The following is a 144179-nucleotide window of genomic DNA, read 5'->3' as shown; positions in this document are numbered from 1 at the left end:
ATGTGTTTGCCTCTGTCCATTTGCTCCATCTGCGAGAGCTTGGACTCCCATGCTATAACAAGAGCAAGGCCAAGCTTGTTTTAAAGGGTCCTTTGCCATCCAGCTCTTCTCCTGTTCCTGCTTCCAAGGCTTCTACCTCAGATCCCAAGATCTGAGTCTGAGAAACTTTGACTGTGAGACTCCAGGCCCTTCAAGAGGGAGCACAAGAGGTTTTCCTCGGACTCCTTCTCTGATGGCTCTTCCCTAGATGTTCTTCATGTTTCACTGTTGCAGTCATTACATTTGGTTTATCTGCTTGCAGGTAGCCCTCAGTCTGCCTGATTAACAAGGTCTTGGGTCCTGCGTCGGTTGCTGTCCCTTCTTCCATGATGTCAGGTCGTCATGGGTATAAAACATGCAGCCGAAGCCATTACATCAGTCTTTCTTGCTGTGCGGTGCCTGAAGCAGAAGCAGTTCGCAAGTGCCAGTCGGCCGACTCCTGAAATTTTTGTTTTCGAGTTTCAGAACCGAAGTCTTTAACTAAAGCTAAGTACCCCGTTTGGAAACTTTTTCTTGCTCCTTACCGATGTCAGTAAAAGTTAATAATTGCATTACTTGTGGAAAGCAAATACCTCATAAAGATTTTCATTCGTACTGTATTCCTTGCCTAGGCCCTGACCACTACGTACCTTGCTGTCGGTTTTGTGCTTTATTTAATCAGCGCACTATCAGTCGTCGGTATAATTTCACCTCTAAATATTTCGGTTCTTAGTTTAATTATTCAGAAATGTTGGTTAGCCATCCGACTACCGGGATTCCGAAAAAGCACAAAGATAAAGACAGAGACACGAAGCCGGGGTCCAAAACATGCTGACGACGCTTCTCCTAAGCCAGTCGCCAGTTTGCCAGTTCTCAGTGAGGTGCTTTCGCAGCCCCTGATGACCAGCTACTTCTGATTCGCAGGCCTCTACTGAGACCAGTATGCCATGAGATGTTTCAACTACGGAACCCCGTGGATGTCTCTACCTTGGATGGGTCCAGAGCCGCTGTGCAGGCTGGCTTCTGAGGGTGCATTCAGGCTTACGGACATGCATATTAAACTGACACCTCCTCCTTTACTTAGACCTAAATCTCGATCCATGCCTAAAAAAACGAAGCCCAGGCCAAATGCTCAGGCCTCTATGCCTAAAAAACAAATGATAAGAATGGCTGAAGATCTAATAACTCTAATCAGGGGTAGCCAACCCCCCCCCCTTCTAAGAGGCCTAGGACTGAAGTTGATTATGAATTTTCTGATCAGGGTTCTGTTTTTTCTGACTCTTCTGATGATCTGGATTTGCCCTTATCTACTTATGAAGATTCTGATGCAGAGGACTCCATTCCCTCTGCTTCCCCTCCTGAGGATTTTTCTTTTGGAGAAACCTTACATACTCTAAAGGAGCATTTCCACTGGCAAAACCAAGATTTTTCTGATTCAAAAAAGAGGCTTAGGGATTTCCGTCTCCTACCTCAGTATAGACCTTTAGCTATTCCTCCTGTACTAGACATTGTTGATGATGCTTTTTTGGAATCTAGTTTGGCCCCTGATTCCCTGTCTCTGCTCCCAGAAAGCCTGACAACTTCAGGGTCCCTGAGTCCCATAAGTTCCTTTTCAAAAATCCATTGCAGATCCAGAGACTATTTCACAGGGGCCCAAGGGCATTAAGGCTTCTATTGCTAAAAATCCTACCCGTTCTGATAGAGACTCCAGGGCACTGGATAGATGGGGTAAGCAGGTTTACTCTTCTGCAATCTTGGCCATTAGGGCTTTAAACTGCCAGTTTCATATGTTAAAGCATCAGCAACATGTTATTGGACTGCTTAAACAGAAAATGATGTTGATTCCTGACTGGGTGGAAAATAAAGAATTACAGGATTTAATGCATTCTGCTGAACAAGTTGGAAAACATACTTTGCAATGTGGTTTTGATTCATTAGAGGCCTCTTGCAGGGCTGCTGTTACTGGGTATGTGCTCAGAAGGCATGCTTAACTTAAGGAGCAATCTTTGCCTGATCATGTTAAAGCTAAATTGTTGGATGCTCCTTTAAATCAGGATCACCTGTTTGGCAACAAGGCTGAGGAAGTTCCTAAAAAGATGGAAGATAAAGCTAAGTCTATGCAAACAAAGATTTTTTACAAGTTCAGCCTCCTAGATTTAGTAGGCACTGGCCCTCTAAGAATTGTTCCTTTCCAGCCCCTTCCAGGTCTTCTCAAGCCAAACCCAGACAGCAAAAACCCCAGGTTTCAGTCCCAGGGGACACACAGAACTAAGCATTGGGGGGCCTCCACTTCCAATTCTGGGAATAATAAGACCCCCCCCCCTGTGGTAAACTGTCTCAATGACTTCCTTTTAAAATTTCCAAGCACTTGTCAACTGGCTGCCCCTTTGGGGGGGGGGGGAGATTGCTCTTCATGGAAAGAATTGGGAACTCATTACCCAGGACAAATGGGTTTTAAATAGTGTCCCATGGATACAGATTTCACTTCCACACTTTGCCAACAAGTCGTTAGCCGGACCTACCCCCAAATCAGTGGGCAGAGGCCCAAAAACAAGTACTTTCTCTCAAGCTTTGGGGCTATTCAACTAGTACCAGAAGAGGAAAAGGGACAAGGTTTCTACTCGAGACTTTTCCTGGTACCCGGAAAAGACAATTCATGGCATCCTATCCTGGACCTGTCTACTCTAAACACCTTTTTGGAGATGCCAAAATTCAAGATGCTGACTCTTCACCAATTACTTCCTATGTTAGGCAAAGATGCCTGGTTTGCAACACTAGATTTAAAAGAAGCATACCTGCACATCCCAATCAGGGAATCTTGCAGAAGATACCTATGCTTCAAAGCAGGCTACATGCACTATCAGTTCTCTACACTGCCCTTTGGCTTATCTACTGCGCCCATGGTATTCACAAAGTGCCTAGCTCCAGTTATTGAATTTTGCAGGCAAAGAAGTATTCAAATATACCCATACCTGGACGATTGTCTAATTCAGGCAGAAAGTCAGGACATACTTTTGAATCACCTGGCCTTTGTAAAAAGGGTTCTACCTTGTCTGGGGTACACCATAAACAAAAAGAAATCACACCTGGTACCCTGTCAACAAATTATATTCCTGGGAGCAAGCTTGAATACAACCTCCCAGATGGCTTACCTCACACCAGAGAAACAAATCCATTTGACAACCTACTTCAAACAAGTGGCCACAAAAACCCTGCTATCTGCAAGACAAATACTGCAAGCCTTGGGGTTCATGGCCTCCTGCATTCTTCTAATTCCATATGCAAGACTGCATATGAGGAAACTACAGTGGTATCTAAAAAGCCTATGGTGTCAACATTCTCAAGACCTAGAAACAATGATTCCTTTCATACCTTGCCTACGGCTAGAGTTCCTTTGGTGGGCAGAGGCCTGCCACCAAAACAAGGGACTACCTTTCACACCACCCCCTGTCGCCCAAACCCAAACAACATACGCATCTGACTGCATGGGGGGGCCCACCTGGCATGGAATTGCATTCAGAGCAAATGGAACCCAAGTGAAATGCACCTGCATATCAATCAAAAAGAAATGTTAGCTGTACAGAATGCTCTGACAGCCTTCAAGGACCACATTCTTCCAGGACAACTAATGGTAAAGACGGACACCACCACTGTTATGTGGTACATAAACAAGCAGGGGGGTACACATTCTTACCCCCTCTGCAGACTAGCCATGGCATTGTGGAACACAGCCTTGAGCTACCAAGTGCACCTACAAGCTCAATTTCTGCCAGGAAAATTAAATACACTGGCAGACGGACTAAGCAGAAACCTTATGGATCCACACAAGTGGTAACTGGAACCAAGGATTTTCAACATGTTGACAAGCAAATGGGGGAGCCCAGATATAGACCTGTTTGCCTCTCCCCAGAACTACCAATGGGACAAATGTTGCACAAGAACTCCCCACAAACAAGCCTGGAAAGTGGATGCTCTGTCCTTCAGCTGGAAAAACAGTCTATGCCTTCCCCCCTCCGCCTCTACTCTTCAAAGTACTATTAAAAATCAAACAGGACAAACTAAGGATGATTTTGATTGCTTCAGACTGGCCGCACCAACACTGGTAACCCCCTCCTGCACAGTGTGTCACGGTTATCTCCATGGCACCTGCCTCAGACCAGATTCCGCACCCTCAGCTTCTAACACTGAACCTTGCAGCCTGGCTAATTACTTAATCGCTCCTTTACCATCCTTCAGCAAACCTGTGATGGATATCATTTTAGAGGCAAGGAGGCCTAGTACTAGAAAATCTTATGCTGAAAAACGGGAAAGATTCTGTGCCTGGAGCCAATCTCAAAGGAAGAGCACAGCAGCACCCAATTTACCTCAGATTTTACAATACTTAACTGAGATGCTTCACAAGGGCCTGTCTTCTTCCTCCATTAAATTCCACGCCTCAGCCATTTCAACTCATAACACAGAACCTCCCCTCTTCTCTCATCCACTGCTCAAGCAGTTCCTCAGAGAGGCCAGAAATTTGAGACCACCCAGGAGAGCTCCAACCCCAGCCTGGGACCTTAACTTTGTCTTCGATAAACTCACTCTACCTCCTTTCGAGCCAGCTGCTACTGCAGACTTAAAATTTCTTTCTTGGAAAACAGCTTTCCTTTTAGCAATCACTTCAGCTAGAAGGGTATCTGAATTACAGGCCCTTATGGCAGTGGAGCCTTTCATCATCTTTCATGCGGACATGGTGTCCCTCAGAACCAGTCCATCCTTCAAGCTAAAGGTGGTATCCAATGTGGCTCTTTATCAGTCCATTCATTTGCCAACCTTATTTCCCAATCCACAGAATAAAGGAGAACGTGTACTGCATTCCTTAGATGTGCACAGACAAATTAGATTCTACTTAGGACTAAACCTCAAAGGAAATCTGAACAACTGTTGGTGGCATTTGCTGCAGGGGCAGAGGGGAAGGCTATTTCAAAGCAAACCATTTCTAAATGGATTAGCCATTGCATTCATTTCTGCTATAAGCACCATGGAAAAACTATCCCCCAGGGAATCAGACCTCACTCCGCCAGGGCTGCATCTACCTCTACAGCCTTTCTCAGAGGTGTCATTACCAGGGACATCCTAGAAGCTGCTACCTGGAGTTCCGTACATACTTTCGCCAAGCATTGCCATTTGCCAATTTTCTCTAAATCCAGAGCTGGCTTATAGTTGGCCCTAATGCTATCTGAATTCCTCCTCCCAACCATGCTTTGGGAATCTGCCCAAATGTAATGACTGCAACAGTGAAACATGAAGAACATAGTACAGTTGTGTACACTTACCATAAATGTAAATGTTCGAGTGTATTCACTGTTGCAGTCCTAGTTACCCTCCCTCCAGCCCCCTAACTTCTTTTGGCTATACCTCTACTTTCCTTTACTATACTTAAAAGCCTTTTTGGTGTATTTGCTTTTTTGTTGGAGGTATATTTTTGTACTTTTATATTTATTTGCTTCCCACTAGGGGGGCACCTGACATCTGGGGCAAGAAAAACTGAGGTAATGTCGGCTGCAGCCGACTGAGGGCTACCTGTAAGCAGATAACCCAAATGTAATGACTGCAACAGTGAATACACTCAAACATCTACATTTATGGTAAGTGTACACAACTGTACTTTCTGAAGGTCCCTTGTTTTTCAGTCTCCGTGGGTAAATTGACACTGACTTCTGCTCTGATGTCATGAAAGACAGCTCAGGCTCTAAGTATTCCAAACCCTTTTCTGGTCATGGGGGCACCTTCAGATAGTAACATTTCCCTTTTCTCCTTGCACTCCTCCACACTCGTCAGAGTCCTCCTCGTCTCCACCCCCGGCTCCGATCTGTCATGCGAGGTCATTGTCACACTGACTCTGAAAGCCTTCCTCTGTGGGCCTCGTCTGTCTGGTTGTCAAAGTTTGGTGAGCAGCACCAGAGTCTGATCTGGAGCAGCTGATGTGGTCCTTTTTGCAGGCACAGATGCAATTCGTACTTATACCTTCGAGTCCGACTAAGACTCTTGGACCCTTAGATCCATTCTTTTCCTTGGTGGGCTCTGTTGGCACCTTGGAGCCATGGTATCAAAGCTTGATTGTCTGGGTTGGAATCAACAGTTCCTGCTTCAGGATCATCATTACCTGTTGGAGCTTCAGCTTTAGGCAACTTGGCTCCAATCTCAAACATGTGGTCTAAGCGCTGCCCCTTGGGTTCGGGATTGTCTTCAGTACCTTCGGTTTCCAGGACCCTCAGATCTGACAGGCCACTTCTACCTCTGCCTTTGACATTATGGAGAGGATGTTCTTTTCTAGAGAGGACAGTTGGATTTCTACAACTGACACCCCCTCCCAGTTTCATCTGTTCCTCTGACCAGTCATCAGGCTGCTCTGGGACAGCCTGCATCAACTAGCCTCCAGATAGCACCCTTGGCAGGGATATCACACTCTTCCTCCTCTTCTCCAGCTTCATCAGAGCAGCAGATTTTGTGGCAGAGAAAATGCAAGAGGAAGCAGTCACATTCCCTGGAGGGGTTACCTCTCCGAAGATACTGACCTCAAGAAAACAGATGGTTCCCCAATGTCCCTGCATGATGCCTCCTTTGGCGATTTGTTGGAGCTACTTCAGCAGCACAGAGGCTGTACCACCAAAGTCCCCTCTATGGAGGAGTCAGTTTTTCTGGAGGCCTTTGGCATAGGCCCATCCATGCCTTGGGTAGTTCCCCGTCTGGATGGTGTTATACACCTTATATCCTGAAGGGTGTAGAAGGAACCCAACACAGTAGAATCTATTCCTAGGAAGCCAGGTGAAGTTTTTGCCCAGCAAAGACAGGCCTCATTAGAGCAAGGGCCTGGCCGTAAATGCCATTATGGTGGTGGCAGGCACCATAAATTAGATTTCCGAGGGGAGCTCCTCGATTCACCCCCAAACAGAGAGCCTCGGGGGATGGACTGATTAGGGTAGCAATCCTATGCCTCATCTACCTTTCTTTTGAGGTCTTAAATGGAACACAATAGTATGGGGTAGTCCTGAAAGAGACTGTTTCAGAAATTCTCCTAACGTTGCCCAGTGGCACATATGTGCATTTAGATTTTGAGCTCCGTTTTTCCTTCATGGTCAGTGCTCCATCCCAAAAAAGAAAAACAAAAAAATCAATAATTTGTTATGAAAGTAGTGCTCTACTTTTCCATTTATGAAGCCAAGATGTTAACAAGGGCACCCCTTGATATTGTAGTCTGGAGGGCAATAATTACAGATATTTGGTTTTGTATGTGGTGTAGAATTTTAAACACGTCTACAAGGTCTTTATCTGTAAATTTTCCATTGCAGCCTTCAAAGAAGCACACTGTTAGAACTGTGACAAGTATAATACAATATTCCATAGCATATATTTTTTTTAACACTTCTGTACCTGGTGCCTTTCACGCAAGCAGCAGTCTTTCATTACTCCTCATCTTCTTTTGGCTTTTCCCATTAGGGGTTGCCACAGAGGATCATCTGTTTCCATTTCTTCCTGTCCTCTGCATCTTGCTCTGTCATACCAACCACCTGCATGTCCTCTCTCACCACATCCATAAACCGTATCTTAGGCCTTCCTCTTTTCCTGTTACCTGGTAGCTTCATCCTTAGCATCTTTTTCCTAATATACTCAGCATCCCTCCTCAGCACATGTCCAAACCAACGGCTTTGTCTCCAAACCTTCCAACCTGGGCTGACCCTCTAATATACTTATTCCTAATCCTGTCCACCTTCGTCACACCCAGTGCAAGTCTTCATTAACTCTGCCACATCTAGCTCAAACTCCTGCCTTTTTGTCAATGCCACTGTCTCCAACCCATATAACACTACCCTCTTGTAGACCTTCCCTTTCACTCTTACTAGTACTCATCTGTCACAAATCACTCCTGACACTCCTCCACCCACTCCATCCTGCCTGTACTCTTTCTTCACCTCTCTTCCACACTTACCGTTACTCTGAACTATTGGTCCCAAGTATTTAAACTCATACATCTTCGCCACCTCTACTCCTTGCATCCTCACCATTCCTCTATCCTCCCTCTCATTCACACACTTATATTCTTAGTCCTGCTGACCTTCATTCCTCTTCTCTCTAGAGCATATCTCCATCTCTCCAGGGTCTCCTCCACCTGTTCCCTATTCTCACTACAGATAACAATGTCATCTGCAAACATCATACTCCACGGGGACTCCTGTCTGATCTTGTCTCTCAACCTGTCCATTACCATTGCAAATAAGAAAAGGCTCAGAGCTGATCCTTGATGGAACCCCACCTCCACCTTAACTCCCACCGCAGACCTCACCGCTGTCACACTACCCTTGTACATATCCTGTACCACTCTTACTTCTCTGACACTCCTGACTTCCTCATACAATACTACAACTCCTCTCTAGGCACCCTGTCATATGCTTTCTCCAAGTTTACAAAAACAATGCAACTTCTGACCTTCTCTGTACTTCTCCATCAACACTCAGAGCAAACATCACATCTGTAGTGCTCTTTCCCGGCATGAAACCATACTGCTGATCACTAATCATCACGTCCCTTTTTAACCTAGCTTCCACTACTCTTTCCCATAACTTCATGCTGTGACTGATCAATTTAATCCCTCAGTAGTTACTACAGCTCTGCACATCACCCTTATTCTTAAAAATCGGTACCAAAACACTTTTTCTCCATTCCTCAGGCATCCTCTCACTTTCCAAGATTTCATTAAACAATCTGGTTAAAAGCTCCACTGCCATTTCACCTAAACACCTCCATGCTTCCACAGGTATGTCATCTAGACCAACAGCCTTTCCATTCTTCATCCTCTTCATAGCTATCCTTACTAATCCATTGTACTTCATGATTCACTATCCCCACATCATCCAACCTTCTCTCCCTCATTCTTTTCATTCATCAACCCCTCAAAGTACTCTTTCCATCTCAACACACTCATCGCTTGTGAGTATGTTTCCCTCATTATCCTTTATCACCTTTATCTGCTGCACATCTTTCTTAGCTCGGTCCCTCTGTCTAGCCAATCGGTACAGGTCCTTTTCTCCCTCCTTAGTGTCCAACCATTCATACAACTCTTCATATGCCTTATCCTTAGCCTTCACCACCTCTCTTTGCTATGCACTTCAACTCCTTATACTCCTGTCTACTTTCTTTATCTCTGACAATCCCACTTCTTTGCCAACCTCTTTCTCTGTATACTCTCCTGTACTTCCTCATTCCACCACCATGTCTCCTTGTTGTCCTTCCTCTGTCCAGATGCCATACCAAGCACCTTTCTAGCCATCTCCCTTACTAGCTCTGCTGTAGTTACCCAACTGTTTGGTAACTCTTCACTGCCACCCAGTGCCTGTCTTAATTCATCCCTGAACTTCACCTCACAATTACCCTTTTTCAATTTCCACCATTTGATCCTTGGTGCTGCCCTCACACTCCTCCTCCTCCTCCTCCTCTTCTTCTTGATCACCAACATCATCCTAAAAGCCAACATCCTATGCTGCCTATCTACACTTTCCCCGGTCACCACTTTACAGTCTTCAATCTCCTTCAAACTGGCCCTCCAACATAAGGTATAATCCACCTGTGTGCATCCTCCTCCACTCTTGTATGTCACCCTATGCTCCTCCCTCTTGTTAAAATACGTATTCACCCAGCCATGACTATCCTTTTTGCAAAATCCACTACCATCTGACCTTCTGAATTCCTTTAACACCATACCTACCCATCACTTCCTCATCCCCTCTGTTCCCCTCACCAACATGCCCATTGAAATCTGCTCCAATCACCACTCTCTCACCCCTAGGTACAGTCATCACCACTTCATCCAACACACTCCAAATTTTTTCTTTCTCATCCATCGCACACCCAACTTGTGGAGCATATGCACTAACAACATTCATCATTACACCATCAATTTCCAGCTTCATAAACATCACTCTATCTGACACTCTTTTCACCTCCAAAACACTCTTGGCATACTGTTCCTTTAGGATAACTCCTACACAATTTCTCCTCCCATCTCAATGTGCAAAAAAAAAAGCAGCCACTTTCATGTTCTTTCCTACATTAAATATTGATTGCCATTTACTTTGTGTTTTTTTTTACTGTTTTAAACAGAACAAGCCATATAAAAACAGTTTTATCCTTTATACATATTCAGGTACAAGACATAATAAACTGTCTTTCATACACTTGTAAATTAAAACTGGTAAATTATGCAGTGTATTGACATTACAGATAGCAATGTAGTTTAATTAAACACAACTATGAGCCACATAAGTAGTTTGTAAAGATCTGTTGAACATTAAAAAGCATTGATTGATTTGAAGGCCCTAGGAGCTAGACTGAAAACTTTGTTTTCATCATCTTTTGTTTCACAAGGAGAAATGGGTACATCGAGTGCATTTTTGACTGATACAAGTTTATAGGGCCTGGGAGTTAAGTCTTTTACTGGTTCATCTTTTCCAAAACTCCTGGTTGCGGTCAGGAAGAAATACGAAAAGAAAAGGGGCCATTTGCAACAAAGGAGTATGAAGAGGCAGAAAACGTTCCGACTTCTCATGGTGACTGTATTACTTATGCTACATCTAATGTTTATAATGTATTTCATGTCAGGTTAAGTGAGGAGCAATTACAGATTTTAAACCAGGGTCTAACTTTTGTTCCCAGTGTGAGTTCGACCTTTAGTGAGGTGATGCTTGACCTACATTTATTTGATCGGGGATTGCTGTTAAAGCAAATGTTTGGTGCCATTGATAATGTAATTGGTAAGCACATTAAGACAACCTAGTGTTTTTATTCCACCATACAATTCAACAGTTGACACTTAAAGAACTTGTGAGGAAGAAATTTTGGTGCATTTAACATCTAAAGAGGGGCATGTTTATCATAATTTAACAACAAGACAGAGATATGCTTTGAAGTAATTAATGCAGGATGATAATATTATAATGAAACCTGCAGATAAAGGGGGATCAGTTGTGGTGAGGGACCAGCAGTTTTATCATAATAATGTCACGGACGTGCTAAATGACCATTTGATCTATAGGAAGCTCTCCCCTAGAAGTTACCATTTTGGTAGGTAATGTGAAACGTGAGTTAACTATGCACAAATTGAATGGTTTCATCAATGAGGATGTATGTAGATTTGTGTTAATAGATCACCCAGTGGGTACCAGTGTTTAAGGCACTGCCTAAGATACACAAGGACCCCATTAATGCCCCCCTTAGACCCATAGTGTTGGGCAGAGGATGGGTGACAGAGAATGCGTCTATCTGGGTAGAATCGAACTTAGTGACAGCCTCCATACCCAGGATCTTGAAGGATACTGCCCATTTTCTATCTTCCCTGCATGCTTATACTCAGTCTGAGCCCAACATTGGCAACCATTTTTTTCTCACTTTAGATATAAATAATTTGTTTACTGTGATCTCTGAAGAATATGGCTTAGTTGCCCTAGACACTTGTTAAGTTGTAATGGAGTTGTAGATGACACTACTAAGATGACTGCAGGCTTTTTGCTTTTACTTATATTGCAGAATAACATCTTTTTGTACTCAAGTTGCCACTATCAACAGAAGAAGGGTATAGCAATGGGGACACCTTGTGCGAACTCCTACGCTAACCTGGTTTTAGCATATTTAGAAAATGAGGTGATTTTTGAACATGAACATGCATGGAAGGCACTCATGGGTTACTATGTAAGATTTGTGGATGAAGTGTTTATTTTGTGGAGGGGCACACGGGATGAACTACATTCATTTATTGCCGTGTGTCTTGTTCAAATTTTGAGATTAATTATTTGGATGTGCGACTGAAGAGAGGGTCAGATGGTACCATTCAGACTTCTATGTATAGTAAGGACTGCTGGAGGAATAATTATTTAGCTATTGATAGCTTGCACCCCAGGCATTTATTTAAAAATGTGGTAAAAGGTCAGCCATATAGAGCATCTAGATTATGTACAGAAGAACAATTTAATAAGGAGCCTGATCAGTTGATCACTAATTTTCTTAATAGAGGTTATAACCAGAAGACTGTTCAGATGACTGTTGAGGCCAGCAGGAGGGTGAGAGCCACAAAGGTGAAACCCTGGTTCTCAGATGTTACATAGACAGCAGGCCTCCAGAGACAGGGGCACACAAGCAGATGTGCCACGTGTGGTTTTAAGGTATAGTAATAATATAGGGGGTGTATGCCAGATCATATGCACTAACTGGAAAATTGTGTTAACTGATAAACTTAGAATTAGAAATGTTATACAGACAAATCCTTTTAGTTTTAGGCGTAATAACTTGAAAGATTTATTATGTAGAGACAAAGGTATGGTAATGAAGTCTTCTATGACAATTTCCTATCAATGTATGGGTACTTTCCCATGCAGACATTGTAAGGTTTGTACTTACATTATGAGGCAAAACTTTTTTTATACACCCCAACACTAATTTAAGATATTATTTTACTCATTATGCTGACTGCCAGACTAAGAATGTTATTTATTTAGCTCAGTGCAGGTCATGTTGCTCTTCTTGTGTAGGAAAGACCAACTATTGGTTAAAAGACAGGATTTTAAAGCATTTTTCAGCAATACGTTTGGGTGATGCTGATAATGCCTTATATCAACATATAAAAAGCAATGAAGGACATGTATTCAATTTTTATGGTGTTGCAGGTAGTGAAGTTGACCACTAAGGGTGATGAAAATTTGTTTGACTCTAATGAAATCAAATGTATTATTGAGCTAAGGGCTGACAAGGTTCTTGGCTTCAATGGTATTGTACCTCTCAAACCTGCCCTAAAGAGGCCGAGAGTTCATTATTGAGATTCTGTTGGTTGTTGCTGTTTTTTAAATGGTGACCTTGTCTGATGAAGGGTTTTACCTGAAAGCTCTTACCTGTTTCTGTTGTTTAAAGAAGCTGTTCTTTTATCTATCAGCCTGGTGGGCCTTTATTTTCTATGTGAACATTAAAAAGCAGAGAAACATTATGAAGAGACCAGCACTCTGAAGAGATGGAAGATGATTTGTCAGGGGAGAAATTATCTATATGTAGAAAAAGATGTTTTTGATAACATCTAAACTGCATGTGCAAAACCACTTTTTAAGCAGTTGGCATCATAAATTTTCTTAAATAGATATTTATCTGTAATCTGGCTGCAGTTAGATGGATGATGTACAACAGTAATACAGTATGTTGGTTGTATTATTAACAACGTGAACAAAAGGAGTAAGGGTCCGAGTTGAGTGAGTGAAGGTGGAGGTACTTCGACAATGTGACCTGAGCTAAATCACGTACACTCTGCTTGTATTTGCAGAAGTGATTTGAGCTGTGTCCTGAATTTTTGGAATACATTTCTTTCTGGTTTGGTGAGAGAGATTCCTGGAACTGAGAGCTTAAAAAGGAAAAGTAGTGGTCAGTACTGTGAAACCTAGATCTTGGGGATTGAAAGAGCAATGCAGAATAGTTGTAATGTCTCAAGTTGAAGATATCTTGTCTTAGGAGTTTTGAGGTTAAAGGAGTGCGTGGTCATTTAGTAATTTGTATAGTGAACCCAAGTAACAGGTCACACTTTTGTTTCACTGGTAGCTATTTGAATTTTTCAAGGGTTGTGCAGTGATCTTCATGATATGGAGATAGTGATAAAAGGCAGATGTTATTAGAGATCTGAATTTGAGAGGAGAATAATGGCATTCTCTTAAGGGTTTTATCCCAGGACATGGATTATAGAGGAACAAAACTGAATGGCAATTTTGTCAGCTACATGCCTTTGCATACTTTGAATTCTAGAATGTGGAGAGATTGGAGAAGCAGTGAAAGGTGTGTACTGATATAGCTGTTACATGATAGCATTGCTCAAGAGATGGGAGTTTTAATAGATATAACTGGCATATAGAAGCTTAAGAGGTTAAATTGGTTCTCTCCCTTAACTTTTGTAGCATCATTAGTCATTAATTTCTTGCCTTTCTAAAGTTGTCAATTTTTTATTCATTTTTAGTGTGATTGATTTAATATGCAGGTCAAATTCCAATTGTAGATGTAAGATGATGCCCAGGAGTTTAATAGAGGATTTCTAGAACTGAATTATCTTTACATTGTATTATTTGTGAGCCATTTGTTTGCTGAAAGAGATAATTGATTTGGTTTCAGTAGAGCTCAGTATAAGTCTAGAATCATCCAGACTTGATAGGCTGTTATTGAAACTCTTATGTTTTTTTTTTTTTTTTCTTTTTGACATTCTATATAATTGAACCAGAATAGAGCACATTGTAATTATTAAGCATGAGTAATGCTAGCTTGATTGCAATAGAAATGTATGTCATATATGAAACAAGATTAAAAAAAAAACAGGACTTTGACACCTGGGGACCACCCCACAGTGATGAAGAGGAAGTAGCATTAGTTCATCTCACTGTTTGAATACATTTGTTAATAACTGTTACACCATCTTACAGTGGGACTTCCAAGGTGACTGCATACTGATCAATGGCTTAACTTCAGCTCTCCCAGTGTGAAAACTAAAACTGAGGGTCAACACCCAGTGATATGTTAAGCTTGAGTAAAATTCAGTTACTGGCTAGCAAGTACATTTTGGATGTCTGCAAAGAAGAAACTTGAGAGCCTGAAAGATAATCAGCTGGATAAGATGAAGAGAAAACACTGACTGGGAAGAATCCTGCAGCTGTTCAGCAAAAAGCAGTTCAAGCTCCAACTTTGGTACAAGACATGGCTTCCAGTAATCTAGAGGAAAAAAAGCAAGTCAAATGTGCTTAGAGCTGTGTAAAATAAAACACTGAGGGCTATATCACCTCAGATAACAAAAGGCTGGAAAAATGGAAGAACCTTTGAACAGATAGACAAACTGATACAATTGCAAAAATCAGAGGTTGAAATGAAGAAAAGGCTGGCTGTGTGTGAGACTGCTCAAAACAGATGTTTAAAAGAATTGTAGAATTAGAGGACAAAGTACACAGGGAAATATGAAATTTTCTACTGCAGCAGAGAAACTAGAAGGAACAGGCTGCAATCATTGTATGAAGGCACAAATCAGTAATTGGGTATTCTACAGGAGGAACTGTTAATTGAAAGGGGGAACACTGTGTATGCTCCAAATCAGGCCAGGAGAAAGCAGACAAGTCCGTCATTAGTAAAGATACAAACATCCAGCAGAAAGAGTTGATCCTGACAAAACTGTGACAGAAGGACAAAGTATTAAAAGTTGGAGATGGTAAAGTGTTTGTGGAAAATGATTATTCACTGTTCAAAAGGCAGAAGAGAAACAAACATATTCCAGTAATAAGCGACTGTCATGAGGCAGGTGTGAGATTCAAGCTACTATATCTAGCTGTCTTCAGAATATTTTTTCCCCTGAAGGATCAAAGTTATTTTTTGATGAAGAACAGGCTAGGGAGGAAATCCAAGTTCCTCCATCAAAAAATGAGCCATCAAGCAGAAAGGGGACTCTGCTTCTCATTCTTCAAAAAATAAAGCACACTGAGACTTTGCCAGTGAAACCGTTTCCACTGTTACAAAGGAAACTGCTTGAGAGACAGAGAAGAACACAGGAGTTGACCAGAAGAATCAGGAGTACGGTGGGTCTGAACAAAAATCAGGAGTTGGGAGATGGAGATAATCAGAAAGATGACCAGCAACATGGAAATTAGTAAATAAATGTGAGATTGCAAAGCATCCATTGCATTTGTGTATATAAGAATAAGTGGAAAGAGGGAACTTTTGTTGACTTTGTTAAACTTGAGGAACTGGAAAGCATTTGCCGTACTTCGTGTAATTAATGTTTGAATGGACTCTAAGGGGAGGGAAAGAAGAAGGAAAAAGGTAATTGCATGAAACTTTTCACACTTCTTCTTTCGGCTTTTCCCAGTTAGGGGTCACCACAGCGGATCACCTGTCCACTCTTGATTGGCAGTGGAGTTTTACAGTGTTGATTTGCAAGCCCAGCCTTCCACAGAAGGCACACACATGCACGCAGTCACACCTAGAGCCAATTTAGTGTGTCTAATCTACATACAGCATGTCTTTGGGATGTGGGAGGAAACCCACACGACCACAGGGAGGACATGCAGACTTCGCACAGAAGGCACTCCAGCTGAGGATCGAACCAGAGAACCACTTGCTGTGAGGCAGCAATGCTAACTGTTGCACCACCGTGACTGCCCTATGAAACTTTTCACACTGTAAATTGCATATTTTATAGTAAAGTATTTTTAGATCCAATATTATCTTTTTTTCATCTGATTCAACATGTGGGTTATCTGTTCTGCCTTCTACAAAAGCTTTGGATCTGAGAGCTCTTATTCCTCCCCTCTCCTGCCTAAAATTACCTCAGATCTAGTTTGCCACCTGCCTAACCAGACATGTAGACTAAGAGCTGCATTATTTTTCACAATAAGTTAAACTGTTTTTTCTCCCTTTTTTGTATTTTTGATTATAGTAGTGCTAGCTTCTTTGTAATAGTTAATACTAGATTAATGTGGCTTTTCATTTTCTGCTCTGTGTGTGTGTGTGTGTGTGTGTGTGTGTGTGTGTGGTCTTGGAATTAACATTAGGATAGTTAGATAGCTACATTTAGATATCTTGTTTGAAATTATATATATTTTTTACATTTTCATCTTCTAATGTCGGAAAAGTAAACAGACTTCAAGAATTGCTCCTCCTATGGGCATAAAATACTGCATCAAGATCCAGACCCGCAGTGTGTTTACTGTTTGGGGCATTCCCAGTTACAGGATTCTTGCTCAGTATGTGCTGCATTCAATACTGGAGCCCTCCAAGGGAGACAGGAGAAATTCATTTTAAAGGGGCTTCTTCCCCCACAGACAGGGTCCAAAATTGTCTTCAAACCCAAAGGCATCCTACCCTCTACTTCCCCTTTCTCTGACAGGAAAGGAAAAGATCAAAAGAGAAGGAGAGAGAAAAGGATAGAGACAAGTCTAAAGTAAAGAGACCCAAAGACCACTCAGACAAGTCTACAAAAAAGGTCTCCAGACCCCATAGCTATTTCACTGTAGTGCTTAAGGTTTCAAGGCAGTTGGATCCTACTGTCTAGGATCCAGACTACCCTCTCCAAAAACTTCATTTTCTGCTAGGCCATCAGCCCTAGTCTTCACTCACCTATCTTACAGAAAATATCATTGAGGCTTGCTTCATTAGTCTCATCCTTGAGATCTGGTGGATCTACTAGGAGTCTCACCAAATTTGACAACTAAATGATGAAGTTTTTGCTGACTCAGATTCAGCTGTGAGTCCTCCCAGTGCCATCCCCAAGGAAAGGACCAGGATCAGCCCCTTACACCCTGACTATACTGCTTCCCATGCCATCTCTATTTTTGGAGGTGGTGCATGTTGCCTCCAGCCTACCCACAGTACCAGCTTTGGATTCGATAGACTTGGAGACATTGGCTTCAGCTTTGGAGTCAATGGCCCTGGAGACATTGGCTTTGACATCTTCCCTCACTCGACTCTGGTCAAGCGGAGTCCCAAAGCTAGAATGTCTGGGTCAGAATGCCAACAGTGGAGGTAACCCTGTGGCTGTCATAACTGTCCCTCCTGCTCAGAGCTTTAGCACTAGACAGCTTGGTTCTAAGGTCCTCCTGAGAGCCTTCAGCACTTGGAGTTGAGAGGGCTACTGATTCTGCTTACTTAGCTGTTTTTTCCTCAAGTCTATTGGTTGAGTCAGCTTTCCAAGGCCATGGAGACGGCCTTAGCTTGAACAAGATGACTGATACATGCTCAAAGTTCAGATACAACCAAACACCTCTGAAGACTATTTTTCTGATTGCTATTACATCTGCAAAATGAGTGTCAGAAGTACAGGCACATTGGTGCAAATCTCCTTTTCTAAAGACAGTTTGTCATTGAGAACAAAACCCTTCCATTCTTCCAAAAGTAGCTTCAGAGTCTAGCTTGAACCAGCAGATTGATTTTCCAGTTTTCTTCCCAATCTTTTCCATTAAAATTGAATATTCACTACACACCTTAGATGTGCACAGATAACTCGCATCCTATCTTCAGCATACTAAGAATATCAGATCAACTGTTTATATCCTTCTGCAAGAAAAAGTTGGGATAATCGTTATCTAAGGTAACCCTCTCAGAATGGTTTATAGACTGCATTTCATTTGTCTAAGATTCATGAGGTATGACTTTACAATCACAGCCTAAGGCATATTCTGCCAGAGCAATGGCAACTTCAATGGCATTTGCAAAAAGAGTGCCTATCAGTGACATGCACTGCAGAAACTTGTTCCTCAACTCATACCTTTGTATCTCACTACATGTTAGATGTGCAGTCCAGAATTCACACATCCTTTGGTTCTGCCATACTTAGGAATATTATTCCTTGAGACCACCCAGGTCCCTGAGTAGCTTGAGGATTTGTCCCACATGTTGAATCAGAAAAAAGACATTGGATACAAAATTTATGCACTCACCATAACAATAGATCTGTGTTGTCATCTGGTTCAACTCCTCTCCCTCCTTCCCCCTTACCAAATTGTCATTGCTGGTGGGTGGAGCATAGATGGCTAACTGAGCAGTGAATTTTGATCGCTCCATAAACTATAATAATATAGGAAAATTTTATTATTTTCAAATTTAAAACATCAGAAATCTGTAGATAAACTAAACTACATAAATATCAATTTTGGTGGAGATATACAAAAAATTTCCTGTCAAGTAACTTGGAGATGTATTGAGTCACTGAGTATGAACAACTCAAGGAATTCTAATCCAGATGCTGCTTTAAAAAAAGAACTGCAATTGATATCTACCTTACAGGAACTATCTTTGAAGATGAATGGCTTTAAAAATGACTAAGAAAAGCTCAAATTAAATTCTCAAGAACAAACTGATACTCTTAAGGAACTATTACAGCAACACCATACAAAAATAGCAAATATAGAGACTTCTCTAAATGATATTGAAGGGAGACTCAAAGAGGAAGAATTCCAAAAATAATTTCTGCTTAAACAGAATACATGGTTGCTTAACAAAATAGATGACTTGGAAAACAGGGAAATGAGAAACAACATAAGGATCCTTGGTCAACCTGAAAACACTGAAGGAGAAGACATTATTTCATTTTTAACAACCTGGATTCCTGAATTTTTAGACTTGAAAGAGGGACTTTCATTTGGGATTGAAAGGGCACATAGAGCACTGAGGAAACCTGCTTCTAACACAACAAATACTCCACCTAGATCCATAGTTATAAAATTTCTTTCATTTCTGGACAAGGAACTAATATTAAAATCTGCTTGGAGAAAATCACCCTTAAAATACAATCAAAGCCTGATAAGGTTGACAATGATTATTTTTCCAGAATACTAGAACAAAGGAAAAAAGTCTGGCCAGTAATAAAATTGTTGAAACAAAACATTAAAGCACAGCTGGCCTTTCCAGCCAAGATAAAAATACTTTTTTGCCAATGAGATGAGAGCCTGTAATGACTTAGAAGAAGCTACTATATTCATCAAAAACAACATAGTGTCTATCCCAGAAGAAATGGAATGGATGGCCACTACTCTTAAAAGAATAAAAGAAACACATCCTTGGACTGATGCTAGAAAGGAGAAACAAACAAAAAAAAAACGAATTCCAAGATAGCTGTCCTAATAAAATAACTCTTACAACTACATCTCTCAAAGTATCAACAGATATGGTACATCACTTAACTGTTTTTATTTAAAAAAAAAAGGAGGGATTCTTAACTGAGAAACAGTAATGATTTATTTAGAATGTTCAAAATGTCCAATAATTCTTCACAAACAAAGGTAGTTCAAGATGGGTTACTATTTACATTATATATGTCAAACAAAGCAACATGTAATACAAACATAGAAGTTTCTATCCCCCTACTTGAACTCAATGAATTCTTATCTTGTTCATTTTTCATTGATTTTACTTATAATAATTTAAGTAATTAACTAATTCAACAAGGTGCCATTCATCAGACGTCAGACTCAAATGTAACAAATTAACATCATATATAATAGCAGTAACAGTAGAGTGTTTTGAAAAAAAATGCTGTTATGGAGACTAATGCCTTCTTCAGTTAAAGTATGATTTAGAAATGTCATGCATATCCTGGTTAAAAAAATAGTAGCAAGCTCTTAGTACAAATGTCATCATTATTCTGTCTAAATATAGTTAATATCAGTTATGGCAGATATCACAGCTACAAGTCCTGTTTAACAATCCTGATATGGTGTGCTTGGATGCAGCTGTGTCTGACAGCTAGTGCAAATGTCATTATTATTCTGTCTAAACATAGTTAATATCAATTATGGCATGCATCATAGCTTTGAGGGCTGTTTGATCAATCCTGATATGGTGTGAGTGGATGTAACTGTGTCTGGCAGCTAGTCCAGGTGTCATTATTGTTCTGTGTAGGCATGGTCGATTTTGGCAGGTGTCATAGCTTCAGGTGCTGTTTGATTGAGCATGACATGGTGTATGTGGATGCGGCTGCGTCTGGCAGCTGTTGTGTGTTGCCATTTTCGTCTCTGGGAAGCTGTGGGTTGCGGCTTGTGATCGGGGTTTACTCATGCTTGTCTTGGGAAGAGACATATAGTGTTTTGGCCTGGATCTGGGGGAAGGGGGTGGATGGAGCTGTGATTTCTGATATTTTGGCAGAGAATGGTTTGTACGTCTGCTGTGTGAGAGGTGGTAGGTGGAGGAGTGTGTTGTCTCTTGTTGTGGCAGCTTGTTGGGAGGTTTTTTTTTTTTTTTGGTCTGTTTGCTCTCTGTTCTTTTTCTGGCTACTGCCTTACTGAAAGGGAGGGAATTTAGGCTTGAAGTTGCAGTGAAGTGAAACTTTGCTTCAGGTGCATCATGAGCCTCTGGTATACAGTACACAGACACATTAACAGAAACAGATACTCCCAGGTTCCTATGGTAATAGAGACAGAGTGACAATAATGCTTAACAGCTCTGAGAAGCCTCTGAGATGATTTCCAGCAATGACATATTTATTTTTTAAAAATATATATATATAATAAAAGGGCTGTTTTAAACCACATGTACACATATTGATGGTTAGCTCATTAAGTTGATTTTTGATTAAAAAAAAAAAAACATAGTTATGTAATGTATGATTTTAGTAAATCTAGCCAAAATATATAATCGTCATATAAGATGAAGCAGTCTGCTGAATTTAGAGATTAAAGACAGGATTTAATAACATGGGATTGTGTATAATAACACTACTGTCTTCATTTGTCATAAATGACATTCACTACATTGAACAACAAGGGGAAGCATGATGATGTTCTTATATAAGTAAATATGCATGTCATGTAATTGCTTTAACTTGAATTGTAGTTTTTGTAACCTATCTTGACCATATATAATACTTAAGAAGTTACCAAGGTGACTAATGTTTTGTACATGACATCAAATTGACAAAGTTGTTCAAGAGAAACAATAGAAGCCTGAAGTTGAAATGTCACAGAATATAACAATCATATTCTGAACAAATAGTATTACATTGACAATAGACAGTTTAATAACATAGGCTTGAGTATAATAACACTACTGTTTTAACTTGTCAACTATATTGAACATCAAGGGGAAGCATGATGATTTTCTCATATACATAAATGTGCATAACACGTCATATAATTGCTTTAACTTGAATTGTGGTTTTGTAACACATCCAGCCCATACATTATACTTAAGCTGTTACCAAGGTAATTAACATTTTATACATGATATCAAACTGACAAAAGTTGTTCAAGGGAAACAATAGAAGCCTGAACTAGGAATGTCACAGAATGTAATAATCACATTCTGAACAAATAGTGTTAAATTAACAATAATCACTCAGTTTAACCTTTGCTAATGTTGCCATGAAATCTAAAAACTTTCAGTATATGCCATAAAATGGCAATTTATGAATATTGAAAGGGAACTTGTAATCATTAATCACAATAAGTGAATTTGTTTTTAACCTATAATTTCACTAATTTTTAATAAGAAATGACATATGAAAATCCTTATGTGTAGGAAATGAGGGGAAGGGGGATGCACTGATAATTAAATTTCATCAATGTTTACATAAAACAAACTTGATGCTTTGAGTAAGTTAGCAGCAATGTGATTACTTAAATGCTGGTAAACAATGAAATATAACTTCTGATATATCCAGTAAAATACATTGTATTATAAACATTAGGTATAAATATTATTACCATCTACTTATATTAAGTAATAAGTTTTGAAAGACTTCATCAATAAGGGTGAATATGTTAAATAACTTGTGTGCTATAATTTTTTACTGAGGTTTTATATATGATACATCCTACTTTACTATGATTGAATTGCTTGTCATCTATCTTTCATGTAAATATTAATTGCTTATACAATAAGTAGACATTTATATTGCAGTAGAATTCTGTCTAATCTACAATAGTACTATATCTGTTCAAAATAATATAAATATTGCTTATTCCTATTACAATATTCTCCATATGAAAATTCAGTTATGGAGCTCAGATGTTCTGGATTGTCAAGGTATGAATGATGATCTAATGGACTTAGGTTTATTCATCAGATAAGGAGTGATTTTCATTGCATGGCTAGTACAAATCTTAGTTTTGTTAACATTTATTAATTTAAATGTATTTCACAAAAACATTTTTAGTATGCCTGACCAAAACATTACTTTATTGGTAAACACTCAAAGTATAAAACTGATCGTTTCCTTTAAAAGCTCAAAATATACTTTATAGTTATCAGAGGAAAATGTTTTAGTCACAATAAAACAAAAAATACATAGTCTAAATAACCTAAGATGGATTTAACTTTATTATCTTTAAATACCAATGACCTAAACAATCCTAGCAAGAGATTAAATCTACTGAAATATTTAAAAGTGAACAAAGCACAAATTGTCTTCCTTCAGGAAACTCATTTCAAAACAAATGACAATTACAAACGGAATCCTAAGGAATATATGATATTGGCACAATCCACTTATAAGACAAAGACAAAAGGGGTAACAATTTTATGGAAAACAAATGTGATTAATCCAGAAATAATTTATAAGTATGAAGATAAACAACACCTTATGGCATTAGTAATAGTTAAATATAAAACAAAATATGGACCCTAGCCAATGCACTGGATCAGGAACTGTTGAAATACACTTGGATTTCATTTCAAATAATTAGAAAGGCAACTTAATATTAGGAGGAGATTTTAACTGTATGTTTGATATCTCTAAAAATACAAATAAAAGGCCCTCTGTGTACATCTGCTGTATCAAAAGCTTTAAACAAGTTAGTAGAATACCCAAAATCCACACAACAAAAAGAAAGAAATAACTACTGAATAACAGCTCTACTTTTCACCATACGCAATTTAATGCCACAAGAAAATTCTCTTAGTGCCTCGGCCACAAACAGCCTTTACAGAGTAAAAACTTTTCATACTAAAAATCACTCATTTTATACTTCTACTTAATTCCATCATCTTCAATTAACCAATTACATACAAATTGTTAAAATTCAATTCACATTGTGTTTGAAATAAAAACACCTTTAAATAAAACGTTGCCAATTGCATTCCTTATTTAACCCATTGGGTTGCAAAGTATTATATTTTATTATAAAAATAGATTCCTTTCTCCTTAATACATATTTCAACATCTCCACATTTCCATACTGATTTTGCACTTGTTCCAAAACAGTTACTTTCATGCTTTCCACTTCTCCCGTATGTACCCTATTGAAATGATCTGCTACAGGACTAGTAACCTTATTATTTCTAACATCTCTAACATGTTCCTTTATTCTTTCTCCCAGGCTTCTTTTAGTTTCCCCTATATAATATTTATTACATGAACAACTTATGGCATAAATTACCCCCTTACTTAAACAGGCATACATACCTAAAGTGTCAAATTTCTTCCCTTTTATTTTATCCACTCTAGTAGTAATATACTGACAAATGGAACACTTTCCACAAGGGAAAGTTCGTATTACTGTCAGATTACTTAAAATTTTGTCTCTCAGTTTAAAATATTTACTATGAACCGAGAAATCTTTCAAATTACGTCCCCTCTGATAAGAAATTCTTAATTCAATTTGAGACAATGAGGGGACCTCTCTTTTTACCTGTTTCCAATACCCTTTAACTAATTCATTAAATCTATCTAAAAAAGGGTATATTTGGAGACAAAAAACATAAAGTTATTAGTGATAACTTCTTTATTATTGTTTACTTTAATTTGCTTTCTGCTCAATTCTGGAACCCCAGTTACTCTACTTTCATAAATTCTGGAATAACTTTTATACACTTCTTCTAGGCTACAACCCCTATTTATAAACAAAGTGGCAACTTTTCTAGCCTCATACCATGCCTCATTACAAGCACTACACAATCTTTTTATTCTTAACATTTCTCCAAAAGGGATAGATTCCAATGTATGACTGGGATGGCAGCTGCTAGCATGCAACACCCAATTAATTTGATCAAATTTCCTATGTATTGCGGTATGAATTTTTGTTCTTACCATTCCTTTTAATGCAATATCTAAGAAATTTACTTCTGAACCTATTTGGATTCCATCAAATTTAATCTCATATTTATTAGCATTAAGATATTCTATAAACGTAGATATATGATTATCTCCCCCTTTACAAATAAAAACCAAATCATCGATAAATCGGAAGTATTTTATTACGTGTTTCCTAAAAAATACACTCCTATAGATATGTACATTTTCAACTAGCCCCATGAACAAATTGGCATACACTGGGGCAAACGCCGCCCCCATTGCTGTTCCCTTTTTCTGTCTGTATAAGCTACCATTAAACTCAGAAATATTATTCACATGACAGAAGTGTATCAATTCCTTTATATAATATGTTCTTGGGCTGTCCCCTAAAAAATGCTGTATTGCTTCCAAACCATAACTATGTTATATATTAGTATACAAACTCACTACATCAGCTGTTATAAAGTACATATCTTCTGTCCATATTATGCTTTCTATTTTTTTCAAAAAATCAAAAGAATCTTTTATATAGGAAGGCAGCTTTAATACTTCCTTTAACAACAATTCATGTAAAAAACAGCTTAGGTTATGAGTAAAATAACTTATCGCTGACACTATTGGACGCCCGGGAGGTTGCATTAAGCTCTTATGAATTTTAGGAACACAGAAAAACTTCGCTACTGTGTTCTCCTTTATTGTTAACTTATTTGTAACATCATTAGCTGTGAAATAATGCAACCTCACTCCCTTCTTTAACAGTGTTTGTAACTCATGTTGTGCCCGAATCAAACAAACTTCATCCACTTTGCTGTAAACCATTTCATCATTTAGATGTTGCATACACATCTTAAAATAATGTATAGAATTCATTACTACCAGCTTTCCCCCCTTATCTGATGGTTTAAATATTATATCATCATTCATGCTCATTTGTTTCAATTTCATCCACTCCCTTTTAGTTAAATTATAATTTTCCTCATACCCTCAAAATCACTGAATTCTTTCTCTATTATTAAATTGAAGGCATTATAAAAGTGCTGTATATGAACATTTTTGCATGGAGGCATAAAAGTGCTTCTTGTTTTTATCATAGTCGTATCAAACAAACTATATGCATTACTCTAAGTTTCAGACTCACAAGAAAAAAAGTTTTCACTATCTTCTGAGTCAGTCTCCGTAATTGACACAGTTGCATTTTTGCCCCCATTGTTGTAAAAATAATCTTTTAGGTACATTTTATGTACTAAACTAAAAATTTCACCTTTCATTTCATACATTCGTGGCAGAACCGTCGGTATAAATTTTAAACCTTTATATAAAACTGACAGTTCTGTTTCATCAAAAACATAATCCGATAAGTTAACAACATATTCTAAAGTACTGACATTGTCTACCTGTTTAGTTAGTTGGTAGAAAAATTTCATCTTGTAGATACTTTCAAATTTAAAGAAGATAAATCTTTGTTGTTTTCCCATCAAGATCACAGATTTGGTACCCAAACTAGAATAGATAAACTATTTGCTGCCCATGACTTGCATCCTAAAATCATTAATTTCTCAATCACTCCAAGCCCCTTTTCAGACCACAATTCATTGATACTAAAACTTTAAAATGGGTACAAACCATTAATCTTTAATTCCAGAATTCCAGCATATATAACAAAATTAAAGAGTTCAAAGCTTGGTTATCTGAATTACAGTTCTTCTTAGATATTAATTATACCACAGAGATAAATAAAATAATGATATGGGACTCATTAAAAGCTTACATATATGATAAAACCCTAACTTGGTATAAAAAAAATCAGAGAATGGGATTCTGACTTATTAGATCCACAATCCAAACTTTTGTCAGTAAAAGCAATTAAATCTAGATGAAAAATGTTCTAATATAGAAAAATACCAGAAAAATTAAAACTAGATCTGCAAGCACTCATATCCTACAAAGAAATTACAGATACAATAAAAGTGGGTAAAAATAATAAAGCTCCAGGTATAGATGGCATAATTATGGAAATATATAAACTTTTTTCCTTCAAATATACTATCCCTCTTCCATAAAACTCTATTAGAAATTCAGTCACAAGCTTTAATACCACCCTGTTGGAGATATTCCTTAATCACACCAATCCTAAGGGGAAACAAATCCTCAAACCTCTGTACCTCATATAGACCTATATCATTATTAAATAATGACTATAAGATATTCATGACAATTTTAACTAACAGAATGAAAATACCACTATCCAAAACAATAGCTAATGATCAAACTGGATTTTTATATCATAGACACACACAACAATATTAAAAGGATAATTTCTCTTATAGATTATATTAATAAAGAAACACTCATAATTGGCTTAGATATAGAGAACACCTTTGATTCCCTAAATTAGGACAAAATCTGGTGTTATTTGAATTTCCTCCTTCCTTTGTTCATCTACTAAAGAATATATATACAAATAATTTAGCGTATGTTAAGCTAGGTCCTTTCACCTCTGAATCTATATATATAACAAAGGGTACTAAACAAGAATGTTCCATGTCACCAATTCTATTTGCTTTGGCCATTGAAATATTGGCAGATTCAATACGTAACAATACAAAAATCAAAGGAGTAGATGTTTATGAACAATACAATTCTAAAGTAATGCTCTTTGCTGATGACATATTATTAACATTATCCAATACAAGAGAGACATTACAAGAATTATATATTTTAATTGATACATTTTACAGGATTTCAGGACTCCATTTCAATAAATCAAAATCAAATTTTTTATTTTTAAATAAAAAAATTGCAGACGAAGGGGAAATCACATTATAGGGAAACAAGAATCTACCTTAAAATATCTAGGAATTGAGTTATGCAAGGATAATGAATTAGCCTTAAAAAACTACAATAATATCAATACAATTAAAATCTCTGTGGAAAAGTGGAATAACATAATATTAATATTTGAAGATAAACTAGAGTTAATAAAAATGGTTTTACTACTCAAGATTCTATATATAGCTTTGGCAATACAACTGTTACCAGAAAGGAATATACTCAAAGAAATAAACTCATGCCTAATAAAATTTTTATGGTTTCCCAAAAGAAACATAATAGCTTTAATGCATATCAGACCATGGAAACATGGGAGGATTAAACTTTCCTGATACAGAAACATATATAAAAGCATCAATATCTAAAACAATCTCAGACTGGATAAATCCAAATTATTCTGCAAATTGGAAAGAATTACTAATTGTAATATCAATAAATGAATTTGATTTACAAAAAAAATTCAAACGGATAAAAACAATTTGCCATGGCACATATGTATTAGTATGCAATGTAACATAATTAAGCCCACTATAACTTATATGCTTAATTATTTCATTGACTCATTTAGGAAAAGATTAATGCAAATATAGATTTAAAAATCTGGTTTGATCTTTTAACACCATTCATAGTTACAAAGAGCTATCTAAATAAAATATACAGAGAAAATATACAGATAAATAATTAATTCCTGGGAACAGAAAGGATTTGTTTGTTGGTTTCAATGTATCAAAAAACTAAACATTCTGGATATGCAAACAATAGAAACAACATACAAAATTCCACAACAAGACTGGCTAACTATGCAAAGCATTCTGACATATTCATAACATTTATGCAGAATAACTAGTAATTCTTCATTTAAAGAAATACCTAAACTTACAAAATACCTATATGAAATCATATATAATGATTATGACAAGCGAAATAGTATTTCGAAATTTTACAAGATATTGATAAATTCTAAAACACCCAAATCCTCATATTGGAATTATATAACTAAAGGGCACTCATTACAGCTAACTGAAGAAATTAAATCAAATATTTTATTATCTGTAAAACATACATCCTTTACACAATACTAGAAAGTTTTTAATTGTAAATGCTTGCACAGAGCATTCTTAACTCTAGATAGAATTACTAAAATTATTTTTTCTACAAAGGGAATATGTTGGAGGTGTGAGCAAATACACAATGCAGATTGGAATCACATTTTTTTCGACTGTGTTAAAATTAAGCCATTTTGGAATGGTATTAAAAACTTTTTACAAGCTTTATTTAATGAATCATTTAACTTATCTAAAGCTCTAGTATTATTAAATGTGTATGAAGGTCCTCATTTGAATGAGTCAAGTATGTATCTAATTTGGGGAATACTTGCAATCTCAAGGAAGTGTATAACAAGAAGATGGTATACAAATAAAATACTGACTTTGGAAGACTTCTACAGCCTACTGAAGACCACAGCATTGTTGGAAATTAAAATTAAAGAATTAAGGATTCATCCTAAGCCATTTATTAACAAACCATGGAAAAACGTCTTATCATTAATTGACACTTTACAATAACTGAACAAATACACTCTGATAACTGGATTGTTATACCTGTAAAGTAATTGTATATATTGAGCTCTGTTATAGTGTCAGACTGATGTAAATAGTGCACATGGTTATTTAAGATGTTATATACAAATACTATGGAATTTATTCAACTGTATTTGAAAAATAAAAATTTTTTTGAGAAAAAAAATTGTTATTTATAGGGATCAGCCAGACCTCCATTGGACCCTGTCTGATGCCATTATATCTCTTACACTACATAGTATTTATTGTATTTTCCTCCTTGTCCTTTTCTACAGAGTGAGACATATTTTGTTCAGTCAGCAAACTCGATCTGAGTTAAATAAGGCAGGAAAGAGGATTTGTGAGTTGGGGAGGAGTCAGAGCTTTCAGATTCAAAGCTTTGGTATAAGGCGCTGAGGTCAGATCTGACCTGATCCAACAACCCACATGTTGAACCACATGAAAAGAAGACAACATTGATCTATGTTGTTGTGGTTAAATACATACATTTCATTTCTTTTATGTAATAGTTATTAAGCAAATGCCTTTTTTCTTCTGTATTAAGAAATGTAAGCAAAAAGAGAAGAAAAGCTAGACAAAGGCATGCTTAAGTTAATAGGCTGTAATCTTGTATTACTGAGGTAGGGGGTCAGGGGGAGTACACAGATCATAATATGTGTAGAGTTGATATGTTTTCCCTTATTTTTGCATAGGTGAATTTCTGAATTAAGACCCTTGGCATAAACTAATAAATTTTATGTGGAAACAAGTAAATATGGAAATACAGACTATAATGAAATGTTTTATTTAAGCAATAAATGTTTCCATTTGTTTATCAGACTTCAACAGGGCTACATTTTTCTTTTTTCTCTTAAATTTTCATGGAGGCAAGCTGCTAATAAGGTGGTAAAAGAGAGAACACCTTTTTAAGTCTAAAAGTATGCAAGTAGTTTTCACATCTGGGGGGGGGTAAAAATTAAAAAAAAAACAGGCACCAGTAAGTATAATAGAAACACAGGCAATAACATGCATCTTAGTGTGAATAACCTCAATTTCAGGTTAATTAATGCCTGTGTTAGCAGCTGTCTGGCATAAATTCTCCTGTTAGGAGGGTTAAACTTCATTATTTGAAGATGTACATAGTTATTTGGGTTTGTTTTAAGTTTACAGTTTTTTGTTTAAGGGTTTCTATTAAAACAAAAAAGTCTTGTAAAATGTATCTTAGGTTCCAATGTGTATAATAAGAAAAAAAACTGTATAGGGGATTAACCTGCCAAACATTAATGGGTGCATGTATCATAAAAGCTGAAAATAGACATTTAAAAAGCTTCCATATCTAATGGTGGGAATAATGATTTCTTACTTTCCATATTATCTTGAAATGTAAACTGTCTGAGAGGTTTAAACAAAAGGGAAAGAATATGTAAATTATATTAACAAATGCAGAGTGTAAATAGTGCTACAGGAGGCACATTTGGAAAAAACTGAGAATCTGAATTTGATTAAAAAAAGGATTTTATGATGAATATTCTGCAGAATTTCATGTACAAAGGAAGCAAGGGGTAATTGTATTAATTGCTAGAGGAGTTCCAGTAGTGGTAAAAGAGTGAAAAAAGCTAACAGTAGATTTGTGTTTGTAAGGGGCCCACTGGCAAGGGATGAGGATTATGCTGGCAGATATATTCCACCTAAAACTGCTATTTTTTTCATCTTAAAAAAATGGGAGTGAAAATCAGCTTTCAGCAGGGAATATTACTTATAGGTGTGAATTGAAATTTGATTTGTAACTATGAGGATGTATCTGGGGGCCTAGAAGGGAAATTTTAACAAATGAAGGTAGAATTCTGAAGAAATTTATGAAAATACTGTGTAGGAAAGAAGTGAATTTAGTAATAGGAACTCAAGAGAGAATTTACGTAGTATTCCCCAAGGTACAGTAACTGGGCTAGACTTGACAGAAACTATGCTTCACAGGAACATGAACGTTTAAGTGAGAATGTTGACAAACATTAACGTTTACGTGAGAATGTTGACAAACATCCAATAACTATTTCAGATCATGTGCCAATAATAAAGATAAAAATGCAGGGTAATGAAGTAAAGGTGAGACAATGGTGCTTTCCCACCTACCAGTTAAAAAGAGAGGAATTTAGGGAATGAGTAGTGGAAATTATTTGGGCATTATTAAGGAAGAAAGAAAGTACTCCACAAGTGAGTGGGAGAAAATGAAACTGGAGTTTAAAAATAAAGTAGAAATAAAAGAAAAAGAGATCTGGTTAAGAAGTAGTAAGAATTATTTAGAGGACCTGACAAAAGTTTAAGTATTACAGAAGAAGGGGAATCCCACAGAACAAGAGATTTGATATTGCAGAATGCTAAAGAGAAAACAAAGGCGTACCTGGATAATTTGCATGAGTTTAGAAAGATTGGTGTTAAACATTTGTTTGATAATTCCAGAGCACAAACATTTTTGGCATGATAACTTGGACATCAGAGAGTTGAAAGGATTGTTGCCAAACTTAAGGAGTCTTAAGAAAAATAACCAGATACTGTTGAGGTATTAAAGATAGTTTGGAGATTTAATCAATTTTTATAAAGCAGAGTGAGGAAATCAAAAGAAAGCACAGATGGAAATATTCATGGAAGACTTAAATATGCCAAGATTAGAGGTAGATTATGTTCAACAGCTAACAGGTATGATAGAAAATTAGATAAAAATATGAAGTGTAACCAATCTGCAGGAAAGTTTGGAAGCTAGGAGGGAAAAAATGATAAAGATCTTGAAGGTTTTGTTTAACAGTATTTTTAAAAGGCGGGGAGGTACCAAAATCCTAGAGTAATGCTGTGGTGGCTGTAATACTTAATGACCAATCTGATCCATCTTCTTACAGGCCCATTGCAATTTTAAACCATGAATCTGATGTCCTTTTCATTCTTCCTCAACGTATGGTTTATGGCTGCTACTCGGTTGCATATCACAGACTTATGGATCCAACTCTTCAGCTCTTCCCTCTACTCATAATGCCACAGCCAGCCTACAATACCTCAGATCTCATTTGCTGCCATCTCGCACAGATGTAGATCCTCTCTCAGGAGCTTTTTTTCAATTATTACAATTTTTTTGTGAGTAGCTATTACTAGAGAAAACTTGTATTCTATTTTTTCCTGTTTCCCTCCCTGTCCTATCGACAAGTTTTTCTTATGTTAGGTCTATCATTCTTTATTACCTTTTGGTAGTTTTGGTAGTCTCTTTGCATGCCATTGTTGGTACCAGTCTTTACTTCTGCTCCTACCTTTTCCTGTGCTTTACAGGGTACTCTTCCTACCACTGCTTGTGGTTTTACTGATCAAAAAATGTGTTATCTTCTTTCTTTTCCCACTTGTATATTGTTAGTTATGGCTGAGAAACCAACCAGCCTTAAAAATGCACTTCCTGTGTGCACAAAATTCCAAATTCTGATGCCCACAGGGACTGCATTTATTGGCTAGGAACAGTGCACCTGAATACTGATTGCCCTATTTGTGCTGCATTTAACTCTAGAGCAATTTCTGATAGACAAAATAATTGGCCCTTATTGCTGCTTCCATTTTCATCATCTTCATCATGGGCTCAAACACCCAGTAAACATTCTAAAACTTCTTCTGAGTCTCAAAAGAGATTCCCTACTCAATCTCTGAAGACCTGTACTTCCACTATGGCTTTGTCGGACCCCCCTAAGAAGATGAGAAGAACTTCAAATCTGAAAAGAATACCATTGGATCCTTAATCCTCAGATCTGATTATCATACTGGTAAAATCTCCCAAGCAGCACACAGATCCAATGGTTACTTGTCAAAGTCTCCTCAAACTCACTCACCCTTGTTCACAGTTGACCCAGTATCTCCTCAACTTCATTCCCCATTTCTACAAATGACACCCAGAAGAGAATCAAGATTACAGTCCACTGCATCATCTGTTAGATCCAGAAGTCTTTCCAAAGCCGATGTGGATAGGATGATGAGGAAATTCCTCAGAGTTAGATTGTGATTATTCCATCTACATCTCCCATTGGATCCATGAGCTTTCACTCCTCTTCTCATGTAGTGATTTATCTTCTTCCAGTCCATCCCATGACTTCAGAGCCATCAGATCTGAGAACCCCATGAGGGTTGGTGTTGGATCTGAAGATGACTAGGTCTTCAACCCTAAGTTTCCCTGACTGGTACTGCTCCTATTCCCTTAGATCAGGATGAGCCTCAGAGCCAAAGCATCAATGTCAGATCTGGGGCACCAGAATCTACTCCAGTGTTGTGGAAGTAATCCTTGACCCTTGGAGATTTGCCACTAGATAGCTCAGGTCTCGCTCCCTCCTCAAGGCATGGATACAAGGTCTGATCAGCATATTTTAAGTGAAATCTACAAGAGTTCTTGCATGTGCAGTGGCTTTTAGTTGGAAACAAGGAATCTGGAGGTGCAAACAATGAATCGTGAAATATATGAATAGTGTGTTCTGAGATAAATGTACTGAAATCTACAAGGTACAGTTATCTTTTAAATGGAAAGTGGCAAACAGTTTGGTGGAAATCAATGAGTTTTGAAAGCTTGGGAAGTGAGTAATTGTGCAAGTAGTTGCATCCTTGTAGCCTAAGTACTTTAATGCATTAAATATTGCAGTGTATAATTTAGTTTATTTATGCAACGATAGCCAATGCACTTTTTTTAAGGCTAATTTTTAAAGTTTACTGAAGGGATGTAAGTTGCTTTTCATATCTGGGGAGAAGATCAAAGAAAAGGACAGATAATCTGTGCAAGTAAGAACACAAGCTGTAATGTGCTTTAGCATGGTTAACCCTAATTTTAGAACAGTTAAGAACTGTGGGTGCTGCAATTATTTTGGGAGAAATGCTCTTATTTAGAGGGGCACACTTCATTTTTGGAAAGTGTATGTAGTTTTGTATGACTGCTGTGAGTTAAAATGGGTTAGGGGTTTGGAAATTTATTTAGTTTCGTTTCTTGATTATACTGTAGTGAATATTCTGGGAAATGTGACATGGGTTTAAACAGATATGAGAAGAAACTACTACAGTACAAGACCAGCCTGCCAAACAGTGTATGCATGTAAGCTTCAAGTTGAAAATATATATTCAAAAAAAACTGTCACGTATGTAGAAGTGGTAGCTTTTTATTAGAATGGCTGCCTTGTCAATATTAACATGGTATATAACTGCCCTCACAAGTGCAGACAAAAAAGTATAGTACTATATTATATTAAGAAGTGTAGAATGCAAATAGCAATGTTACAGGAGTAAAAGTAGAAAAGAGCATGTGAATTTGGTAAATTATTTTTTGATGGACATTAAGCATAATATTAGAAACAAAGGAAATGAAATTACTAATACTGCCTGTAAGTAGGGTCCAGTAGTGATATAAGAGACAAAAATGTTAATGTTATGGACCCTAGAAGAATTTGGGGAGAAATAAGCTTTCAGGTGGGAGTATTATTTATGGGTGGGGTCTGGAACCTGATTTACAGTAGTGAGGAGGTAGCAGGGGACCAAGAAAGGAATTTTAACAAAAGGGGTAGATTCCTGAGGAAGTGTATGAAAAATGTGAATTCAACAGCAGGAACTCAGAATTTACATTTTTTACCAAGAAAAATAACTGGAATAGACTGGATAAAAAATATTTCTCAGGGGCATGTTTATAAATTGAAAGCTCTGAGACTCATCCAATAACTATGTCAAGTCATGCACCAATAAAGATGCATGACAATGATATAAAATGACAGTAGTGTTGTCTTACTTGCATGTTAAAAAAGATGATTTTAAGGACTGCATAGTGGGTATGATTTGAGAGTTATTACTTCAGAAGAGAAAGCTAGTGCATGGGATAAAAATGAAGTTTAATAAGATAGAAACAAAGAGAATGCAGTATGGGAAAGTAATAAGAATTATTTTGAGGAATTGACAAAGGTTAAAGTATTGCAGAGGGGTAATCTCACAAAATGTGAAGAGGAGCAATGGCAGAATGGTAAAGGAAAATAAAGGAGTGTTTGGGAAGTATGCATTTGTTTAAAAAGGTTGCTGGTAAACAGCTATGTTTGATAACTCAATAATGCAAAAACATTTAGCGTAATCAGTAGGCAACATAAAGCAGGAGTTGTAGCCAAACATTGGAAGCCTATGACAATTTAAAAAAAAGTTTTTACAGAGGTATTTCAAGATATTTTAAAAATGATCTGAACATTTGTATGAAGTATGAAGTAGAGGAGTGGGGAAAGCAAAAAAAAAATGGCACAGAAGGAAATCTTAATTATGTCAACATTAGAGGCAGATAAATCTCAGAAATAAACCCCTAAAACAGGAAGGGATGAGTCAAACATGGTGACGTATAAACAATTTACATGGAAGTCTGTAGGAACAGTCAGTATTACTGCAGAAATTTGGACATTAAGAGGGAAGAAAAGTAATAATGATCTGGAAGGTTTCATTTAAGAGCATTTAAAAAGGGGGAAGTAAAATAATCTTGGGGGAAGCTGTGATAGCTCTTTTAACCATAGAGAGTAAAGCTAGATCCATCATATTTGGCTTCATATAGACCCGTTTCTATTTTAAAATATGATTATAATGTGTATGCCTATTCTGGCTAAGAGAATGGGAAAGGCATTACCAAAGTTGATAGATATGGGCCATTGTGATTTTGTGGAGGGAGGCAATCAGTTACAATATTAGTAGAACTGTTATAATGCAGATGGAGGCATAGTGTAAGGAAACACTGCTACTGTTGGTAGGCCTTGATGCAGAAAAAACATTTGATAATTTCAGTTGAGTTTTTATGAGTAGGGCAACTGTAACATTTGTATTCTGTGATATAATAATAGGCTTAATAAGAATACATGAACAGTCAGCTGCAGGAATTAACTCATTCACTCCAGTGGAGCCCCAGCGGTTTGTACTCTTAATTCACAACAATTGCATTCAGAGCTTTTTGACAAAATCAGGTTATGGCCTTACATTTTAAGCAAATGTTCATACCTCTGCAGCCATAAAGGCGTAAAGAAATTTAAATATCAAAGTGTTCATCACAAAATGAGCATAATAGTAGTGGTGTTCATTAGATTCTAGGTCTTAAACTGGATTTTGTAAGTCATAACAAACACAGTAAATATTCTGTAATATTTTATAAACATCATACACTATCACAGTCACCACTCAAGTGGCACAAATACAGTCACCAGCATTCTGTTCACCATCTGTTATTTAGTTCTTGAGATATTTAGAAAAATGATAAAATTATAACAATATAAATAAATAGTACATGAAGAACAATCATTTTTAAAGAGTACTAGGCAGATGTCAAATATTAGTTGCACATCACATATGCTTTTAGATGACATTCTTCAATAGCTTATATGTAACATGGTTTTAAAATTATTTATTTTTTAAGTAAAAACATCTTTATTAAATTATCACTTATGATATAGAAATGGTAAAAATGCTAAACTGAACTTGTGACCAAACCAAAGAAAAAAATATCTCAGTGCCTGCTTTAATAAAAAGCAGTCACAACAACACGAAGTAATCCACACAATGTTTAGCGCTTTCGTCTATGAAATAAATAGACATCATCAGAACAAATGCGTGCTGAGCTAAATAGCATTTGTGACATACGCAATAATGCATTTATATAAATGAAAAAACATATTAACATATTTTCAGTTGCAGACATTATATATTACATATAATCTTCTGTACAGTCAATGTCAATTGAACATTACATAGCTCATTCAATTCCTGCATTTCCTTAAGTCTAATTCCTCTTCCAAAACATTCTGCATGTATTGTTCCCACAATTCCCATTTTTGTCTATGTAATTTGCTCCCTCCCCTTTTCTAAAGTTCACAGTTACAGTTCTTTCATCTCTGTTACTAATACTCACTACTTCTAATAACAGTTGGTTAAGACTTTGATTTCCATTTTCTGGTAATTACTTTTGGCAACCACCACAATTAAATCACCATGGCCTTACTATGTCTAGGCAATTGAGATTCTGTATCACAGCTCAAAAATCATTTTCTTGGTTACACCACTTTGCTAACCCAGTATTTCTGACAGAGTAGTACGCAAGGAATGCTTAAAGTCTGGTAACTCATCACAGTCCCAAAAATATTTTCATAGTTACCTCTTTTTTCCCCATCACACCTCCAACATTTTCAATTTACCTGAGAAAAAAATTATTTGGAGTCTGCTTCAGATATAAAAATACATATGTAAACACTTCCAAGCAAAAATCCTAAATCTTCTAGAGTTTGTTGCATATTTGGGAGACATGCATATATCCTCACATTGTTTCTTTATGAACTACTTATCCAGTCTCTCTTCCCAATTCTTTCTAACTTCTCTTGATTGATTCTTGTAATTGTCATTCAATATTGTATTTGCCCTACTAATTATCCATTTTTAACAGCGGCTTCTGGTCTATATTCTACTAAAATATTTACCAGTGCTGGTCTTTTATTTAGAATCCCCCATTCCTTTCTCTTTGCATATACCTGAAATCAATCATTGATAGGGAAGGCAGTCTTTAGCCTGCAGTCCAAATGTATTCTTGGTCTCTTCCCATTCAGTTACCTTTCCCTCTCTTAACTATCAAGTCTTAACTTTTTAGATTTTTTAGTTTTTCACCCTCCTAATGTTCAAACACAGCATAGTTGCTTGTATTTTGCACATTTGCACTTTTTACACTAGATGGTGCTATTTAAGTTTTATACAAAAATTATGTGGTGGAAATGAAGATAATTTTCACCATGTTTTTATGGGTTATAATTGTTTTATTTATATATATATATATATATATATATATATATATATATATATATATATATATACACCCCCACACACACACACATACTTTTAGACTCTGAGTTTGCACATTCTCTATTTGAAATATTCGAATACTTCAAGTTGGGAGCTGATGATCTTTTTATGTTAATGGACATGTATTTCTCCACAGTGTAAAAGTGTTCTGTTTTTAAGTTTTCATTTTGTGCAGTGACTTGGTCTCATGTTTTGTTTCATTGGTGGCTATTAATTTAAAGGTTAGGGAATGAATTGTTTGTTGGATTTTTTAATATTTGTCTTGTTTACATTATTAGCTTAGATGACGGGAATGTTCAATTATCCAATCTACTTGGTAGGGTTTGTGAGTAAATAAACCTGGGGATTTTATGCTACTGTCATCTGATTAAGTTCTACTGTTGGGATGAAAAGGCTGTGATAAAGTTAATTAATTAATACGTTAATGTAGTGTTCATGTTTCATCAATAAACTCAATAGTTTTAACTTGTACGCCTCCTTGTTATTCCTTGTACCTTTCAGTGCCTTTTTGTAGATTTACTAGTTACTACAACTTTTGTTGCAGTTCGTTGAGCACTGAGTTCTTATTTTTTTGGTGTTTTTTCAAGACCATAAAGATTAAAAAGGAAGGAGTGGAGTATTTGAAAAAAAATGTTCAGTTCTGGTGACTTAACACATCAAAGTGAAATGAAGGGGATCAAAAGGCAGAAAGAATATATTATGTAGGAAATCTGGCTTTTTAAGAGAATTTTATAAATATAAGCATATTCAAAATTCTTCTGAAGACACTTGAAGAGCCACTGCAATGACAAAGTTTGCAAAACATTATTTCCAGGTTATGACTCACAGTGGGTAAGTCTTTAGGTATCCTGTAGAGATTAGCAGAGATACTTAGAAATTATTATGAAGGTTTACACATTGAACAGATTAAATGGGAGTCAGAGAAAAATACAGGAGTATTTGCAAGAAATGGGATCCAAAGATAACAGAGGACTAGCATCCAACTCCTTGGGTTACAGGGATGAACTCCTAACTATGGCACAGACAATCTAAGATCAGTTAGTGGTTTTAATTCTAGCAAAGCCAGACAGGGGAGAGTAGGAGTGAGCAGGTGACTTCCTCTCACCCATCTTGGGGGGAGGCAAACTCTATTGCTGCAATGCCAAGAGGTAATAGGCAGAGAGGTATAAGGCATGCACCACTAGTGTCTTTGGATAAGCTTAGCACTGTCAAGTCATATCCACATGCAGCCTTCATGAGGCATGGGCAAGAAGGTGTAGACTCACAGGGAAAGGTGTAGTATACCCTCATGTCAGCTGCTTGTGGAAAGATTAGGTTAAAAAAAAAAACAGAAAACACCCTTCATGGCTGCCTGGTATGATGGGCGCATGACAGTCACTTCTCACCCTGGTTGTGGGGAATGAATGGCCTATACTTGCAATACCTAGACAGTTGCAGGGACAGCATGTAATAGAGAAGGATTTAAAAAAAAAAGGATCAGTCAAATAAATTGATGTCCCCCATTAACTGTACAAGAAGTCTGTGGGTAATGAGAAGTCAGATGCAAGGTAAAAATCCACATGGTAACGGTGGATTGACATAAATCTGGGATCAAAAAAGTAGTCCCCTATCTAGTACAATAAGTTAATGGAGTTCTTACTGCAAAAATGACCACTAAATCAGTTTGCAAACTGATTTAGTGGTTTTAAAAAGGATATACTTTTGCCATCCTCCTACAAATCAATATCCATATTTAATCATAATTATTTTTTAAACAAGAAACATCGTTATTAAATTATTACTTATGACATAGGCATAATACATTTACCTAAAAAATAAGCTGACCAGGCAGTGTGTGCACTAACAAAACAGTGGGGAGACGAAATAATGTGAAATACATAATTTTAATAGTAGATTTAGCACTTTCATCCTAGTCCATCAGGACTTCATCAGAATAAAAACAATTATTCACATACTTTCTCATATTGTATCCTTCACAATTAGCCTAAATTGATCAAACGCTCATGTTAATAGTTTCTTAAAGGTACAGCAACAAATAACTTCTCAAGGCACCTCTTATACACTACTTTACATAATAAAAGTGAAGCTGACCCATATAAAATCAAAAGTAACTTTTTTAAAGCATGTTATAAAGAAAATTATTGTTCCAAAAATTATAAAAGTTGTGAAGATTATAAAAATTACAAGATTTTTTATGAATTTAATTTATTCTTAAAACATATTGTAATAAAACCTATTGCACATGCTCTGTCCTCTAATTCTATTATTTGTCGAAACGTCCTTCTTGAGCAGTTTCACATTCAGCCAGCCTTTTCTTCATTTCGACCTCTAAATTTTGTAGTTTTATCACCTCATCTGAATATCTGTTTAAAGCTTCTTCCATTTTTTTCAGCCTTTTGTTGTTTGAGTTGATATACTCCATCAGTGTTTGGTTTATTTTAACCAAGTTTGTGTGCATTTGTCTTATACTTTCCTTTACATTATTGGAAGTAACATCTGGAGCTTGCACTACTTTTTGCCGAACAGCTTCAGTACTTTTTCCATTAAGTGTTTTTTCCTTAACTTTTGTAGCTGATTTTCTTTCAGGTCCTCTGTATTTCTTTTTTCCTGGCATGCAGGCAGTGCACTTATTAGCCAGTTACTGAAATTTACCCAGAAACATAAAAGTCCACTGGCTTTCTCTGCTGAGTTTCTAGTTTCATACTGGGAGAGGTAAAATTAAGTTACTCAATGGGCAGCCATCTTGGAAGTCCGGCAGATGTTTTGGGATGTGAGCAAGGACACACAGACACAAACACCTCTATGGATGCCTGGGTAATAGCCTCCTTTGCTTAACTCTTGCCTCTGTCCCTATTTAATCATAATTATAGACTGCTTTTATACATTATGGTCATGCAACTGACTAAACATGCTGGAGTTACAGGAAGTGATCAGTGTGGGATTGTGAAGGAGCAGAAGACATTTGAGAAACTGAAAACAGGGCTGCAGTGAAGGCAGCAACAGAGAATAAGTGCCAAATTTGGAGTTAGTGAAGAAATTTGAGATGCAAAATGGTATCCAATAAGGTTTTGCTTGCCTCTGAATTTATGAAAAAAAATTAAGAACTTACTATGGCATATACGTGGAATAAACAGTTCACATAAAAACTCATGGGGTCTTTTGGTTCCCATGAGATCATAATATGGAGACCATTAGAGCCAGTGGCCACTGAAATACAGAAATCCATTATAAGGCAATATAAGACAGGACAAATAATTAAAATATCTCTACCTGCAGATGATGCACTGACAAAATTAACAAGAGATGTTTGGAACCTTTTCAGTATACAAGATTAGCAAAAGCAAAATATGAGTGGTAGCAGTAAGTTAATGTACCAATGCATCAGCTGAGAAAAGAGCACAGATTCCTGTGGGAAGCTTCCCACATGAAATACCTGAGAGTTTGGCTGGGCAAGTCAGTGCAATAATCTATTAGTATGACATATGAATACTTAAAGAAGAGACTAAAATTTAACTTTAAGAGGTGTAAAATGATAGGATTTATGTTCGACTAGAAAACACAAGCATTAAACTTTTTGGTACCCTTACTATTTTATACACCACATTTTTCCCAGTAGATACACTGGGTCACTTCTTGAAGTTAATTAAAATATGAAAGAAGCATAGAGTATCATGAGAAATGCTGGTGGTAAGAAAAGAAATGGATAGTTTGGGAGTACTAGACCCATACTTGTTCCATGGTGCCATCCAAGTGAATACTTCGTACTTAGTACTGATTATGCTGTTTACTAAGTAGAAATATTTAGCTAGTTTAAAGGTTAATAATAATAAAAAAACAGTATGAGAGTTTCTTTTTGGTCATACTATAGTAGGAGAAGTTAAGTACCTCTACATGTTGAAACATGAATAGGAGAAGTTTAAACAAATACTGTGTAACAAGGACCTGAAACCATGGATGAATATGCTCTTGCATAGTGAACATAGTAATATACGCATCAGGGAAGAAGAGTCTAAGGTTAAGGAAAGAAAGTTAATATACTGGAAGAAATGGAGAAGTGATGCATGAGCCTGTAGATACCAAATCAGAAAAAAATGTGATACAATGAATTCACTGTGGTTTGGAAGGAAAGGTTGTTAAGGTGATCTGTTACTATTCTTACCTTCATGGTCTTTTTATTGTTGTAGAGCCTGCTTCTGTGGTTTTGCCATAATTGTCTCATGGTTTGTAATCCTTTTTCCCCTTTTTTTTCTGTTCATTCTGTGATGCACCACCTGCATGTAACTCTTTGTGGAATGTCCTCTGACCTTTAATGCCATGTAAGGGATTCCACTAAGGGTGCCAGATGTGTGTGAAAGTGATTCTAATGACTGGTATGTTTTTTTCTAGTGATAACAGTGATGCTCAAGTTGTTGGTTTAACTTCTGATGTTGGAGTTCTAAATCCTTGCAAGGATAACCCTTATTTGAGTTTAGCAGGAAGTTCAGATAACAATGAGGTTGTGTGGCCTCCTCCATTCTGTAATGAAATACATTTGGGAAATCACAAATAGCAAATGTTATGTTGTCCTCTCTCTCCTTCATTCTTACTGGTTGGGTTCGGAACTGATCCTCGGTTCTGACTCAGCCGTATACTAAAGCTCAAGGTCTTCCACTGGCTCATGGCTATATCCCTATCCCGTCATGCTGTAGTGAAGCTCCCCAGATCTTGTTTGCCTCTAAATAGATCGAGTACTTCCATTTGTTTCAGGCTAAGTGTTAAAATTTTTACTTATTATTTGAGAAATTTATTTTTCTTGCTATTGTAAATTTAGCAATTAGTGTTTCCTTACCTTTCTAGTTACTTTAGGAAAGTTTGTTGCTGTGGGTTTTTTTTTTTTTTTTTTTTTTTTTTGCTTTAGGCCATCGTTTTATCGTTAGGCCTTTGTTCATTCCCTTTCCCGGTTTAAAATTTCTATCCTATAAGCCCGTTTTTTAGTTAGAGGACTTTCTGCTGTTGTTGCTTATATCTAGAGTTAATAAATAGTTTAAAAAAAGGTGGCAGTCCGTTTCAGTTAGAGGGATGCTGCTGCCCATTTTAGAGGGCTTTCTCATTTCTTCCCCTTTCTTGTTTATAGAGCAGATTCATTTACTTAGAAAACTGCTCTTGTTTGTTGAAGTGTTCTCTATTTAAAAAAAATATATATATATATATATATATATATATATATATATATATAACCTTTTCATAGTGTGTTTTGATAGAGTGTTAAGTTTGTTGTTGCTGTTAACTTGCTCTAGTTGTGGTAGACTGTGATTTTTGAATATGTCCAAGGAACATAAGGAATCTAAGCCTTCTGGCTTCAAAACATGTGGTAAATGCACTCAAAAGATGTCTGACAGATGCCCATACTGTTTGTGTCTACTGCCTGGGAGCAGTGCATTTACAGGAGTCATGTTCAATATGCCATTCTTTCAGGTCCAGAATACTGCTTGAAAGAAAAAATAAATTGATAGTGAGAGGCTTGCTGAAATCCCCCTTCCAAGAAGCTATAGAAGAAGGTCTGGGTACTTCAAAGTCAGCTAAATCACCATCTACAAAATCTGAAAAATCCACTAGGAGATCATCTCCCTCTTCAGGACAATCGGAGCCAGCAAAACATCAAGTAAAGTGGTATCCTCGGCTCTGAAGACTACTGGACCTGGAAAATCTTCTACGTAGGCACTAGCTTTTTTGGTGCCAATGGAGTTCAAACTATGGAGCCGGTCCCCAGAATTGGTGCTGATTACTCCTGTTGTAAGGTCCCCTATTTTGCAAATAATTGGATCTCCTACTCTTTCCTCCAAGTCCTCCAGGAGTCTTTTGGACGATGATGGGGATCGGGTGGTGCATAGACTTCTAAGGACACTGGCACTGGCCAACCTTCTCTCCGCTCCAACCCAGAGGGATTCAGAGCCAGCCAAGACTTCCCCATTGACATCAATTCCTCCTCCGAGCTGACCCAGGACCTCGGAGCTGGAATGCCTGGAAACGATTATTGTGGAACCATCGGTGCTGAGAACTATCCTGGGATCTTTGGACCCGATATCTGCTCCAACATCCTCTGTTCCTTCTGAGGACTCTAGGAGCCAATGGTCTCCAGTCAGGTCCGGAAAGGGGAGTAGGATCGGACATTTGTCAGATCCGAACTTACCTCTTGGGACTTCAGCGCAGATGAGCTCGGCTCCTACATCAGCTTTGGAGCCAACCCCCTTGGTTCTGGGATCTCTTCTGGCTTTTCGGAACTGGAGGCATCTTCGGATCAGGGGAGGGGGGCTTCTGAGCTGATGAGGAGTACTGTCTCCTCAGACAGCTCCACCCAAAGGTTGCAACAGTCATCTCCCTAAGGCACTGGCGTCCGTCTCTGCACCACACCATCCACAGAGCAGCAGAGACCCTAGGCCTCCGGGTACCCCATCAGATGAACCCCTCTCTTCCGAAACCTCTCCAGAATACCCTTCTGAAGAGGTCTCACATAAGAGACTCTGCAAGAGGAAGCATTTAGACTCCTCAGAGGAGTGAGTCACCTCTGACACAGACCACGATGAGTCGGAAGGGTCTCCATGGTCGCCCTCTGAGGATGTCTCCTTTGTAGACATCCTATAATTCCTTAAGCAGAGAGGCAGCTGGAAGCCCATCAACCCTTCTGATGAGGAGTCTGTTTACCTGAAGGCCTTTGGGTTTCACCCTTCAGCCACTTAGGTGTCTCTGCCTTTCAATGAACTTATGGAACTAGTTAGTCGAAAGGCATGGGAGTCTCCAGATGCAGTGGAACTTGTCCCACGGAGGTCAAATAAGTTCATCACAGCCCCTTCTGATAAATATTTCCTGACTAAGGTTGTCCCTCTAGATGCTATGGTGGTGGCAGCAGCCACCAAAAAGGAACTTTCTTTTGAAACATCCTCATCTGCCCGTCTGCCGAACAAGGAGTCTTGTACAATGGACAGATATGGGAAGCACATGTTTTCTTCAGCGACCTTTGCACTCAGATCGCTGAATTATCTGACACATTTTACAAAGCTACAAAGAGATCTCATAAGGAGCTAGGAGATACTCTCCAAGGTACAGTAGCTGCAGGGGTATCAGACAAGGTTTCTTTTCAGCTCTCCACCTTAAACTCTGTGGTCACTCCTCCATGAGGCTCATTTCTTATGCAGCAGATGGAACAAGCAGAGCAGCAGGTTCAGGAATTTCCCTAAGGAGACATTCCTGGATGCTCTTGTGTGACTTTGTGAAACCTTTTAAATCTTCCTTTATTAATGCCCCTTTTGATAGCGCATCCTTGTTCGGGCCAAAAGTCAAGGACGCATTAACCAGGTGTGAACAAGAAGGAAGAACTCTCTCTGCCATAGGAGTCCATTTTTCCATACCTTCTAGACTTTATCCAAAAGGCCAGAAGGGAGGAAAGATGTTCCATAAATCCTAGAGAGTTTTTCAGGACATACGTGGTGACTCTTCCCCTAGGGGCAGAGGGGGGAGTATGAATGGAAGATGCCATCCACATGGCAGAGGGGATCTGCAAAATCAGGATGACAAGGATTCTTTCTGTGGTAGGCCCTTTCAGTGCTACTGAAGGGAGGCCAATCTGTCCATCTCTGGAAGCAGTCAGGGGTCAATTATCTGTGTACCTACAAGCCTGGCTGGAAATAAAAAAAGACAAGTGGGACAAAGTATCATATCAAGAGGCTACTCCATACCCTTTTTCCTTCCTGTCCCAAACATAAAAAACACCCCATATGTTCCACCCAGTCAAAGGGATCAAGCAACACTAGAAATTCAAACATTCCTAGACAAAAGAGTCATCCAAAGAGTCCCCACAGACCAAATAGGATCTGGAACTTACTCGAGATTCTTTTTAGTGCCAAAAAGAACAGGGGACTGGATGCCCATTTTGGATCTCAGCAAATTAAACAAATCAGTAAAAAAGACCAAGTTCCAGATGGTAACAACTGCAGTCAAGTCTTCCCTTTCTGGGAAAAGACAATGGGATGTGCTCTATAGACCTCCAGGATGCTTACTACCACATAAAGATGGACAGGCAATCCAGGAGTCATCTGCATTTCCAGCTGGGAGCCAGTCATTATCAATTTTGAGCTCTGCCCTTTGGTCTCATTACAGCCCACAGATTCTGAGTGTTTCCGTATCTAGATGACTGGCTCCTAACTGTCACCACCAAGCATCTACTACTGGAAACAAGAGACACCATAATATTTCTCTGCTCTTAACTAGGAATCACAATAAATTACAAAAAATCTGCCATGTTGCCATCACAACGTACCGTGTTTATAGCAGCATATCTAGACACAATAAACATGATGGCAAAACTTCCTATAGAAAGAGTTTTACTTCTGAGACAGCAAGTCTCCAACCTTCTCTCCAAAACAAGAGTACAGTGAGAACAGTTTTAAAAGTCTTGGGAACCATGGCGGCAGCTATAAGTTTAGTTCCATTAGCACACAAGCACATGAGAATTCTGCAGTGGCTACTATTGTGGTCATTGCAGGGCCATGTCTCACCAAATTCTGCTAACAGAGTCCTGCAAGAAGGACCTTCACTGGTGGCTTCACTCCAATCATGTGACATCAGGTCAACCCTTTCTTCCTCCGCAGCCTGTGGCCATGGATGCCTCCCAGATTGGGTGAGAGCATTATCTATGAAGGACAGTCCAAGGCACGTGGCAGGATCATGAGGCCCATTTGCACATCAATATCCTAGAGATGAGAGCAGTGCTTTTGACATTGTAGGCACTTCAGGACTCTCTCCTGCTGGGAACAATTGCAATACAGATAGAAAACATGTTGGCTGTCTGGTACATAAACAAACAAGGAGGGACCAGGTCTTACCCCCTTTGTCAAGAGGCAGTGGGCAATCTCCTCCCAACGCTTTCTGATAGCAACACACATCCCAGGGAAATCCAGCGTGACAGCGGACAAACTCAGCAGAGCAATTCTCATGCCTCACGAGCGGTCCCTAAAACAAGAAGTAGTGGAGATGATCTTCCGCAAATGAGGCCAGCCTTGCTGCAACCTTTCTCCCACATCCATGAATGCCAAATGCAGCAGCTATTTTCACCTGATCCCCCCTCTGGGGGAGTCACCACCAAGGGAAGCATTTGTACATGATTGACCCTTGGGTCTTCTTTATGCCTTCCCTCTGATACCCAAGGTTCTCTAGAAAGCCAACTCATTGGGAAGCAAGTTGATTCTCATCGCCCCATACTGGCCTCATCAGATTTGGTTCCTCTTCCTATGGCCTCATCTTCAGGAGAAGCCATGGGTTCTGGACTCAGTTCCAGACTTTCTGACTCATATGTCTGGAACGTTCCAGCCTTGCCTTCAAACCCTCAAATTTACAGCTTGGCTGCTCCAATTCCAAATATAGCTAGGCTTCCTAACCTTCCTTCTTCTGTGAAACATATCTTGATCTCTTCTCCTAAGACCTCAACAAGAAAATTATATATGAGTAAGTAGAAAAGATTTTCTTCCTGGCCATTAAGTAAACACATCGACCCCTTTTCTGCTCCTATAAGTTCTATTCTTGAATTTCTGGCGAAACTATTTAATGAAGGCGCAGCTGCAGCTATCATTCGTGTGCATTTAGCAGCAATATCTAATTTCCATTTAAGTGATTTGGCCCCCAATCTGATGTCTCACAGACTATGCAAAGCCTTCCTGAAGGGCACTAACCTGTTAAGAGCACCCATAAAAACTTCTCTAACACCATGGGTCCTAAACTTTGTTCTGTCCTGTTTGATTCTTCCCCCATTTGAATCTGCATCATCATGTGATCTAAAATTTTTAACATGGAAAACAAGTATGTTAATTGCCATCACTTCTGCTAGAAGGGTTTCAAAGCTGCAAGTATTATCGATCAAGCCACCATATATGCATTTCCACAAAGACAGAGTATTCCCTTCAAGCAAACCAATCCTTCCTACCAAAAGTATGCTCAGAGTCTAACCTAAATCATTCCATAGAACTAACAGGTTTTTTTTCCCAACTATGGCAACAAGGCAGAATATACGCTTTACCAACTGGCTGTACACAGACAGTTACATTTCTACTTACATGGGACAAAAGACTTCAGGAAATCTGATCAATTATTTGTTTCATTTTCAGAAGCAAAGAAAGATGCTCCTGTATCTAATGTCACACTTTCAAAATGGCTCTCAGATTGTATTACCTTTATATATAATTCTAACAACAAAGTTCTTCCCTATAAAGTCATGGGTCATTCTATGAGAGCCATAGTAACCGCTTCTGCCTTTCACACTAGGCTACCACTTGATACCATTTGTGCTGCTGTAACTTGGGCAAGGCCTCATACCTTATCACTCATTACAAAGTAGATTTGGCCTCCAGGGACAGGGCCTCCTTTGGGTCCACTGTCCTGAAGAATATACTCCCATGAGCCACCCAGGAAATATGGTGCTAGGGACGCTGTCCCAACCAGTAAGAATGAAGGCGACTTAGGCAAGATAGGACAACATAACATAAAGAAGTTATGTACTCACCATAATGTTCCATGTTTGTTGTCTATCTCACCTTCATTCTTACATCCCACCCTCCTTCCCCCTGCCTATGGCTCCTGGAGGACCAAGAGGTTCTTTCATTTGGCAAGTGTGTTCTCTGACCTTCTTCATTGTCTTCATAAGATGTTGTAATAGTACCTTAGGTAACTGGGGTTATCAGCAAATAAGATCTGGGGAGCTTCACTAGAGCATGATGGAATAGGGATAGAGCCACGAGCCAGTGGAAGACCTCGAGCTTTAGTATACAGCAGAGTCAGAATTGAGGACTGGTTCCAAACCAACCAGTAAGAATGAAGGTGAGACGGACAATAAACATGGAACGTTATGGTGAATGCATAACTTCTTTTTCTTTCACTGATTACTAAATGGAAGGTCTGGTATTTCTATATAAGGCCCAACTCTGGACAGCATTATTGAGCTTAAATAAATGGGCTTTCTGTTAAATATACATTTTGTAAACAAGCAATAATGTACACAAACACAGACATACAAATCAGAGTAACATATTACACACACAAACCGATGCAGAAAGGGAGGGGGAGGGGGAGAGAAAGACTTTCCTACATATGCAGAAACTCAGATGAGCACAAACTTAAGAGCACAGCCTTACACATAGAAACATACACACAGCCAGCTGCAGCAGTACAAGCAGATACATGTAAGTATGCATAGAAACAGACACACATGCAGAAACACAGGCCAACTCACACAAATACACAGAAAGGTGCCCAGCAATTACAACTACTATCTTGACTGTGTACACATGAGATGTCTTAATGTGATCAATGAATGAAAAAAATGTATACAGTGCACTGCAGCCCCCACATACACATGTATTCTTTCTTTCTCTCTCTCTCCCTCTCTCTATACATATATATATATATATATATATATATATACACACACACACACAAACACAAACACACACACACACACACACACACACACACACACACACACACACATATACATATACACAGACATACATACACATATCCTTCTGCTTCCTTGCTGCAGTTAACTGCATTAGTTTTATTTTTTCCTACAGTCATTAAATGTGTCTTCTTGAAAGCCTTGGAAAGTGATGGGAAAGTAAAAACAGCAGCTCATTGTAACTGCTTCTGCAGTTACTTTTATTGGAGTTTTCTTTTCATTTTTTTTTCTTTTTTTTTCCTTGATGCTTATTAAACATCTGCATTTAATGAGCATAAACAATATGGTATCCATTATTTTAGACAGTGATTCATTTCACATTAATGTCTTCCTTTTAATACCCTGTTAGATTAAGTATCGTTGTGTAAGAACTTGCCATAACAGCAGATGTCTTACTGATCACTGTTGCAGTATTGCAGACTGATGGATTATTTCACCAAATAAACCAGACGTCTGGCACTAAAGCCAAATCCTTCCACAGAGCCACATGTCTGATGTATGACCTAAACCCACAGGCATAAGGGTACATAAGTGGATGTATTAGCATACATCCTTAGACTATCCCCAAGCCAATAAGCCTGTAGAGGCCTGGGAAAGAAAATAAACTGGTCAGCTAAGAGGATAGAGACAAACAAGGGACTAGACCCCCTTGGTTCGTGAGGAAAAGGAAGTAAGAAACAAAGCAAGGGGAAGGTAGGGTGAAAAAAAATACTGCAACATAGCAAAATTAATTTAAAATGGGTGGCTAAAGCCAAACACATTCTGGCTAGGCTTATAAAAGCCCTAGGGTAGATAGCCTAGTATGAACCTATGAACCTATGAACAGTGATCAGTAGGACATCTACTGTTATGGTAAGTTCTTATACAATTTATTATGTCCTTCCTTAGATCACTGTTGCAGTATTCCAGACTGCTGGGTGATTCCTAAACCTTATAAGGAGAGAATGGTGGTTGGATGAGATACAGGAAAAATGTCTAGTAACCCAGAGAAAACTAAGCTGGTGAATGCAGTTCTGGATTTAGAAAATGTATCCACTCTATAATGTTGGATAAAGGTATGCACAGAAGACCAAGTAGCTGCTTTTAGGATTGTTTTAGAGTCAATACCCTTGTAAAAGACTCCATATGAAGCCACTGCCCAACTAGAATTTGCCTTTGTTGGGGAATAATAAGGATTTGCCATGCTGAGTGTAGCAAAAACTAATGGATTTACAGATCCAGTTAACAATAGTTTATTTAGAAACGGTGCTCCCTAGCTTGGAATCCTGAAGAGAGACAAACGGTCCAATTTGTGGATATCTTTAGTTTTGTCCAGGTAGAATCTGAGTTGTCTATGCACATCAAAGGAATGTAGAATCCTTTCTCTCTTGTTTTGGGGATTAGGGAAGAAGGTGGGCAGATTTATGGCCTGATTAAGAGACAGTTCATTAACTACTTTAGGCATAAAGGGATCAGAATCTTATCATCCATGTCAGGTTGAAGGATCACAGGTTGGGATGAAGTAGTGAGTACTTCTCTTGTGTAAGTCCAATGTGGAGGGGAGCTTTTGATGATGGTCCTTGACTAGGTGGAAGAGAAAGGGGAACCAATGCTATCTTGACCAATTGGGAGTCACATACCTCAACTTCCAGATCAGAGAATCGGGGACAAAGGACCTTAAAATCAGGGACATTTAGTTACACCTAATTAACATAAGATATGCATATTTAAATAAGTGCATCAGTGGACATGGTCATAAATTCAATTACGAAGATAGGTCTAAACCCTTGCCCAACACATTAACTGCAAATATTACTCTTACAAACTTACAAAGTTGCTAGACTAACAGGTTTTGCATTAGCATGACTTTTCTGAAGTGTATGAAGTCTGAAAGGCAAATGTCTCTCATTATTTTCTAATGTCAAACTTTAATGACTTGCCATTAATCTGTCAGAAAACCACAGTTTTATGAAAAACGTGCTAAAAATATGAGAAAAAAATCAGGACATGCTGCGAAAATCTGCATAGTTGAGAGGTATGCCTCCAGGCCTGGTCTAAACCCTTCGAAGCACATCACCTGCAAATATTGTTCTTAAGTTGCTAGAATAACAGCTTTTACTGTAGCATGAATTTTCGGAAGTGTATGAAGTCTGAAATGCAAATGTCTGCCATTATTTTCTAACTTCAAATTATGATTTACCATTAGTCTGTCAGAAAATCTCAGTTTTATGAAAAACAGGCTAAAAATATGAGAAAAAAAATCAGGACATGCTGCAAAAATCTGTATAGTTGAGAGGTATGTCCCCAGCCCCAAAACCCTTGCCCAGCACATTAGCTGCAAATATTGTTTTTACAAACTTAGAAAATTGCTAGAATATCAGATTTTGCAATAGGATGAATTTTCTGAAAAGCATGAAGTCTGAAATGCAAATGTCTGTCATTACTTTCTAAGTTCAAATTATAATGATTTGCCACTAATTTGTCAGAAATCCACAGTTTTATGAAAAACAGAGTAAAAATATGAGGCACAAATCATGACATGTTGAGAAAATATGTACAGTTGAGAGGTATGCCCCCAGCACCGGTCTAAACCCTTGCCTAGCACATAACCTGGCCCTAGCCTACACTTAGAACTTACTTACCTAGATGAAAAAAAAAATAAAATCCTCGATCACAACACACCACTATTAACCTCTACTCAGACCTCCTGAGAATAATTGACTCTCTCCGTCCACACCAGCTGGGGGGTCGAAAAACTGCCAAAACAAACTCCTTCTCAAGCTCAGTCCACTTCGTTCAGCCCTCCCTCAGCTCGATCAATGATAACAATGTCCCTTGGCTCTCCAGATGATCCAGCAACAAATGCTCTGACCTCTCCAACTCGACCATTAGCTCCACCATGCCGATGCTGCCTTGATATGCGGACTAAGTGGACCTGATGGGAGTACTTGAACCACATCAGGGCCGCTGCACAACTCAGGAAATGAAGCAGGCCAGCTGCATGCAAAATAGGCATAGTAAAGCAATGATCTGATTGGCTGAAACATCTACAGCACAGAGCTTGCTTTACTGTAAATCTCGGATGTACTTGCACCCAAATTGGGCACTCAGGAAAGTAAGCTGATTTCAGCTTAAAAACGGGTGCTCCCAGTTAATTCTGGATGATTGAGAGCTATGGGAAGTCACCAGTAAGATCTTTGGGTATTCCCTTTGGATCTTTATTAAGACTTTGGGAGAAGAAGTAGAGTGAAAGCATATAACAACCTCCCTTTCCAAAGAAGGGACATTACATCTGCTTTCCAAGCTTGAGGAGAGCAGGTCCTGGTGCAACAGAGTGAAGTCGTTTGTTTTTGATGGAGACAAATAGATGTAAATGTGGCACCTCCCACCCATTTGTGGATTATGTATAGGAAGATCTCCCTGTTCAGCAGCCATTCATGAGGCTCTTTCCTTGACCTGCTTAGAAACTCTACCAGGGCACTGTCCCGTCAGGGACTGTAAAGTGCTTGCAGAGAGAAGTTTGCTTTTGGGGCCTGCTCCAATACCAAAAAAGCTAGTCTTCACAGTTGGTAGGATATGGTGCCCCATGCTTGCTTATGTATCACATGACCATTGTTGTTGCTGTCTGTGAACACTTTTATGGGGCCTGGTTTCCAAGAATGGCAGAAAATCTGTAGGGCCTGTATTAGTCCACTCATCTCCTTCAGACTGAAGTGATCTGATCTTAGATTTGTTGGCCATTGTCGCCAAACTCTCAAGATGCCCCCCCCCATGTATCGTCTGATACATATGTGTGCAGGTCTTGTTACAGTGTTTGCAGTCTAAATGGTAGACCTGGTTTAAGCTTTATTTGTGACAGCCACCACAGGATCTCCTTCTTTCAGTGGGGTGGGAGAGAAATATGTGTGTCCAGAGGAAGAGAATATCAGGATCATGTGGATTTCAGGTACCACTGCATTTTCCTCATATGCAGTCTGGCAAAGGGGGACATGGGGATGGTTGCTACCAAGAACCCCTGTGCTCTGAGCTTTTCCCTTGTAATAGTTGACTGAAGAGGTTTAAGGGAAAGGGTAAAGCGCAGTAGTGTAAGTAAATTTACCAGTACAGCAGATGCTTGAATGATCACTGCTGCAGTAGCCTTAGCTATATGGGTTATATGTGAAGGATATAGCAGCTGGCTAGCTTTCAAAGCTTCAGGGTACTTTAATTTGCCCAAACCATTAGCGTGAGCTGAGCTAAATACAAAGACAGGTTTGTGTGCCAAGCCCTTCAGAGCTTTCATGCCAAAAGAGAGAAGGATGCTGAGCCCTGAAAGTATAATGCTAGGAACAACAAAAAATAAATATTCACACTCTGGTATAAATAACAAACCAAAAGACAAGGGATGGGGGGAGGGAGTGGCTACTGCAGCAGTGATTATTCGAACATCTGCTGTTACAGTATGTTTACTTACATAACTGTACTATGTTCATCATATTGATCATTGCTGCAGTAGTCTTAGCTATATGGGTAGATTACCCTAGCTTACTATATCTGGGAGGCGGAAGGGGAAGGGTCCAGAAGCCCCTGAAGAATGGTCCTACCAAAGCTTGATCTAGACCTAGAGATGGAATCAAGCTTGTAATGCCTTGTAAACATATCTATAGAGGACAGAGTTGCTGCTTCTAGAATAATTTTGGAATCCAGCCCTTTCCAAAAAGCCATAGATAAAGTCAAAGTCCTGGTGGAGTGGGCCTTGACACTGCCTGGAGTACTTTTGTTGTGGTGAATATAACAAAAGATAATAGCCTTGAGACAACCATTAGGAAATAGTGTATTTTGATACGTCCCTTTTTATCTTCATGAGAAATGAGCAATTCATCTGAAGGTTTGAAAGATTTAGTTCTGTCAAGATAATACCAAAGTTACCAAACGAAAACAGTCCTTGAACCAAATAAGGAACCAGATGCAAAAACCAGAGAATACAAGAAAAAGAAAAATAATCTGGTTCTACACAGCAGTGAAAATCAATATGTCCTTTATTGTAGTAAGGTAAGCGCTTTCTCGGAATAACATCCGCTTCATCAGACCAACTGCTGTGTGGAACCAGATTATTTTTCTTTTTCTTGTATAGTGCCAAAGTTGTCTTTGGACACTCAAAATATGGAGTATCCTTTCTCCCTCATTTTTAGGTTCAGGAAAGAAACCAAGGAGATGGATAGTTTGTCTTAAAGTAAACTTGAATACCACTTTAGGCATAAAAGAAGGATTAGTTCTGAAAGAAACAATCTCTGTGGAAAATTAGATAGGGTTGACTTACTATAAGAGCTTGCAAATCAGATACTCTTCTTGCAGAGTTCAGAGCAATCAGTAAAACAGTTTTCTGTGTTAACAACCTCGAATCAGCCAGATTAGCTGATTGCTGATTCAGATAGAGCAAGTGTTAGCTTTTCTACCACAAAATTAAGATTCCAAGGAAGGGCCAATGTTTTTTTATGGAGACCTCTTATTCAAACCCCCTTTTTAAAAATAACATTTTAACGATGAATTGAAAGAGGAGGATCCATGGGCAAGCATGCTGAACTGGCTGATAAATGGACCTTGATAGAGGGTTAAGAAAGCTCATAGGATTACAACTCACACAAATATTGTAAAAACAGAGAACAACTAGCCCTTAACGGGTGCTGGCTGTGTTTGTTGCCACCAAATAGAAAACCTTTTCCATTTACTAATATATGATTTTCTAGTAGTAGGCTTTCTTGCCTCCATTAGTACTTGCTTGCCCTTAGTAAACAGTTGAAGTTGGTTGGGGTTAGGCTATATCAAAACCCCCTGATCTATGACAGTAGGTCCATTCTGTGAGCAAGCTTGTGATAATTGCCCCTCACCATTTCCAAAAGAAGGGAGAACCACTGTTGCCTGGGCCAGAATGGAGTAACCACACTGGTTTTGAGGGATTAATTTTGAATCTTCAGAAGTACCCTGGATATCAATGGAAAGGGTGGAAAAGCATACAGGAACATTCCTGTCCAAGGAAAGGAAAAGGCAATTGTCTTCCAGGCCTTCTAGCATGGAGTCCGGGAGCAGAAACTTGCCAACTGGTTGTTCAGAAAGGAGTCAAATAGGTCTGCTTGAGGATCTCCCCACAGAAAGAACAAATCCTGGAAGAGCCCCCTGATCTAGTTTCCATTCGCGAGGGTCTGCCATTGTCCTGCTCAGATAGCCTGCTGCACAGTTTTGTTGTGACTTAATGTAAGATGCCTGCAGAGTGAGGCCATGCTGTGAAGCTATATCCCAAGCTAAAATGGCTAGTCTGCAAAGGGGTGTATAACCTGGTTTCCCCTCTCTTGCTGAGGTACTACATAATGGTGGTGTTTTCTGTAGCAATCCAAGGAGGTCCGGAGGGACAAAACATATTTTAGAAAGTTGAGTGCCTTGATCAGGGAAAGAATAACTTTTATATTTATGTGCTTACACCTGTCCTTGGTGTTTTACATACCTTGCACTTTTATCCCTCCTGAAACTGCACCCCAAGCAAAGTCTGAGGCATCTGAGCAGGAAGGGAGAAGGGGAGACCTGTATTTAGGGAGTTTTGCTGTCTGCACCAAGTGATTTCTCTTTTGACAAACCCCAACACTGGTATTTGAAAAGACAAAGGATGTTGGTGCTGGAACCAAAGAGACTTCACATACCACTGTATCTTTCTCATGTGGAGTCTTGCAAGGAGTATTATGAGAATAACAGATGCCATAAGACCCAAAATTCTGAGATATTCCCTTACAGTGAGCAGAGTCTGCGTGGAAAACTTTAGAAATAAATAGAGATATAGCTCTATTTTTCCTGTAGAAGAAAAGCTATTTGAATTGAAGTCTCTAGCTGACAACCCAGGAGCACAAACCTGTGTGAAGGAGTCAAAAAAGACTTGAATTTTCTCTTGGAATCCCAGCTTGTGTAAGAGATAGGAGCTAACAGTTTGAAAAAGGCTATGCAAAGATAAGCAGGTCATCTAAATATGGAAAAATGTGGATATCCTGTAGCTTGCAATGAGCCATAACTGGATCAAGAACATCTTTTAAATTTAGTGTTATCGCTAAACTAGAATAAGGAAGAATTGGTAACAGGTTGTGAAGTGAGCCTCATTTTGAATCTGGGCACCATCACAAACAGGTGTAGGAAAAAAAGATCTAGAACTGGTTTCCAAGCATTTTCCTTCTGTGGCACTAAAAACATTCTTGAAAAAAAACCTTTCCCAACCTGGGAAGGAGGAACTGGTTCTACCATTCCCTGGGACAGCACATGCTGAAGTACAGGGAGGAATGAAAGAGTCTGGTATGGTGGATGATAAATTATTCACTGAGAAAAAGAAGAAATTTCCCCTCACTGCCATCTGTAACCTTGATGAATGATCTTCAGAATCCATTTGCCTGAAAGCTGACTGTTGTCAAAGAGAAAAGTGGTGATTCAGACTTTCTGGAAGGGAAAGGGACTGCCAGGCCTTGCCTGTCCTTTTTTTTTGGGGGGGGGGGTCCTGAAATCTTTTTGCAATCCCCAATTTGTTTTTTTAAATGTCTATTTACCAGCATTATTTTGTTGAGTGTATTTATTTTTATTTATTTATTTTGCCAAAATTGGATGAGAGGTTAGAGAATCCCATAGAAAATTTTGAAAAGGAGGTCTGAAAAATCTTAGAGGTTTATTGTACCAGCTTACTCCTTTCACCTCACTTTCTGATGGCCTCTGCAACACAGAAGCCAAAAAAAAACTCTGTCCAAAAGAGAATTTAAAAACTAATTTTTCCCATCATCTGAGTGGTTCTGAGAATGCAGCCAGGCAAACCTCCTCAAAACAGTTCCAGCGGCCATAGCCCTGAAAAAAGTATCAACTGAGTCATACAGATACACTGTACAGCAATGAGCAGTGACTTGTACAATGGAAGAAACTAAATTAATTAAAGATTTTTCCTTATAAGAAGAAATTGCAGACAAACATTCCTCATACTTTCATAATTAGAATAAACTTTAACATATAAGCCTGACAATTCAAAATTCTGAAAATCAAAGTTGCTGAGCATACACTTTTCCCATGCTTATCAGTAACCTTCCCATCCTTGTCAGAAAGGGTAGGATTGGAATTAACCAAATGCTTAGGGACCAGTAGTTTGTTCCATGGTCAAGTCAAAATGGTGCCTCTTTCGTTGAGAAAGCAAGCAGCAAAAGCCAGTAAAAATTTAGTCTGTAAAAGGTCACTTTTTCACATAAAAGCACAGTAAAATGCACTTCAACACACTTTGCCAGCCCCAAAGAGTAAAATAAATACAGTTTTGCCACAGAAAAAATGTTTTTCAATTACTTTAAACAACTTTTAAACTGACAAGAAAAAAGAGCACTCCCTTTTAAAAGTACAATACAGTCTTGTCACAGTTCACTAAAATATACACTCCTAGCTTAAACATAACTTTCCTAAATAGGGAAGTACAAAAAACAGTAGTCTGGATTCAATAAACTCTGTGTAGGTTCCACACACAGCCTACAAGGAGTGTATTCACGTACATGACACTGCATATTGTGCGGCATCGCTCAGGCTCAGACACAACCTTTTAGTGCCAGTAATGTGGTGAAACAGTTCTGAAGGATATAAAATACAGAACAAAACTGTATGTCATTATATATTGACTGTAAATTTCAGAGATTTCGCAAAAACCACACGTTACAAGGAACAGGCCAAAAATATGATGCAAATATCCAGACATTCTGCAAAACTGTTGACAGTCTGCCTTTTGTGTTTTAATTTCATTTTCTTTTTTTTTCTTTTCTTGCTAGTGTTTGTGCTATGTGCTGCTTGGCATAAACATATTTAGCTGTGCTCACCTGGTTTGCATGAAGTGCAGCAGTGCACAAACTGGAGGAATGGACCACCCAGGTTGTGGACAAGACCCAATTAGCCACGCATGTGAATCAGATGAATTAAACTAATAATATTGTGTGGCGTGCAAACACTGTAAGTGGCATTGTGTTATGATTACCAGTAAGAACCTTACAATAACTACTAAGATAGCAGATATCCCACTAATTCCATGGCAGCAGGTGTTAAGGGTAGGTGTGGAGTGCAGATGGTCCAGCATTCTAGTACAGGGTGTGCAAATTTTGTTTTACTCTTGTAAGATTACAGATTATAGCAATTAAGTGTAAGATACACAACTGTTTTCTCAACCTTCTTGTGACAATAGCTGTAAGTGCAGGAGAACCATAGACATGGTCCATTTGAATAGCACAATTACACAAGTGCCTGTATACCATATAATATTGAAATTGCAGTGCCTGCCACTGTCGCGTATGGCTTAACATCACACAAACACCATGCCCAGCAGTAGGCACCCTCTCCTACTGTTTGCATGATAGCAAGCAATGCAAAGCATTTTCAAATGTTGAAAAACCAAAATATGTGCACTCTCAGTAAGCACAAGACATGCAATAAGCAGAAAACAGCAGCATATAAAATGCAATTGGCAAGAAATGCTCATAGACATTGTGCTTGAACTATGAAAAAGCATGTCTGGAGTTGCTGGAGAAGGTGTGTGCTTTCAGGCACAGTGTTGGGGTGCCCAGGAGTCCAAGATTTTTGTTGGAGTCCAAGTTAAAGAGCATGGGCCCAGGTTGCTGCAGCAGGACTATTCAGACTCAGAATATAAATCTCAGGCCTGGAGTAGTGTTGCCAGGGTCTTAACCAATGTGACAGGTATCCCCCGCACAGATGAGCAATGCAGACATCATTTTGATGACCTCCAGAAGAGGAAGCAGGATACCCTCGACCTTTGTATTAGGGACTATTAGGTAGTAGACACCCCATAGATGTGTAAGTACCAATTTCAGTGAGCAATTGTAAGAGTTAAAAGCTGAATATAGTCAAAACTGGTATTTATAATGGTGCTCTGTTTTTTCCACAGCTGCTGAGGAGAGAGAGACTAGAATGTTCGGTCCTATGCTACATGTCTAGTATGGATGCAAGTAGCATTTGGTACGTATGCATCAGAACAGTACTGTCTAAATAGTATTTTAATAATAATAATAATTTGTATAGTAATTTTATAGCATTAAAAGTTAAGGGCCACTTAGCTGGTATTTAAGAGTTGTATCAAATTGAACATGCATATCCCAACTGTAAAAGAAACTATGCATGCCTTAGTCTGTAGCACAAAGCAATTGTGTCATATTCTGAAATAACAGTGAGCATGCATATCTAAACTGTAAAAGGAAAGCATGCAGGCAGTAGCTTGTAGGACAAAAGAACAGTACAGTATTTTATTGTAGTCCATAACTCTCAACTGTACAGATTTTCACAGAATGTCCAGATTTTTGCCTCATATTTTTTGTGAAAGACAATTAAGTTTTCAGACTTCATACCCTTCAGAAAATTCATGCTAATGCAAAATCTGTTACTCTAACAACTTTCTAAGTATGTAAGAGCAATGTGTAAAAACTGTCCCTATTTTTGGGCCTTTGTCCCCCTTTTATTTACAGCTTTGTCCAGATTTCTTAAAGTATTAGGACAAAGAACATTAACAATGCTTTATTTAAACATTCCCTTGCAAACCAACACATTGTGATTGAAAGAATTGATAAGACTGCAGTGTACTGGAATTAACTGGGCACAACTGAAATAATACTGAAATGAAAGTCTTTATCTGTTAATTACCCAAACTCGTGCTGAACAGGTGCTAGTCTCTCCTTTATAGGCCAAGTTTTGTGTACTTTTCAGAATGAATTCTCCAAACAATGTAGTTCATTTAACAAGGATTTACTAAATGTTCACAATATCCAAATACTGTCTTCATTAACAGTGCTGATTAACAATAACAGTCTGTAGAAATGCTGGAATGCTGGTTAGTAATAACAGTGCTGCTAAATGTATCCAAAGTTTCTGCACATTATTCTGATTGTCCTGAATGATGTAAACTGAAATAGTCTTTATTTGACCTGTCTTCTGCACTCAGGCTCGAGTGCCTGTATTGTAGCTTCCTTTCTGAAATGCTGAATATTTGATCTTTTCTGTATGTCATCTGTATGTCAGGTTGAACTAACTGACTTCCTAAACTGTATCTGAAGTATATTTTAATAATAACAAAACACTGTAATGCTTTACATGCCTCCTTAGCCTTGGTTCTCAGGCAGTGTCTTGTTTTGCAGTCTTTTAAGGGGCTAGCTGTCCCGTTATCTAACATTTCCTTGATTCTTCCCTTGAGAAAGAAAACAGAAAAAGAGCAGTCTGTAGCCTTCCCTTGGGAGCTGTTATCTCTCATGCTTGACCAGCAAGATTGTTATTCTCTTCTGCTTAACTGTTTTTTAAATTAAATACATTTTATCTTTTAGTCTGTTTAATGCCTAATAACTACTTTAAAATGGAAGTCCCTAATCTAGCAGTTGCCCCTGAGGCCCCTGATGAAAGTCTACAGGGGCCTGCTTTTTAAGTTACCTTACATCTGTATTGCTAACTATTGTATACAGATTTATGCTACCTGACTCATAATCTGAAAATAAGTTTTCTTTATTTGGTAAATAAAACTGCAATTTTAATTTTGACCACTAGGTGTCACTTGAGCATTTATGGCCTGTTTGGATTGAAATCTCTTAACTTTGTGATTTAATTATAACTAGGCAATTGTTTTTATCTGGTGAATAAACTTGCAATTCTAATTTGACCACTAGGTTTGAAGTCTGTTAACTTTATGATTTAATTTCCATACTACCTAAATTCATAGTCTTTACAGTCTTTAAGTCTAAGTTCTCATGTATGAGTAAGATATATCTGTATGCTGTAATGGTAAAATTACACTGTTTATTGCCTATATTTTTAACTTATGAACTGATGCCTTAGTGTACCATGATGCTTCTTTCTTATAGCAAATAAAACCTTTTCCCGTTGTTCACAGATTTAAATATTTAAACATTGTACTGTTTGCTTTTATTGTATAGCCTATCGAGCATGATGGCTATTTTCTGAAGACTAATTGAAATTGGCAGTAAACCGATAACTCTATAACTGGTCTTGAAGCATAATTACCATATACTGTATTAACTTGCGTCTATAGAATTTCTTTTATATTTGCTCTATAATGCTACTTACCTTTTTTAACGTTTCTTTGCTGTAATAGATGTCTACCTCCTAAATTTGTGTCTGAAATATTCTACGAATATTTATGAGCTATAATAGTTTACTAAAACCTATACTTTCTGTACTTTAGATCTATACCTTTGTATTTTCTGTTGTCCTTTAAAATTTCAGACTAATGTACAATAATTATGTAAAATACACTGTAATGTGTAAACTTGCACTGTAATCTGCAAACTAATTAATAAATTAAGCCTGCCCTGCTATGTATTGAGTGCATTGAATAACTATTACTACCTATTCTTTAGATAATTTGTTTTAATAATTTACTAAAACTTATACTCTCTGCATTTCAGGTTAATACCTTTACATTTTCTGTTAGTGTATTTTTTTAACTTTCTGACTAATGTACAATAATTATATAAAGTGTACTGTAATCTGTAAATTAACAAATTTAGCCTGCCATGTTATACACTGAGTATATTGAATAACTATTACTACCTATTATTTAGATAACCTATCTTAATGAGCCTGTAAAAATAATTCTGTCACTTTATCCTTAACTAATGACTAAATAATATAATTCTTTTACTTTACCCTTAAAACTAATGACTGAATAATGTGAAGTAACTGAGTATTATTTTTATATTCTGAGATTTGACTGAAATGTACTATACTGAACACATAACTGAGTATGAATGTCATATTCTGAATCTTGACTGAAATGTGATACATATTTATAGTGAACATTTAAAATAGCTGTGTATATTCTTGAAACTAAACTAATACTAAAAGAATATCTTTTGCCAGTGTTAATTGAACACAGATAAAAGCATAACTAAAAACTGGTACATGTTATATTCTGAAAACCAACTATTAGTACCTTTTTCTGTCAGTATTGTCTGAACATAGACTGAAAACTAGTACTGTTGTACAATTGTCTGAAAACATGAGAACATTTTGACAGTGTTACCTAAACACAGATAAACTGAAATCTGTTATTGTTATATTCTGGACACTAAACTATTAATATCTTTTTGTCAGTATTGCCTGAACATAGATAAAAACAAACTGAAACTTGTACTGTTATATAACTGTCTGAAACATACATACTTGCTTTAACTGATAAACTGAAAACTAGTACTGTTAAATAACTGTGTGAAAACGTACATACTTGCTTTCTTTAACTCATACATTTTAATTTTACACAAACATTGAAGAAATAACCAAAACACAGAGACAGTCAACTTCTACACTGAAGCTCTTGCCAGATTTTACTCTGCATTGTCCCAGTCACTGTTGAGGTAAAGAAAGGCCTGCTTTAATGTCAAAATGTCTTTTTATAGTTAGGCCTTTTAAACCTCTTCTTTTCATTTCTTGTGCAAGGCTGGGTGGCTAAAGTTCTTGACTGTATTTAATATCAGGTCCTTAAAATAACATTTGCATCTTTAACAATTATAAACTAATAACATAGCTTATTGTGCTGACTTTATTTACAATTTTCTGCATGAAATAAACATTTACTACTAATAAACTCTTGCAAGTCTATAAGCAAACTGATAACCTCAAATGAAACTAAAGTAGTAATGTAACACTGTGCATTTCTGCACCTATATAAAATTAATTTAACTGTTGAACTTTTTACATTTCCTCTCGTGACCCTTAGATTTTAACATACTGTTCTGTGAGTGAAACTCCACCCACTGTCTCACCATAACCGTTTCTTTAGCTGACGTCATTTAACTTTTCAGTACTACTGAATGCTGCAAGAATTTATCATTACTGTCTACAATTTTCTTGGATAAATAGTAAAAACTGTAGATACATTAAATTGATCTTCACCATACTGCATTATGGTATACAGTTGTCTTCTTCTTTTGGCTTTTTCACAGTTAGGGTTTGCTACAGCAGATCAACTGTCCACTCATGATTGGTGTTGAGTTGCCAGCCCGGCGCTCAACCATCCACAGAAGGCACACACACGCACACATAGGGCCAATTTACAGTGTCCAATCCACCTACAGCATGTCTTTGGGATGTGGAAGGAAACCGGAGCACCCAGAAGAAACCCACGTGACCATAGGGAGGACAAGCAGACTCCACACAGAAGGCACCCCAGCCCAAGATCAAACCGGAAAACCTCTTGCTGTGAGGCGGCAACACTAACCACTGCACCACTATGCAGTACTGTCTTTAATTCAGTTTGCTAAGCTGGCTGTAATCTGATCTGGTGTGTTTGGTAAACTGCAATTTCTGTATGAAATATATACAGTCTTAAACTGATTATAATGTACTCTTTTTATGCATAGGATCTGAACTCTTAACTGTACCCTCACTTTTGCGATGTAGCATTGACTTTACATTTTACATTCTGTAAACTAGCAAAACATTTTTTAATATTTGTGAATGATTTTATCTTTGTATTAAGATATTTTTATGCATTGCAACACTTTAATACAAAGCTCTTAACTAATGACTGCTAAACAAAACAATAACACAAAACAATCATTTGCCAAATCTGTAACTGTAAACACTCTATTCTGCGAATTAACTTGACTGTCATTTCTGATGTACCTTACAAGACATAGATGTATACGGTTACCCTTTTTTTTTAACTGGCCACACCCAATATGTCTTTTTGAGCATTTTAAATGTGTCTATTGATCTGGAATTTATTTTATCTTTAAACCATAAATCAGCAGGGTCTATATTAAATCGGCAAATGCTTAAAAAATGCTTTTTTATCGACCCCATGTAAGTGAAAGCTTACAATCCCCAACACTCAGAACAGTAATTTTCTTTCCCAGGGAAAAAATCGCTGTTCCACAAAAAAATAAATAAATAAATAAATAAAAACATCAAAACATTACATAAAGTGTGGGGCTTCACCCACCCACACCCCCCTACTTAAATGTACCAACTCTGAGATCGCACTACAGTGACAAAAATGGCAAAGTAACAAAGGCAGCCAAGCAATTTCTTTCTCAGGCAAAGAAATCACTTATATGCCATTTCGCTATTTTGCTGTTTTGTGCTTTCAAGTTCGATCAAGATGCATTTGAAGGATTGCATCTTCGATCACATAATAGGAAACCAATCTGCATGTTCCTGTTGTAACCAATTCTTCAAATTCTATACATTTGCAAAAATCTTTTCATTGAAGTCTAAAACAGGATATAACTCTGACATGTTCATACCTAGGACACAGCTGTTACACTTTGAACTGTTAGCTGCTGTAATCTTTGACCCTTTAAATCCTGACATAACTACATTTGTGTCCCTAATAAAGATTTATGTGTAACTGAAGTTGATTTGTTTGTCTTAATAAGTACATTATTCCATAATTTTTCTGTAAACAATGAAATATTGTCACTTCTTTTAACCTTAAACAATGATAGATAAATGCTCTGGTTTAGTACTGGACTGCCACACCCTTTATAGATGGCTATGGAATGCGTTCTTTCTTTATTCTGCTCTGAAACTGTAGCAATTTTACTTTGTTCTGGTCTGTTTTTTAGTTATACTTGAATTTACTTTATCAAAATCTGCACTCTGATCCATATTATCCACTCTCAGTGCAATATTTGCAACTTGCTTCTGAAAACAAGAAACTAGGTGAAGTACTGTGAACTTAAGAACATTGCCTGCATGTTATGTACATTGACTGTGTTGACATTTGTATGTTTAATACTGCAACATAATTCTGTATTTTGAATTACACGTAAACAAAAATGTATTACATTCTGAACATTTGTATTTGAAACTGTACTTCAGTTTAACTCTCTAAGTTCAATTGTATGTGCTGAAGCATTTATGTTTAAGTCTGAAACTACTGACAGAAGCTGACTCATTATGTGGATGCTTTCCTGTAGTCCGCTTGTGTGAGTTAATTCTTGAACTAATAACCTTTAACTTTAAAAGAACATTTCTGGAACACAGTTTTTTAGACTGCTTTACCCAGGTTTTAAATTTAAACCAAAGATTTACTGATATCCTAATGGTAGAAGTATTACTTGACATGTTGATACAACAGGTATGCAAATTACTTTTACTGATGAATTTAAACTTTTTTAACTAACTAAAAAGTGCATATAAAGTCTTACATAACTTTATGATTCTGGAAAAAAGTGTCCTGTTGTCTGAAACTTTTGAACCTTTTTCTTGCTTCTTGGCTGTGTGACGTCACACTGAAAACTTGAAAGTTTGTAGAGCTGTTAACTGGATAATGTCTTTTATGTTCTGAAGGAGCACTGCTGAAATTTGTTGATTTAGTGCTGGTCTGTTGAATTCTTTGAGGCTTTTTCTGAAGTAAACACTGGTGCTCTGCTATGTGCCTAATAGCTGCAATTACTATATGTAGAGGTTGTCTGCTCTCAATGTTTTCTGTACGAAGTTTACATCTGAAACATTAGTGTTTTCTTACCGAAAGGTCTGCTCTGTAATGAGAAACTGAAGTGCCATCATTTCTGGCTTATTCTGTATAGAGTTCACAGTCTTCAGTAATGGAAAAACACTGGTGTGCTGCTGAAAAGTCTATTATGAAATTGATAGACTGGAAAAAGTGTTACTCTAAACTGATAATGAAACCTTGAAGTTAAGCTGGCTGCTGCACTAAAAACTGTACTTGAAAGGGTTACTTACTGCAGCTGTTTCTGTTGAAGTTCTGAAGTGTTGCTGATAAGGTTGCTTGGAATACACACTCTGTAGAACATATGTTGAACAAAACATGGAGTGCTGCACTAAAAAACTGTATTTTAAAGAGTTACTCTCTACAGCTGTGTATGCTGAAGTTCTGAAGAAATGTTTTGCATGTTGCACTGATAAGGTTACTTGGACTGAAAACACTACTATTTCATAGTTCGTAGAACACATGTAGTTGAATGAAACATTGCTATTCTGTAGATTTGTTTGTATAACACACATTGTCTGACAACTGATGCAAGCTTATTATGGGGTTTTGGGAGTTGCTTTAACTGTTTTACCCCATTCATAGTGGCTCACCATTGAAAGAATTGATAAGACTGTAGTATACTGGAATTAACTGGAAACAACTGAAATGAGACTGAAAAGAAAGTATTTATCTGTTTATTACCCAAACTCATGCTGAACAGGTGCCAGTCTCTCCTTTATAGGCCAAGCCTTGTGTACTTTTCAGAATTAATACTCCAAACACTGTACTTCATTCAATAAGGTTTTATTAAATGTTCACAATATCTGAATACTGTCTTCATTAACAGTGCTGATTAACAATAACAGTCTGTAGAAATGCTGGAATGCTGGTTAGTAATAACAGTGCTGCTAAATGTATCCAAAGTTTCTGCACATTATTCGGATTGTCCCGAATAATGCAAACTGAAACAGTCTTTATATGACCTGTCTTCTGTACTCAGGCTCAAGTGCCTGTATTGTAGCTTCCTTTCAGAAATGCTGGGCATTTAATCTTTTCTGTATGTCATCTGTATGTCAGGTTGAACTAACTAACTGACTTCCTAAACAATATTTGAAGTATATTTTAATAATATCAAAACCCAGTAATGTTTTACACGCCTCCTTAGCCTTGGTTCTCAGGACTTGTCTTGTTTGGCAGTCTTTTAGGGGCCTAGCTGTTTCATTATTTAACATTTCCTTAATTCTTCCCTTGAGAAAGAGAAGAGAAAAAGAATAGTCTGTAGCCTTTCTTTGGGAACTGTTATCTCTCATGCTTGACCAGCAAGGTTATTCTTATCTTCTGTCTAATGCCTAATAAACTAACTAATAAGCTAACTAACTTTAAAATGGAAGTCCCTAATCTAACAGTGATTTCCTTTTTGGTACCCTGTAACGGGTAAATGTGGATCCTAGAGGGGCAACTGGGAAAACATGATGCAATATAGAAAAACCTGTTGTCAGTTTAAGTTGAATGCTTTCACTGCCCCAGGATTAAAATATTATGTTTCTATTAAGCCCATATTAAAACATAGGGCTGCAAAATTATGAGAGCAGTATGGTTGTTTTCACTAATGCAGTCTTTTATTTTAGATCGTGCAAGTTATATTTTACTGAATTGTGTAGTTTAAGATTTATTTTTTCTTTTTATGATACCTTTTAAATAATTTTATTATGGTAGTATATTTATATTATTAATTATGGCTTAGGTGTTATTGTGTTGTTTCTGTAGCTGTCCTAGTGGTATCAATAACTTAGATTATTAATGTTTTGCTAAAAAGTTAATACTCAACTTGTAATACATTTTGTATTTTTTTTAATTTTTAATACATTATTTAATATTCATTATGCATTCATAGTTTAGGAATATAACTATAATAGTTTTAGATGGATAGACTTCTTTAAATTTTAATAATATATATTTTTGGTACCATTTTTAAAACCATGTAAAGACTATTTTAGTGTGTGTTGTTATTCTGAAGAAGTCCTGATAAAAGATGGACAAAAGCACTTAATTACTTGTGTGTGATTTTAATAAAGAATTGTTGTGCTGTGTTTTACCAGTAACCTCTGTGTTTTGTGTGCAGGTCATTTATAACCACCTTTTTTTTGTTTTGTTTTTGGTTGCTAAGTGGTGGTTAATCCCCGCTTGTTATGGATTATTAGAATGTAACTTCCTGCCTGTATACCAGTGGCACAAATAACCTTCTGTAAACTGTAATCAGTATAATTGGAACATGCTCATGTGCAATATATGCACACATCAAGGATTGGTGGCTGCAATCTTTACTATAGTGTGCATCTGTTATAAACAGGGTAGTCTTAATAATAAGGAAGAAACTTGTTAGGTGTTTGTAGTGTTAAAAGTAAAGGTAACTGAATAGAGTCAAATAATTGTCTCAATGCTTTGTATGTCACATGTGAAGTTACTAATGTTCTCCCTTTTTTCTCTCACCCCAACAATTTTCTCCTTTTTTGTGTGTTTATTTTCTTTTTTTGTCTTTATTTTTTGTTTATCCCACAGCACAGTGGGGTAAGACTGTCCCATGGGATCCACCTGCCCCCACACCATCAGCTACAGCACCGCTGCCCAGCACATCTGGTGAAGTATCTGGTAGCACCTCCTCTGTCAACCCTGCACTACCCAGCCCCTCAGGCATAATTCTTTAAAGAAAAGAAATGGGGAAGACAGGAAAGTGGTGAAATGGGGAGCAAGCAGGGGAATGGACAAAGTGAAAGCAAGGCAGGAATGTGCTTGAAGGATATAGGAAAAAACCTTAGCTATCCATTTCTTTCAGAATAAATCATACAAATTTTGCTAAATTTGGACTGTCACTTCCAGAGAGAAGGTGACCACAACACAATCTGTTGCATAGAGAATTGGTCAGAATCATGTGTCATGAAGATATGTGCAAAATGGAGAGCTATGTATGGGACGATTTTATTTATATATCTATTTTTTTTTGAGAGAGAGAGGAATGTTGGGGAAGAGCTATAGGAATATCTGGGTGCTGTAAGTTTGGCAGGTGAAGCAATTGCAGACAGACAAGACAAACAAGAAAAGAGATAGGGATGGTGAAGGACACATGAGGTGGGTGAACACCATACTTGTGGAGTGAGGGTGGGGCATTGCTAACCCATGGGCATCAAGTTGGGTGACAGTGAGAATCGAGTCCTCATCCAGTAGACTGTCATCACTGTCACCTCACTGTGCCGATGGCAGCAGTGTCTGACATCTGTATCTCTTTGAGTTATTTAATAGAACAATAGAGAGCAGTGTCTTCAACTGGCATAGGTGTGCACCAACAGTAAGGTGCACATTTCTAAGCAGCATCCCAGGCAGTACGTCATGGGTGATAAACTTACCCCCTCTGCCACTGCTCCTGGAGGGGAGCCACAGGCCTATTTTCCAGGACAGACCTACCTGAGAGGCCAGGTAGTACAGGGACAGCAGAAGGGGTGCTACCAGTTTCTGCACCAGACATGATGAGTAGTGGTGCTGCAGCCGGTATAGTGGAGGCAGGTGGATCCTGTGGGACCATCGTACCCTGCCTGTGCTGTGGGAAAAACAAAAAATAAAAGTAAACACACAAAAAGAAAATAATAAACACAAAAAAAGAGAGAGAGAAAGGGGTTGGGGTGACAGAAAAAAAGGGAGAACATTAGTAACTTCATATGTGACATACAAAGCATTGATACAATTATTTGACTCTATTCTGTTACCTTTACTTTTAACACTACAAACTCCTAACAAATACCTTTGTTTACTGTTAAGACTACCCAGCTCTTAACAAATGCACAATATACTACAGATTGCAGTAAGCAATCCTTGATGTGTACATATATTGCACATATCTGTGATCCAAATATACTGAGCACAGTTTACAGCAAGCCAGTGGTGACACTGCTTTATGGCTATGACATTACATTGCAATATTGATGAAACCTTAACAGTACTGTCTATTTGGGAAGTGTGGATTTTGAAGGCACAACTTATGACTACTTTGTAATAATGAACTGTTGTTTTGCCCTCCACAGTAATGCATGCATACTTCCCTATTACAGCTAAGAAATGAATGCTCAACTTGATACAACTGTACAAGTAGCAAATATATGTGCCGTAACTTTTAATGCTAAAATAACCTCACTGTTGGGATGCATACATACCACATGCATCTCACATCCATGCCAATCTAGTGGCATGGGTTTGCAAATTCAGTTCCCGGTCTGTGACAGCTTCAGAAAAAATAGAACACAGCAGAGTACCATCAAGCATACCAATGCTGACTATATCCAGCTTTTAACTCTAACAAGTAGTGTCTGAAAGTGATACTTACACATCTGTGGGGTACCCCCAGTCCTGCATTCCTTGTTCTAATGGTCAAGGGTATCCCTTTTCCTCATTCTGTGGTCTTTGTAGTGGTTCCTACATTTTTCACCAGCATGGAGGGTACCAGTACCACTGGTCAGAGCCTGGGCCAGACTATTCAATGCCTCTGCCTTGTAATCCAAAGCCACAATAGTCCCTCTGAAACAGTCTGAGTCCATGTTCATTCACTAGGAGTCCAACAAACACTTTGGAATCCTGGACACTCCATCTTTAAGCACGGTATCTCAAAAACTCTCCAGAACACCAGCCATGCCTATCACAGATAAATACCAAAGCAGAATGATGTTTTCCCACTAATTGCAGGTATGGCACTTACTAGGAATCCACACTTTCTGGATTTACAACATTTTAAAGTGTTGCACAATGCTTACCATCACACAAACATGTTGCATGACAGTGCATGCTGCAGGGAAATGTGGCTGCCCAATGGCCAATAGTCTTAATTGAATGCATCTGGTGTATATTTCTGGTTGTCTGGGTCTTGCCTGCTACCTGGGTGGTCCATTAATCCTTGTTATGCAGTGCCACTCTACGTGCAAACAAAATGCATATAGCTGGGGGTGGCTTGGATGGAAGGCTGACAGCAGCTCAGATTTTCTGCTCTGCAGTATTTCAATATTTTTGACAAGATTTATTTGCAAAACACATTGATATCTTCTTGAAAATAATAAATCCCCAAACTGGAAGACTTAAGCTTTATATCAGTGTAACCTTCATCTTATAATTTTCATATTTTCCTGTCAAATTCTAAAGAAGGAAAAGAGAATAAATTATAACTGAAGGAACATGAATCAGCCACTCAACAGGACAACTCTATGAAAAAAGAGCCGCAGTCCATCTTTAAAATCATTCAAGATTTAATGCTGAAAATGTATAAATTTGACTTTAAAATGGACAAAACTAAAGAGGACACTACAAAGCAGAATGAATTATTAAATGATGTCCTGAAGCAAAAAAAAGGTTCAAATTACAGCACTAGAAGAATTAGTGTCTGACACTGACTGCAGACAAATAGAAGGGGGAAAATATTGAGTTCCTTCTGCAACAAAACAACAAACTAATTAACAAGATATATGATCTGGAGAATAGGTCTAGAATTAACAATATAAGAATTTATGGTATATAGGAGAGAATCAAAGGGGACAATATGGTTAGTTTCAAAACTACATGGCTCCCCAAAACTTTAAACTACTGGAAGCTTTATCTTTTGGAATTGAGAGAGCCCATAGATCATTATCTACAAATACCTCAAATAACAAAAATGTGCATCCCCGATCCATCATTGTTAAATCTTTGTCAAGATAAAGATCTTATTTTAAAATCTGCTTGGGCTCTCTCTCCTTTGAAAATCGGGGATCAAATTGTTAGATTTGACAATGACTACTCTTCTATTGTCATCTCAAAAAGAAAGGCTCGCATTCCCCTTATAAAATCATTGAAAAAGCTGGTATTAAATCTCAACTAATCTTATCTGCCAGAATAAGACTTTCTATACAAGAAGGAACAAAAACATTTGAAACACTTGAAGATGCCAACAACTTTGTACAACAAAGAAACCTAATAAATTCAGCAGTACTTACAGACATCAGTAGCACATTAAAAAGCCAAGCAACAACAAAAAATGAATGGTCTGTGAAAGAAAAGAAAAAAAAAACAGAGATAAATAATTCATGCACTTATTTGTAATATTTACAATGCAGTTGGTTATAAGTCATCTTGGAATCACACAAACAAGCTAATGCATTTTGTTTTACTTGTTTCCTTTTCCTTTCTCCTTCCCTTTCAAAAATAAGAAAGCATCAACAGTTAAACTATATGCGATGCTACAAGATTTACAAATGACTTTAGATCAGAAGTTATATATTCTATATATGTCAAGTGAATTTTCAATCTCTAGGGGGGGATATACAAAGGTATTATAGTCATATAATGGTGCTTTACTAAATTGATGTTTTACAACTATCTTTTACTGCTTTACTGCTTTGGGGAGTCATGCTGTGGCTTATAATTTGTGTTTCAAATAATAACAGTTATAGGTAAAATATGTTTACTGTACACTTACATTTATCTAAAATAATGCATTAGTTTAAAGTTTAGGGTGTTATTGTCTACTTAATTTATTCATTAATTGAACAGAAATGCTTAATTCCGTTTTTATTTGTAAGTTTGCCAGTCAAAATCAAGCATTTAGAGTAAAAATGAATGTTTTACATTGCTCGTGGCTTTTTATTACATCTGCAACTATTTCAAGTCTCAAAGCTTCACTCTATAAGCAAAACTTCATGCTGACTTACCTTAGTTCTATTTTATTTTTATTTATTTTATATTTGTTCACCGGGCTAGTCTAACTGGATATATGTCCATTTTCAGTAGAGGCCCAGGGAGATAAGCTCCGAGGAAACAAACAAAATCACATATACAAAAATTAATGTATACAATGAACATTGCAGGTGCAGTACAGAGAATAATAAAGAGGTCATTCGTTCATAGCATAGTGCAAAATATACAGATACAATTAGTACAATACAAAATGTAGTTGCAATACATCATAAAGAAAAAGATGTCAGCAGATTTATACAATATATTAGTATACAAATAGTCATAAAAAAAAAGTAGGAGCTGAAATTATACAATATATTAGTAAAAGTAGTCTCCTTAATGAGATTCTAAAGATGTAAGTAATAGTATAGAAGGACAAGGTAAGTTGTTATTAAGAAAAGGAAATTGATTACGGAGAAGAGGAGGGTAGGTTGAACCAAGTAAGAAGAGCTAGATGATCAGTCAGGTTTAGTACAGGGGCACAATCAGTGTGTTCTGAGGAAAAGTTTCAATTTGGTTTTAAAGAGTGATATAGAGGAAAGAGAGGAAATTTTATTAGGAAGAAGGTTCCAGGATTTTCCAACAGTATTAGAGAACAGAGTCCCCAGCCCTGTTGTTTGATTTACAAATATTTACAAGAAGTTTATGTGATGATCGTAAGGTCTTTAGATTGTTGTAGGGGGTAATGAGGGTAGATAGTATATGGGTATTGGTAGGTTGGTAAAGGGTTTCATGGGCAATGGTCAGTTGGTGGAATTTAAGCTGATTTTGTAATTCAAGCCATCCTAGCTGCTTTAGATTAAAACAATGGTGGGTTCTAAAAGGGTTACCTGTAGCAAATCTGGTTATGTTATTGGAGGAGTTTTCCATTGTATTAAGGTTGTTTTTAGAGAGATTTATGTCTGGTGCAGAAACTGGTAGCACCCCTTCTGCTGTCCCTGTACTACCTGGCCTCTCAGGTAGTTCTGTCCTGGAAAATAGGCCTGTGGCTCCCCTCCAGGAGCAGTGGCAGAGGGGGTAAGTTTATCACCCATGATGTACTGCCTGGGATGCTGCTTAGAAATGTGCACCTTATTGTTGGTGCACACCTATGCCAGTTGAAGACACTGCTCTCTATTGTTCTATTAAATAACTCAAAGAGATACAGATGTCAGACACTGCTGCCATTGGCACAGTGAGGTGACAGTGATGACAGTCTACTGGATGAGGACTCGATTCTCACTGTCACCCAACTTGATGCCCATGGGTTAGTGATGCCCCACCCTCACTCCACAAGTATGGTGTTCACCCACCTCATGTGTCCTTCACCATCCCTATCTCTTTTCTTGTTTGTCTTGTCTGTCTGCAATTGCTTCACCTGCCAAACTTACTGCACCCAGAAATTCCCAACATTCCTCGCTCTCTCAAAAAAAAAAAAATAGATATATAAATAAAATTGTCCCATACATAGCTCTCCATTTTGCACATATCTTCATGACACATGATTCTGACCAATTCTCTATGCAACAGATTGTGTTGTGGTCACCTTCTCTCTGGAAGTGACAGTCCAAATTCAGCAAAATTTGTATGATTTATTCTGAAAGAAATGGATAGCTAAGGTTCTTTCCTATATCCTTCAAGCACATTCCTGCCTTGCTTTCACTTTGTCCATGAGGCATAGAGGAGAGTAGAAATTAGATGGGTGTGAGCAATAGTTATTCTAGCTGCAGGAGAGAGGAAGGGCTTGATCCTGTAGAGAGAGCCTAGTTTTCTATTAACAGATTGTAGAGTATTGTTAATAATGATGTCGAAGTTAAGGTTATCTATGGTGATACCTAGTAGTTTGGTAGTTGGATCTGGGGATATGAGAGTACCATTATTGGATGTTACTGTGAAGTCTATTTGGGGGGACTTACAAGTAGGAGTAAAAAGGAGGAGTTTAGTTTTTTGGGGGTTCAGAAGGAGACAGCGCTGTGTAAACCATTGTTCGACTGTGTTAAACACATTTTGGGTAAGGGAGTGAAGTTCAGATATAGATGTGGCTGAGCATACAAGTGTAGAATCATCTGCATATTGTATGCATGTAGCTTGGGGGATTGCTAGGTGAAGGTCGTTGATAAATATAGAAATCAGGAGAGGTCCTAATATGCACCCTTGAGGAGCACCAATGTTAACGGGCAGATGGGTAGATAGAATGTTATGCCAAAGTGCAGCCTGTTGTCTGTTATCTAAGTAGGACTGGAACCATTTTACAGCTAGTGCATCTAGTGACAGGGATTTGAGGATATTTATAAGTATCTGGTGATTTACCATATCGAATGCCTTAGACAGATCTATAAACAGTGAAGAGGAAAGCATATTGAGGTTATGTTTTTTGTTACTACAGTCAGTAAAGGAAAGGAGGGCAGTAGTAGTGCTGTTGGAAGGTCTGAAACCATGTTGAGAGTTTGAAAGTAAGTTATTTTGGATTAGGTGGTCTAGCAATTGTCTGTGGATGCATTTTTCCATGATCTTTGCCAAGGGAGAAAGTAGGGCTAAGGGACGGTAATTGGAGAGTTCAGTAGAGTTTCCACCCTTGTGAAGGGGGATAATATGGGATACTTTCCAGATTTTAGGGATGTGTCCTCACTGATGGTTCTATTGATGAGAATGGTAATGGGATAGGTGATGGATTTGGCTGCCTTTTGTAGATATTCAGTGGGTAGTTTGGTCTGCTGAAGGAGTGCACGGTTTCAGTTTTTGGATAAGGGTAAGAATATATGTTGTTGGCCCTGGTTGGAAAAGAAATAGAGGAGATGGGTTAGAGTTAGAGTTGGATATAGTTAAGTTCTGAGTAGATAACTGACTGGCAAGAGTTTGAATGGCCTCAGTGAAAAATGTATTAAAGGCATTAGTACTCTGCTTGGGATTCTTCTGGTCTGTGCTTTGTGGGTTTGGTGTGATGGATTGATAGTTGCTGTTTAGAAGGTTTCTGAAGAAGGGTCTAGCTCCTAAAGGGCTGTAAAGGCTTCATTTTTGTGCAGAGATGTCCGCAAAGACATACAGGAAGTAAATAAGTAAAGTTCTGAAAACAATGGACCAACAAAAACGACATTGTCTTGCTTCCTTTTGAATTATATTTAATGCTTTTACCTGAAAATGTAATGCAAGTAATGAATCCATTATTTAATAAGCTTAATATATCAATTAAATTAGTGCTATTAAGTTTTAACTGCTTGCCTTCAGTTTTTAAATAAAAATGGGCATGAATTGAATGACTGACAAGTCAAATGTCTGTGATGTAATAGATAACTAGTTCTGAAATGTTTTGCAATGCTGGATGTTAGTAACCTTTTAATAAGTGAATGAAATTACTGAAAACATCCAGTTCCTGTTAAAAAACAGAAACCTTAACAACAAAAACGTGCTATATAGACAATGTTAAATATAAATGAATGTAATACAAATATTGTTTTATTTACAAAATATTAGTTAACATGTTTTGACTTTTAAAATAAGATTCTATTCAGATGGTGTTTATAAATGCTTTTATATGCATAACAAATATGAAATGGAGGACTAAGACAGTAAAAAGAAGGAAGAATTGTAGTGAATACTGATCAGTGATTACTTATACTTTGTTTATGTGTTACCATTTGCCTGCATTTTAAAATGTTGTGCTTTTTTGGATACAGAAAGGTGGACTCTATAATTATGTATACAAAAGGTTGATGTGGTAGAGTCAAAATGTTCTATAATTTAATTTAATGATATATTACTTATAAAAAGCATAATCTGATTTATTAATAGTGATTCTCCTTCTCGTCTATGTTCCATTGTGTAAGTTCAGCTTTTTCTTCAATTTGTATGTTAGCCTCTAGGAGTAGAAAGTTGCCACTAGATAACATGGTTTGGCAAGTTTTTGGCTTGTATGGTGCACATATTAAACAAGGAATACTGTATTCCATGCAGAGGATTTTTAATGTTTATATAGTTAAGATTCCTAATTTGGTTGTTTATAATTTGTCCATAACAACTGTTATTTTAAACTGCTTTAAACAATTATAGGGAAGCAATACATGTATCTTAATACTGCAAAACCTGTTATACTATGTCAGCATATAAAGTTCTCTTTTTAAATGTAAATGGGCTAAATAATCCCATGAAGAGAGCTAGTGTGAATAAGTATCTTTCTTTACATAATGCAGACATTGTTTCTCTTCAAGAAACACATATATTATCACACAATTTGAACATATTTTTGTTAAAAGACTATGGAATATTGATTAGTTCACAATATACAGAAAAACAAAAGAGGAGTTTCAATTCTATGGAAGAAAAGCCTACAATTACCAGAGATCATACATTCTTGTACAGATAATAATGGTATGTTAGCTTTAGTAGTAACTAAGTTTGGCAAAAAGCTTTACACCATGATTAACTTATATTCATTACCAGGAATATGCACAAAACAGTAAAACAGCATCTTGACATCATAACTTTATATTCTTAGGAGAGAGAATTTTAGCAGGAGATTTTAATTGTATTTTATCTTTAACAGACGCCAAGAATGCTAAACCTTTTAAAATGTCTTCTGTAGCTAGACATTTAAATAACTATGTAAATTCAAGGAATTTAAAAAAATCTATAATATAAAATTACCTTTTTCCCTAAAATGTTTCCATTATTCATATAGATTTGGCACAAAAACTAACACTGATAAAGTATTGGAACCAGCTCATTGTCCTCTAAAATAAAAGATGTCATAATTATGACCTGCCCTTTATCAGATCACAGTGCCATCACCTTTAAATTAACTTTTCATACTGATTTTGTTTTATTTCTTGTCAGAGAATTCCCATCTACATTACAACAAGACTTTCAAGACTGGTTTCTAACTGAAATAAAGCAATTTATTGAAGTAAACAATAATGGTGAGGTGTCAGACATGATTCTGTGGGATACCTTAAAAGTGGTTCTTTATGGGAAACTTAAAAGCTGGTACTTGTCTAAAAGAAAAGAGTGGGATAAGAGGTTAACCGATGTACAGAATGAAATAGATAAGTTGAAAGGTAACCTAACACCTAATGTTGAAAGGTAACCTAACACCTAATGATAAAAAAGTGTTAGATAATATAAATAAACCGAATAAGGAATACCAGGACATCTTGCATTACAACATTTCCATTAATTTAGAGAAAATCAAGTTATACTCCTAATTAGTCAACCCTAAAAGCCTACATAAAATTGCAATTAGATCAAAATATCTAAATGAAAAAAGACATATAAAGGAAATCATACATAAAGAAGATAAGAAAAGTATAAAAGTATCAGATATGAAGAAAATACTGGAATGCTTTAAAAAGCATTATGACCACATAAATAACTCAAATGCAGTGATAAGTAATAACAGTATCCTAAATAACTTCTTAAAGAACAATCAAAGAAAATTCTCTCATGATAATATTACCAAAAAATGAAACAACGTTACTCAAACCAAGTTCCACAGACAAAAAAGTAACGCTGCTGTCCAACACAGGTTCCCCAACACTCCAAATGTTTTATGCTCACCGCATTAAAACCAATAAGTGTAATAGTAAAAACAAAACACCAAGACTAATGCTAAAATAATTTATATCTTGTTTTATTGACCATAAGACCAATGATTAAGTGCTTTTGTCCATAAGTTATACTTCATCAGAATCAAACAACAATGAACAAATGTGGTATTAAATACACCTGCCAATGAACTAAAATCAATCAAATAACCAATATAAAATGCAACATCTTTATCACAGTTTCTTTCCTTTTGCTGTTTATATCCAGAGTGCTGATTTTAAAACATGCAACAATCCATACAAGAGTCTTCCAGATCATAAAGTAAAAGGGAACAATATAAAACATCCTAGTAAAATATATTATATAAAAAATACACTCCATAAAAAATTTTAAATAAATCACATACTGTTGGCCGTTAATGCTAACAAAGGGCAAACAGAAACAGATTTATTTATTTCTGGGAATTGGCAAGCATTCAATTTAATTTACCACTTCACCTCTTTAGACTCTAACAGAAACGTTTAATATCACCATCTCTTGGACTGGGTTCCACTTTTTCTAAAATCCCAAAAAGAAATTTTTTATGGGAAGAAAACTTTTATTATGTTTATAAAGTGCACTATTCTCATTACACTTATTTATGTTGTATACACGTTCATATATTCTTCTTTTAAAGTTGCATTCAGTTTTCCCTACATAGAAAGCCAAACATCCATTGCAGTTAGGCAAATAAATCACATATTGAGTTGCACAGTTACCCCTCACCATAACCAATCTCTGTTTTGAATAATAGCCTAATATCATAAATTTATCCTCCAATACATAAATACATTGTGGACAGCTACAACATTTAGTAGTCCCTAAATCCCCCTTGAAAAAGAGATCTTAATACCTGATTCAACATTTTCTTTAATATTTCTTCTTGTTTAAATGAAAACAGAAGTTCTGGGCCTAGCAGCTGGTAAATCGGTTCTATATTACAAGATCAAAGCTTTACTTAATCGAATAAGTAAAGCTCGAACTTGTAATATCGAAACCGTAAATTGTCGAACAGTTGATTTAACCCAGGGAAACACTTCCCTTGGCCATTCTGTGGAGTATGCCCATTTCTCCAATTTGGAGTGATCTCGGAGTTGGTATATTTAGGTAGGGGGGTGGGGGCAAAGCCTGTCACTTGATTTCGGGTGTAAAGTTTATTTTTTTTTTTATTTAGCCGACAATTTTAGCTTTTGATATTACAAGATCAAGCTTTACTTATTCTATTAACTAAAGCTTCAATGTTGTAATATAGACACAGTAAACCTCAGGGTTCATTTTTAACACATTCCAGTTTATTCTTATGATCTTAATTATGTCATTGGCATGTGTTGAATATTTAACCACCATTGCCCTTTCATAATACTTTTCATTACTGGATATTATCTCTTTACCATGTCTGCCCCTAAAAGGGGTTTATATGTAATGCCACATTATTTTTCCACATAACTTCTAATGTCCTTAATTATGTTCAGGGGTATCCTCTAGCTAAAAACATGTCACTAATTTTATCAAGTTCATGAGGAAGTTCTTCAAAGTGTGAGGTCATTCTTGCTGCCTGAATATATTGTCCTTTCAATACATTTTTCTTCTGTTTGTACGGATGGCAACTCCTATAATCTAAGCACATATTACTAAATGTAGGCTTCCTATAAATGTTAGATTTGAAGCCTTGACCTGTATCTGAAATCATTGTATCTAAATAATTAATTTTACTGGCATCAAACTTAAAGGTAAATTTTAGAAACTTAGAGGAACTATTTAAAAAGTTCAAAAAATTAGTAAAAATAAGATGAAGGTTACACTGATATAAAGCTGGGCCTTTCCACAAAATAAAGATATCATCCAAAAACTGACCATAAAAACTGATATATTTCCAATATTTGAGGTGAACACTGTGTTGGTTTCCCAGTCAAGTATCACCAAGTTGGCATACCTTGGGGCACAGAAAGCCCCCATGGCAACATCTTTAATTTGCTTAAAATATTCTCCCACAAAGAAAATAAAATTATAATCCAATACCAAACACATCAATTCTACCAAAATGGATATTTTATTACCAGAAAATTACTGTAATTATTCAGGCTCCTATAAAAATGGTCTATACCTTCTTTTCTAGGAATACTACTGAAGAGATCGATAAAGTTTATTGTCAAAAAGATTAAATCTTCAGACCATAACTCTTGTTTCAACCTTCCTAGATAGTCCCAAGAGTCCTTGATTAAATGGCCAATGTTCTGAAATACAGGCTTAAGCCACCTATCTATGGCCACCCCAATGGGGTAAGTCTTGGACTCCCTCACTGCCATAATTGGTCTAAATGGTGGGTTTGTAATAAATTTATGGACTTTGGGGATTCCAAAAATAATGGGGACCACTGAGTGGTGAACTTTAATAAAAATTGTAAATATCTCCTGTAATTCTTTGCTCTACCAACTATTCCTCTAAGAGGAAGTCTACCATCCAGTAGCCAATATGCATTTCATTGATAAAGACAGATACATAGGTTGTGGTATCTAATAATAAATCATACATAGCCATATTATAGTCAATGGTGTTAAACAAAATGACACCTCCCCCCTTATCAGTTTTCATAATACATATAGACCTGTCCTTACATAAAGCTTCAAAAAGTTTTCTTTCTGTTTCTATTAAATTTGAACTTTGTTTTTGACATTTTTTATCTGGTAAATTTCCTCTGAAATCACTTTCTCCAATGCATTTAGGGTTGGATGTAGATGGGGTTAAAAGTACTATTCTTTTTAACTAACTTCTTCTCCCCAATGGTATTCCTCCTGTTTACCTCTTGTTTATACTTGGTGTATAGTTAAATTTAGTTTCCTCATGAACAATTTTAGTTCAGAAATGGTGTCAGCTATATCCATGTTCCTCTGAGGAAAGAAAATTTAAAGGTTTCTGAAACAAGGAGAAGTGTTCATCAGTTATATGCTGGCTGGTGTAATTGTAAATACTGAACCCATTTCTAGCATTAACTGTAGCTAATTCTCCTTCATCTGATGGATAAGTTTGTTTTTCCCTTTCCAAGGATTCCCTTTGAATTCCCCTTGCTCCTGGTTCCTGAAATCATCTTTCCATCCTTTCTGTCTCTGTGGGGGGTAATGATAGTGAAAATCCTTTGCTCTATGAACTGCTGTGTTGGGTAATTGTTTAACCACAGTATCTTTTTTTGTTTCCCCTCCAAAATTATACTTAGGATTTTTTTTGAACATCTATAACTTTCAAGGGGTAGGCTTCATTATTTTCATATTGTCTGATATCTCTATTTAGTTTCTTATATTTTCTCTTAAATATTTTACTGTTTTTCTTATCTAAATTAGACAGTGTTTTATTATAAAAACTTTCCCATTGATCAAAAATAAGGTAATTAATAATCACATTATGTAATCTATCTCCTGTATTGTTACTTAGTGTAATCTCATCAAACTTTATTATTTTTTTCATTACTTCACATCCATGCCGATTGAATGTTTGCACAAAATCTTAATAAATTAAATCACTATAAACCAACCCCAAAGGACATTTAAAAATACGCAGTCCCTGGGGGACAATATTTAATTCAAGACATTTGCATAAGTAATTGTTTTCTATATGCAATGTTTTAATATTTTCTAATACCTTTCCCATATGTTGTATTAGTCCTGTTAAAGAATGCTCTCTAATATCATCTTTAAGTGTTCCATTACTAAATTCTGTATTCAATAAAATTGAACTCATATTGTTTATCAATAATGCTTTTGAACAGATTTCCCTCCATGCCAACATTCAAAGGGGAACTGTTAACAGTATCATTAGCCTTTGTAGACTTGGTGTGTTGCTTGTATGCTGGTTTGTTAGATGACTCACCCTTAGACAAAATGTTATACTGTAATAGATGACCATTATTCTTATCTTATCATTAAACTTAGAGTTCAAATTAAAGTCAGAAATCCCCTCAGAGCTCGCCCTCAATGTGCAAACTTGATTTAAATCTACCAGTCCCAAGCTAATGGCAGCATATGTTACCTAAGGTACAGTACCTGTTATTTCATGTCTTTTCACTGGTTCAAGGTTACTTCCGGACTCCTCTAACACCATTCTGGCCCAACTACTGGGGCCATCAGAAGGCAAAAGTTGTTTTTCTTGTGACGCAAACATCTTGCCAGTGAGAAATTCCATAATTTGTCCTCCTCACAAATTAGACAACAAGAGGGTGGAACCACTGGTACTAGCCTCAAATTCTTTTCTCCTTCCAGGTTGACTGATGAGCTTGACTGCCTTCGTGAGTTTACTTTTAACTATGGCTAATACCAAGCATACTAAGTTGATTTCCTCCCTCTGAATTGGGAAGAATACTGTGGGGATGTCATCCAGGGAATCCACTGTGAAAAAAAAGACAGCAAAACCAACAACGAACAAAAAAAAATGAAAAGATAATTTTATTTTTATTTTATTTATTTAACATTTGTTGACTGGGAATGTCCAACTAGGTTCCACAGAGCCTGTTTTCAGCAGAGGCCCGGGGATTAACAATTACTCAAACCAATTTCCACACACAAAAAGTAATGCTGCTGTCCAACACAGGTTCCCCAAGACTCCAAATGCTTTATGCTTGCCACACTAAAACCAATAAGCATAATAGTAAACACAAAATGCCAAGGCTAAGACTAAAATAATTTATATCTTGCTTTATTGACCATAAGACCAATGATTAGCGATTTCATCCATAACTTGGACTTCATCAGAATCAAACAACAATGAACACATTTGGTATTAAATACATCTGCCAATGAGCTAAAATCAATCATTTAACCAATAAAAATGTAACATCTCCATCACAGCTTATTTCCTTTTGCTGATTTTAAAAACATGCAACAATCCATACAAGATTCTTCCAGATCATAAAGTAAAAGTGAATATAAAACATCCTAGTAAAAATATATTACATAAAAATACACTCCATAAAAAATTTAAAAAATCACAAACTGTTGTCCCTTAATGGTAATACAGGGCAAACAGAAACAAATTCATTTATTCCCGGGAATTGGCAAGCATTCAATTTAATTTGCCAATTGTGGATGAGGGAGGTATTGCCTTTTCTAACACTTAATTATGTATAAATGTAGATATTATTAACACAGTACTTCTACTGATCAATAATTCTTATACATCTTATTGGAAGCCAATACACAAAACTATATTACTAGACCACAATAAAACATTATTTGAACCTTTTATTTGTATAGATAGGAATATATTTCTATGGCTAATTACAGTATACTTGCAAAATAAAAACTAACATCATTTTTCTTCATTAACCAAATATTATTGAATTTTAAAAGATTTATGTAGTCCAATCACCTAATCAAGAATTTAATCATATCCATATTTCCAATTGCCTTTACTAGTGAATGTATAATTTCTTTTGATATTAAGAAAATGTTAGATTTCAAAAAGGATAATTTGTTGTACTGGCATCAGTTCTTCTCAACAAATAAAATTCGCACGGCTGATTACTCAATAGCTAGATATAATCTACACAATTGTAACTGGATTGATATGCAGACCTGTAAAGAGTTCTTTCAACACAGAACTATAACTTCATTAGAAACACTTGACAAGAACATACCTTAAATTCTTGACATAATTTCTATTATTAATAATGCTTCTCTAAAAAGTACCTCATTTATATCCATTATATATTTAAATCTATCAGAACAGATTTTACAATTACAGATGTCTCCTATTGTAATTATTCAACTAAAATAAACAAGGAATAATTTACATTAAGTAATAAAAGGCTTTGCATGAAATCAGCAGGAAAAAAACACAGCTTCTCCCTATTGGAAAATATACTTGGAAGTTCCTGCATAGGGGCTTCTTAACTCCACATAAAAGTGCCAAAATATATAAAAAAAGAAGACATGAAATGGAGATGTAAACAATCTGATCCTGACCGGTTGCATATCATTGTAAATTGTAGAATGGTATTTGTTTTCTGGAATGATTTTAGATATTTCCATAAAGGTATGTGGAATGACAATTGTACAATTTCTGACTCTCTTATATTGTTTATTGTACCAGTTCTGGAAGTTATACCCAGAAATCAGCTTTTCTTCTTGGAAGGGTTTGTCCCAATATGCCAGAGAGGCTGAGGATATGACAGCAAATCATTGCCAACATAAATGCTGCAGGCAGCCACAGCTGTACTTATGAGCAGGTGCACATCGGCATGGAAGCATGCAGCTATTGCCCAAGACCAGAAGGTAACCAGGGGTGGGCCGGCTGCAGAACCACCTCTCAGCCCAATGAGGAATTCCTGGTGAATCCTCTGACACAGGACAATTCACATCAGAGTGGCCCACAATACGTCATTGATGTGGGTGCACCTCCTTCTCAGTCCCAGGAAGAACTTCCAGGTAGGCTTTGTTACATGAACAGTTCAATATTGTTGTATAGTAAAACAATTGAAATAAAAGTTACTTCTGTGTCCCATGTGTTTTTTTTTTTTGGGTGGGGGGGTTCGGGTGGTTAAATATTAGTAAAGTGATAAGCTCAGTTTGGAGTTGTCAGCAACATTCTTGTTAAAGTAACATGTCATACTGACTGAAAGGAATACATGTAGTACCTCCTTTCTTACTGTTAAATGTGATGATGTTGGCCTTTCCTCTTGCTTAACTTATTTCAGGATAGTCAGGAATCCAGCAACGTAGGCCTCCTGTAGGTGGTAAGTCCAGTAAAGTTATTTCAGTACTGCAGATCAATTTCTAGAAATCTAATGTGTCATTTTAGGCCTGTTGTGTGTATTGCTGCACTGTCTGTGATAGTGGTAGCCTTGTTAGTTGTTTAGCACATATTGCACCATAGTAGTGCAGGTATTTACTGTATGCCTCTGTTTCTCCCTTTTTATCACAGGTGATCATGATAGTGGGAATGTAGACCTTCTGCCACATGTCAGTGTCTCATAATGCACTGATTATGATGGTGACAAAACTGAGGCACAGTTGGAGGGGGGTGCAAAAGTTGAATCTGGCACAGACGTTGACATCTAACCACCCCATTCTTCTTCCCCGGACACAGCCAGTAGGCCTATGCTTACCCAGTCCACAGATATAGGACAGGTGGAGGGTGATGACATTCAGCAGGGAAATGTGGCTACTGCGGTGTCGAGTCTGGCCGTAGCCAAAATGTTGGCAAGGTGCCATGCACGAGGGTTATAGGGATGCTCACAGGTGGCCTAGATTCATCACCCAAAGACTCCCTATGCTGTGGAACAAAATCCCGGTACATGTGAGGCAGAGCACCTCGCTGGCTTTGTTCAAGAGAAATCTTGACCAATGGATGGGAGATCGCAGATATACCCCAGGGATTACCTCAGTGTCACTGCTCGACAGAGGCACAGCAAAATAATGGGTATAGTTCCCCATACTAAAGGGGTGGCGTAAGCCACAAAACGATGGGCTAGGCTTGTAAATGCCCTCGGGCAGATAGCCTAGTATGAACCTATGAACCTATGAACCTATGATGTCCCTCCCCTACTTGCTGCAGGTGTCTCTTCCTATGTCACTCAAAGTATGTTTAGGGCTGTCATGGAGGCAAAGGCACATTTAGAAATGTGCTCCAGACAAATGATTAGGGTTGTGGATGTGGCACAATCTGACATGCATGACTACCTCCACCATGTCACTGATTCCCTGAATCAGATGAATGACATGTTGGAATGAGGGGTGTCTGTAATGAAACAAGCAGTATCTGTGATGGAACGTCTGCTAGGAGGGGAACAGTATCCTTGTGGGCATAGGTCAGCCACAACATCTGCTGAGAGTCAACGTGGTCATTCCTGATCATTCTCCTGTAGTGTTAGTACTTCCACTGGTCCATCAGGGAGTGTGCTGTCCACACCCAGATGTGGCAGGCCTTGAGGTCATGGTTCTGGGCATTCCAATGAAGAGAGCATGTCAAACAGATATTGTTCACACTCAGGTAGAAGCACTCCATCTGACCTTGGGAGTAGAGGTGCCAGTGCAACTCCTGACAGAGCCAGTTCCCATGGACAGGAGTGACAATGATGAACTGCCACCTCTACCATGCATGGCTCATACCTGTCCAACATGCCAAGATGTAGAGCTAGCACTGAGCTTGGCTGTGTTCATGCAGTCTGTCCCACACTATTTTCACATGAAGGACACACAGACACACAGACACACAGACACACAGACACACACACACACACACACACACACACACACACACACACACACACACACACACAGCCTGCCTGCTTCCCTTTCTCCCTCACACACACTCACTGACCTTGTGTGTCAGCCTAGGCCTCTTGCCCCCTCCAGCACACTCTTTGCAAGTGACAACTGTGCTATATCCCTGTTTACTCTCTTTTGGATTCAGGGATACAAAAGCTTTGTACACTGATAAAACACCACTGGTGCAGAAAACCAAAACATGTGGTACTGTCACTTTAAATCAATTTAGATTAATTTATATTGAATTAAATAAACTGGTTGTTAAGGGTTTTGATATGTATTTAAAAATGTGGCTGTGTTTTATATACTGTATCCGCTGAAGGCAAAAAGCCGAGGTACCAGTTATGAGCTGTGAAGTAAAGAATTTTCAGCCCATTTTCTGCTCCAGTGGTGTTTTTTCAGTGTATTTTTGTCTTGGGTGTTTCTATCGTACAAAAGCTTTGTGTCTGATGCACAGGGTGCATAGCTACATTAGTGCTAGTATGCCTGCATTTGTGTTTTTGAACTGATAATTGTACCTGTCAGTTATATTTTCCTTGCCAAATGTTACAGTGGATAGCATCATCATGACAGTACTTTCTAGTGTATTCTCTTGTAAGGGTTGTGAAGTCAGGAACTGCAATGTGTGTCATTACTTTATAACTTTTCTCTTTAATGTTTTCCAGTACATACATTAGGTGCACATCGTAAGACATACCATCACAATCAGATCTCAGGATTGTATGACAGCACTGTAGTCAAACTCATCTGAACAGTAATACAGTGTAATGCTCTCTTTTGCATGAACCTCACCAGACATATGCAGCAGATAGACAGACCACAGGGCTTTCTCATCAAAATAACACGGGGCCTACTAACCATAAATGATGTATGTGGGTAGATTAAAAGACATGCCACTGTCATCTGTCTGGTATCACATTACATTGTAACTGTTATTCTAAGTCTATTACTTTGGTTCAAGCATTTGGGCTTCAGACATTTCTGGCTTTATTTTACATTAAGAAGGTTTGTAGTCTACACTCTGGTAGGAGAAGAGGGTAGCCTCTGCCCTTCTGAGCTGGAAATTGCTGGTTGAATGCACTTTGTGACTGTTGTTCTAAGTCTCTTTGTTATAGTTTAAGCACTTGGCCTCCAAACCAGTTATTTTACATTAGAAAGATTTGTGGTGTAGACTCCTGTGGCAGGTGAGGATAGCCTATACCCTTCTAAGCTGGGAGTTGCTGGTTGAGGCTTATCGTGTCTGTTATTCTGAAAGTGTCTTAGTTCTGATTTAAGCACTTAGGGTCCAGACCACATATTTCACACTAGGAAGGTTTGTTGTCTACACTCTTGTTGGAGTATTCTACTAAATTGCTGTTTTATTTAAACTGTTTGTTCTTCTGTTGTGGTTGTGATTTTCTGCACTTTGGGTTTCTAGTACTTCTGCATTTTATAACATAGGCTCAATTCAAGCCTGCTGAATCTAGACTTCTTTTGTGTCACTGGAGCACTAAAACCAGCCCTCTTACATTTAGAAGGCCCACTGTACCCTGTGGAAGAATTGTGCAGCCAAGAGCCCAGCTGACTTGGGGACTGCTGGAATAAGGCTGACAGTTGGTCTTATCCTTTTTTCACTTGTTTAAAATAGTTTAAATTTGCTTGTATTCCAGCGTTGTGTTTTGGGGTGTTTGCACTCAGTTTACTGTAGCTGCTCAGAGCTTGCACTGCTGCCCTGTGAGCAAGTCAGTTGTGCATTTTGAAACATTGACACATTTTTGTAATGCTAGCCATCCACAGAATAAACACATATTGTTAGTCTTACACAAAAGCCTGGACCATCTAGCCCACTCCTGACTAATTACTACAGCATATACCTTCCATAATGGATGGACAGTTTCCCACCATTTCTCCAGGCAGCCTGATTTACATGGGTATCCTGAGGCAAAAGAGCAAATGCCTCATGTATACTGACAACCAGTTTTACTGCTAAAACAAATTAACACAACATGTTAGAGCTGTATCTATACTACGAATTTGGAATCAAGTTTTTCACATAACAAACCAGATATCAAATATGCTGTTAGCGCACACAATTCACCAATTGCACATAAAATCACAACACATAAACACACATACATGGAGGTATTCGCTAGAAACCTAACTAAAGATCAGAGACATCCCAAGTGCAAACATACTGCACATAGTGCAGACCCAACAGCATCTACTATAAAATAATACACACATCAGTGTTTCAGCCAATAAGCCCCACAAGCAAAACACCTCAAAATGAAATGTCTTGCTCATAAGTGACTCCATAGTGAGACACACAGATGTCCCCCTCACCAGGCTGGACAAGGAGGTCACAGTCAGCTGCCTGTTAGGTGCCAGGGTCCGTCAGATCACACATGCACTCAAGCCTCTCAACAACAAATACTGTTATGACTCTGTCATAGTTCATGTTGCAGTGAATGACTGGAGACGTACCTTTCTGTACCATATGAAGGTGCTTGCCTCCCCCATCTTTTTAAGCAATGACAGAACAACTAAAGCCCCAACATAAAAGAATCCACCACAGACAAACTGAAGGTTATGCTGCTTAATGAAAGGAGTGTAAATCAGAAACCGCACTCACTGGAAGAACTCCTTACCTTGGAAGATGCCCATGTCTGTGCAGTCACACAAACATGGTTCAAGGCCGCAAAGAACACCCTGGCCATGCAGGGGTACAATGCCTTCCACATATTCACACATCAAAACAAGCATGAAAGAAGCAAAGGTGGAGGTATATACATCTTCATTCAAAACAAATGCACCACAAAACTGGTCTAAGAGTACAACTCGGTAGTGCTACTCCAAGTGCAACTAACTGTATGTAAAACCCCCATCCATATCATTGATTGCTACAGGTCCTCCACCATGAACCACGAGGACCACTCTGCCTACTAGGATATAATTGAGACACTCACTAGACAGCCAAACACCTTAGTCATGTGTGATTTCAACTATCCTTCCATCAATGTGGAGTCATATATGTGCACAAACACATTCACCCTAAGGTTCCTGGACTTTTTTGTTAATACACATGCTGTGTTGCAGTTAGTCTGCATCCCCCACAAGAGGCTTGAATGTCCTAGACTTAGTACTGACCAACATAGTGGTTCTCTGCACTAACATTTACTGTCTTTGCTTTTGTATATAAAGTGACTTTGGTGATACCCTTGCCTTTTTTTTTGTTTTTCAAGTTCTCTGCACTAACCCCTGTGTGCTGGCCCCCCTCATCAGCTCAGATCACAAGTCAGTCCCGTTCACATTTACAATCATACCAGACACCCCCTCAAGTGCAGAAAGGATAAAAGATTTATCCAAAGCAAACTATAGGCTCCTAACCGATGCCATAAAGAGTTGCAACCTCCCTGCTAACACTGCCAACAATGACTGCTATACAGAGGTGTACACAAATGGCCTGTATAAACAGTTATACAAATGTATAGAGTCAGCTGAACATGAACGGATCAAAATTAGTTCCTCACAGAAAAAATCAAGACAGCGTGCTGTAAAATCCAAACCAATTTAATGTTAGCGCTTTCGTACAAGCTCAATGTCTAAACTTGGCAGTTAAAATTGGAAGAAAAAGAGCTAATATGGCAAATTAAGACTAATGCATATACACTTCCAGGTCTTAATGAATATAGCTCCATTAAATGCATTCTCAAATTGAAAGCCTTGGATAGGTGAAGATATTTTAAAGCATGTAATATAGTACCCAAATAGTGTTGAACTAGAATAGATTTCTAAATGGTTGGGTTCAAATGTTTTTTATATAAAAACATGTATCTATTTTTCACATTTTTATAAGGATTAATAACGTTATAATATACTTAACATATACTACCTTTATAAAGTGGTTTTAATGAAAATTAGTTTTTGATAGTAGTTGTAATTTGATATACAAGGTTTTTGCAATTTATGTATGTAATAATGTTATGGTCCTTTAAATATTCAATATTACTTAATAGGATAATGACTTAATTAATGATTGTATATAAGCACTGAATCTTGGGTCTAATTTTGTCTGATGAAGTTCAAGCATTGGGCTTGTACAAAAGCGCTAACATTAAATTGGTTTGGATTTTACAGCATGCTGTCTTGATTTTTTCTGTGTTTTTAGTCTGTTTTTAGATTTTTAAGTTCCTCGCAGAAAATAAGCCACCCTGATGGGCAGCAAGAATACATAGGTTATACAAGTGGAAGAAAGTAATATCTAAAATAAGAGGGGAACTGACTCAGCAGAGGAAGGACACCCTCCACAGTTGAAACAAGGAAATTGGCTATCTTGAAAAGTCCACCAAAGCCACATATAAACCTAAAGAAGCTAAAGATAATTGAGAGGCATTCTTTAGCTGTGTCAGAAATCTAAAAGTGAAGGTCCACCTTTGTGCTGAGCTAGTAGTGGATGGTACCACTCATATTGACCCTGAGGACATTGCCAACCTGATAACAGACAGTTTGGGGAAAATTTCACTCCCACCTTGTCCCCACCAGACATACCCATCACCAGTCCTCTACATAGTAACCTTCTGTGAACCTAAGGTGATGTCTTCCTGGGATCCAGGTCAATGTCTGATCATGGCCTGGTGGGATGGTTGTATATGCAATAATCTGATATAACTGATTACATCAGTATTGTTCGTTGAGCATACGGGGATAAAAGTGCCCCGCATGCTGGTGTAAAAGGATCTCTGTAATGTCAATTAGCATCTGTCTCAGACACACACACATACTTGACTGCAGTGAGAACAGAACCCATACCTAAGTACACAGACTACAGAACACAGTACTATACACAAGCACCATGGCACATATCTGACTTTTATATTTCTGCAGGTGAACTTATAGTGGATGACATCAGCAGGCCATGTGGGAGAAAAGAGGTTGGAAGGGCTGCATGAAATGGATGTGTAGGTTTCTGCAAATATGAAAAGAGTAGCAAGCCATGCCACTGGGGAAGTAACTGTAGGATAGCACATCTATTCTGCTGAGTAAAGACATACACACACTCAGTTGACTGCTGTGAGAACAGAACCCCTACTAGACTACAGAACTCAGTAGTTTACACAAGTGCCATGGCACAAGTCTGACTTTTAAATGGTTGTAGGTGAACTTATGGTAGATGACATACCTTCAAGCTTAATGAATTTGTTAACTATGCATGATACTGAATGCATTTATGAGTAACTATTCTACATAATATTATCTTTAATATTAACTATCAGTTGTATCTAAATTGTATAATGCATCTTGGAGCTTTTCTCCGCAGGCCTCCACTGAAAATGGGTCAGTTCATCTCAGTGGACTTCCCCGGTAATCGAACTGCAAATAAATAAATAAATAAAATGACATCAGTAGGCCACATGGGGGACAACAGATTGTGAGGCCTGCAAAGGTACATAGGTCAGTAGCCTAACAGCAAAGTGTGTCCTAGGTGTGTAGAAACCTAGCTGTGTAAAAACACAAGTGCCCTTATTGAGTATAGTTGGATCTTTAAGTTTAGCAGAGCAAGGTTGTCAGCACCACCAAATGGCCCTGTCCATGAGGAACCATACAACATTATATATTACAATTTGAATTGTGGTTGATGTCTGTGTAAAAAAATAAAACACATGTATGTATTGTGAATATATTATGTATACTGAAAAAGTGCCCTGCAAAACTGATCATATGCACAGAAGATTAGCTGAATTTGGACGGTCACCTCCAGAGAGAGAGGGAAGCAGCGCGCAAATGTGAGCAGCATTGCTAATGTTTACTAGTATACCCCGGTCCCATCTGTACTCCAGGCCAGCTTTTCAAGAGCAGTAATTGAATGTATCCGTTTTCTAGTTTTGGGTTTCTCCTTTCTAGGCAATCTGGCTTTCCCCTGTTTCCACAATGCTGTGCATCATACAAACAAGATAAGCTTAGCCAAATTGCTTTTTGGGATGTGGTGCATCACACAAAAGTGGAATTAAAAGAAGACAAAGAGGAAAAGGTACTAAAACTAAGGAGCACATATGCAAAATCTGTAAAAACACAGTAAAAATTGATAGTATACATCACAAATTTCTACATTTGTCAGGATATGAACCCTCGCACCAATGCAGCTTCAGAAAACAGGGGGATGCCTTAGTCATCTTTGCAACACACACAGCTTTTCATCAATGAAATGAAACAAAGTCATTATTCACACAACTGACTGCATTAGAATGTACACTGCTATCAATCCATGAGCTGTGATTTGTACATTTAATTCTCTGTACTACATTTGGACATAGAGCAATTAATGATCACACAACCTGTCACAATTATGTTTACAAATAAAGAGCTGTTACCTTTCTATATTTGTTGATCATTCATCAGTTATCTAACACATGCAGTGTATAAGCCATTCTAGATCACTGGCCTTAACATGTGAGAGGATATTAAGTGGGAATAATAAAACAATGCAGTCCAGGCTGGATGGCACAAACACACATATATGTTATGGCAAAAACAAAGGGACACTCCTCTTTTGGGAGTGGGAACAAAGTTCAGTTAATATTATGACACAAGCACATCTGAAGTCTAAAACCACAATGTGTATCATCACTTTCTAACTTCTGTCTTTAATGATTTACCAGTACAAAGGTTTGGTGATAAACTGAGGCCCTGCAGGGAACAACAGACTTCTTCAGAGGTATGACTGTGTGAATCTTTCATGCCTGAGGCCTACTAATTACTAATGGACATATATAAGTAAAATAAGTGTCTGGTGTCACATTAAGGTACTTTCTGGACAAATCTAGCACTATTTACTTGCTTACTGTACCAAGTTAGAAAATACAAGGATATGCCATATTATTATTAAAGAATACACTCTAGGCTTAGGACTTACCTTGCAAATGGAGTAGTTGACACACCTTTAGTTCAGGGCTGACTTTGTCTGATCCAAGCATACACAGCCAATATATGGGAGGGTAAAGGTTGTGAGAGTTGCCTGATATCAATTTTACTATATGTATATGAGTAGGAGAAAGGTATTAGGTCCCTAGGTAGTCAGTGGCTGTGCTATGCATTGTCTCTTGGCCAAAGCAAGGGCATACTGAGCTTGCCTACATCTGCCTACAGGGACAGCAGCTGGGGGTTCCTCCTCTGAGTCCTCATCTGATTATGGCTGTAGTGACCTAGGTGTTGGTGGGGCAATGTGTGTTCCCTTCCTGATCCTGCTGCAGCTGTTTCTGCAGGATCAGATTGTGGGGCATAGCACTGTGAATATTTGCGCACATGTGTGTGGATTATACTGCAGGGCTCCACTGGATATCTAGGCACAGGAACCATGACTTCAGAAGCCCAAACACACACTCCATGATCTTTCTAGTTTCAGTGTGTGCCTCATTATGGCATTCTTCCATGGGTGTGTGCACACTTCTGATGGGTGTCATCAGCTACGGTTCCAGGGCATAGCCAGCATCCCCAGTAAATGGCCCTGTGGGATGTCCCCCCTAGCAAACATCTGGTACAGCTGTGATGTATGCTAGATATGGAAGTCATGATAACTGCCAAGGTTGCCAGCACACACATTCAAGATAATTCCCTGGGCATTACACACGACTTGGCAGTTGATGATGTGGTATTCCTTGTGGTTAATGTAGATTCTACCCTGTTCACCAGTTGGTGCCTTAATGTGTACATGAGTGCAAGCTATGGGACCCAGTACTTCAGGGTAGTGCGCTTCATGGTAAAAACAGTTCCATATTGCTGGCTGTCTCTTCAAACGTATGGGGGGAAAAATGTGTGCTCACTGGCATGTATAAGCATAGCCTCCAGAAATTGGTAGAGGATCCTGGAGGCTGATGCCTGTGACACACCCATCATGTCCCCAGATGGTCTTTGAAAAATACCAGTAGCTAATATTCTAAGGGCCACACATACCTTTGTTTCCACTGGGATGGGTTCCTCTCAGTTGGCTCTGGCTTTGAGCTGAGAGCGGCAGACCTCACAGAGTTCTTGTAATATTTCCCTGTCCACCTTGTAGCAGTCTACAATCTGCAGCTCATGCAGCACCTGGAAAGTTACCCTGGGCCTGAACACCCTTCTCCTTCTCGGCCTAGCCCTATTGTCAGCACCAGCAGCATTGGTTTCAATCTCTAACACATGCAATTGTAGAATAGCTGCAGCAGCCCCTAGCATTGTGTCAGTTAAAATTTCCTTGTCTCTACTCCAATGGTATTGAAGGATAAAGGAAAAACCAGGATGAAGGTTACATGGATAGTTTATACATTGTTGCATTATGCTCTATGCGCACCTCTGCATAAATAAGGTAAGCATAGGCAAAATTTGTATTTCCTCCATTCTTGTGATATCTCACAAACGTGGACCATAAAAAGTGAAGGAAAAGTTGCACAGCCTGTAGTCAAACCCAAGACCATCTATGTTCTAGCCCTAACACATACATGTGTTGCTACAGGAATAGTTACATAACAACACAGAGAAACCTGCCATTTTTTCCTCTGTTTCTCATAATTGTGCTAAGCGCTGTATCATGCAAACAATGACAAAGTAAAAAAAAGGTAAACCAGACAGAGACTACACATTTTAATAACCAAATAATGCAGATGACACGGAACTTGGGAACTGTGCACTGCTTAATGCACTTTCACCTTTCACAGCCCTAAATGTTTACCTCAGGCAAACATAACCTGATACACACCCATGATGTCAGCATTCACTGTTGCCATGCATTCAACACGAACACTGTGGAAGTGCCTCCACAAAGTGAACATCCCTACATGGTTACTTTTTTTTGAGATTCAACAATTCTAATGAGTTTGGACCTCATTTGCCACTTCACCATGCTGACAGCCCAGAATCTACATGGCTAGTTACCATGTAGGCAGGGAAACAGCATAGGAGCCCAGTGTTGTAACAGAGGAACACTGTAATCCATCAGCTGCATCTTGCATATGCTTACATTACAGTATAATACTCTGCTTCATAGATGTTCACACATTTTAGCAGCTTGCACTACTTACAAGTATATTCTTCATTTGGGGATGGGGAGCAAAGCTGCATTTTTGTCACGGCACTTAAAAAGGAATTATTATGATTGTTACACTAGCTTTCCAGCATTCACTCTGTGTAATTAGGTCAGAATGTGTGTGGTGTTAGATGTTAAGGGCAGTTCTGTACAAATGTAAGAGCTTTTACTTGTTCTTGTTTCCATGTAGACTCCTTTCCATGGCTGTGTATGAGAAGTTTTGGAATACACCAACACAGAGTCTACACGGTTGCTTTATTGGTTGTTGAATTGCTCCACCATGTCGATTTGCTTAATTAGCATAAAATTCAGCTACTTATGCTGTAATTTGCATGTCATGAAAGTTTCTGTGTTTGTGCATGAGCGCGCGCCGCTATGCCGAGTTTACTGAATCTAAAATGTTTCTCAGCTGTGTGTGCATTGCACCGAGATGTACACATGGTCAAAATTATCATGTAAGCTTTATTTAATCCCCCCAATTTTTATAATGTGGAAGTTTTTTTCCAAAAAGCAACTTATCTACCCAGCAACGGCAAGAAAGTTCTGAAGGGCTTGGTGCCCAAACCTGTCATTTTATTCAGCTCAACTTGAGCTGAACAATGATTTAGGTGCTTGGAATGTACCCTAAAGCTTTGGAAGTTGGCCAGGTTTTATACCCTTGGCAGGATATAACCCATAATGCTAAGGCTACTGCAGCAGTGATCAATATGATGAACATCTTAGTAGGGTTTGTACTTTGGTAGTAGGAAAGCCTGTACTAGTTTGGTGTCTAGTCTGCACCCCAAGAAAACTATATCTTGGTTTGATTTCATTGAAGACTTCTTTACATTGAATAAAAAACCCAGTCCATGAAGTAGAGACAAGATGAAGTTGGGATAAGTCAAGAGTATCTGCTGGGAAGGTGCCTGTATTAATAGCTTGCCCAAATAAGGGAATATCTGGATCCCTCCCCCTCCTCACCAAGTCTTGCCGTATGCCATGACTGGGAGTGAGGCACTTTGTGAACACACTGGGGGCTGCAAAAAGTCAAAAAGGTAAAGCTGAAAACTCAAAGTGTAATAAGCCAGTAGAAAACATCAGAAATGTCTTGTATGCAGGGTGAATAAGAATGTGGAGATAGGCATCCTTTAGGTCCAGCGACACAAGTTTGTGGAAGAACGAATGGTAGTAGAGTTTGAAGGGACACTATCTTGAAAGATGGAACATAGAGAAAATTGTTGAGGGTGAAGAGATACACAATGTCTCCAATCTCCTCCTCTTCTTGGGATGAGGAATAGCCTGGAATAGAATCCTTTTCCCATATAATTACCTAATCTTTCACCTCTTATCACCTCTCAACTACACAACTCCCCTTTCTCATTAAAAACAATTCCTACTAACTATATTAAAAACCTTCTTCTTAAACTGTAACCATGTTCACATTCTGTTGACAAACTGCCACCTCACTTCCTTAAACTTGCAGGTAATTCTATAGCATATCCTGTCTCCATCCTTATTAATCACGCCGTTAGAGAATCAACTGTCCCCACTATTTGGAAAAAATCCTAGATAATACCCATCCACAAGGGAGGGAATTCTACTGAACTCCCTAATTATCAGCCTATAGCAATTCTCTCTCCTCTTTCCAAAATTCTTGAACATTGTGTTCATAAACAATCTTATCCTAACTTATTCATGAAAACTGATTACAGCTACCCAGCATGGTTTTCACCCTTACCACAGTACAACTACTGCTCTCATCTCTTTTATCAACTCTGTCTGTCTTGCTAGAGATAACAATAAACCTGTGTCCTGCCTCTTCTTAGACCTTTCTAAAGCCTTCAACACCATCTCCCATGCCATCTTCCTCTCCAAGTTAGCCCAACTCAACTCATCCACTTCTACCATCTCTTGGTTCAACAACTACCTTACAGACAGGATGCAATCTGTGAAATGGCGCTGTACTTTCTCTCCATTTCTCCCTATTAATATAGGTGTCCCTCAAGGCTCAATTCTAGCTCCCCTTCTTTTTAACATCTTTACTAAACAGCTATACCAATATTGTCCCCATTCCTCCTCCATTCAGTATGCTTATGACTCCACTCTCATCTCTTTTGCTGATAACCCTACAGACCTATTACACAAAAATCCTTCAACCTTACTGAATCCTGGCTATCTAACAACCAACTCATTCTTAACTCTAAAAAGACAAAATTCCTCCTCTTCCTCCCAAAATCCCTCTACCACCTGAAATCATTTACCATCTCATCACTAAATAATACTTTTATTACCCCTGAAACCCATACTAAGCTCCTTGGTGTGACCATAAATGATCAGCTGAAATTTGATCTACGTGTACATCACTGTATTAAGAAAACCCACCAAAAGCTTGGTTTATTGTACAGAAATAAAAGGTTCCTCACCCCTGACTCTAGAATCTCACTCGCCCATGCCTACCTCCTTCCTAATCTCTTTTATGGCTCACAAATCCTAACTAATCAACAGTCTTCTTTTATTTCCAAATTAAAATCTACCTACAACAAAGTAGCAAGATTCGCTGCTAACCTGTCTTTTAAATTTCATCATTGTCTAGCTCTGAGGACACTTAACTGGCTAGAGTTTCCTAATCAACTCTTATTTTCTCAACTTCTAGTTATTCATTCTATACTGAATAAACCCTCCACTTGCCCTAGTTTCTCTGCACTTATCACCCTTTACACCCTCCCTCAATCTCTCAGAAGCTCTGATCAACACTTACTACAAATCTACAAACCTAAAAAATCAATCGGACACTATCTCTTCAGCTCATCTCTTGCCTCCCAATGGAACAAACTTTCATTGCCCCTGAGAAATATCTCCAATGTTCACGAATTTAAGAAAACACTAAAATGGTCTTGTCTCTATAATCATCCAACTTTCCTTCATAATTTTATCTTGTTTTTGTAATTGTTTGAAAAGACTAGCAACCTCCAGACCAACAAAAGGTTCTTGTTTAAGGCACACTCTAAGTTTAGCCTTAATATGAGCTGGCTGAGAATGTAACTATGCATATCTCCTGATCACAGAACCTGCACCAGCTTCTGTGAAGGAAGATTCTACTGCATCATAACTGTATTTTATGCTGCATTTAACCACTTGGGAAGCTTGGGCCCCATAGGTAAGGCCTGTGGTTTATTGTCGAGTTCCTCAAGGGAGGGCAATGTTTTAGTTAAGTTGCCCTGAATAGACAATAAGCATTTAGTCATCTGGGTCTGATACTTCAGAGCCCTAAACGCCAGAGTGGAAGACCTGTAAACTTCTTTCCCCAACCTGTCCATTGCCCTGCTGTCTTTATCTGAAGGAAGAGCAATGGCAGCAGGAAGCAGCTTAGAGGGCTTGTATGTAGACATTGAAAACACAAGTGTTTGCCACAGGATTTTTGAACAGAAATTTCAAGTCCTCGGGTACCTTGCAAAACCTATTGGGCCTTTTAAGAGCTGGTAGCTCAGAGTTAGGTGCAGTGGAAGTGGATGCAAAGGAAAGTCTCCAGAATAGGGGGTACAGGTGCAGGAGAAGGGGTGCCTACTTCCAGGAGCTTATAGCATCTCTTTTGAACCTTAGGAATCTGCTTTAATTCCATTCAAAATGCTTCATCATATTAACCAAATGAGGTTTCTTCAGTAGGGGAGTCAGGAGAAAGAGAATCTTAATCATTGGAAGTCACCTGTCCTAGACAGTGCATCTAGGATGAGTAGGCCAAGGATTGATCATCTAGCCTGATTTGTCCTCTTCATCCGCAGAAGTATCAACTAAGTGCCTCTTTTGGGGAGTGGTAGGAGAAACAGTAGTAGGGGTAGGCCCTGCAAAGGATGGTGGTCTGAGTGGCATTATGACCTTAAACAGGTTCTGTGAAAAATGCATCCCCTCCTTTTTCCTTGGCTGTCTGAAGGGAAGAAACATTTTTAGTTTTTTGTTTCTTTTTCCTATGTACATCTGCTTTGACTAAAACTAAACACTGAGGCTTTGACCCCTGACAAACTTCAATGAGTAACCTTGGGAATTTCTTCTCAGACGAGAATGTGTGGTATGTCTTAACAGCTTGTTAATTTAAAGCAACATTGTATCTTAAAACATACTTAATGAACCAAGTAATGTACTCATGCAGTGAAACCTGAAACTATGAAGCAATAAATGCATCAAAATTATACCACTCAATACTCTTGGCATTGTTTAGTTAGAAAAAGACTTCTGAACAACACAAAATCATTTCACAGCCTTTGTGCTAACAGAAAGAATTTTATATTAATAGAATAATTAACCCCAGGAAGTTTATCTGCCCTTAATCTTACTTGCCAACTGGACTCATGGCATTCTAGTAGGACATTATAGTTCCCAACAAATTCGTCCATGCTTACTGAATCCAATACAAAGAACTGAAATTCAGACAAGTGAGAGAATGCATAGCCAGAGCGCTCCCACTGTCCTTTTTCTTAATGACTGAACTGTGTTCATACTCCTAGCTAGCTTCCTCACAGTTTTTTCTATATAAAATCCAGAATAGGAATCACAGGTGGCCAGGTATGTCATTTATGGACAAAGAACGGATAAACCTCCTTGGCTTAATGATTTTATTAATACAAAATGCTTTCTGTTAGCACAAACACTGTGAGATGATTTTGTGTTGTTCAAAAGTCTTTTTCTAACTAAACAATGAATAAAGCATTGAGTGGTATAATTTTGATACATGTATTGCTTCATAGGGTTTCACTGCATGAGTACATTACTTCCTTCATTAAGTATGATTTTAAATACAATGTTTATTTAAATGTACAAGCTGTTCACATGATGGTTTAATTGGCTCAAGTGGGTCATATGATATCACGACTCCATTTTATAAATGTTAGGTCTGATTATGTATTTTTATCTCTGAAGAAGTTCAAGGATATAGCAAATGAATGAAAGTGCTTGGTTAATCTATATCAGTGTTGGAGACTGTTTCTTTTACTGGCTTCAGTGGAATTTTTTGTTTTGTGACTTCATTTATTTATTCTACGCCTCTTTGGTTAGTCTGAGGATTTACACTCGTACATCTGCTTATGTACTCTTTTGCCCATGAGTTTAGGTCATACATCAGACGTATGGCTCTTTGAAAGATTTTGGATCTGGTACTCTGACTAGATGTCCAGTTTGTTTGGTGTGATAACCCAACAGTTTGGAATGATACAACAGTGATCTAAGGAAGGATATAATCTGTTGTCTCATCTTTTAAGTTCTGCCTATTTTCATACCTACGAGTTGTGTCAAAGTTATATAAAAGGAATGGACAATAAAATTAGAGATATGTATGCTAATTGCCAAATTATGCCTATTAAATCAGGAAATTTAGAATGACTGCTTAGAAGTGTTGTCATAAATTCTTCGACACTTCAGCAAATTTAAGAAAGATGTTTTCTCAGGCATATTCAAACTACAGTGGATGTGAGACATGGGAAAGTACAAACGTGTAGAACTTGCCAAAAAGATATTTGAGCAGATCACTATTGCAGTAGACATAACTACTGGGATATGGCAGCAAGTATCTTCATTCTTCCAGCCTGCATTACAGAGCTTAGATTGCTTCTACTTAAGTACACTGGACACCATCTCCCTGGGACATCAGGCTAACCCCAGTATAAGGCTGATGTCTGCCTATTCCATCCTAGAGCTTTCCTTGCCCAAAATGGAAATAAGAGAGTCTTATCAGAAAATACTAAAGCAAAGTTGGAATATGCAAGCAGCAGTGAGTAGTCTCAACCTGATCGGAAAGATTGGAAGAAAAGTAAGTAGCTTTCCCAGCCAGCTACCCATACCCAAGCAGATCCAAAGTCATAGACAAAGAAGGGAAGATGAGAGGTACTACACCCCATCCCAGGATGCCTACAATAAAAAATATGAGAAGCAACCATATTGTAGGAAGAATGTAGTACTGTAACCATAATCTCCTCAAACATTTATGTTAAGTTCCTACACAGTTGCATTGTTTTTCATTAAATCAGTGTTGCAGTAGTCATAACAATTTGAACAATTCCTACTACTTCTGGATGACAGGAGCATCCTGAGAAGAGGCACCAGTTTGTAGCATGTCCTGTAGAGTGGCTGTAGCAAATCCTGCTCTAGTCTAGGAAATAATGTCATGTCTGTAATGCTTTGAGGTGTGTACAGAAGTCCAGGTATCTGCCTCTAGAATGGCTTGGATGCTGACTTCCTTCATAAAGATTGTAGTTACGGCTGTGCACCTGCTCCTGTGGGCTTTAACTGTGCCTAACAGACATATACCTTGGCAACAGGAACAAAACTGCATATAATGCATTAGCCATTTAGATGTGGTCTGCTTAAAAACTGGTTCTCCTTTTTCTGATGCAAAGGGACTCAAATACTTGACTGGATTTCTGGCATCCATAGTCCTGTGCATCTGAGCTATATGTGCACATTTACAGAAAGCAGATTTATTTATTATTATACTACATGAGCTGGAGATAGTGCAGTGCTACAGGGTGGACAGGGACATACTTCAGCAACTCACTGAGCTCTGCCACCCTCACCTCAGACCCAGAGCCAACAGAGGGGAACCCATCCCAGTCGAAACAAAGGTATGTGTAGCTTTAAGAATACTACCTACAGGTACTTTCCAAAGACCTACGGGGGACATCATGGGGGTCTCACAGGCATCCGCATCCAGGGTACTCCACCAGTTCCTGGATGTCATGCTAAGACATGCCAGTGAGCACATTTCCCCTAAGGAGAGGACCAGCAATATGTGTCTCTTCCACCATGTAGCAAACTACCCCAAGGTACTGGGTGCCACAGACTGTACCCATGTCCACATCAAAGCAACACCCTGTGAAGAGGGTAGAGTCTACATCAACCCCAAGGGTTATCAGTCCATCAACTACCAGGTTGTGTGCAATGCCCAGGACATTATCATCAATGTGTGTACTGGCAGCCTTGGCAGTTATCACAACTCCCACATCTGGCATGCCTCACAGCTGTACCAGGCATTTACAGGGGGAACATCCCATATGGCTATCTCAGTGGGGATGCTGGCTATGCACTGGAACCATTGATGATGACACCCATCAGAAATGCGTGCACCCACACACACACACACACACACACACACACACACACACACACAGAAGAACACCACAATGAGGCACATGCACAAACTAGATACATTGTAGAGCATGTGTTTGGGCTGCTCAAGTCCTGATTCAGCTGCCTTGACATATCCGGTGGAGCCCTGCAGTACTCTTCAGCCACATGTGCACATGTTCATAATATCTGCCATGCTACACAATATGATCCTGTGGAAACAGCTGCGGCAGGAACATCACAGAAAAGATTGACACAGCCCCCCCACTATTGCCAAGGTCCCCACAGGCACAGGGGGACTTGGAGGAGGAATCCCCTGAGCCTCTCCCTGTAGGGAGACCTGGGCACATCCAGTATACCCTGGCCTTGGCAAAGAGGCAACACATAGCACATACACTGACAACCCAGTGACTGACACCTCTCTCTGACTTTCACACACAGTAAAAAGGATGCCACACACACATCACACTACCTGTACCTTACCATGTATAGGCTGTGTACTGCATCCATCTGACAGAGTCAGCCCTCGAGCACTGTCCTCACAACTGACAAAGGCACAAGGTAAGTCTCTTCTTAACAACAAATTAATGCTGTATAACGTTGTGCTAGCATATCTATGGTATCGCTGCATGTATGCGAAGGAATGGGGTTGCCTACAGGGATAGCAAACTGTTAACTGACAGCTATGTGGGACAATAAGAAATGCCTGTCAAATGCTGGCTTACACAGAATATGCAGTAGCCCCCTAGGTGACAAAATTCACTTCAGTATATGTGGGGGCCTAACAAACTGTGGGGTCATAGGTCACATGCATGTATGGCAATGTTGGAGTCCCATACACACCTCTCAACTTCTCACAGCAAGTCAGCTGTACAAAGCCAAATAGAAATGTGTGGCAAAGGCCCACAAATGGGGACAATGATGAAATAGTCCACTTACAAACAAACAAACTGAGATCACAGAAGGTCTTGCAGTTGCCTTAAGTGTCCAAAGGGTAAGAAGTCTGAAACTTAAATATCTGTCATAACTGTCTAACCTTCAGCCTCTAGTGATATGCCAGTATTCTCCAAGACAAGCACAATACTATGCTAAATGAAACCAAAATGTAAAGCAAACATCTGGGCAGTCCGTGGAAATATGTACAGTTGAGAGGTATGCCCCCCCCTCCCCCAACACAACCATCTGCCTATAACAATGCAGGAACATTTATGTTTGTAGGGTAATAGCAGCAGGGCACACATTCCCAGGTCTGTCCCAATCAACTTGCTAACTTCTAGCATGTCCATAATATGCAGGGGTCAATGAGCTATGTCTAAGCATGGTTGATACTGTCAGGAAGTAGGCAGCACTTACTGTTGGCTGTTGTGACTTAGTCGTCTAAGTACAGTACTGTGCTTAACAGAGTGCATGTTTCCAGACTGTCCGTGCAAACTGTGTTGCACGCCAGCTACACCTACAGTAGGAGTAGCATACACTGTCCAGACGTCAATATCCATTACTGCAGGAAAGCTGGAAAATTCAGGGACAGGGGGCCACACATCTGGACACTACACAGCTCGGAGTAACCTACATAGTGCCTGCTAGACAGGGGTCCAGAGAAGTAAATATTGTGGGAAGAAATATCCAGTGAATTGTTATGGCTAGGCTTGTATAGGCCCTAGGGCTGATAGCCTAGTACCAACCTATGAACCTAGGTAGGACAGCAGGTCTTTGAAAGTCAGTGTAGTGCCAGGTTATAAATAGCTGCCTCCTTACTGTGTCAGCATTGACAAGTCGCTGGGCACCAGCCATACCCATGGAATGACAAGGTGTCATAGAAGGACCACAAGTATGCCTCGTATATCTGTTCTGCCTGCCAAACTACTTGCAAAACAATAAAGGTTGATGTGAAAACATCAATGGCATACAGTGGAGAAGCAGACGTTATACCCATAAAAAAATGCAAGCTAATACCAAACCATTCTTCAAACTGTCTATGTTTGGCACAGCAAGATTAACACTCTGTGCTCATGTGTGCACCTTTGTCTGACTGTTATATATGAGCCTGTCCAGATGTCAGTCTGTGATGGTTTGACAGCTATGGTTGACAAGTAGCCTTATAATAACATTGCAACACAAACTGTCTGAGGACCACAGCAGATGTATGGGGTGCAATGATGGACTACCTGCTAAACAGGTTCTGTTGCTCTGACTTCTACATCTCAAAAACTGACCACAACCTTCTAAGTGAGGCTATCAGTAGCTACACACCACCGCCCCCTCAAAAGATGCAGACAAATATGCTGAACAGTATGCGAGTGCAGTATACAAGTACCTGTACAAATGCATGGACTCAGCCATACCCAACAAAACTAAAACCTGCTTCTCATGGAAACACAAACCTATGTGGTGGACATCCTCTATCAACAGGCTTTACAACAAAAGGAAGCAACTATTGTCCAAGGGTAGAAAGGCATAAATCCCCAACTGGAAAAACTCCCTCCTTAGCCTCAACAAGCAAAGTAGATTACTAGCAACATCCTCCAAAGCCAATTATGAATTGAAACTAGCCTCTGAAACAAAGGCTAACCACAAAGCCTTTTTCAGTTACATCAGAAACATCCATGGCTAACACCAGGTTTGTTCTGAATTATATCTTAATGGTGACGCTTACAATGATCCTGTTAACTTAGCCAACCTGCTAGCAGATAGGTTCCGTGCAAACATCACCCCCCTGTCCCTGCCCGAAGGCACATTCCACATCCCCAATACTTGGCCCGGACCACATATCTCTATAGATCAAGTGTTAAAGTCCCTATGTAAGCCAAACACAGCTGCCATGGGACCTGACGGTATCCCAGGCTGTAGTCTGCAACATCTCCAGCAAGAAGTAGCCTCGCCATTGAGCACCCTACTCAACCATATCCAAAGTATAGGCCTCATTCCAGCAGAGTGGAGAATTGCCATTGTTATCCCTTTGCACAAAGCTGGTGCCACTACTGACCTTGAGCACTATTGCCCCATTAGCCTGACAAGTCTGATCTGTAAGGCCATGGAGTGTAGTATCACCATCATCATAAACAAGGACATATGCAAACTCCAAGCACATGACCCCACCCAGTTTGGATTCATCAATGGCAGATCTTGCCTGCTGAACCTGGTTGACATCTTTCAGACTGGCACCAAGGCACTTGATGAGGGAAATTCAGTACACACAGCTTACCATGACTTGCCCAAAGCCTTTGACACAATCCCCTACTCGGGAACCATCAAAAAGCTAACAAAACTTGGTGTAAATCACTATGTCATCATGTGGGTACCCAACTGCCTCACTGATAGGACCCACAAGGTCATAATAGGTGCCACTATGCCCGATAGCTGACCTGTCACTAGTGGTGACTCCTATTGTTTGCTATCTACTTCACAGAGTTCCAGGAAAAGACAAAAGGCCTGTGGCTGACCAAGTTTGCAGACGACTAACTTGGGGGCTGTCACTGACTCCCCAAAAGATGTTAACATAGTTCAAGAGGGTCTCACAGCAACAAATGACTGGTGCCAAAGTCATAGCCTTATGTTAATTGCAAAAAAAAAAAAAAATTAGCATACCAGTCATCAAAAACACAGCCCCTACTGACTACCACATTAGCGGCAAACCCCTAAGCACACAGCCTGTGCTGAGAGACCTGGGTACACAACTTGACAACAATCCCACATTTGACCATCATGTAGCGGCAGTGTTCAGAAAAGACTTTTACTTGGGTCATCTCATACATAAAGGGATTGCATCTGGAAAAAATGAGGTTAACTCTCTGTACTCCTCCCTCATTAGACCAATAATTGAGTACAACACCCCATTTGATATGTACCTCTCCAAACACCTGCAACAACTGGAAAGGCCACAGAAATTCCTCACAGCAGAATCCATGGCCTCCAACACCTGTCCTATGTGGACAGGCTCAAATCAGTATCACTCTAGTCTGTATCATACAGATTGCTCCGAGGTGACCTGTGTCTTACCTACAAGGCAATTTTAGACCCTGCTCTAGTAGAGATGCTCTACATCTGTACATCTATATCCTCATGTAGCACCCCATCAAAAGTGTCATATTTAATATGTGACATGAACAAACCCTCCTGGAGAGACAGGTGTGTCTCCCAGAGGCTGACCCATCTCTGGAATACACTCCCCATACACGTCAAACAAAGTATGTCACTGACCCTATGCAAGTACAACCTTGATGAGTGAATGGCCAACCAAAAATCTGTCCAAGGGGTGCCAACTGTATCCCTCACTGACAGGGCCGACAGCTGCTGATTGTGGTTTCTTTTCTGGCAATATACTCTGGGCTAGGCTTGTAAGGGCCCCAAAGCCAGTAGCCTAGTAATCACCTATGATTCCATGAACAGGTAGACTCAGAGGTTTGAAGTGCATAACCATGTGTGTGATGTTATGACTTCCACCCCACTCACACCAGAAATACAAACACATAACAGCAGCAACGTGGAGAAAGCCTGTGACTGCACTACAGAAGGACAAAGAGACACATATAAGGGGAGGGGGAAACCACTGGCCAGACAAATGGAGAATGTGCACACCAGAACAAATTGTGCAGTAACATAGGTTACCTGCAGTGTATGCAGTCAGTAAACATCACCCACAACTATACAACACATGCCCACATATGTGGGGCTCCACAACAAATACAAACCCAAAGGACACCTCAGAACCAAAAACACATGAGAACTCCACAAACCTCCACACTGCATTCCATGCACAGTCCACACACCACTGTCAGGCAACCACTAAGGCCCAGCTATAATCCCAACATATTACTTATAGGAGACTCCATTGTGAGACACACAGATGTGCCTCTCACCAGGCTGCATAAGAGACAGTAATGGTTACTTGTTTGTCAGATTCCATCACCCGCCATATCACACATGCACTGAAGTCTCTCCACAACAGGTACTGTTATGAGTCTGTCCCAGTCCATGTTGGTGTGAACTTCAGATGTACCTCCCTGGACTAAAGGGAGACAGACATGATCGAGCATGCTGAATGTGTGTCCCATGCAGGTATATCCACAGGCTTAAGCAGAATTTTATTGTCATACAGAATGATGCCTCAATACAAACATAAAATGATTGGCATTAACAAGTGACTGACTTTCTGGTGTTGTCCCAGGGGGATCCAGTGCTAGACAGCCTGGGAAGATATGATCAACAGACCACGCTTATTTTCTACAGATGTCCTGCATCTGAATCACTTGGGCTTCAGGCTTCTGGCAAAGGCCCTTGCCCCCATAGTGGCTGTTTGAGGGAAATTCATGAGGTCGATACTACCAACATGAAACTCTCAACAAAACGCAAATTAAAGGTCATTCTGCTAAACGCTATGAGTCTAAACAGGAAAATGCACTCACTGCAAGCATTCTTAACCCTGGAAGATGGTGACATTTGTGCACTCACGGAAACCTGGACCACAGCTGCAGAGAGCAAACCATCCTTACTTGGTCACTCAACTTATCACACAGCCAGACCTCAAAATGTGGGCAGCAAAGCCAAAGGAGGTGAAGTATAAATATATATTAAACAGATACACACCTCCAGGCTGGTCAAACAGTCTGACACACATGAGACACCCCAAGTGCAGTTAACCATTGACAAGACCCCTATGCAAATTATAGGTAGCTTCAAGCCAACATATTTGACTCAGGATACCCACCCCACATACCTGGCCCTCTACAAATCTATCAGCATTCAACCCTTTACCCTGATCCTGGCTGACTTTAATTATCCAACCATAGACTGGAAAAAACAACCATGCCAGAACAGAAAATCACAGAGATTCCCCATCTTATCAATGCTAAATCCATAGGACAGCTACTTGATACCGCCACAAGATTTGATACATATGTTGGACTTGGCAAGAACCAACATGATTAACCACTGCAGCACCTCTACGGTATCATGCTCCCTGGCAGGATCCCACAAAAAAGTGGTCACATTTGATATCACCCTCTCGAGCCATGATAAAATAAAAATGCCTCCCAAGCTGATCACAACCACCTGAGGGATGGTATAAACAGCTGCACAGCCCTCTATTTCACTACAGGAACAGGCACCAATGTCCAAATGTACACTGAAGTACTACCTGACAGGATAACATCATCATCCGCAAGGGAGAGTAAAGTAAACCTGTCTGGAAATATCTGCAATAAAGGAACTATATAACAAAAGGATAACACTGCTGTCCAGGACCAAGAAGGAGCAGGTGCACAATTGGAAGCAATCTCTCCTTAGCTTGAACAAACAAATAAGATCACCAGTGAAATCTTCTAAAGGCAACTCAGAGTCCAAATTGCCCGCATCTAAGACAGACAATCATAAGGCCTTCCTCACATATGTCTGCATTCTCAAAGGAAGCTCCCAGATCTGTGCAGAACTGGTGGTCAAGGACACCACATACACAAATGCTATATATATAGCCAATCTACTGGCTGACAGACTCATCAGAAATGTCCCCCCATCAGTAAAGCAGGACATCTCCAGTACCTGACCACTCAACCCTTATCACTTGGGAACAGGGCATCACTGCCCTCTCAAAGCCAAGAAGACAGCTTCCATGGGACCTGAATACATCCCAGGCTGCAACCTACATGAACTCAGGCATGAACTGGCAAGCACCATTACGCACCCTATTCAACCAAAGCCTGAATATTGGCTTTGTCCCAGCTGAGTGGTGGACAGCCACGGTCATCCCTTTACACAAAGGTGGAGTGCTCACTGATCCAGGAAATTAAAGACCCATCAGCCTAACTAGTCTGATCTGCAAGGCTATGCAATGGATTATCATGGACCGCATTATGACAAGCGACTGTATCTATTTATCTATTTATTTATTTATTTATCTGCATGTTTAATACCTATAAGAGCTTGTATAGATGCAATATTGCACATTTTTAAAGCATTTTTATCAACATTTATTTGTGCAATGAATTTCACTAGCTTGCTGCTAGATTTGATATTACGGATTTCACTGGTGCTTTAAATCTGTAATTAGAACAACTGGAATTGAAGTTGAACTAATTAGTTGTTAACTTCAAGTAGTATATAACAATCCAGTTTGGTAATGATTCTACATCTTGAAAAAGCCTGGTAGGAACCAGGCGAAAGCGCTTGACTGATTTTTTACCTTTTTATATTTCTTAAAGAATAAAAGTTGTTGAATATCTCTCAACTAGTTTGCTCGTGATTTTCTTCAGTTGGACAAATTTTGGATCCTTCGAACCAAGTCCTGTCACCCATGGTGGTTTTTAAGCTTTGGATTTTGTATTGCAGTGGTTTTTTGGTCTTGTTGTGCGTTACCATGGCGGAAGGCTTGGATCAAATTAATTTTCTGGACACTCCGGTACTACTACGTAACGAATTAGATGGCCTTGATTGTCACGCAGGGAATTCAACCAGGTACTAGTGCTTTTAATGCAAATGAACAAGCTTCTAAGTACACGCAGTAGCAGTTGTAATGTTTCATTACCTGGTAATCAGCAGCAAGGTTTGGATAAAAGAAATGCCAACCCTCACTCTAGAGAGCCGAATGGCGTAGCAAGAGGGAATTCTTCTGATGATATTTTACTGGTGGGGGCTGATACCCAGGAGGAGCAGGAAGCTAGACAATCAAGTCGGAACAATGTGCATGGATCCCAGCATAAGGATTTTAATTTTCATGCTTGGACTGAGAAGCAGTTTACGTTTAAACAAGGTACTGATTTCTACACTCAGGGGCATTCTAATTGCATGGAACTTGACTTTGAAAAACTAAATGACAAGTTATATGCCTATAAAAACACACAATTAGAGATAGATTACTTGAGGGAATGCATACGAGTAAAGCGCATCCCTAAAGGTCTGCGTTGTTATAAGTTCCCCAACAATGCAGTTTATGGATCTACTTTATACACAAAATTAGTGGAATTATTTGATAAAACGGGTCTGGAAATGTTAAATCTTATGACCCAAGACTATGAAATTAAAGCTAACACCCTGTTAAACGAACTGACTATCCTGAATGATAACATTGTTCAAAATAAGAATTTTCTGAGTATTAAAAGAAGTTATGACAATGTTTTCAACGAAATAGATCAGCATTGTGTAAAAATTATTGACCGCAAAATTAGGAAACTAGAGCGAGACTTGTTTGAATACAGGGATGGAAAGGCATATCCCTTACCAGGGAAATTTAAACATCATATTACTAATGATGAGGTAGGGACTGGTTTTGCTGGTAATTCAGACAATCCCAATACCCCACTAGTCGAGCCACCTAGGAGGAGTGAGCGGTTGGTGCAGAAAAGTAGCAACAACCAACATCAGGTTTTTCAGTATCCCCAGGGCAGACCAGGGGAGGAACACAACTTTTACCAAAAGAGTTGGAACAGGGAACGCAAGTAATGGAGAACAATGGAATTTGTCTGATAGATAGCAATAGTGAAGATGAGTCTACAGACAAATACCAGGTTTTTAAGAAAGATGGTCTTGCAATATATAATTTTACAGATATTTTAATCTCACCAGAATTTTTTGAATTGTTTACCAGAGGCTTTCAGTTTGTGCCCCTACGATCCATGGATCTACCTAGAACACTGGTGGATTTGAAACTTTTTATTAGAAAATTAAGCTTAGCTTTGTTTTTTAAAGGGCAAACTGCTGTTAATCATGTTAACATTAGGAGCAGTACCTTTAATCCACCTACCCATCCCAGTCTAAAAATTTTTGAAGAACTGGTGGAAACGGACCTAAGAAAGAAGCATCTTCTAGGTTCAAACTCACCACCTAACAATTTTGATTTTTACTTACAGCAACTAACTAACTCATTTAAAGAGGAAGGTATACATGTGATGAAACCCGACAAGGGTGGGTGGGGGGGGTGGTCTTAATGTATCACTGGGCTTATGAAACACACATTTACAATATGCTGCAGGATGAAGTGACTTACGAACTAGTTTCGAGAAATGAGCTCAACATAGCATACTCTAAGATTAACTATATGTTGAGTGACCATTTAATGCAGGGTTTTATTAACGAGAAACTATATAATTATTTGTACGTTGCTAAACCTAGGATCCCGGTTATTTTCGGGATCCCCAAGGTACATAAAGGATTGAACCCACTGAAATTTAGACCGATAGTAGCAGGTGCAGGGGGAATTACAGAACCTTTGGGTAAGTTTATAGACCAGACCCTGAAGAATTTTGTTTCAACTTTGAGGTTAATTTGTAAGGACTCTTGGGAATTCCTCAGTGACATTCATCAAAACCTATACCATTCCAATTTGTTGATGGCAACCATTGACATCATAGAGCTGTTTCCGAGTATTCCCCATGTGACGGGATTGGAATGGTTTAATGAGGTCCTAGCAACAGAATCTGAATTTAGTAATGGTATGGTTAATCTATTGGTGGAATTTATGGAGGTGGTGCTTCACAACAATTTTATATATTTTAACGGAGAGATTTTCAGGCAAAAGAAAGGGGTAGCAATGGGCACAGCCTGTGCCTCTACATACGCTAATATAGTACTACACCTATGGGAGAACAAGTTTATATTTTCATCTAGCTGGGTAGGGTGAATTGTATATTACAAGCGATACCTAGATGACATCTGTATACTTTGGAATGGTGACATGGATAGTTTTCTGGACTTTGTCACTTACATTAATTCCACTACCGGTTTTTAGCTTTCACACATGAAGTCAATGACAAATCACTACATTACTTGGATGTTCTTTTAAGTAAGGACCAGGTTAACAATCTTTTTCAGTCCCAAATTTACAGGAAGAGAACCTTTTCTAACACCTTTTTACACTTTGATAGCGGTCATCCGTTTTATCAGAAAAAAGGTATTGTAAAAGGACAACTCATTCGAGCATCTAGAATGACAAGTACCAAGCACTTTTTTTAAATGAGGTTGATTTTCTGAAGAAACTCTTTTTAGAGAGGGGCTACCCAATTCATCTGGTGGAAAATTTGATCAAAGAAGTTTTACAAGAGAGGGAATCAAAATACCCACCACTACTTGGTAAAGGTAGGGGTTTGATACCAACTATTGCCACTGACCAATGTTTACAAAGCAGTAATTTTATTTATACCTACACTAGAGACTCCCAGCATATAGAAGCATTCATTCTTACATATTGGCCACTTTTGACATTGCAGGATAACATTAACAAAATCATTCCTGGCAAGCCTGGTTTTACAAGAAGGAGAGATACCAACTTAAAGGGTTTGTTGGAAGGTGGCTACAGGTACAAAAAGGATTTGTATCTTTGCAACAAAGTAGGTACTTTTAAATGTGGTGCATGTAAGCAATGCGCCTACATTCACGACCAAAGTAATCTCTTTATTCCATCCAGAAATTTTAGAGTTAGTACCCAGGGCTACTTTAATTGTGCATCCAAAGGGGTGGTTTATCTCGGTACCTGCACTGAATGTGGTAGTTTTTATATAGGCAAGACCGAGAGACCACTAAGAAAAAGGATATATGAGCATCTATATGAGATTTCAAAGGAAAAGGATACCAACGCCTTTTACAAGCATTCTTTGGTCTGTAGTAAAATGAATTTAAAATTTCTGGTTTTGGATCAAGTCACTCAGGACCCCAGAGGGGGTGACTGGGAGACCCGGTTGGAAAACAAGGAATTGATGTGGCAACTTAAGCTAAATGCCACGAAAATTCCAGGTTTGAACGAAGGTATTAGTATAGCCAGCGTTCTAAAATTAAATAGAGAAAAATTATGAGTTGGTCACACATTACTTTTTAGGTTTTATTTATTTATTTTTTTTTATTATATATTTTTTTCTAGACTGGGAAGTCCCTACTGTATTTTATTGTTTTGGTAATTAATGGTACACTTAATTTTTATAATTAAATTGGGCCTTATAGTCTAGCAAACAACAATATAAGTTGGTGCTGCAGAAGATGTATATGAATGAAACTCATGAATTATTATTTGCTACATGTTTTTAATATGACAAGCGACTGTATCTATTTATTTATTTATTTATCTGCATGTTTAATACCTATAAGAGCGTGTATAGATGCAATATTGCAAATTTTTAAAGCATTTTTATCAACATTTATTTGTGCAATGAATTTCACTAGCTTGCTGCTAGATTTGATATTACGGGTGTCACTGGTGCTTTAAATCTGTAATTAGAACAACTGTAATTGAAGTTGAACTAATTAGTTGTTAACTTCAAGTAGTATATAACAATCCAGTTTGGTAATGATTCTACATCTTGAAAAAGCCTGGTAGGAACCAGGCGAAAGCGCTTGACTGATTTTTTACCTTTTTATATTTCTAAAAGAATAAATGTTGTTGAAAATCTCTCAGCTATTTTGTTCGTGATTTTCTTCAGTTGGACAAATTTTGGATCCTTCGAACCAAGTCCTGTCACCCGTGGTAGTTTTTAAGCTTTATATATATATATATATATATATATATATATATATATATATATATATATATATATATGTTTGGGTTTACTATTAAATGTTCGAATGCACTCCGTGCGAACGGCGACCCCGAAACACTGAAACCGTTTCGATAGCGAACCGAAACCGCGAAACTCCGACGATCGACATTACCGGCCGCGCAACACCTCCACACCCATGCTACCATGGGTCGGATGGGGGCGAGATTTTGCCGTTCGCACATCTGGGCGTCGGTGTAGTGATGTTCGCAGTTCCGCGTTCGGGCAATGCGCGTCGCACAAAACGGGATCGACAATTTGATAGTAAACCATATATATATATACCTGACAGGATAACATCATCATCCACAAGATCTGCAATAAAGGAACTATATAATAAAAGGATAACACTGCTGTCCAGGACCAAGAAATAGCAGGTGCACAATTGGAAGCAATCTCTCCTTAGCTTGAACAAACAAATAAGATCACCAGTGAAATCCTCTAATGGCAACTCAGAGTCCAAATTGCCCGCATCTAAGACAGACAATCATAAGGCCTTCCTCACATATGTCTGCATTCTCAAAGGAAGCTCCCAGATCTGTGCAGAACTGGTGGTCAAGGACACCACATACACAAATGCTATATATATAGCCAATCTACTGGCTGACAGACTCATCAGAAATGTCCCCCCATCAGTAAAGCAGGACATCTCCAGTACCTGACCACTCAACCCTTATCACTTGGGAACAGGGCATCACTGCCCTCTCAAAGCCAAGAAGACAGCTTCCATGGGACCTGAATACATCCCAGGCTGCAACCTACATGAACTCAGGCATGAACTGGCAAGCACCATTACGCACCCTATTCAACCAAAGCCTGAATATTGGCTTTGTCCCAGCTGAGTGGTGGACAGCCACGGTCATCCCTTTACACAAAGGTGAAGTGCTCACTGATCCAGGAAATTAAAGACCCATCAGCCTAACTAGTCTGATCTGCAAGGCTATGCAATGGATTATCATGGACCTCATTAACAGGGACATTGCCAAACTCCAAATACTCAACCCCACACAGTCTGCTTTTGTCAAGGGGAGGTATGTCAGTTAAATCTAGTTGACTTTCCTGAGACAGCCACCAAAGGCACGGATGAGGGAAAGACGGTGCACACTGGCCACCTTGACTTGGCCAAAGCCTTACACACTATTCCCCACTTGGCCATAGTACATAAACTCTGTCAACTAGGCATCAATCCATGTGTTACCAGATGGGTAGAAAACTTGCTCACTTTCAGAACCCACCTAATCATAATAGGGGTAGCCAACTCAAGCAGTACACCCATAATGAGCGGCATACCCCAAGGATCAGTCTTGGGGCCTCTGTTATATGGGATATACTTCCTGAGGTGCAGGACAAAACCACTGGCCTATGGCTGACCAAGTTGGCAGATGACTGCAAGCTGGGAACAGTCATCAATTCCCAAAGTGATGTGGACGTCCTCCAACAGGGTCTCACCAAAACAAATGACTGCTGCCAGAAAAATGGCCTCAAGCTGAATGCCTGCAAATGAATCATCATCCCCTTCTGGGAGACTGACGTCCCCACATATTATCACATTAACAACAATGTCCTACATACACAATTAATGGTGAGGCATTTGGCCACCCAGGTTGATAGCAACCTGAATACTGAGCACCACATTGCTCCTGTTGTATAGAAAGCTTCACAGATGGGCCAACTCAAAAGTAAGGGTATCTCATCCAAGGACAAAGAGGTCATAAGATCCATGTATTCTACCCTTATACGGCCAATTATTTTGTACAATGCCGCCTTCGGCATGCACCTCACAAAGCACATGCAGCAGCTGGAGAGACCACAGAGGTTCCTCACTGGAAGAATCCAGGTCCTCAAACACCTACCCTACACAAATAGGCTAAAAGCACTATACCTCTACTCAGTTCCATACAGACTCCTCAGAGGTGACCTCTGTCTGGCATACAAAGCAATCCAGACCCTGCCTTGATGGGACTGCTACACATCTGGAATTCAAGGTCCACTCGATCAACCGTGGTCTGTGATATCAATAGGACTTGTTGTTGTGACAGATGTGTGTCCCACAGACTCCACCATCCATGGAATACACTTCCTGTCCACATCAAGCTGAGTACCTCAATACCCCTTGTGGAGTGCACCCTGGATAAGTGCATGGGAAACAGAAAATACAGTCCTGTGATTCAACTTGTGTCCCTGCTGGACAGGGGCTCTGGGTGCTGACATGTCTTAACATGGGCTACACTCTTTGTCTGTGAGGGTTATAAGGGCTTCAGGGCCAATAGCATAGTAACCTCATATCAACCTATGAACCTATAAACAAATGTCTGCCAGTGGTTCACCACATTACTCTGTACTGCTCTGCAACTGAAATACCAGGAAATCACAGTGCTATGTAGGATATACCACACATATTATGTAAATCTCTGCTCAATACATTGCACTCTGTACCCATACCAGGATACAACTTTTCAGTTAAGAAGGATGCCACACAGCCAGGAGATCCCCAGCCAGTATGTCACTGAGGTGCTGGACTGTTTACATAGCTTCATCAGCCAATTGGCACTAGCCATACATCTCAACAGGCTGGATTCTGTGAGAATGTTTATAGTTTGGCTCATAATTTTGGTCTGTTCGTCATAAATCTTGTATTTCTCTGTTAAATCACTGTGATGATCTGAGGATTTCTGTCAGTAAGTAATGACACAAAACATTTCAGTGCCAGACATCATATATGTCAGAAAATGTCTGCTAAAACAAACCCTGTTACTCTAGCAACTTTCTAAGTTTATAATAGCTATATTTACAGTATCTCCGTATGTTTGGGCCATTGTCCCCCCATTTTGGCAGGCTGTCTCCAGATGTCTTGCATTAACAGGTTGAGAGGTATGGCTGTAGCACACAAAACCCTGAATACACCTATCTCTGGAATGGAGTCCCACTCTTACTATAGAAGGTCATACTGGGCATGCTCCTACACAGAGAATTACTGCCCATGTCTAAACCCACATCAGACTATACAACTGTATTGTGCATACATATCTTTGCATGCAGACAGCTATATATACCTTAACTGTCTCTACCCACACCCATCACAGAGGATTACCCTCAGCTAACTGTAGGTGGCCCATATGTGATATATCTGCATCTGTTGTGTGGGATACACAGATATATATATATATATATATATATATATATATATATATATGGGAAACATATAAAAATATTTCAAGCATACACACACACAGACATGGGAAAGAGAGAGATAGACAGTGAGACATAGACAGAGAATGAGTCACAGACAGAGACACCCTGAAAGGCATAGAATGATGTCCTGCTGCAGACAATTGCATACCAGTTGTAACCAGTCACATGTGCCTGCATGAAGGTGAGATCCATTGTGTAATAGTAGTGAGGTAGGGTTTGTAATATCACATCATGTGTGTGTGTGTGTGTAGATTAAAGTATTTTGAGGCATTTCCCACCTAGTACACTTTCCATTGTCCTACTGTACAAGATCTGCTGATGTAATTCACCTTAGCAGTACATTTGGACACTTGTCAAGCCTATAAGCTCCATGGCATGTGTGATAACTGCATAACACTATAGTACAAATAACTAGATAGGTAGGGGTTCTAATCTCAATAGTGGCAACTGTGATGTATGTGTGTGTTTGTGTTTGTAGATTAAAGTATTTTGAGGCCTTTCTCACCTGGTACACTTCCCCTTGCCCTACTTTACAAGATCTGCTGATGTCATTCACCTTAGTAGTACCTTTGGACACTCTCCAGCCCAATAAGCTCTGTGGCATGTGTAATAACTGTGTAACACTATAGTACAAATAACTAGATAGGGTAGGGGTTCTAATATCAGTCCTGGCAAGTGTATGTGTGTGTGTGTGTGTAGGTTAAAGTATTTTGAAGCCTTTCCCACCCAGTACACTTCTCCTTGCCCTACTTTACAAGAAATGCTGATGTCATACACCTTAGCAGGGGTGGCCCGTGCTATTGGACTGCCGGACTGCAGCCTCCCCAGCTGTAAAACAGAAAGAAAAGAAAATAGAAAAGAAGAAAATAAAATAAAAAAAGATTGCAAATAGCTGACCTTCGCGCATGCGCACTAGCAGCATTTTTGATATCCGGACTGCTGCTGAGACAGTCTGGAGCATGTGCAGACTTGTCTCAGCAGCAGTCCGGATTAGGAAACATTCAAGAGCAGAGATCCCAGAAGTCTATGCAGTTGTAACTGCATAGACTGTCACTGGAAAGGGATCGGACTCGGACTGCAACATTGGCAGGCTGGGAGTCTCGTTGGGGGAAGAACATCTCACTGGCTGTGGTGAATTTAATGCTCCAATGGATGTAGGGAAGGATGTAGTGCGCAGGCAGGCTTGTAGTGCTCCAACAGCTGTGGATTTAATGCTGCAATGAAGGGATCTACATCCATCCAGGTAGTGTGTGTGTGTGTGTGTGTGTGTGTGTGTGTGTGTGTGTGTGTGTGTGTGTGTGTGTGTGTGTGTGTGTAAAATGCCCCAGGTGCTATATGGTGGTGGGTAGAGAATAAGGCTTGAATCCTGCACCTTGGTCCCAGGTGGCAAGAATCCGAATTCCCTACCCACCACCATTTGTAAAAATGTTGCAGATTTTTCCCTCATACTTGTTCTGTTCCTCATAAAATCTGCGGTTTCTGTATTTTTGTGTCCTTGCAAATCCAGTAGTGCATTGGTGCAGTGGTAGCATTGTTGCCTGACAGCTACATGTTCTCTGGTTTGATTCTTGGCTGGGGTGCCTTACCTTCTGTGTGAAGTCTGTATGCCCTCCCTGTTTTTGTTTCCTGTATTGTCCTCCCATCTTACAAAGACATGTGTCTGTCTGGAGTGTTTCTCCCTGGGCCTCTGCTAAAAATTAGCTTTTGTTCCAAGTCAGACTTTCCTGGTTAGCAAATGTTAAAAATGACACACATTTGAATATCACACTTCATATTCTTCAGAAAGTGCATGGTAACACAAAAGCTTTTATTCTAGCAATTTTCTAAGTATATAAGATGGATATTTGAAATTTGTCCCCATTTTTGGGACTGTATTCCCCCATTATTGGCTTCATCCAGGTTTTGTGCTAAGGTTGAGAGCTATGGTAAGAACTGAATTCACTGAATATGTTTGGGGGCTATATTCCCCCATTACTGGCTTTGTCCGGGTGTTTTTTGCTAATAGGTTGACAGCTATGGTGAGAACTGAATTCACTGAATGTTTGGGGGCTGTATTCACCCATTATTGGCTTTGTTCAGGTGTTTTGTGCTAGGAGGTTGACAGCTGTGCTATGGTGAGAACTGAATTCACTAAATGGTAGCCATTTAAGTTTCTGTCTTCCTCTTTCACAAAACAGCTGATTTGGCATAGTGGTATGTTGCTCTGACTGTTTTGCACAGGGTCCTCTGGGTTCAAGACGTGGCAGTGAAATGTATGGTGGTAACACAGCATTTTATTCTAGCAACTTTCCAACGTTATATAAGCAATGTTTAAAATGTGTCCCTGGTTTTTGACCTTTTGTCGTCCCCCCCCCCCCCCAATAAATTTTGGCTTTTTCCAGATTTCTTGTGCTGCAAAGTTCAGAGATACAGCTGAGCGTTGAGTAGATTTTACAAGGAGCTGAGAGCTGCAGGGGAACAAAAGTTTAGTGCTGCTTATGCTAAGTCTGCTTGCATTGTTAATAGCACAACAGGTAGTGTACTTGCTTTTGATGCAGAAGGCTGTGGGTTCTACCTCCCACAGTAGGTAGATGCATTGCTGATACTGTACTGTGTTGTAAAGGGGGTGGATGCTGCAGTCCTTTTTGGCAAAGATACCTAGTAACTATGAACCTGTTATCAGTTTGCTATCCATTCCCTATTGCGGTATTACTAGCTTATCATTTTTTTAATCCATGCAACTTAGGCAATTTATTCTTCAAGGGCAACAGGCACTTTATTTGTAGATGAAACAATGACATATAAAGTTGTTTGCTAGCAGCAACCTCTTTATTAGTTACAGATTTCTTTAATGTGGATTTTACTACTTCAGAGATTGTGCATATTTACTGATACTGGTGGACTATAGAGGGTTGAGTAGACTTTTTATGATGGAAATGTTCTGAATTGGGCAGTTTTGTCATTGGTGTATGCATTTTGTTTCACTGTTTACTGGAAACATGTTCAAAACAATAAATTTAAAATGCCCTCTAACAACTGTACTGTATTGTACAAGGAATATAATGTAATACAGTCAGGAAGGTGTATCATAGAGCATGTGTATGTTTCATGTTCAAGGGGCCTATGATTTTGAAAACAGCCCAGAGTTAATCTTTATCTGCCACTGGTAAAATGTATTTTCTTTGAATGTGGGTTTCAATGCTGTTTCAATGCATGTGAGTTTCAAGGGCAGAGAAGTTTTAATGCTAAGTCTATTTTCATTGTGAGACTGCATTGCTTTGTTTAACAGATATCTATTACGGTGTGTGCTGTAAAATGCAAATTAAAACTTTCAAATGAAATCAAAATCATTGCAGAAGTAAAGCAGTATGCACATTACAGTGTTTATGGTAAATGAGGCAAAATAACCAAGGAATGGTACATTGGAATGGCTGCAGGGGGGGAGGCTCCATTCGACTATGATTTTGTGAGGGGGGGTAGCAAACTCAGATAGCCCCGGTTGAACTATACGTCTCAGTTGTCCATATGTTTGCAGAATAAATAGATATTTGCTTCTTATTTTTGGTTTGTTCCTCATAAAATTTATGATTTTCTAGCAAATCATTTAGGAATGAAGTCACTAATTGATAGACATTGAGTTTCAGATGTCATAACCTTCAAAAAATGCATGCTAATGCAAGACCTGTTATTCTATCAACTGTCTTAAGTTTATACAAGAGCAATTTTTAGTAGTGTTTGTATGTTCCCCCAATATAGTTGGCCTTGTCCAGATTTCCTGCATTAAGAGGTTGAGAGGTATGTGCAAATCGCTTTGTAGAATTAGGAATATTCAAACCTCTCCATTGTCCCCAATTTTGGCTCAAAATGTTGCTCTCCCCTAATAATCCCTCCTCAAAATGGCAATTTTGGAAGAAAATGTGGAGGGTTTACAATTATATATAATTGTAATGATCAGAGTTATAGATTACTTTTATTTCAGAAATGCATGTAGATGCTGTTATTTTGTTAGCTGCTCAAGTTAACAGTGTTAATATTAAAAAGGTGTCCCTTTTTTGACAGGTTCCCAGCTGTATTGTGTGGCAATTTTATATTTTTGCATCACATTTTGCTCTGTAAAATTGTGGTATTCTGGCAAATAAGTGGCAAGTCATTAAAGATTGAAGTTAGAAAATAATGACAGACATTTGAGTTTCAGATTTCATACCCTTCAGAAAATTCATACTAATGCAAGACCTACTACTGTTCTATTATCTAAGTTAATAAGAGCAATATTTAAAATTTGTCATTTTTGGGCCGGTGTCCCACTTCTAGTTCTATGTATGGCTTTGTCCAGATTTCTTGCTCTGAAGTTGATCAGAGCCATCACTGTCAGCCAGAGACATTTCAAATTGTGACATACTTGTTGCACCCCACGCCCCATTGTAGTGGCTCTGGATGTGTCCAAGGAAGGCAAGGAGCAGTTATGCAGTGTAAGTGTGCAGAGTATTCCCTCATCCAAGGTAGACCACAAGTACAACCGTGGCTTTTCATCTGTCCTTGATTTTTCAGAATGTTCTGGTTTTCTGTCATATTTTTATACTGTTGATTTATGCTTCTTATTATTCAGGAAATGCATGCTTTCACAGTGCCCTGTTGCTCTGTTTACGTAGCAATGATTTAATGACCATCAGGTAAGCTTGTCGGAGATTGTAAGATGCAAGTAAGCTTTAATAAGCATACTGTTAAAGAATTACCAGCATTGAAAGCCTTTTCGTTGTTGCCATGCCGAGAATATTTACATAACTAGATAATGTATAAGCCTTGGGTATTGAAATGCATATGACAGTATTTGTAATAAAAGGACAGGATTACAGTATTTTCAGAAGCTCATTACATTTGTTGGAGACTTGCAGTCATCTTTTGTTGGAGACTTGCAGTCATCTTTGCAGGCTTACCCGTAAACTAAACAGAATGTCAATCTATCATGTGTGGTCCATAATTTGTGCAGGAATCCTTTAAGCAATTTATCTTGAGCTTGTTTCTTGTTTGTTGTTCATTTTTTATTTTGATCATGTCTTCCCCACGAAACAAGTAGATAGTTGTGTCAGGCAGCAAGTCTTTTTTGGATAAGAAACATTTTTACAAGTGGGGGTATCACAGAGATTGCTACTTTCAGCATGTAACTTGGTAATTTTATAAAGCTGAATATAAATTATAATTAGAACTGCAGTGCAAGAAGTAGTGGTTTGAGTTGAGTGCTGCTTGTTTTTTTATACTTGATTTTGACTGGCATTCCAGTAATGTATTTAAAAAGTAAGTAAGTTGTCATGTAGCCAATGCTGACATACGTCCACGTGGCCAACACTCTACTCCCACCACATGTTCAAGCACAGACATTGCACAGTTGAGTACTGACAATGTCTCACCCCATTATCTATCCACGACATCAGCAAAATGACATACGGCATCACCAATGCTGCTGAGGTCGTCATGCATGGCAGGAAGTGCTGCATTCATGACCCTGAGTATCTATCTCATGCATCGTTCAGAACGTGCCTGTGCCTCCATGATGAACTGAAAGATGTGTCGGGTGACACCTGCTGTGACACCTCTGACAGGGGTCGGATGGCCAGAAGTCCTCTTTCAAACACCCCTGTCCATCTCCCTGTGCAGGACATTGCCAGCTCTTTGGCTATGGCTACTGTCTACACTGACAGTTACCACAGTCACCATACCAGCCTGTCAGATGCCACTACCCTTTGACTCTCCATTATCTGTGGCTGATGGGGACTGGGTATGTGTAGCCATACTGATCATGTGCGGGGACATTGTGGGTGAAAGTGGGATATCAACCAATGGCACAGATTCAGCCCCCAAAAACCTCACCTGTGCCTCACTATTACCACCATCATCAGAGTCTGTTAAGACCCTGACAGCAGGTTTTTGGGGGAGAGAACCCAACACCCATGTTCACCTGGGAGGGAAAGACAACATATGTAATTTACTACCTGCACTATAATGTTTGCTGATACACACACACACACACACACACACACACACACACACACACACACACTCCTGAGAAAGGCTGGCATAGGTTTACTAGTTAGGGCCCCTTTTGGACACACTTACAGGTAGTTCTGACTGCCACAGTCCAGCTGTATATCAGTTACTGTAAGGCCATTACCAAATGGTGACAAATCCTAGTGTGTGATGTGCCTGTTAGCCAAATGTAAGTGTGACCAAGACCAAGGCTATTGGAATGGGCTGTACAGTGTCACCAAATACATATGCAAGTACTCTAAGAGCTTACTTAGTTCTATACAGACAAGACACACTTACAAGGTTCAACTATATTTAATGATAACTAATAAAGGAACAAGACAATACAAAATCAATACAGTGACTACAGAGTTTAGACTCACGGGGAATATGTTAAGACAAAATTTCAGGACAGTTTGAAATAAGTACAGCAAACATGTAAGGTAGTAGGTGCATAAGTTCATAGGATACCAAGCTATTGGGCCAGAGGCCCTTATAAGCCTAGACAGGGATTCTGTCCATTTCCTTCAAAGTAAACACCCATTTCCCCTGTCCACCAGGGACACAGGTGGAATGCCAGAGGTTTATGTTCTGTTTCCCATCCAAGTTCTTCTTAAATAGGGCTAGAGAGGTACTCTGCTTGACATGGAGAGGCAGTCTATTCCACAGATAGCCAGGTATTTTGTGACACAAATCTATCCCGGCAACCCGTTCCATTCATGTCACAGACCAGGTTAAGGCCTTGTGTGTGGGTTGCATGAGTGGAGTTTGTCATACAAATTTGCATCAACTCAAGGCTGGGTCAGAAATGGCCTTGTATGCCAGACACAGGTCTCCTCTGGGCAGTCTGTATGAGACAGAGTAGAGGGACAAGGTTTATAGCTTATCTGTATAGCATAGGTGTTTGAAACCCTGCATTTTCCTGGTCGGAACCTCTGTGGTCTCTCCAACTGCTACATGTGCTTGGCAAGGTACATGCCTAAGGGGGCATTGTACTTGAAAATGGGTCTGATAAGGGAGGAGTACAGGGATTTTATGTCCTCCTCATTCCTGGATGACATACCCTTTTTTATGAGGTGGGCCATGTAGAAAGCCTTCTGTACAATGGCGGCAATGTGGGGGTCAAAAGTCAGTTTGCTATCAACCTGGGTTTCCAAGTCCCTCATGACTGATTGCATGCTTTGTACATTATTATCAATGTCATAAGTACTGGGGATGACATTTTCCCCAAAGGGGATAATGATGCATGTCTTGGCATTCAGTTGGTGGCCATGCTTCTGGCACCAGTCATTAGTTTGGGTAAGGCCCTCTTGCAGGATGTTCACATCAGTAGGGGAATTTAAGACAGTGCCCAGCTTGTTGTCATCTGCAAACTTGATCAGCCACAGACCCCTGGTTTTGGCTTGTACCACAGAAAAGTATATACCAAACAATGGAGGCACCAAGAGAAATCCTTGGGTTACACCAGTCATTACAGGTCTACTACTAGAGGTTGCTTCCCCTACTTTGACTGAGTGGGTTCTATCAGTGATCCAGTTAGCTACCCATCTGGTAACATACGGGCTGAAACCTAGCTGGGAGGGTTTATGTATTATGGCCAAGTAGTGAATACTGTCAAAGGCTTTGGCTACTTCAAGGTAGGCACCATGCACCATCTTCCTCTCGTCAATGGCTTTGGTGAGTGTTTTGAATAACTCAACATAGTTTAACAGGCATGCCCTCCCTTTGACAAAACCAAACTGTGTGGGGTCATGTTTTGAGATTTCCAATGACCTTGTTTATTAGGTCCAAGATAACGCATTCCATGGCCTTCTCAGGCTAATTAGGCAGATGCATCTATAGTTGCCTGGGTCAGTGGATGCTCCACCTTTGCACAGAGAGATGACAGTGGCTGTCCCCTATTCAGCTGGGATGAAGCTGGTGCTCAGGCAGTGGTTGAATATGGTGTGAAATGGAGCTGTGAGCTCATGTCTGAGTTCATGTAGGATACAGGCAGGGATGTTATCGGGTCCTATGAAGACTTAATTGCTTGCATTTGAGAGGGAATTTAGGACCTGCTCCATGGTAATGAGGGTAGTGGGGCAGGTGCTGGGGATGTCCTGGTGTACAGATGAGGGTGACAGGGGGGGTGAAGGTTTCACTGAACCTGTCTGGCAGCAGGTTGGCTATGTCTACGGCATTTGTGTATGTGGTGCTATTGACCACCAGTTCAGAGGAGATTTGGGTGTTGGTTTTGAGATTGTGGACATATGTGAAGAAGGCCTTGTGGTTGCCCTTGGTGGATGTGGCCAATTTGGACTCGAAGTTAGCCTTAGAGGATTACACCAGTGACCAAATATGCTTGTTCATGCAAAGGAGTGATTGCTGCCAACTTGTCACCTGCTCCTTTTTGGCCCTGGACAACAATATTTTCCTTCTATTATACTGTGCATTTATTGCTGCTGTACACCAGACAGGTTTACTCTTCCTTGAGGTAGATGATTTGGTCCTGTCAAGTATTGCTGAGTCCATACAGCTATGTAGGTGCTCATATATTTTGTTGGTGTAGGCTTGGACACTAGTTCAAGTTCCACCTGAAGGGAAAGTGGCTGTGAAGCTGCTTATATGTGCTCTGAGGAGATAGTATTCAGCTTTGGAAATGTTTTTCTGTTTGACCCTGATGGGGGGGGGGGGGGTCAGGGGAAATGGTGACTTCAAAAGTGATCACTTTATGGTCGGATCTTACCAAGGATGATGACATAGTAGGAGTGCTACAGTGGCTACTCATGTTGTTTACAACCAGATACAGGATATTTTCATCTCTCGGAGTGTCGACCACCAGAGGCAATGCATTGCCATTGATGAAGTCGAGGAATCTGTGGGGGTTCATGTTTATGCTAGAATAGGTCTTGCACTCTATGTTTGGGTAGTTAAAGTCACACAAGCTCAAGGTAGAAGGTTGAATCTTGATGGGTTTAACTAAGCCCTGATAGGTGGAGTGGGTGTCCTGCATCATGGTTGTGGGTCTGTAGCTAGCTATGATATGAACATGTGTTTTTCCAAAACTTAACTGCACTTGGTGTGTGTCATGTGTATAATACAATTTGACCAGCCTGGAGGTGTGTATGCCTTTGATAAATATTGTAACTCAACCTCCTTTGCCTCTGTAGCCCTCCATTTGGGGTCTGAAAGTACAGTAGGCTGAGTAACCTGGTAAGGCTGGGGTGCTCTCCACAGCTTTGAACCAGGTTTCAGGGACTGCACAAATGTAAGCACCCTCCAGGGTAAGGAATGCTTGCAATGAGTGCAGTTTCATGCTAAAACTCCTAACATTTAGCAGCATGACCTTTACATTTTAACTTAGTTTTTCATGTTGCTAATATTGTGCTCATGACTGTCTACTAAAGGCACTATGAGGAGACCAGAGCCTTTGCCAGACATGGCCAGGAGAGACGGATGAAGGCCATCTCTGGCAAATCATTATGGTCTGTCATTCGTGTACTGGCTTTTGAGTGAGACAGCAAGAAGCCTAGGTTCTTAATGTGACTGCATCTCTCAGATATTGTGTTCTTAGGTAGTAGTAGTAGAGGGTGGTCTGTGTACATAATGCAGCTGCTACTCTGTCTCAGCATGCCTATATCAACCACAGTAGCAGGAAAAAGTACAGGAGATTGTCTGTCCACGGTTATCATTATCTGTGGAACAGAGGTCAGGGATAGTAGAGTGGGTACTATCTGAGAAGAGTACCCATAGGTGTGAGTATGGCTGGATAAAATCAATACAGTAGCTGCAGGTGAGGGCCTCACTCACACAAGAGTGCTGGTAAGGGACAAACAGTGCAACTAAGATACCTCACAAAGGGTTAACACAGCACAGCTGCAGTGCGCAATGGACAAACAAGCACAAACCCACACAAATGGTGGGTTTGAATAGCACAAAAACAAAGGTAAACTAGAAACACTGGAACTGACCAACCAACCCTTGTCCCTGAGTTCGTAGCTCAACACTCTATGCCAGATGAGTTCTAACCAGTTCACCTACAAGTGAAATACCTCACAAAGGGTTAATACAGCACAGCTGCAATGCGCAATGGACAAACAAGCACAAACCCACACAAATGGTGAGTTTGAATAGCACAAAAACAAAGGTAAACTAGAAACACTGGAACTGACCAACCAACCCTTGTCCCTGAGTTCGTAGCTCAACACTCTATGCCAGATGAGTTCTAACCAGTTCACTTACTCTCAGTAAGTGCAGGCAGGCTCTGGCCAACACAAAATGGCATAGAAGCAAACATAGGAATCACACAAACAGATCTGAATACAGCAAAACACGCAACCAGACTATGCTAAAGATATATCAAGTCTATGTAGGTCAATGTAACACAGGAGAACAGATGCACACAAACATATCACAGTAGTAAACAAGAGCAAAGTGATTTAAACAAATGCAGCAATTAACCAACAAGAAAGCTCAACACTGAGCCCTGTTCCAGAAGTCTTCAGTCAGACAAGTTCTAACTGCACACTCCTGCCACTAGGGTGTAGGGTAAGCCTCTCCAAAAAGATGGCCTAGATTACTGCTCACCTTCTACAAGCAAAGCTAGATTTAGCAGGTCTGCATGTAGTGTATGCTACAGCAAACAAGGCACACCAATTTCATTAAGGAACAGTTGAAATAATCAGGCACAATACTCCTTTAACTAGCAATTCCCAGCTCAGAAGGTCAGAATCTACCCTCTCCTCCCACAAAAGTGTAGACCACAAACATCATTCTTGTAAAATGACTGACCTAAGTCCAAGTGCTTCAACCAGAAGTAAGACACTTTTAGAATAACAGACAGTAAAAGCCTTCAACCAGCAAAGCCCAACTTACAAGGGTGTAAGCTACCCCTCCTGCCACAAGAGTGTAGACCACAAACCATCTTACTATAAAACAACTGCCCTGAAGCCCAAGTGCTTAAACCAAAAGGCTTGAAATGATAGTTACATTTTAAACAGGCTAATAACAAGCAGTAATACATGCAGCAGACTAAGTGCAATTGAGTATTTGTAAGAACAGGCAGAAAAATCAATATAAAGTAATAAAGTATGAAGAAACACAAGTACAGTCAAATCAGTTTTTATTTAGGTTAAGTGTAAAGGGATGAAACACGATACTTTAAGTTTGGGAAACCAAGGTGGGGGGCCCTTCCCAAATGATCTCTCTCTACTCAGTAGAATAAGCTGATGGGATGGGACTGGGAGGAGTGTCCAAAATGAGATTTACAGTAGGGGTGGGCAACTCACAAGCCATCAAATTTAAGTACACAAGGACTGGGTGAGTGGGAGGGGAAACGCTTATAACTCCAAACGAACAGAAAACATAAAAAATTTAATAGTAGAATAAGATATAAAATAGAAGTGATCAAACCTTAAATAAAGGTCTTAAAATTAACATTACATGCAGAGATGACTGATACTCAGAGCAATGCAGAACACACAAACTATTCAGCTAACTACAGGTATTTCTAACTAAAAGAGCAATGCTATCTGTCAATGCTCCAACTGCTTAAATGTTGCTATTTACAGTTTGCAAATGGATTCTTTGGTAACCTTTTTAAGTGACCCTAGCCAAGAACTCTTAGAACTGCAACAGAACAGTAACTTAAAACTAAACAAATATAATACTAGAATGAGATACAAAACAGAAGTGATTAAATGTTAAATCCAGAGCTTCAAATCAACATTAATTGCAGAGACGACTGATACTCAGAGCAATTCAGACCACACAAACATCAGACAGATATACTACATTCTTATCTATATGTAAATGGTTTTACATGTCCCTAGTTCCTTACTATTAGCAAGGCAAATGCATATGAGTGGATAATGTCAGATACACATACACATACAACATGCAAAGGTCTTTCTCTGAGACAGGTCTGGAAGTAATAATCAACATTCATGGTGGCTTAGCTCATATTACATCAGTGTTTGTCACCTGCCTTCACTTTCCAGGCTAATAGCAAGTAACATACATTTTAGCATCTCTGCATCAGAAGAGAATATCTGTCTGATGTTTGTGTAGAACTGGAAGACATAACACAGTTAAGCACCTCTACATTTTCAACCTAGTAACTATTTATGTTTCAAGGCAACACAAAAACCTCTATCTGTAGACATTTAGGTCTGCTTGCTGCACTGAAACTGGGATAACACATTCATAAAATAAGTTAAACTTATTTACTTGATGTTTTGCAACTCATGTCTGTATGTTTATGGCTTCCAGCTTCTACTATTAATACATTCATTTGCACAGGTAATACTTAATACACATTTCTGTTCTATGCCAGTAACCAGTTAGAGCAAGATATCTGGACAAAGGCACAAATAAAGGGGGGACAAAGGCCAACACATAGTGGCACTTTTTAAATATTGCTCTTACACACTTAGTTAATAGAATACTAGGTTTTGGATTCACATGAGTTATCTGAAGGTTATGACATCTGTGATTCACATGTGCTATTAGTTTATGACTTCTCTCTTTAATCATTTGCCATGGATTTGCCAGACAAAACACAAATGTAGGAGTAAGTGAGTAAAAATATAAGGCAAACGTGGTCAGTCTGCAAAACTATGGACAATTGTAAGATATGAGCTCAGTATATAACATACAGTTCACCCACACACTTCTGCACCAGTTGTTTAATATCCATATAACATATATAGGGCTTGTACACTTGTAAGACATGCATATGTATATAAATATACAAAAATTACATGATTATTTACAACTTCACAGTTAGGTGGGCTGTCATTGTCACAGTCAGTATTGTACAACAGATAATCCAGTAGTAGTCATAAGTTAGCGGACTCTTGGTGGGGTGACTCAGGGGCCAGAGCTGTGATCTGTGTCACTGCAGGCCATACGTCTCAACCTGTTAGAGCAAGATATCTGGACAAAGCCATAAATAAAAGTGTGACAAAGGTCCAAAAATAGGGACGGTTTCTAAATATTGCTCTTACAAATTTAGAAAGTTGTTGGAATAACAGGTTTTGCATTAGCATGACTTTTCTGTAGAGTATGAAGACTGGAACGGAATTGTCTGTCATTATTATGGAACGGGACTGTCATTATTTTCTAACTTCAGTCCTTCATGATTTGCCAGAAAACCACAATTTTATGCAAAACAGACCAAAATTGTGAGGCAAAAATCATGACATTCTGCAAACATCTGCACAGTTCAGAGGTATGCTGCAGACCTAGCCACCAGGGATGGCTGTAGGTGCTGGACAGCAGACTAACAGCAACATGAAAGTCCACGAAGTGTTTCTGAGAGCTACTTTGTAAATTCCAAGTCCCCATGACTGCACCCCCCAATCTGCATTCCATTGCATACTTAATTGTTTGACATAATTGGTATAGTGCTGTACTCCTTTTTCAGAATAAATCCACAAAAGGTGTTGTGAAAAGTCGCAGTCTGTCTTCCTGACAAAAGTATCAGACCTGTTTAGCATAGGCAGCAGCTTGCCTTTTGTAGGTAATGCTCATGAACAGGTGATGACATGTGCACCAATCTGTTGCTCCCATTTGCTAACTGCATCCAGATCAGCTGGGTTGCCTTCCCATTAGCCAATCTCATGGCAACACAGTGCTATAATTAAGGCCTTTATGTGCACCTTGCCCCTCTTCCTGGCCTGTGAGGGGGACATTATGGAGGTGTGGGAGCTACAGCATCATAGAGGGTAGGTGGAAATACTGTCCACTGTTTGGATTGATGTGTCCACAGTTTTGCATGCTATGTCTGCATACCTCTCACCCTCTTAGCACAGGAAATGTAGACAAAGCATGACAAAATGTGTGGACAAAGGGTCAAAAATAGGGAGAGTTTAAATATTGGTGTCATAACCTTAGAAAATTGCTGGAGTAACAGGGTTTGTTTTGACATTCATTATCTGAGGGATATGAGGTCTGACACTCAAATGTGTATTATTATTTAGTGACTTCCATCTGGATATCATCCCATTGATTTAGCAAAATACCACAAATTTTATGAGGAACAGGCCATAAATATGAGCCATAACCCTGAACATTCTGTGGAAACCTGTACAGTCACATGTGACACTTTGCAGCATTTATTTGTCTGTGTACTGGTTCTATGTCTGTGTTAGAGGCCCAAGTATACTGTGACTTTGGCCACTATATGTTGGAGTACTGTGTGACTGGCTATCAGGATGTGTTTATAAAACTCATTTACTGTACTCATGAGGTCAGTTGGCCTACTGGTATATTCCTCTAACTGCAGTTCAAATGGTTCTGTGTTCATAATTTGGCAGTGATGTTTTTCACCCTAAAGGTATATCCCTGTACTGCCTGATAAATTTACAAATTAATCAGCATACCAAAGACTGCACATATTTTCACAAAATGTCTGAATTTTGTGCTCATATTTTTGGTCTGTTCCTCAGAATATTTAAGTCCACAAACATTGTTCCCATTGGATAATTAGATTTAAGAGGAAGAAATAAATGTGGAGTATTTTATGGTGTGTAAAGATCTGATGAAGCAACAGTGTTTGTGAAAGCACTTATAGAAATAAAATTACCCTTTGGGTTTATGCTGTGGTGGTTTCTTTCAGTCTGTTTCTGCTCTGTGAAGTTTGCATTTTAAACATTTCCTCAGAATATTTGTTGTTTTCTGGCAAATAACTGGGATAATCTGAGGTCTGATGGCACTAAATAATGACAGAGCTTTGAGTTGCAGACTTCAAATCCTTCAGAAAATGTATGTTAAAAGAAACCATGTTACTCTAGCAACTTTCTTATATGTATAACTGCACTATGTAAAATATGTGCCTATTGGTGTGCCTTTGTCCTCCATTTTGTCAGTCTTCATCCAGATTTCTTGCACTAAGAGGTTGAGAGGTATGTGCATCCATAATTTCCCAGAGCTGATTTGGTATAGTGGTGTGTTACTGTGACTGTAGTTCAGAAGGTCCTATGTTTATGACTCTTCAGCTTTGTCTTTTTTCCCTAATGTTAAATGACTGTAATGCATGATATGTTTGAAAAAGCATCACAAATTCTCACAGCTCATTTGGCATAGTGGTATGTTGCTCTGACTGTAGTGCACAGGGTCCTGGGTTTGAGACTTGGTGGTAATATCCTTTTTCCCTAATGTTAAATGACTGTAATGATTGCTATGTTTGAAAAAGCATTATAAATTCACACAGCTCATTTGGTGTAGTGGTATGTTACTGTGGCTATAGTGTACAGGGGCCCTAGGTTCGAGACCTGCCAGTGCTGGTTATTTTATTGCTGGGCAGAACAGGGGCTGATGGAGACACAGTGATTAAAGTAGTTTTAAGCAGGTTTGCACAATGCGCCCTGATGCCAAGGGGTGCTTAGCTTCCCTTAGCTTTGCTCAGCACTGTTTATTCCCAGTTAAACCCGTGCTATTTCCAAAAAAAAAGAAAAGAAAAAGGTGATAGAAAAGTGGTGAAATGGGGGCAAGCAGGGGGAAAAACATTATGAAAGGCAGCTAGGGATGTGCAGAATGGGTGTAAGAAAGGATCATAGCTCTCCATTTCTTCTGTAGCAACAGCTGTGAATGATGTGGACAATTTGCAATTTGGAGCCTCACACCACACAGGGAGGGCTGTGGGCGACATACATTGGCTGAGTAATTCAAGGGTAAATTGATTGATGTCAGTGTACGTGGGACCAAAATGCAGAGCTATGTATGGGAAGTGATTTTTTTTTGGGGGGGGGCAGATGCATTTTTTTTTTTTTAAGGTGAGAGTGGGATGTTGGGGAAAGGTCATAGGTACATTTGGGGAGATAAGTTGGGTAGGAGAGATTGCTTTTCCAGACAGGGGCAGTGTATGACACATGAGGGGAGTAAACAACTTGGACAGGGAGGGTGGTTGGGAATCGAAGGCCCATGTGCCTCCAGATGGAAACAGTGGGACTGAGGTCCCCACCCTTGGACAGTCACCACTGCCCCTTCATGGCATTAAGGTGGCTGGACAACACGGGCAGGCTGCCCTTTGAGTTGCCCTTGATCTGGCTAAGGCATACATCCAAGTCTGTCTGGATGACCCTACACACCATGCCTCGGAACTGTTTGTGGATGACTGGTTACTCTCCATGCCCGTGCCCGGGGGGGGAATGGCCCCATCCCCTGAGGCGGTTCCACCCGAGAGTGGTGCAGGACCAGCAGAGGAGGCAATTCCAGGTAGGGCCCCAGAAGTGCTGGGACCCAGTGCCACATCCAGATGAGGCAGGACAGGCAGATCTGCTGGGATCTGCCTTCCCAAACATGGTATGGTGTTGAGGTTTTTCAAAGTGTATTGTTAGTCATGAACAACACATTTCAAAATTAGTTATAACAGCAAGCATGGGTGTTCCAATTAACCCAGAACAATAGAAGTGAAACAATTGCATAGCAAACAGAACATATGCATAAATGGAATAAAAGTCAGTATTGTAACAGGATGCCAGTTACATTTATGGCAACAGGCCACCGACAATGGTATTTGAACAAGGTATGTTAATATGCAACCAATGAAATGTATGTACAGTAATAGAACACAAGTCCCAATATTAGGTTTTGAGAACAACATACCTGTAGTATACGAATAGAAATTATTTGTGCAGATAAGGGGTGGGGGAGAGAAAAAAAAGTCAATTACCAACTGTATAGGCTTATCCTTTTCACAACAGTATTGCTCAATACTCTACAGGTCTGCCCTCACTTTACATCTACCTGTGGCCTATAGCTTCAGTAGCACATACACACCTGTTAAACTGTCAACCTGGAATGGTGTGGGGCAAACTATGATAACTCTAGGTACATAAGTAGAGGGGAGTCGTACATGACAGGGTTACATATATGACTAACAAGGTGTACCCTGCACTGATGCTATGTGAGTGTGCTAATGGCATACTTGTACTGAATTTATGTGTGCGCACAAGGTTATTGGCAACAGTGCTCATTAGCTGTGACAACGGGACACTTGACAGACATGTCTCGGGAAGACTGCATGGTCTACATACCTATCCTGCTGTCCTTTGTAGGCATGGGTTTGGACACTAGAACATTTGTACACAATTTATTACTATACCTTTCATACAGCTAATACAACCATTTCTTTACCTGTGAGCCCTGTGGATAAAATATCTGTTAACACTACTTGACTGTTTCTACAAATACTTAGGATTACTTGTGTGCAACCACAAATACATCTTTGTACCAGGATTCAAAGCATAGTCTGTGTGTGCAAAAATGAATGACAGCTATTTCTCATCACGCTGAGCTACTGGGAAACTGCTATCTCTTTCTAGACTGATTTCTGTCTAATACTCACTTGGTTAGACAGTCTGATCTTATAATCTAAGTGTAGTGTCATCAAAGACTGTAGTGACAGTTGAACATACATGCCTGAGATTCATGCATGACAGATAGTGTACTGTGTATTAATCCTTTGAAAGCAGGTGTACACATTTAACCCATAGTAGATGTGAATATGTGTGATCTGTACAGAGCATAGCAGGGTCCTGGGTTGCATACCCGACCCATATGCATTTGGGCATCATATATTTTCAGTGTCCACCTATTACACTCTCATAGTTGCCTGCATCAGCATACCCACATTCAGGACTGCATAGATGTGAAATTCAAAGGTTAACACAACGCAATGCTGCAGGGGACACATTATAATACACTGCACATTATTCAAGGTTCAGATCTTAGTGCAGGACATATGTAATATTTCATTTATATCTTGTTTTACAGGCCCATGATCTACAGTTTTGCTTAAAGTACAGTTTTGTACCTACCATAAATGTAGATGTTCAAGTGTTGACACTGCTGCAGTCATTACACTTGGGTTAACCTGCTGTCAGGCGGTCCCGCAGTCGGCCAGAGTTCCAAAGTCTTGGTCCGGCGTCGGTTGCTGTCGCCTCCTCCCTAACGTCAGTGCCACAGGGGTATATAAGATGCAGCCGACGCCATTTTTTTCAGTTTTTCTTGCCCCAGATGTCAGGTGCCCCCAAATAGGTAGGCAATTCAAATTGCTAGTAAATAATACAAAAGAAAAGCAAACAACCATTTTCAGTTACCAGCAAATACTCCCCATAGGTAATAAAGGGTAGATGCCCTAGGTAAGTACCAGAAAGTAAGAGGGGAAGGAGGGAGGGGTAACCTGGACTGCATCAGTGTCAACACTCAAACTTCTACATTTATGGTAGGTACAAAACTGTACTATGTTCATTGTGTTACACTGCTGCAGTCATTACACTTGGATGGAATCCCAAAGCTGAGGTAGGGAGGCTGGATCTATAAGGCATTAGGGGTGGCTATAAGGCCCTGCAGTACAGCAGTGGCAAAGCCAGCTCTGGATTTGGAGTATAAAGGCAAATGGTAATGTTTGGTGAAGGTATGTACAGAACTCCATGTTGCTGCTTCCAAAATATCCTTGGTAGGTACTCCTCTGAGCTAGGCAGTTGAAGTGGCTGTTGACCTGATGGAGTGAGATCTAATGCTGCTAGGTACAGGTTTCCCATGGTGGGTATAGCAGAAATGTAGACAGTGTCCTATCCATTTTGAAATAGTCTGCTTTGAAATGGCTTTTCCCTGTGCTCCTGCAGCGTATGCTACCAATAATTGCTCAGATTTTCTGAAAGTTTTGGTTTTGTCCAAGTAGAAGCGTAACTGTCTGTGAATGTCCAAAGAATGTAGAAGTCTCTCCTCCTTGTTCTGTGGTTTTGGATAAAAAGTTGGCAAGTGAATAGTTTGGTTTAGAGCCACACTTGATACTACCTTTGGCATAAATGTAGGGTTAGTTCTTAAAGACACCCTGTCCTGGTGGAAGATGTGGAACGTTTCCACTGTCATTAGTGCCTGTAATTCTGAAACTCTTCGTGCTGATGTTATTTCCAGTAACAGAGCAGTTTTCCAAGAGATGTATTTTATTTCTGCTGTGTTAGCTGGTTCAAAAGGAGGTAGAGTTAATTTTTCCAAAACAAAGTTGAGATTCCAAGTTGGTGTAGGTGCTCTATGGGGTGGTCTTATGTTTTTAGCCCCTCTGAGGTATTGTTTGAGGAAAAGGATTAGAAAACATTGGTGGATCCATGTTGTAATGAGCAGAGATAGCTGAGACGTGGATCTTGATTGATGAAAAAGAGAGGCCCTTGTCCAGCATTTCATTTAAGTATTGCAGTATCTGAGGAATGTTTGGGACAAGAGGGTCAAGGCTGTGCGCTTGGTTCCAGGCACAGAATCTCTTCCATTTATCTGAGTATGCTTTCCTGGTGCTAGGCCTTCTGGCCTCCAGAATGATATCCATAACAGCTTTGGAGAGAGGCATTGCATGCTTGACTACGGAATTTTCCATGCAGCTAGGTTTAAGGTCTTTAGCCATCTGTGAAGTATCTGATTGTTGTGTTTTGTCAGCAACTCTGGGATTTGACGCAAAATCCAGGGTGGTTCTTGTGCTAAGTTCTTTAAGATTGGGTACCAGTGCTGGCGTGGCCAGTCTGGTGCAATCAGTATCATTTTTGTGTCTTCCTGCCTGGCTTTTATGAGTACCTTTGGAAGGAGAGGTAAAGGAGGGAAAGTGTATACTTGTAGTTTTTTCCAGATGAATGAGAGGGCATCCACTTTCCATGCTTGTGGACGGTAGCTCCTTGTGCAGAATTTCTGTAATTGGCAGTTCTTTGGGGAAGCAAGCAGATCTATGTCCGGGCTCCACCATTTTTGTGTTATCATTCTGAATATTTGTGGATTCAGTTCCCATTCGTTTGGGTCCATAATGTTTCTGCTTAGGTCATCTGCCAGTGTGTTGTTCTCTCCTGGCAGGAACTGTGCTTGCAGATGAACTTGGTAGTTTAGAGCTGTGTTCCACAAGGTCATGGCTTGTCTGCAGAGGGGGTAGGAGTGTGTGCCCCCTTGCTTGTTTATGTACCACATAACTGTGGTGTTGTCTGTCTTTAGTAGTAATTGTCCTGGATGCAGTAGGTCCTTGAAAGCTATAATAGCATTTTGTACAGCTAGCATTTCTTTTTGATTGATGTGGAGATGTCTTTGCTATGTGGGCCACTCTCCCTGGATACATTTCCCTGCCATGTGTACTCCCCAGGCGTAATCTGATGCATCTGTTGTCAGTGTCTGCCTGGCTCTGGGTTGAGTGAAAGGCTGTCCCTTGTTGAGGTGACAAGCTTGTGCCTACCATCAAAACTCCGGTTGTAGGCAAGGAATTAGTGGTATAACTGTTTCCAAACTTTGACAATGTTGAGACCATACGCTCTTTAGGTACCATTGTAGTTTCCTCATATGCAGTCTGGCATATGCAATTAGTAGTATGCAAGAAGCCATGTAGCCCAAGGCCTGCAGAATTTTTCTTGCAGGGAGTTGGGTCTTTGTTGCCATTAATTAAAAATATTGAGTCAGTTGTCCTTGCTTGTCTGGCGTGAGATAAGCCATCTGGGCCATTGTGTTCAAGCTGGCACCCAGGAATATTATCTGTTGTGAGGGCACTAGTTTTGATTTTTTTTTTTCGTTTACTGTGTACCCCAGGCAACTTAATAACTTTTTTACATACGCCAGATGCTTTAGTAGAGTGTCCTTGCTCTCTGCTTGAATCAGGCAGTTGTCCAGGTATGGATAAATTTGAATTCCTTTTTGCCTGCAAAATGCAATTACTGGTGCAAGGCACTTTGTGAAGACCCTGGGCACAGTCGATAAGCCAAAGGGCAGTGCAAAGAACTGATAGTGCATTGAACCAGCTAGAAATCTGAGGTATCTTCTGCAGTTTTGTCTGATAGGGACATGCAGGGATGCCTCTTTGAGGTCCAAAGTCACGAGCCAAGCTTTCTTGCCCAGCATGGGAAGAAGCTGCTGTAGTGTCAACATTTTGAATTTCGGAACATCCAGGTAAGTATTTAGTGTAGAAAGGTCCAGAATGGGTCTCCAGACTTTGTCCTTTCTGGGAACCAGAAAGAGTCTTGAGTAAAACCCTTGTCCTTGTTCCTTTGGTGGTACCTTTTGAATAGCTCTCATGTCCATGAGTGCTGTAATTTGTTTTTGAGCCTCTGCCCATTGATTTGGTGGCAGATTTGTCATTCCTTTTAGTCTTGGCAGGGTGTGAAAATGGAACCTGTAACCTTGAGATACAATGTTGAGAACCCATTTGCCTTTGGTGATGCAAAAGTGCCAGTTTTCCTCCTAAGGGGGCTGCCAAGAGAGAACTGTTTGGCAGCTGTAGTGGAAAGTCACTGAGTCTGTTTTTTATAAGGTTGAGGCCTGTCTTCCCCTTCTTTCTGGCCTGGTGTGCCCCATTGTCGAGGCCTGTAAGGGCCTTGTGTCTGACCTCTACCTCGTGGACGTCTGTACCTGCCCCTTTGAGGTCTATCTGTGACTGGAAAGTACCAATTCTTTGTTGGCCAATTTCTGCTAAACTGAGGAGGTTGAACCTGTAAGAAATATTTCACCGTTTGCATAGATTTTGCCTTATCCGCCACTTCTTTAATACCTCCTCTGCCTTAACTCCAAACAGCACATCCCGCTGCAAAGGTGCATCCAATAATTTGACCTTAACATGATCTAGTAACGTATGTTCTTTTAACCAAGCATGCCTTCTAATTACAGAACCTGTAACTGCTGCTCTACAGGAGGCCTCTAAGGAGTCAAACCCACATTGCAAAGTATGTTTCCCCACTTGTTCAGTTGCATGCAATAAATCCTGCATTTCTTTTAAGTTAGGAGGATCTGAATCTGGAAGCATCTTTTGTTTCAACTGAGACATCAAAAATTGCTGATATTTTAGCATGTGAAACTGGCAATCAAGGCTCTCGTTGCTAAAGTTGCAGATGTATATACCTTCTTTCCCCATCTGTCTAATGCTCTGGAATCTCTGTCAGAGGGAACTGGGTTTTTTGCTGATGAGGCCTTAATCCCTTTGGGTCCCTGAGAAATAGTTTCAGGGTCAGCAACAGGGCTTTTGTACAGAAATTTGAGAGAGTCAGGGACTCTGTAATATCTATCAGGTTTAACTGGGGCTGGGGGTAAAGAGTCAGGGTTCAAACTGGATTCAGTGTACACATCATCCACAATGTCTAAAACTGGCGGGATAGCAAGGGGTCTGTCTTGAGGCAATAAAAGGAAGTCTCTGAGCCTTTTCTTGGATTCTGAGTAATCCTGGCCTTCCCAATGGAAATGCTCCCTCATGGTATATAAGGTCTCCCCAAAGGAGTAATCCTGAGGCGGAGAGGCTGATGGAATTGATTCCTCAGCATCAGAATCCTCATAGGGGGGGGTAAAGAATATCCTAGGTCCGAGGAAGAGTCTGAGGAAATGGACACCTGGTCAGAAGATTCATAGTCTGCATCCTGTCTGGGCCTTTTATCAGGAGGGGGATGGGACCCCCTGATCAGGGTGATTAGGTCCTCGGCCATTTTTAGCATTTGTTTCTTAGGCATGGAAGCCTGTCCTGGAGAGAGTTGTGTCTGTTTCTTTGCTTTTAAGGGGGGCTTAGACTTAACAGAGGGTTTAATGGTTAATTGGGTAGGTCTGAAAATACCCTCTGTAACTGTGGATTGCTCAGCTACTTTGGTTCCCTCTGTAGGTTTAGGATCGGTTAGCTGAAGACCTAGTGCATCCAAAGGCCCAGCCAGCTCCACGTGGGAGTCGGAGGCGGTCTGTGGTCCTGCAGAAGCGGTTGTCAGGTGCTGCGTAGGTGCCTTGCTGAAAACCGGAGAACTGGCGACCGGCCTAGAAGAGGCCTCATTGTCAGTTTTGGGCCTCGGATGCCTATCTTTGTCCTTGTATTTTTTTATGCATTGCGGTCATTGGAATTTCCAATGGCATGTTGTAATTGAATTTTCTACCAAAATAATGTCGGGCAAAATCAAACCGTTTAATAGTGCGCTTGTTAAACCTAGCACAAAACCGACAACCAGTGACATTGTGGTAAGGGCCTAGGCATGGAATACAATAGGAGTGGAAATCCTTATGAGGTATTTGCTTCCCACAAGAAATACAGTTAACGTTTACTGACATTGGTCTGAGGCAAGAAAAAATTTCCCCAACGGGGTACTTAGCTCTTTTAGAAGACTTCGGTTCTGGATTCGGAAAGAAAATCTCAGGAGCCGGACGACCGGCATTTGCAAACTGCTTCTGCTTCGGGCACCTCGCGGCAAGAAATACTGAAGAAAATGGCGTCGGCTGCATCTTATATACCCCTGTCGCACTGACGTCAGGGAGGAGGTGACAGCAACCGATGCCGGACCAAGACTTTGGAACTCTGGCCGACTGCGGGACCAACTGACGGCAGGATAACCCAAGTGTAATGACTGCAGCAGTGTAACACGATAAACATCAGCTGGTTATCAGAACAACCTCAGTTAATGCATGCTGTCAAAGCCATATTTGCTGTGAAACACCTGTACACATTCTATTGCTTCAACACCATAATACCAGATTAAACACAACAGTTTGTGGTATAAACCTTTACTTGAGTAACATGACACAGTGCTTTATTACAATTGGGATTCTACAGTCAGTAGTACTGCATATCCTGTAGATCAAAACTGGTCTGACAAACTTTTATTCAGTACACTCAGAACTATATATATATATATATATATATATATATATATATATATATATATATATCGCAAGATATATCTGTACTCACCATGCTGTCGCTGCAGCCTCTCCTGTCGTCCTCCATGGGCTTCCACATTACAAGCCCTCTCCTCTGCAGGTGTGGGGAAAAAACACACCATTTTGCATACCTGTTTATCAGATATTCATTCATACTATAATTTGATAAATCACCAGTTGCTATACTTACAAACTTCAGGGGCATTCCCATCCCAAGCATCTTGGATCCATTGGGCCGAGAGAACCCCCTTCCTCCGTTTCAGGTCATCATAATGATGACTGACCTTCTCACCAGTGTGAGGGATGCCAGTGGCATTGGTGAGCTCAATTGCCAGACTGTCCCAGGCCTCAGCCTTGCATTCTGAGCCCTGGTACTGGGTCTGCAGTAGTCTGATGTCATGGTTCTTTACAAGGAGCCTAATCATGTCTCTAGACTCCAAAATGCCCCAACACTGCACCCAAAAACATGTTCCTTCAACAGCACCTTCCATAGCTCCTACAGGGATCAAACTCTAATGAGTTCTGTCTGTATTCTCACCTGTGCAGTTTAAAATAAGGCTATATTCCCACCCTTTTCTGCCATTGGATCATTTTCGAAAATGCTAAGCACAGGTCAACAGTACACAAACCCACTAAGCTGAGTTGAGCAGTGCTTAAAGTGGAAAATGCTGAGCAGTGCACAAATCTGCTTAGCTGGGCTGAATGCTACTTAGAATTAAACTTCTAAGCAATGCTTAAACCGGCTAAGCACTGCTAAGCATTGCTCAGTTTTCATTTTAAAAAAATATTTAAGAATTGCATATTAATTAATCATTACTGACATATTAAGTGTATATAATTTACTTTACATGACGTCCCCTATGTGCTTTCATTACATTACCTTGGGGTGTGACTATACTGTATGGGATACTTGTGTTTACATGGGGAATTTCACATCATATATCTACTGACACTGGAATTTTGGACCAGCTACACTACCCTGGTTAACAAATATCAATTACTACATCATTAAATAAAAAAAAATAGTTTCACAGTGCTTTCCCATGTAACCGCTGAATGGCCTGTCTTGGTATTAGAACCATGAACTACTGCACACAAAGCTGGAACTCTAACCACTAAGATAAGTCACCATTGAATATTCCAGCTATAAATTTGTATATAGCTCTTACAACACATTTAAGCACTGCTAAGCAAAGAGCCGCAGCACACAAACCCACTCAGCTATATTTTAAACTTCACATTTAAAGAAAAAAAAAATTATACAACCATTTTAAATAGATACATCTAAATATATAAAAATGTCATCACGTCAGTTGCAGGCCACATACTCTTCATGACAACCCATGGTAATGCAAAACCTGTCATTCTATCAACGTTCTAAGTTTGTATGAGCAATAATTAACAAATGTCCCTATTTCTGGGTGTTTGCCCCACTTTTAGTACTGCCAGCTGAAAATGATGACATACATTGGAGTTTCCCTCTGCATACTGTTCAGAAAATGCATGCTAATACAAAACCTGTTATTCTATTAACCTTCTAAGTTTGCAACAGCAATATTTAAAAAGTTCCACTATTTTTGGTCCTTTGTCCCACTTTTATTTCATGGCTTTGTCCAGATTTCTTGCACAAAGAGGTTGAGAGGTGTGTGTCCAAGGACACACTTTTTACTGTAAAATGTCATACGGCACTTTCACAATGCAGGGGGTGTGTTACAGTTCCTGTCTCACACCCCATGCATTGCTTTCCAGACAAAATTTTCTTTCAGTGTCCATGGACACTGAAAGGATTTAAAAAGTGCCATATGGCATTTTGACAATGCAGGGGGTGTGTTACAGATCTGCGAGCACTACTGCAATATGGCCCCATGCACTGATTCAATATCCATGTACACGGGTCCATCTCAGTAGTGCACCTTCATTAATATGTAAGGTGCGCTGACGAGAGGGAAATGCAGACACAGACACCATTCACTTCATGTAGGAATAATGCTATTCCTACAAGGAGTTTACTGAATCCTGGCCTGAATCTTTTACACTGATAAATTTGTTTGGGGGAGGGCAGCTTTCCATACCTCAGGAACTTCAGAGTGAATATTCTCTGACAATACCTAAGGCATTTGTTGTGAGGGTTTAGTTGGGTGGTCTCAAAAGAAAAGCAACCCCACTTTCAAATTGCTCTGTGTGGTACACCATTCCCAGTCCCTGTAAATGTAAAGTAGAATGGGAATCTGCTGTTCCACTGGCTGGGAATGTTGGCTCCAAGTGGATCTGAGGTATCACTGGAACTTTCTCTTATGTAATCTGGCATGAAGGATCATCAGTATAGTTGACATATATCCCAAAGCCTTAAGACATACACTGGCTCTGACCTGCTTCTGATAAAAGTTGGAAGTATTTCTGTAGCATTTAATTTTGTTTGGTGGAAGGAATACTGTTTGCACACTGGCATCCAACAATGAGCCCAGAAAAATCAAATACTAACTCAGACACTTTTTCCCTCCCATATATAACTGACCTCCTTATAATCCACATATGTCCATCCTTTCCCCCATCTCTATCTTATTTAAGATCCCTATCTCTATATCTCATGTTCCACTGCATTCTAATGTTCTTTATAAAACAAACATACTAGCATCAAAAACTACAATCTCCTCTATAAACTCTAACCTGCTTACTTTACTCCTGAAAACTCCATTTTTATAACAGTTAAATAACATAACATCCCAACATATTTCTAACACATATATCTCTCTACTAACTGCATATATTTCAGTACATAATATGTTTGACATTTCAGCTATAGATCCTAAAATGTACAAACAATTCTAATGTGCATATATATCTGAATCACAATGAAAAATGCCATAATATTTTAATACATGTATGTAAAGTGATTATCTTCTGTATTTTGTAATTTTAAAAACTGGACGTTTTTCTCCCTGTACAATGAAAAAAAGAAGTTATATACTTACCATAACGTTCCATGTGTGTTGTCCATCTCGACCTTTATTCTCACTGATGAGTCGGATCCGATTTGTCAGATCTGTCTCAGCCTTTTCAAAAGATCGAGGTGTTCAGCAAAGCTTGTGGGCATCCTTCTCTACCCATAATGCAGCTCTCCAGCTTCCTCAGATCTTGTTTGTCCACCCAGGAAACAAAGTGAGTAAAAACTTGTCTTATATGAAATAATACACACAGTACCTATATTTATCAGTGGGACAAAGGTAGTATTTCTGAGGCTATGGAGATCCATGACTCAAATATCTACTCGGTCTTCCAGGTGTTTTGGAAGAGGGCATGGAGGGTGGGTTGTGAGATTAAAGGTCATGATGGACAACACACTTGGAACATTACGGTATATACATTACTTATTTGTGTGTTGTCAATCTCACCTTTATTCTCACTGATGGGATTGTGTCCCAAGCAGCCCGACTCTTGGGTGGCTCAT

This window comes from Protopterus annectens, chromosome 7.part0 (assembly GCF_019279795.1).
Source record: "Protopterus annectens isolate FY-2018-M chromosome 7.part0, PAN1.0, whole genome shotgun sequence".
Lineage (NCBI taxonomy): Eukaryota > Metazoa > Chordata > Ceratodontiformes > Protopteridae > Protopterus > Protopterus annectens.
This window is presented reverse-complemented; position numbering follows the sequence as displayed.